At 45.9% G+C, this 144179-nt stretch overlaps 1 protein-coding gene across 1 annotated transcript; it reads left to right on the forward strand.

The window, feature by feature from the left end:
- Nucleotides 1–17915: 17915 nt before the first annotated feature.
- LOC147712337 (uncharacterized) lies at nucleotides 17916–104414 on the forward strand. The gene is made up of 3 exons (XM_086923033.1): nucleotides 17916–18110; nucleotides 37459–37573; nucleotides 99771–104414. The coding sequence occupies exons 1-3, from the start codon at nucleotides 18087–18089 to the stop codon at nucleotides 100364–100366; spliced, it is 735 nt and encodes a 244-aa protein (XP_086779159.1). The 5' UTR covers nucleotides 17916–18086; the 3' UTR covers nucleotides 100367–104414.
- The last annotated feature ends 39765 nt before the right edge of the window (nucleotides 104415–144179 follow it).

Here is a 144179-nt window from a genome sequence, read left to right on the forward strand (position 1 = left end):
CCTCATACGCTGCGTTTCACTTGCGGATGGATGGTGACTCGATTATTTGCAAGCACACTTGCAATTTAAGAAAAAGATCACGCTTTGGATGTCATTCTGCAAGAATAATACCATCATATCTATTACCATTGTCCAAGTAGTATTTCAGAGTACATATTAAGCTAATAGCCTATCTATTTCTCCGATTCAAATGAGTACCCGCCACTACATCCCTTTAGTCATCTGCATCTCTGCAGTGGGCCATATTAGAATATCGTAAGAAATATAGAATTGTGCACCAATAATCGCCCATTTGGTGTGGGATGTAGAGATAAGTAAAAATCAAGGCCAAAAAAGAAGAAAAACGTTTCAGGTATGACAATTCTTTTTGTATATAATTGACCGCATACTTCTTATAAAACTAACACAGGACCATCATCCCGTGTTCCTACGCATTTAAAATGCTAATACATATTTTATCTAGAATTCAGATATTTATATTAAAAATGGCCTTACCATCATCAAAGTAGTTTAGGCCCCAATGAATCAGTAAAAAGTTTTTTCGGATATTGACCATCCAGTCCTAGTGTCCAAGTGTCAAATTGTATGTGACCTTTGTGCCTATGCTAGAGAGCTATTCCATCAGATTCTCGGAGATGATGTGGGTCAGGAAATCCATTGGACCGATTCCACTGGATGGGACTTCCACGTGGTGCTAAAGCCCCCCCCCCCCCCGGATATCCTTGTCTGAGTGCATGACTTTCAACTCAAAGAGCGTATGCTCAGCAAGGCAAGAGACCTTAACCCGGGGCAGTTCCGGGGCCACCAGCCCACACTCTACCAGGACTTGGCAGCCTCCACATTGGTTAAAGGCAGAGAATTCAAGCCCATCACCAGCCATCTCCGAGATCAAGGCATCCCCTACTCATGGGGCCATCCGTTTCGCCTCATCTTCAAATATCAAGGCAAACTCCTGCAAATCCGCCTCCTGGAAGACGCATGTAATATCTTGGGTCTGGAACAGCCCCCTGCCACGACTGGGGATGATTAACCTCTTCATCGTCGACGCTCCTCGGAATGGCAGCGAGTTGAGAGATTGTTGCCCAGCTCTAAACCGGATACGGCTGCTAGAAGCCTTGAGAGAGAGATGGCCCTTTCATTGGTGTCACAGGCGACGGACGACACTGACGTTCCTTGATCTTCATGAGGAATGGCATCCATCTGGGTTCACTTGTTGGCGCTGGAGGGAGGGAGCTGTCTGAATGTGAGCAGTACCAACGCTCCCCGGCATACAGAGTGGTTGCTCTGTACTATATGGTTCGGACTGGGAGTGCGACACGTCTCCCTGAACATTTGACCACGAGACAAACTTTTGTCATATCTCTCGATTTTCCGTTTTTTTCCCTTGCTTTGTTGTTTTCTATTGCTTGGGGTTTGGGGTTTCTGGGTGTTATTTCGGGGCTCTGAATCAGTTCACGTGCAGGGTTGGCAGGTAACTAGGTTATGTGAGATGGCATTCACTGTTTTTGATTCTAACGGGCTTGGGTGGATGCATGGCCTTTCTCCCCCTCTCAGCTGCGATGGGTAAGGATCTGAAAATTGTGAGCTTGAATGTAGAGGTTGAATAATCCTGTTAAGCGATCTGCAATACTCTCTGTTGTATTCATTAGCTTTAGCATAGAATGTTTTCATGTCAAATGTTCTGCTCTCCAAGTTCCTGTCTCCATGGTAATAACTGCATTTAGGCAGTTAGGAGACTGAGGACTGGAGAGACTGGCAGCATCTAGTTGGTGGTGTCAAAAGAATTAAACTGGACTTCACAAACATACAGTGTGTATCTTATTTTAACACTGGCGACGACAGGAAGCTTGTGGGGAACAAGCGGATTCACCACCAATTCCCTGTGAACCCACAAATTTTGAACTATATTTTAAGCTGTGCTGCCAAACCAGTATCCTCATTTGATGAATACATTGTGATTTTGGGATTAATTAACGGCGGACTGGACCTAAAATTCTTAACTGTGAGTGGACTTGCATGACATTTCCATAGCCGTTTTGACATTTAAAGACTCTTGCAACTAGAAAGCTCAGTGATCTTTATTGATATATACAAGGTTTGAGCTGATCCGCACTGTTCCTTCGTATTTCTCCCATAGATGTGCGTTGTGGAAGTTACTCTAAAAATGCTGTTTTTGTGACATAACATGCTTGGATTTTGTAAACAGCATTTGTTAAACGTTGGTGTTTACCTTCAAACAGTCTTGGCTTGTGCGAGCTGCAGCGCGTGTTCTACTCTCGTAGATAGATTCGCTGACGTTCTCTATCTCGCTCGCCGAAGAGCTTTCGACCTCCTTGATGCCTTTGACCTCAACATGCAAACAACGCGTGACGTATTAACGCTGACGAGCATCAGCGTCTCCATAGCAATGCTGAGAACAGAGCCGTTTGTCAATGTGGATTGCATAGCAGAGACACTTCTTGACCATTTCCATTAATTTTATTTAGAGTTTCCATAACGACGCTGTACGACGAACAACGAACTTATCCCCAAAGTGAATTTCCTCGCTATGCACTAAACATCGTAGTTCATTGCGCACAAAGGATTTTGGGAGTTTCAATCTGAGACTGCTTCTGCTGCATGATTAATGCGGATTATGGTGTAATGTATACACTTTAAACATGGAACTATTTTTTTCCAATAGACTAAGGGATTTTCTGGACTACTGTATTCAATTTACAGTACTCATCTTTGCTTTATTCTTTAGATATTCTACCACCTTGCCGTCCACTTCTATGAGCTAACCGCCTGCTTTCTTATGCGAGAAAGGTGAACGCTTGCTCCCATGGAAACACTGGAGGAACCTTTTTGATTCATACTTAGTGGCCATTTGTGGTGAAAGATTCTCTGCTTTTAGAAAGCAAGCGATTCTTCTCCACAACTTAGGTGTCGAAGGTCGCAACATATATGACAGCATTGATGAATTGCCTATTGGTGAGGGTTCTGGACAACCTGCTGATGTTTTCGAAATGTCAATGAAAATGCTTGAGAATTATTTTGGTCCACGCCTAAATTAAATTTTAGAACAACACACATTTTTCATGAGGGCTCAACAACCTACTGAAAGGGTTGGAAATGACATAGCATCTTTGAAGACTTTAGCTAGGACATGCGAATTTGGAGAATTAACTGAGTCTTTAATTCGTGATCAACTCGTACGATGTACTAATAGTCCTAGAGTTCAGGAAAAGCTTCTGTCTAAAAACCCATTTTTAAAAGAAGCCATTTCTATAGTTGAAGGGGTCGAAAACACTTCTGGATGGGTGAAAGAAATGAAAGAGCACAAACCTACCATCGACAGTACCTTAACACCCAGTAATATTCATGAGGTTTCCACCACTGTTGTCCAACAAACTGTGGGTGACGCTGTAGGTAAAATACCTCCTAACCCAAACATAAAATTTCACTTTGAATGAGGTAAAGTGAAATGTTATAGATGTGGGAGTACTAACCATTCCTCCAGTTTTCCCAACTGCTATGCCAAATATGCCACTTGCCTTAAATGTGGTATGAAAGGTCATTATGCCAGGGTCCGCAAATCTAGCAATAAGGTGCATAGTATTGAAAATATGGAAGAGGTGTTGAGTAACCCAAGAATGACTGTGTCTAGTGTGAGGAGTGATGAGGTTATAGATGCTGAGCCTATCTTCATGCCCGAATGTGACATTCAAATTGGTAAAATGTTTTTTGTTGTGTTGGCAGATTTGGGATCTCCTTTCACTATGGTAGTTATTGAAGTGTGGAAGAAAACTTTTCCTGACATTCAATTACCCTCTCCTGACATCAATCCAATCAGTTATGGAGGAGCACGCATTGATGTATTGGGTTATACAGTTATGAACTTTAAGGGCAGAGAAACTATTGGAAAGATATATGTGGCACATCGAGGCGACAACCTTTTGGGTAGGAGGCACCAAAGAGATTTGGGAATAATCCTTAATCCCAACGTGCTTAAGCCTTCAGACCAAGTAATGTTAATTGACTTCAATTCAAGCTCCACCAAATTTTTTGAGGAATTTCCTCAGGTCTTTTCGGATAAGCTTGAGTTATTAAAAGATTTTGAGCATCGCATCATTCTTAAGACAAATGCTGTGCCATGTGTGCACAACGTCCGAAAGGTTCCTAACATGATGATGGCTCCATTAAAAGCTGAACTTGACATACTGATTAGCCTAAATGTAATTGAGGAGATTGGATCGTCAGAGTGGTTGGCGTCAGTAGTTTTGACCCCTAAGGGTGGTGGGAAGAACCTTAGGATGTGTGTAGACCTCAGGGGTCTAAATAAATGGATATGGGTAGATCGCCAACCCCTTCCCAATATTGCTGAATCAATTACCATGTTAAATGGAGCAAAGGTTTTCTCCGTATTGGATCTGTCTTCGGAGTATCACCAAGTATCGCTTCATGATGACTCTAAACACCTTACGTCTTTTGTAACACCGCTTGGGGCTTTCCAACTTGTCAGGATGCCTTTCGGTTTGGCGTCAGCAGTGGTGTGTTTTCAACGTATCATGAAGTTAGTTCTTGGTGATATGACAAACATCCTATTCTTTCAGGATGATATTCTAGTTTATGGTACGAATGACTGTGATCATGATGCCACATTGAGGAAAGTGTTACAAAGACTATCTGACAAAGGTCTTACTGTTAACAAACAGAAATGCAAAATTGGTATATCTTCGGTTACATATCTTGGTCATGTAATTTCAGGTGAAGGCATAAACCAAAACTTGAACTTGCTAGGAGCATTGTTGATGCACCTACTCCTTGTGATAAGGAACAAGTTAGGACCTTCCTAGGCCTAGCTGAATTCAATGCTAAATTCATCAAAGGGTTTGCATCTGTGGTTGAACCAATCAGGAATTTATTGAAGAAGGAGTCCATTTCCAATAGAATAATGATTGCACTGATGCTTTTATATCTGTCTAAAATGCCATCAGTCGACTTCCCAGTCTTTGCCATTTCGATGCTAAAAAAAAAAAAAAACATTCCTCACTACAGATAATAGTTTATCAGGCCTTGGTGCAGTTCTCACCCAGGTAGATGCTGGAGTAGAAAAAGTTATTGCTTTTGCCTATAGAGCATTAAAAATAAATGAACAACAATATTCTTGCATAGCGAGAGAGGCACTCACAATTGTGTGGGCTGTTAAGCATTTCAAATTTTATCTTTGGGATATCCCTTTTATTGTAAGATCCGATCATCGACCCCTTATTCATGTGTTTTCTTGCATGGAGAGTGAAAGGTTAACCCCAAGATTGAAACGTTAGAGCGAAGGTTTGGAAGAATTTAATTTTCAAGTACAATATCTTCCAGGATCATCAAACAAAATAGCTGATTGTTTGTCAAGATTGCCTTTAGATGTCCATGATGATTTTGTTGATTTTGAATCGCCATGTATCAATTGGGTCAGAGAGTCTGCAATCAGTCAAGAAGAATGGACTGATGCTAGAGTTCATGATTCCCTTTTTCCCTTAGTCAAAGATTTTGTGATCAAGGGCTGGCCCTCACACAACAGAGGTATTGATTCTGACCTTATTCCTTTCTTGTTTGTTAGAGATGAATTATCTCTCTTGAATGATGATTTGGTACAAGGCGAAAGATTAATACCACCATCTGATTTGAGATCCAAGTTAATTAATTTGGCACATGAGGGACACCTTGGAAGAAGTCTCACTAAATCAAGTTTATGTGAAAGATATTGGTGGCCTAATATGGATCATTAGGTTGAGCAAGTAGTTAAAGACTGTCTTCAATGCTCTTCAAATGATGAATCCAAAAGTGTCAAACAGCTCCCCTGTCACCAGTCATAATTTCCAATGAACCTTGGATAAAGTTGGGTTTGGATCTCATGGGTCCTTTTGATTTGTTGCCTCCTGCTGAAAGATTGGTGATTCTTCTAGTTGACAATACTTCCAAATGGTTTTCCACCAGATGTGTCAATACAATTAATACTAAGGTTCTTGTGGATTTTCTTAAAGATGAGTTTTCCTAGGTACCTTATTACAGATAATGGGGTACAATTCACTTCAAAAGACATGGAAGATTTTTTAAATGACCTTGGAATAACTCATTTCAAAACACTCCTTTATTCTCCACAGGCCAATGGCCTTGCAGAACGTATGAACCGTGTTTTTAAAAGTTGTGTGCAAAGAGCCTTAGAAACAAAGGCTCCTCTCAAAGATGTTTTACGTGATACATGGTGGGCCCATCGCACTACCTGAATTATGTAATGGAGAGTTCTCCTTTTCAAGTATTAAGAGGGAGGCAAGCTCATTCCAAACTGAATCCTGTGTGGTTATCATCTCAAGCCATTGTTCCTTTGGAAAGGAAGGAAGTAGAGTCTAGGATTCAATCTTATCAAACAAAATATAAAGAAAAGTATGATTTGAAGAATTCTGTAAAAGTCAAGTTTTGGAATGTTGGTGACATTGTTTTGGTTAGAAAACCAAGATTGCATAAAAAAGGGATCACTGAGTACATGGGTCCTTTTATAATTGCTTTGATAGAGCGCGCAGATCACCCGACTCGGTTTTACCATACTCACCTGGGCCCATAAAAACAACATATAATGAGTCTTAATCAGGTAACCTGTGCACTTACTCTAATCAGTGACTTATAAATTTCATTTAGGACCTATACCATTGACTTACCAATCCTTGTTATCGATACCTAAAGTCCTAGGGGATCAAAAGGAGTTAGAATAATAGGTAGAATAAAAACATTTGCACTCGTATAATAACCACAAACTCGGAAAGGTTTACCACCCCAAATGTTGCAAGTGTAAGGATCCCCAATTTTGATTGGACAAGAGATGAGAAGAGATCATCACACCATACTAAAATGTAACTTTTTCTTCTGAATATTCTATTAAAGTTTTTGCCCATCAAATTTAATTATCCCATGCATCTTTATTCCACCCAACAATGGATGTTCTAATAGAAATACAATATTAACAATATTTCCTTCTGCTTGGGGTCAGCAGGTTAGATTCCCAGGCGCATCTTCTAGTGTGCTGTAAGCTTGGCATGGTTTCAATGTCAAATGACTTCAGCTTCTTCTGGAGTTTGTCATGCGCAGTGTGGGTTTTCAAGATGGAGTAGCAACACCTCCCAGGTCCAAGATTATCGTTACATAAAAAAATAGAAAAGAAACAGTTTTAGAGCACAGAATAAATTAATGTACTGTATACCACTTATCTCTACTCTATTCCCATTACTTTAATTTAACTATTGCGTTAATAATTAGGCTAAACGAACAACTTAGCGAAAGCAGCAGTTCAAGCTTCATACATGCTGTAACACAGAGCAGCCATATTAGTTCTAGTGCGCAGAAGCAAAAGTTTCCCTCCAAGCTGAGAAAGACGTCATGTCAAATGAGTATGACAGACGCATGCGCAGTAGGAAATCCTGCGTAGCAGCGGCCATTTTAGTGCAAGCGGATTATTGTTAGTAGAAACACTTCAGCAAGCTTCTTCTTCTAGATACCTAACGTGTTGTGAAGTGCAATATTAATAAGACAAACATGTTAGTTAGTACATTAACGTTATGTCGAGAGGACTAAATACAAGCAAGTCGCATTATGTGTGAATCCTTGCTCCATCAGCTTCCATTCACAAAAATGTTGTAACCATGCAAAATGGTTGCAAGTGGAATATGTCTAGGCTGGTCAGATTTGAGGCTGATGTGTCTACATTTCCTTCTAGCCTGAAATGTAATTCTCTTGGTACTGGATTATCCAGATCTACTGAGAATTCCTCCAAGAGATTTTCTCAGAGATCTCATCATGTTCCTTCACGTTTTAAAGATTATGTGTTGAATGCATCATAATTCTATGTGATAACTATTATCCTTATTTTACTGCTATTGTTCCTTTCAAATGTTGTTTTATTGTTTCATTTTAATCTTTACTTGTATTTTTACCTTTAGTATAGGGGATGTGTTATATTCATTAGCTGTAGCATAGAATGTTTTCATGTCAAATGTTCTGCTCTCCAAGTTCCTGTCTCCATGGTAATGACTGCATGTAGGCAGTTAGGAGACTGAGGGCTGGAGAGACTGGCAGCATCTAGTTGGTGGTGTCAAAAGAATTAAACTGGACTTCACAAACATACAGTGTATATCTTATTTTAACACTTTTAGAAAATGCTAATGGTGATGTTTGTTTGCTCCAAGAAACCCATCTTTTAGCTAAAGATTCCAGACGGATGAGGGATAGGCGTTTCCCACTGCAGTTATGGTCTTCGGGGTCATCCAGGAAAAATTTAGTGCACGCTCGCAATCCAAAGTAGTTTCCACTGTGGCAGACATCAAGGGCAGTTTCTTAGCAGTCCGGGTACAATGGGGGGATACGCATATAACAATAGGGTCCTTATATGCCCCAAATGAACGGCAAGAGCCCTTTTTGCGTCTAGCTTTATCTGAGGTTCTTGCCTCTACTGATACGGTGCTTTTGGTTGGGGGAGACTTAAATGTTGAGATGGATCCAGGCTGGATAGGTCGGAGAAGAGGTCTAATCAGTCAGGGGCGCTGTCGCAGGGAGGGAAACAATGGTTAGCTGATTGGGTGATGTGTGGCGTATTCAGCACCCTACTGAACGCGACTATACTTACTTTTCGTTACACAAAAGGGGGGTTGAACCCATGCAGTCGCGGGGACCTGGGCGCTATATGGTATGTGTAGAGAGGGGGGTCCCCGCAAGGGAAAAGTGTTATGTGCACCATACACCAAGAACAGAACTTAATTTTACTTTTTCAGCTCTATAGACAATAATCAAAACTACTGAAAGAAGGTATTGTTATTTATTTTTCAATACCCAGTGTCAAACACTTAACAATACATTCATAATTCATTTCAGAAAGCCCCAAAGTCGGGGGAGGAGAGGGAAGGAAAGTGAAGGAGGGGATGTGCTCAGGGCAGGGTAAAGTCAAGAAGAGTAAACGTAATTACAATGAACACAATCGTAAACGATAACATATGAATCAAAACAAATTTGATACAACCGCCTGAAAAATTAGGGCATTCAATGTAGAATTATTACACAGGAGACCTTCAACGGACACACATGAACCATTCGGGGTATTTAAAGGACAGGTGCCGGAGGTCTGTGTCAGAGAGAAGAGCCGTTGACGTTTCGACCCCTGGCCGTAGGCTAAGTTAGGTCCTTTAACGGGGTCTTCATCAGGACAGAAAGGGCAAGGTAGGAAGGGGCAATAATATCTGTAAAATTAAAACAATTGATCAGATCACTGTTTTTGAAGCCATCATCCAGTTAGACAGAGTAAATAACAGCAATTTACCATGGGCTTAGGGCCAACTAGGCCTCTAAGTGTTGCGGATATTAGAGTGAGAACAACCAAAGGTCTTGTTCAAACTCAGGTGATATAAATTCACTAATACACAGAGGGGAACGCTAACAAATTGTCACATACGAGTGAGACCTCAAGAAATTAAAAAGGTTAAAAAACTCACATAGCTTATCTACCAATCAGCCGATTGGTGAGGTTCCCTGTTGTCAATCCACACGAGGGATTAGAATACCAAGCAGTTTCCACGAACTGCAAATGGAATGTCGAAATTAATGATTGGTATATAAGATTGACCTAAGTAAGTACCCATTAGGACATGCAAACTTACTTAAAAGGAGGGAAGGGGGCGACCTTAGTCGTCACCGTAGATCTGTGTCTTGGAAGCTTGCTTCTTCGTCAAGCTTTTAAAGAGGGAATCATTGCTACGGAAGAGAAATTAATGCAAAATTGCAAAGGGCTACATCACTGTAATTCATGCTGTGAATACGCACAAGCGGGCAAATGTACCCATTTACATACCACTAGTGATGGTCTGTCTGTAAGTCACATCCAAGTGGCATCCTGCATCGGGATTACTCAACCAATTACTCAGTTTCTGAACAGTGGCCGCCTTTACGGAAAGATTAAATGTGAGGGGTCAGCATACCATTACAAAACCGATTTCTTCTACATATAATCTAGAGGTTACATATAAAACTACACTCACACAATGTTGTGAAGTGGCATCAGAATGGCCTCGAGGGTCGGAATAACTCAACCTTCCAAACAATTTCGGCAATGAGGACGCCTTTCGCCTATACAGAGAAATTCGGAAAAGTCCATTTAAATGACCGACTGGTGTTTAAGACACGTTAGTAGCGAGAATGAATACAAAACCAAACTTACACGCCGTGGTAATGGTCTATTTAAAATCCGTGCAGCATCACCACCTAACTCGCTAGGTAATTCAGCAGAGTTGATGCTGGAGCCGAAATTGAAAGATTTCGCGGGAAAATCGGTCCTGCGGAAATCAAAGGAATCGGGTTTCAGGATCAAGAGTAAACATGTCCTTAATGGTACATGTTTGGTTTTAGACACCCGCTTGTTAGTAAAGGACGTTTGATACCTGCAAAAGCTAGCGATTACCGCCGCCGTCTGTACACGTCCAGGGTAACTCCGCAAGTCAGCTATGCGGAGTTGGGGGCGGAGTCTACAGGTAAATGGCTCATAGGACATAGAAGAGTTACTCGGAAGGTCGCGCCATCGGGGAATTGTAGTTTATAAACAAATCAAAGGTGAAACACTTTCGAGTGGCGTATGATTCCTTGAGTACACAAAATGATATGTTCAAAATACTCGCGCACCTCTCCAACACGAGGGTGTAGGCGAGCGGAACCACACATGATATTTTTCAAAACAATGTAATATTACCTCAAACAAATCCATGACAAGAGGGTGTGGACAGGTTATTTCGTACATATGCAGACATTATGACATTATCATTCTGATGGTGAGGAAATGCAAAATAATTTGTCATGTGACACAAAGTATTATAGTACTAACTCATGCACTTCTCTACCATGAGAGTGTAGATGAGTTTATTTCTACATATTTGGATATAAAACCTTCCTCATTAGGTACTTGAAACCAACTATATCCCACAATATATTGCAACAAAATTTTGAGACTAACTGCAACACTTATCAGCCATGTGATTATATTTGTCCATTAGTGGTTTAACCAAGTGCTGCTAACTGTGCCAAACTGCTATCCTGTTCGTTCAGACCATTTTTTATGGAATCCAGAAGGGACATCCATTTGGATTCTCGTGTATTGAGAGCTCCCTGAAGGTTACCTCCTCTGGTGCCTAGAGATACTTTTTCAACCACCCACCATTTAAGGTCAGGCACCATATGACCCGCCTTCTGCCAATGATCTACTAGAGGGGCACCTAATACCTTACACCGAAGCCTACTACTGTGGGACGAGATACGGGCTTTGATCTTCTGTTGGGTTTGCCCCACGTATATGTGATCACATGGGCATTTTATAATGTAGATCACACTGCATGAATTACAGTTCGTATAATGTCTCAATGTGTAAGTACGTCCGCCATGAGTAAATGACTTGGTCTGAACAGTAGTATCGCAAGCAGTACAATTTCCGCATCGAAAATGACCCACCAAGGGAGGTATATTCCATAATGTTGTTATTGTTGGGTGACTCTCTGGTTCGAGGTAGGAATGAACCACCATGTCACGAATGCTTTTGGCCCTTTTGAACGAATGAAGCGGAAGATTTGTTTATCTTATTTCATCTGCCACCAGATGCCAATTCTTATTGATGACCTGTTTCACCTCATTACTCCGTGTAGAGAAAGTTGTAACACAAATGATGCGTTCACATTCAGTTTGGGTGGAGGGTGCGGGATTCAATAGACTTTCTCGTGGATTGTACCAAGCTCTCTTTCTGGCACGTCTAACCATTCGTGTGGGGTATCCACGTGCAATGAGACGATCATTGAGGATTTCTGATTCCTTTATATAATTCGCTCTAGTGGAGCAATTTCTCCTGATCCTCAGGAATTGCCCCACAGGTAAGTTGTCTTTTAAACCTCTTGGGTGGTGACTCCCATACTGTAGTAGGGAGTTACGCTCTGTGGGTTTTCTAAAGAGCGTCGTCTGGAGATGATCCTTATCCACATAAATGGAAATGTCTAGAAAAGGGATGGACTCGTTACTGGATTCCATTGTAAATTGGATGTTCGGGTTTCTAGAATTCAGCCAGTCATGAAATTTAACTAATTGTTGTTTACTGCCTTTCCAGATACATAGGACATCATCGATGTATCGGACCCAAACGGTCAGATTGGTATGAAAAGGATTTCTGGTTGGGAAGATGTGCTGGGTTTCGAAGTGGTCCATATAGATGATGGCCAAATTCGGGGCAAAAGTAGCCCCCATCGCTACCCCCTTTGTCTGAACAAAAAACTATTTTTGGAAGATAAAAAAGTTCTGTTTCATCGAAATGCTCGACAACTCAATAATGAAATACGTAGGAACTTGTACAGGAGCAGGTCTTTGGTCTAGTACCTCCTGTATAACATCCAAAGCTTCCTGCTGGGGGATGCTAGTGTAAAGCGATACTATATCGCAAGTCACTAAAAGCTCCTTTTGTGGATCAAATGGTCTCTCATCTATCAAGTTGATCGTTTGGGTAGTGTCTCGAAGGTAGGCCCGGGTATTCAGTGCGATAGGCTTAAGGAAGAAATCAATATATTTACAGAGTGGCTCTAACATAGAACCACATCCCGATACTATCGGGCGGCCGGGTGGAGCATCCAGGTTCTTGTGAACCTTTGGCAAGGTATAGATTGTGGCCAGTCTTGGGAATTTTTGATTTAAAAATTTGAATTCCTGCTCACTTAAGAAGCCATCTTCCAAGCCTTTCTGCGTGGTGGACAAAATGGCCATTGCCAAATCCTTAGAAGGGTCACTCTGTAGTTTGCGGTAGCTGATTCCATCTGACAGCTGTCTATGGATCTCTTCTTTGTACTTTGTCAAGTACTGCACAACAATTGCACCGCCTTTGTCGGCGGGTTTGATGACTACGTCTTTATTGGTGCCAAGGTCAATCAATGCCTTCTTCTCTTTTTTACTCAGATTAAATTTCACAAACTTTTTTTGTTCAAGGAGCTGGTCAACCGCAGATGTCACAATCTCTTCATATGCTAGGATCTTATGGCTCATCGCATAGGTAGGTGGGAAGAAAGTCGACGGTTCTCTGAGTCCAGTGGTCGAGTTCTGTTGCCTGGTTGCGAAAATAATATCTCAGCCTGATCTTTCTAAAAAATCTGTATAATTCTGTTTTGAGCAAGAATTTATTGGCTGGTGCAGTGGGGACATAAGAGAGGCCTTTACATAACGCTTGGATTTCTTCATCTTGTAATTGGTATTTAGAGATGTTAATTACAGGATTCTTTGGCAGCCTGCTGGGACAGGGTCTGTCCTGTCCAGCGGTGGGGACGTGATTCACCACCTGTAGGTGTTGCGTCTGGTCGATATCTCTCCATGCACTTCTGGCCGGAATGTCACCCGTTTCTGTTTGGCCCTGTTGCCGTCCCAACCGGGGTTCTGTTGCTGGCCTCTCGCCTGTCCTCTCCCCCAGTTGTTGCCACGTCCTCGGGGGGGTCGCCATTGTCCGCGGCCCTGTTCTAAAAAATGAGGTTGGAATTGTGGGGGGTACTGTTGGTAGCTTTGGTCTGGTGGTGGGTAGTTGTAAGAAGTACTGGGGCCAGGTTCCCCGTCACTGCCTGAACTATATTATTGCCCCTTCCTACCTTGCCCTTTCTGTCCTGATGAAGACCCCGTTAAAGGACCTAACTTAGCCTACGGCCAGGGGTCGAAACGTCGACGGCTCTTCTCTCTGACACAGACCTCCGGCACCTGTCCTTTAAATACCCCGAATGGTTCATGTGTGTCCGTTGAAGGTCTCCTGTGTAATAATTCTACATTGAATGCCCTAATTTTTCAGGCGGTTGTATCAAATTTGTTTTGATTCATATGTTATCGTTTACGATTGTGTTCATTGTAATTACGTTTACTCTTCTTGACTTTACCCTGCCCTGAGCACATCCCCTCCTTCACTTTCCTTCCCTCTCCTCCCCCGACTTTGGGGCTTTCTGAAATGAATTATGAATGTATTGTTAAGTGTTTGACACTGGGTATTGAAAAATAAATAACAATACCTTCTTTCAGTAGTTTTGATTATTGTCTATAGAGCTGAAAAAGTAAAATTAAGTTCTATACTTACTTTTCAGCAGCACACAAAACATACGCGTGTCTGTATCATTTTTTAGCCTCCTCACCTCTCCTCCCTAATTTGCACGCTGCGATATCACCCCCGCTCCCTCTCAGATCATGCCTTCATTTCAGTCCTACTCACAGCGCGATGTTCGCGTTCGACGATGCAGAGTTGGCGTCTCCGCAACTCCCTTCTTTATTCGGAGGAGGTCACCAACCGAATCCTAGATACTATAGTACACTACCTCTCGGAAAACGACCAAGAGGGCACTGCCCTCGCTGCGGTGTGGGAGGCTCTGAAACTGGTGGTGCAGGGGGAATTTATCGCGATTGCAGCATCCTTTGCGCGACTATGCAAAGAAAAAAAAGCAGAATTGGAAAAAGAGGTGGGAGAGTTAGAGGCAGTTCATAAGCGGACCGGGGCGCCGAGAGTTTGGAGGGAGTTGGAAAAGCGGCGACGCATGCTAAAGCATTTGGACCTAGATAGAGCTGAGCATGCTCTCCTGAGACTGCGGCACAAATTCTATCTCAGTGGGGATTAGTGTGGGAGGATGCTTGCACATAGACTCCGAGCGCAAGCACAGATGTCTGCGATCCAATCCATTCGGGACCTGAATGCGGTGGAACATAACACAGATGCCCTTATTGGCGACACCTTTCATTAGTTTTATCAACGTCTTTACCCGAAGGGAGACGCCCACTTGCATGGCCCAGGGGAATACTTGAATTCCTGTGATATTACTTCCTTGCTCAAATTATTGGCTGACAATTTGGACTCAGCCATTCGCATAGAGGAGGTCGTATTGGAGATAGCGCGGCTAAACGTGGCGAAGTCACCGGGGCCTGATGGCTTTCCGGCGCTGTTCTATAAAACATTCTGCGTGGAGCTGGCTTCCCTTTTAACTAGGCTTTTTAATTCCTTCCTCGACTCTGGGGAAGTGACGCCTTCAATGTCTGAAGCAGCAATTTCTGTAATCCTTAAGCCTGGGAAGGAACTTAAAGATTGTGGGTCATTCGGCCAATTTTGCTCCTTAATATCGATGCAAAGTTGTTTGCGAGTGTTTTGGCCTCACCATTTAGCCCCCTTATCAGGGGCGTAACACACGCCCCTGCAGCCCCTGCGGTGCGGGGGGGCCCCAAGCTACAGGGGGCCCCTCAGGCTCAGCCCTCACAAGCGCATCCGTCACCAGGCTGCGCTCTTCTGTATGAATATTAGTCACATGTTAAGCAATTTAATCTTCAGCTAGGCTGGGGGGCTCGCTTTCACCTGCTCAAGCTTTAAGGCCGATTTCTGCCAAATCGGTGCATAGATGTACCGCCCTGACCTATAATATGTGGCCTAGACAAAATGACAAATGGCACAGTGTAGATTTTTGCATTAAATATTAAGTGCTAGAAGTCTGTACATTTTAAGTTAATTACCGCAGAGCCCAAAAGGCTGAAACTACCATCAACACTGGTAAATATGATTTGTTCTTTCAAGAGCTCAGAGAGGAGAGGCCTTGCCAAATTAGACACTCTCTTAGCCAGAAGATTATAACGAAAGCTTAGAGCGCTACACTCGCTATCCTATCACTTGTTCACCTCTCATCTGCTCCCATCTCTCTCTCTCATTACGTTTCTCTCTCTATAGCTCTCTCCATCTCTCTTTTCATCCTCATCTTGTCTATTACTTTCCTCTGCTCCCTTTCTCTAATTTCTATCCCTCTTTCTCTTCCTCTTTTCATCCTCTCTCTTTATCTTCCTACCAATCTCTCTTCTCCATCTTCCTAATCCCTCATGTTCATCACTCCCTCTCTCCCTGTTATCTATTTCTCTCCATCTTATCCTCTCTTGCGCACACCCCTTTCTCTTTTTTCTCCTGTCTTCTTCCTCTGCCCTCTTAGTTCTTCACCTCTGTCTTTGCCTCTCTGTAACGCTCTCGTTTATCACCCCCCTTTCTTGTTTAATTAGGTTGAAGCCTACCAAGCGCTCTACTTTGCTAAAGACATTTTGGGGGGTTACAAAAGCTTCCATAGTGCATACGAATGTATTCCGCACATTGAACGCCATGACTTTGTAGTTTGGAATACACATTTAGTAATTACTTTTTGGCTCCAGCTAAGCTCAAGTGTCAGGCTCTATCTTCTGAGTTAGTTTACTGTTTACTCTCTTTTTCCCAGACGTCAAAGTGAGACCATTTATGTGACAAACAGGGTGGGTACTGCAGGTGTGCTGAAGGTAATCTGTACAAGGTTATTTTTTTGTGGCACACAACAAAATGTACATATCTGTAAGTAAAAATATATCGGATATTGGAAAGCGCAAGAAGCACTTTTTTGGGTAACTCTAAAGTGTGTTAGAAACAAATATTTTAATGCGATCAGAAGAAATCATTACAATGATAATGTTTAAAGAAAATTGTCAGTTATACACTGCACACTTTTATCAGTAAAACTGTATACCTGTGCAAACGTAATGCTCATTTCAAATGAAAATATGTTCTCTGTAATAGCAGTGTGCTGCCACTCTATGCATACTGCACTTCACCCCACTGCACTCTACGCCACTCAACTCTACATTGCACTATTCAACTCAACGTCACTCCACCCCACTACAATATTCCCTGTCCCACTCAAATCAACACTTCGCCACTACACTCTATGCCACTACATTTCATGTTGCAATCAACAAACTGCACTCTTCACCAATGCACTCAACACCACTATTCTCACAAACAATACACTCTGCGCGACAGCACTCTAACCCAATCTATTATGAACCACTGAACTGTACACCACTATACTCTACACAGCAACACTCTACACCACTGTACTCTACTTCACTGCAGTCTTAGCCATTCTACTTGACAACACTGAACTCTACGTAAATCTACTCTGCACCACTACACGCTATAACACTGCACTCTACTCTGCACCACTCCACTTCCTCCCACTCTACTGCACTCTATGCCAATTCACTCTTTGCCAAAGCACCCTATGCCACTGCACTCTACAGAACTGCATACTATGTATGCCACTGCACTCTATGCCACTACACTCTATGCAATACATTTCACACTACTCTAATCTATTATGCACCACTGCACACTATTACACTACACTCTGTGCCACTCTATTCTACACCTCTGCACTCCAACATACACCACTCCCCTCTACGCCTCTCCTATGCTCCACTCTACTCTGTGCTAATGCACTCTTCTATACAAAAGTGCGCTCTTTGCCACTGCACTCTTTACAACTCTAGGATGGGCCACTCCAGTGTGTTTTGCACCACTTCACTTCTTTTAAGGTGTGTTTCACTAGTGTAAACTGATGCGTGCATTTTTTTAGCCCCCCACCCCCTTTTTATGTAAAATTACGCTGTAAGCAGTGATTTGAGGGAAGGCATTATGCAAATGTGGCCCGATTTTTGATGCGTGCCCGGGACGATTTTTAATCCCAATCCAACCCTGTCCCTAAACCACGCCGTTCTCATTATTTAAGCAATTCAACCACTAGGTCTCTTAACTGTTCCATAATTGTCTTGTTGCTCACTGAATTCAGTTATTCTATTTGTAAATGAAAGATCGATATATGAATTAATAATAACCTAGGCTATATATTACACCACGCACTCGGCAAAATAGACCCCGCTCCGTACAGAGTCCTATTTTCCCACCCGTCTCCCATTGGAGGCGCGGATCTCTACGTGCGTAGCCACGTGCTCTCTTTGCTCTCCAGTTCTTGTGCGCCTGTTAGCTTACCTTGGTGATTAGTGTCTGGGTTTCTGAGCATGCGCATTAAACTGATACGCTGGCACAACTACACTGTGTTCACAACTAGAAGCCGTTTGCCTCGGGGGGCTTCTACTTACCAATTATCTCCTTCCTTCCCGATAGCGTAAAAAAGTCTGGAGTTTATTCGTGCCAATTAGAATATATTAGTAGAGGTATATAACGTCGGGATCATTGGAAAGAAATGTTCCAGCACGGTTCAGATGAGGTGAGTAACGTTATCTAAAGGATTTTTGTGTTTTTCTCACACATGATATTAACATGCAAGTCCAGTAAATAAAAGATTTGAACCAACTTTTTATAGTTGTGTTATGTGCAGAGTATTAAAAGATGACTACGGGCGCGTTTTCGAAAACGGACAGTTATTGTGTTTTGGGTTTGTAAACATATGAATATGTATTGATTATCGTTTTTAGAAACAGACACACGAGCCTTAAACGAAGACTTGTTGTTCCTACTGGAAAACTCCAACAGTATTTGAAATTCCAGCCAGCTGTTTAATTTTCTGGCCTTGAGAGCTTAAACATCACTTTTACAATGCATCCCTGCAGGTGTGAGCTTCCCGTGATGCTTTCCGAAAAGTCTCTTGGAACAGAATATCAGCTCACCTGCTGTCATGTTTAAAGGTGAAGCGTTGATAGCGGGGTTAATTCAGATGGATAATATACTTGCTGGTGCGATCTATGTGTAATCTCTGACTATACATTTGAGTCTTTCAGTATCTCAGATGGGTGATTTGTCGGCAGCTGATAATTACATGTACTCTGTGTGTCAGAGATTTATATTTTATGTTAGATAGCACAGTACATGCGAGAGGTTTTGGCCAGTGCGAGGTTGGCAGATCGGAGAAGAACTTAGGAGAAGGAGCGTCCCCTGCTACGGCTGTGAAGGATGTGGGAGGTATGAGCGAGGGCGATTGAGGACAAGCGCAGTTGTCTAGAGAGTTGGTGAAATTTCAGTCTGTGGTTGATGTAGGATGGTCCTTAATCGAAAGGGCTATGTAGGCGTGCATGAGGATCTTGAGCTGCATCTCTTCTGAATGGGGAGCCAGTGTAGGTTTCTGAGGTGGGGAGTGATGTGTGAACGTTTGGGAAGGTCTAGGATGAGCTTGGCTGCCGCATTGTGTATGGTCTGGACTCTTCAGAGGAGCTGAGTGGAGATGCCGGCATAGAAAGTGATGCCGTAGTCGAGGCGGCTGGTGATGAGGGCCTGATTGACGGTCTTTCTGGTGTTCATAGGGATCCATCTGTTGCAGGAAGAGGCGACTGCGTTGACGACGTTTCATTGTCAGTTGGCTGTCAAGGATGATCCCTAGTTTGTGTGCATAGTCTGTTGTTGTTGGAGTAGGTCTGCGTTCAGCAGGTTTCCAACTGTAGTCCCAGACAGAGGTGTTGTTCCCAAAGATCAGTACTTCTGTCTTGTCTGAGACAGTTGTATGTCATCCAGTTAGCTACATTGGTCATGGTGCTGGAGTAGTTGGTTTTAGCAATGGTGGGCTTGTCAGTGAGCGAGAGTTTAAGTTGAGTGTTGTCTGCATATATATTATGTTGAGTCTGTGGTATCAGGCGATGTTTGCGACTGGGTCATGTGTGTTTTGAATAAGGTGGGGCTGAGTGACGATCCTTGGGGTATGCCTTATATAATTTCCTTGGTTGCGGTGGTGAAGGGAGGTAGCCGGACTCACTACGTGCGTCATGTAAGGATGGAAGCAATCCATTTAAGGGCATCTTGCTATGTTCCGATGTTGTAGAGCCTGTTGATGACGGTGTTGTGGGAGACAGTGATGAATGCCGTAGAGAAATCCAGGAGAATCAGGGCCCCAGTTTCTCCGCAGTTGAGTTCTGATCTCGTCTGTTACAGCAATCAGCGTAGTCTTAGTGCTATGGCTGGCACCGAATCCTGATTGTTAAATCAATGAGAACTAGTCTGTCAAGACATGATATAAGACTCAAAGCTGTGTGTTGTTAATGAAAAAGAAAGTAAAGTCTACTTTCTTTTTTATGAAGCCCTCACCCACCAACCTAGTTGGTGGCATGCTTCATCATCGGGCCCACCTGGTGACACAGAATGTGTCTCTGGTGTGCTACAAGGCCTATATTACAGCGGAGCAGGTATGTTTACTGAGTGTGCAGTGAAGGTGACGTGAAAGTGAAATTTTAAAACGGTCCAGTGGTCCCATTACCCAAAGGGATTAACTTTAATATTTGGGCCTCTGGCAATAGTAAAAAAAACAAGGCAATAGATGTAGGTAGAGTTGTATTTAGGAAACTCCTGCATCCAGTGGTTGGTCTACACGTTTCAGCCATGCCTTTAGTGTTAACTGACTTTCCCCAGGACCTAAAAATTTAAAAAGTGCGCTCTATACTCTCTATTGTGTGTAGATCGAAAGATGTGTGGCACACGCTAAGGTGCCCTATGTTTGAGAAGGCAGTTCCTTCTTAAAGCATTCACTAGAGATTAGCTATGAATGCCCCATGAGATTCGGCAGAGGTTCTGGCATATGTGAATGCTCAGGACCTTCATGAACACCTATGTTGCTGCATCAGATCTCCGTGGATCCAGATTTTAAATTTCACTTTCACGTCACCTTCACTGCACACTCAGTAAACATACCTGCTCCGCTGTAATACAGGTGTTGTAGCACACCATGGACACACTCTGTGTCACCAGGTGGGCCCGATGATGATGCATGCCACCAACTAGGTTGGTGGTTGAGGGCTTCATAAAAAAGAAAGACAACTTTACTTTCTTTTTCATTAACAACACACAGCTTTGAGTCTGATATCACGTCTTGACAGACTAGTTCTCATTGATTTAACATATTACCTAGGGGATAAGGACTAGCTCTCCAATCATCACTCTCCCTTTGATATTTTACACAGAATCCTGATTGTCATGCATCCAGAAGGTGGTTTTGTTCCAGGAATCCCATGAGTTGTTGGTTGATGGCTTTCTCAAGTACTTTATCTCAGTAGGAGAGCAGGGAGATCGCTTGATCATTTTTGAGATGGCTGGTGTTGGCAGAGGGTTTCTTTAGAAGGGATCTGACATCTGTGTGTTTCCATCTGTCTGGGAATGTAGCTTTGTTGATGGAGGTGTTGATGATACTGGTGAGTTCTGTGCTGATTGGGTTCGTCTGAAATGCAGAGGTGGTGGGGGCAGGGGTTGGTGGGTGCCCGGAGTAGATGGAAGATATGATGGCTGTGGTGGTCTCGGTGGTGAGTGGAGACCAGCTGCTGATCGTTTGGCTGGTGTTCGCTGGTGGGTAGAGGTTGTTGAGCTTGAGGGTGGGGGGTTGGAGTGGTCGACGAGGTGTTGGAGATAGCAGCAATCTTGCTGTGGAATTAGTCTGAAAGGATGTCGCAGAGTTCTTGGAAGGAGAGGACGGTGTTCTCTATGGCTGTTGGGTTGGCGAAGTCCTTGATTATTTTGAAGAGTTCCCTAGTGTGGTTAACCACAGTGTCAATCTGGGCAGTGATGGCTGTTTTCTTAGCTACCTTTATATGTTGTTAATGCATGCTGAGGGCTGTTTTGCGGGTTGCTCTGTCGGCGGGGTTCTTTGTGGTGCACCATCACTTCTCCAGTTGGTAGCATTCGGTGGTTAATGCTGTTGTTGCAGGACTCCATAATTAGCATTCCAGTCACGAGTAACAATGAGGTGAAATCATTTTTTTCTTTTATATACCCTCTGCAACTAGCAGCATTTTAGCAAGAGCGCAAAATTGTGAAACTGCAGATTTTAATTCAAACTTTTGCTATTTTACTTTGAAACAATGAGACCGGTTGACTAGTATAAATACTTATTTTGTGTCAGAAGAAATCACTTTGTATTGTTTGCTGTATGAGTGACTGGTCGCGTTGCTACACACTTAAACAGTCAAACTCTACAAGGCACACATTGTTAAATATAAAAAGTGCTTGAATGAAAAATACATGTACATCTCATTTTATTTCTTTGAAATGTGAAGTGACACCTGAGTGTACCATGTTTGTTACTGAATCTGAGGCAAGGTTCCAGCTGTGCTGCACCAGTTTTGGCTCCATGTGACCTGCAACCTCTCTCGGCAGGACACACATCTAGGCAAAAGAAATGAGTGATGGTCCGCAAAGTGAGTAATTTACTGTTGGGCTACATTAGAATTTAATGTGTGCAGACCTCCTGAATGTGTCCCCGAAGTCGGCTACCAGCAATTGGACACATTCAGGAAAATCGATTGGGGTTGGCCAGCATCCTGGTTCTAGAATATCTGCCTGAACTGGAATCCAGTTGGTTCCCATTCTATCCCATGAATGTTTGTCTTTAACAGGACACTCTAATGTGATAAGTGAAAGTTTACTTTTGCCTCTCTTAGACTGTTGCCACACAAACCTAAACCTATCACCATCTAATACATTAATTGTCCCGTCTACTGTCACCATGCCCTTAACCAAACATAATGTTAACTTTTTCCCACGGCCACCACCAATTTTACTACCACCTTTGCACTTTTAGACCATGTTAAACTTATCATAATCATACAGAAGCATATTAAGACAAACTATTACACAAGAAAACAAACACTCCAAGTGAAACGTTGCCCCTCGTCGCCTGCATGTGTCTTTCGACGAATTGCCCTTAGGTCGAGATAGCGTGGTAATATGATAGATGCTGTTGTTGTCTGTAAAAGGCTGCTTTAATAGGATAGGTCTTACTTTACAGCTTCTGTGACAATGGTGGTGTATCGCACACCACTGGAGTCAAGCTAGCCGGGCTGATGAGAGGTGTTACCTCGAAACCGGTCCGGTCCTCGGATGCTTGATTCCGTTCTGGGAAGGACATGGCTTTTGTAGTTCGGACTGGACTGTTCCCATGGGGCACAGGGTCAGAGCTGATTTGCATATCGCCATTGTCTAACCCAGGGTGGTGTGGAGTGCAAAAAAACGATGGATTTGGGCCCAGATCTTTGGACTGGGGTGAGTGTGTGACATTGATCCACATTCGGTCCATCACCTGTTTTGTTTGCTTTAATAGGATAGGTCTTACTTTACAGCTTCTGTGACAATGGTGGTGTATCGCTCTGCTTAACCTGTCACATGTATTATGTTAAAGTAGCCACCCCAAATCCCATACCTTGATTTGCCCAACCTTTTTGATCTTCTGGTCCCCCATCCACCTTTTCCAATGTAATCACTTTTTGGCACTTCTCCTTATTTTGTGGACCCACCTATCATTTTATTCTATTTTTTCTTCGCCTCTTATGTCATATTTGCTGTGAAGTTATCTGGCATCCCAAGACTTGCTATCCCTCCTTTAATGTCTCTGTGTTTTTATTGGCGTTTAATTAAAGTGATACAAACATGTGTATAAGAGCAGGAATCGAAATTTGCCTAGCTTACGTAACGGTAAGTTTCAATTCTATTAAGGACACGGAGGCGAGGATTATGCTATATCTTCCTTCGCTTTATTAACATAAAGTCTCCACAGCAGCTTAGGAAAAGATATATAATAATAACCAAAAAATGCTTTAAACATAAAGCATTGACGGAATGTTCAACAAATCAAACAACAACTCCCAAGAGTCTCTTTGTATACTGATAGTCCATAGTCCTTCCACTCTGTCCATCACCACTATAAATCCGGACTTCTCATCTTCTTCCTCCTCTTTCTTCGCGCAGATCACGCTTAAGCCTCATTGGTCCTGTTTAGCACCCTCGTTGCCTGTCGAAAAAGAAACAGCATCAGCGAGGTGGTCCAGGAATGCGACAATAAGGCGAGGAGCATTCAGTGATTAACACAGTACCGACAATGTAAAGGAAAACGCTTTACTTACTGCCATACGGGTGGGTAGAGACACCACTGTAGCCTGGGTGGGATAATCCTCGCCTCCGTGTCCTTAATAGAATTGAAACTTACCGTTACGTAAGCTAGGCAAATTTCGATTCTATGTCAGGACCGGAGGCTTCAGATTATGCTAGTTCAAAGCTTACTTACCACCAACTGGGCCAAATCCACCACCGGCTTAAAATAAAACCTCTTAAAGGTGGAATCCGAGGACCAATCCGCCGCTCGCATTAGGTCCTCCAAACGAGCACCCACTGAGAATGCCTTAGAGGCCATGGCCCCCCTGGCGGAGTGTGCTCCAAAAAGAGAAGTATTGATGCCCGCTTCTTGCATGACCCACCGAGCAATAGTGGGAGAGGAGACAGCTTTGTGTGGCTTTCGCAGGGCAATCAACAACTGACGCTCGCCCGGAGGGCGCAAATCCAAGGTCAGGTCCTCGTATGCTTGGAGGCATTGCACAACACACAACTTAGGAGTGTCAAGAAAAGCTGGATATGAAATGGACCGCGACGACGTTTTAGTGCGTCGGCCCACGGTAAAAGTAACCCCATCCGGGGAAAAAATGCGTGCAGAGACATCCAGCGCGCGCACATCAGAGACGCGTCTACAAGAAACCAAACATAACAACATGGCCAACTTCGCCGACAGCTCCTTAAGAGACAGATAGGAATTGGCCGGCCAAGACAAGAACAAATTTAAAACCAAATTGACGTCCCAAAGGACGGAGTACCTGGGTTCAGGAGGCAACGCGAGGCGGATAGCCCGCAGAAGCCGACAAACAAAAGGGTGTTCCCCTACTGTATGGCCATCGATGTTGTCGTGGCCAGCCGAAATCGCCGATCGGATAGCATTGATCGTTCTATAGGCCAAGCCCTTGTCGGCTAAATGCGCCAGGAAATTCAGCACGGGAACGAGGCCTGCGACCAAGGGATCCAAACCCCTTCGTAAACACCAACGCATCCACTTAAGCCAAGCGGATCTGTAACGCTTCGTCGTACTATCGGCCCATGCCTTGGAGAGCAAGTGCTCAGCCGATCCCGAAAGGCCTGGGAGCGTCCAGCGTCTCCTGAGAGCCTCCACGCCACGAGGCGGAGAGAGTTCTGCGAGACGAGGGGATGAGGTTCCTGATCCGGATTTGTCAGGAGCAGAGGAAACAGGGGGAGTAGGATTGGAAAATCCCAAGAAAGTTCCAGAAGAACCGGAAACCACACTTGAGACCTCCAGAGTGGCGTAACCAACACCAGCTCCGCTCCCTGGCGGCGTATTTGGGCCGCCGCTCGCATGATCATGGAGAACGGGGGAAACGCAAACGGCTGTTCCCGACTCCAATCCTGCAGAAAGGCGTCCGTGGCCTCCGCTAGAGGGTCCGGCCTCCAGCTGAAAAAACGCGGCAGCTGGTGGTCGAGACGGGACGCAAAGAGATCCACCGAAAAGGGACCCCAGAGAGCTTGCAGCCACCGGAAGACCTCCGGATCCAGTTTCCACTGGCTGGCGTCCCTGAGATGTCTGGAGTGCCAATCCGCCACCTGGTTGGATTGCCCCGGCAGATACTCCGCCGTCACCGCAATGTGACGAGACAGGCAATAATCCCAGAAGTCCTTCGCCAGGTCCGCCAATGCGCGGGAACGAGGGCCTCCTAGATGGTTCACATAACGAACCGCCGAAATATTGTCCATCCGTAGCAGGACACAGGCCTTGACCGAATCCTTGGTCCAACAACGAACTGCGAAGGAGCCCGCCAGGAGCTCCAAACAATTGATATGCAATCGTTGTTCTTCTGAAGACCAGGCGCCGCCGGTGGAAAAATCCCCGCACCGGGCGCCCCAGCCCGACCTGCTGGCGTCGGACTCTATGATCAGGTCCGGAGCTGAACCGAAGATCGCCCGACCATTCCATGCCTCCATGTGAGACAGCCACCATGACATTTCCTCCTTCACTTCGTCCGTGAGGGGGACCCACTGATCGTAACTCATCCCACGGCGCAGATGTTGCGCCTTCAGACGTTGGAGAGCCCTGTAGTGCAGCGGGCCTGGGAAAATCGCCTGGATGGAGGACGAGAGAAGACCCACCACCTTGGCGATATGTCGCAGGGACGTACGATCCCTCGCGATCGTCTGCCGAAGCAGGTGTCGTATCTTTGTGACCTTCCGACCCGGCAGGCTCAAGACCGCCTGCACCGAGTCCACCACGAAACCTAAAAAGGTGATCTTCTGAGTGGGAACCAAAACCGACTTGGAGCCGTTGACCACAAACCCCAGTCTCTGGAGCAGACCGACAGCTTGTCGCAGCTGGCCCGCCAACACCTCCGGGCACTGCCCCATGAGGAGGATGTCGTCCAAGTATACTAACATACGGACCCCCTGACTTCTGAGAAACTCCACTACCGGGTGGAGAACCTTCGTGAAGCACCACGGGGCAGATGAAAGACCGAACGGCAGCGCGGTGAACTCGAACACCTTGCCGTCCCACAGGAATTGTAGGAAACGACGATGAGGGGGGTGGATGGGGACGACCAGGTAGGCGTCCTTGAGATCCAGTCTCACCATCCAATCCCGAGGGAGGAGTACGTCTCGAAGGAGGTGGATACCCTCCATTTTGAAATGTCGATATACCAACCACCCATTGAATTCCTTGAGTTTGATCACAGGTCGCTTGCCCCCATCCGTCTTGTCCACTAAAAAGACGTTGCTGAGGAACCCGTGTGGGTGGCGCGTTGATAGGCGGATGGCCCCCTTGCGCAGCAAGTCCGAGACCTCCCCGTCTATCAACTGCGCGTCGGACTCCGAAAAGACCATTGGGCGCGGGGGCCTCGCTTGCGTGGGCTGGTCGTAAAATTCTATGTGGAACCCTCGTACAGTTTGCAAGACCCAAGCGTCGGCAGTGAGCAATTCCCACTCCCCGTAAAAGCTTGCCAGCCGCCCCCCAATAGGAACTTGATCCAAACAAAGGACACTTACCGGGGGCATTTCCCTGTCCGGAGTTCTTCTTGAACCCTCTGCCGCCGAAGCGTTGCCCTCTGGTGGGGTAGAAGTTGGTATAGTTGGCAGAGGTCTGGTATTGACCTCTTCCGGAGCCTTGTCCTTTATTGTTGGTCTGCTGGCCACGGCCGATCGCGCGGCCCCTACCGCGACCGGCCCCTCCGGAGAAACGCTGGTGAAACACCCGCTTAATGCTGGACTGGGCCTTATCCAGCGACGAGAACGTGTTCACGAATTTGCCCAGTTCCCTGATGAAGGGTTCGCCGAAGAGGCCCCCCTGGGCCACAGCACCCGCCTCCGACGAGGCCAGGTCCCCCAACTTTGGGTCCAATTTGATCAGGAGCGAACGCCGCCTCTCCGTCGACAGGGCACAGTTGGCGTTGCCCAAGAACACTATCACCCTCTGGGCCCAATTCGAAAGCACCTCCGGGGAAATGACGGTGCCATTCGCCCTAGCCTCCTCCGCCATATCGAGGATCTTCGTGGCGGGCCCAACCGCGTCTAACAATTTGTCCTGGCAGGCCCGCCAGGACCGATCGATTCCCTTCCTGGGGTCCTTCATAAATTTCGCCAGGAAGGTGGCCATCTTGGGATCCAATTCCGGGGTCATGGCCACTTTCCCTTCCAAAGTTGGTCGAGGGCACTCCCCACGCAGGCAACCCCTCGCCTCCTTCTCCAGGGGCTTGCGCAGCCTGCCCGCTACAAACTTCGCCACCGTCTCCCCCGGTGTCCAGGCCGCGGAGCGGGGGTGGACGATCTCGTCCGGGTCCAGCATGCCTGACTCATCTCGAGGCATCTCCTTGGCAGAGGGTGCCGGAAGCCAAGATCTGGTCGACTCCCCGTCGTCGTCGGTGTCCGGAGAGTCGTATACTGGAGAGGCGGGGGCCGTAGACACGTCCCCCGAAGCGCTAGGATCTACCAAGGGCGCAGGGGGCACCGCCGTTGCCTTTGCCAGGAAGGCGTCCCGGAGACGCTCAAACGCGCCCCTGTCCACACCTTGGGCCTCCGATGACGGCCCCTCCTTACAAGGCCTCTTCGGGGCGGGTGGCAACCCGCCGGACGTCCCCGGGAGATCGGGGACCAGGCCCACATGCGCCGATGCCAGCTTCGCGCATTCTTCCACGATGCGGGCGGAAAGGCGGTCTTCCATGGGGCCTACCACCTCCGTCACGCAGCGGTAAATCAAATTGTCCACCGCCTGGTAGAACTCGTCGTCCTGCAGATAGGGGTAAGGTTCCTCCTCGTATTCCCCTTCCATCCTTGAACCAAGGGCAAATCTGGGGCACCCTGTAGGGCGGCAGTCAAGGTAAAACTCGGATATGGGCAGGCCAACCGGCTGCAATCACGTTTTTTCGGCCAACTGACGTGGCAGGTGGGCTGCACCAACCCCCAAGCGCGCAGACCCTCCTCGCCGGGACCGGGTCTTCGCACCCCTCAAGCGCGCTAAGCCACACTTCGAATCAAGAGGTGCACAAAGGACACCCGAAGGCGGATCACGCGGTCAGAGCCGCAATACAGACCCCAACGGGGCGTCAGAAGCAGGAAAGTACAGACCCGGGGCACCAGGTGTCAGAGGGGTACACGAGGGCTGGCTCCTGCGCAAGCAGACTCCACGGCGCGGCTCCTGGCACTGCGGAGGTGCGCCGAAGGGTCGGCGAGACGACAGGCCGCCCCCTGGCGGTCTACTCACGCACCGCACACAAGTGGGAAAGAAAAAGGTCGCGTAGGAACGGAGAACGTTCCCGCGACCGGGGACTCTGTAAGGGAATAAACCATGCAGTGAGTCCCCCAACGATCGTACACAAAACAATCAGCAATATCGAAAAAGGGAAAAACATGAAAAAGCACTTATCTGGCTGCGGGAGCAGCGAAGAAAGAGGAGGAAGAAGATGAGAAGTCCGGATTTATAGTGGTGATGGACAGAGTGGAAGGACTATGGACTATCAGTATACAAAGAGACTCTTGGGAGTTGTTGTTTGATTTGTTGAACATTCCGTCAATGCTTTATGTTTAAAGCATTTTTTGGTTATTATTATATATCTTTTCCTAAGCTGCTGTGGAGACTTTATGTTAATAAAGCGAAGGAAGATATAGCATAATCTGAAGCCTCCGGTCCTGACATAGAATCAGTCCATGAGACACATATTTGATGTATCAGATTACATCTCTAACGCCTCTTCGAATCAACAGGTATTATGGGACAGATAATTACATATTATGGCATCCAAGTAAACAAAGACCATATCATCACAACAATAGTTTCTCAAAGTACCTAGGTCATGGTGAGTCCCATATTTTGCGTAATGCTGAATACTATCATAGACAAATAGTGTTTATAACAATTCTGTGGACCCCAGGCATTTAGTGCTCTATGCATATATTGACAAATGGGAGTTGTAATTTTGGTTCCATCAATGCCATAAGTGATAGAAACAACATGAAAATAAAATAACTAGGCAAAGGAAAAAGAAATCAGTAGCAAAACTATCCTGAGGGTCTGAGCACTAAACAAGCATTCAGGGACCTACTTTAATTTGGATGATTCTAAGGGTCCCAAAACTTATACATCCTTACGCTGTGGGTATGGGACGAAAAGGAAGGCATCACAATGACAGTTCTTAACAGTCAAACAGGTTTCTGTTAATCATCCAGACCACTTCAAGGGGATTCTGCTGTACCCTCACCATGCGGAGGGCCATCCTCAGGTTCCCTCCCAGTACCATCTTTTCTGCTATCCTAAGCTCCAAGCTCCTCCGCCCAAAGACCTGCCAGAGTGTCAACACTTATCCCCCTGGGCTTCCTCTCCAATTAGTGCTCGCTACTCTGCTCTGGCCCACATGTCAACATCCCTTTCCCATGTCACCATTACTGGGCCTGTTTCTGCCCTCTAATGCATTGCTATGCAACTTCTTGCTAAGACCAATGCTAGGTCCACATATCTAGTGCCAACTTTGCAGGCTTTGGGTCTAGGGGCCAATCTCAAGAGGCAAACCTCTGCTGTGTAAGGGAGCGGGCTATCTGGTACCCCATTGAGTGCGGCAAATACTGTATTCCAGAATACTCACAACCCCAGACAGCTCCACATCATGTGGCTGAAATGTGCCTCCGGCTCCATGCATTTGTGACAAGCCCACAGGTATCCTCCATTCATAACATGTAGTCTGTGGGGGATCAGATAGGTCATATGTATATAATTAAATTGGAAATATTTAAATGTAGTATTCTTAGGAATACGTTCAGGACTCACCACAATCTTACCCCACTTCTGGTCCGAAAGATCTCTGCCCAGTAATGCTCCCCACCTCTCCAGTATCCTTACCAATATTTTGTGATCATCTCTAGTTGTGCTCTATGAAGCAACTTCACTAAGTGGCGTTCGGAGCCCATGGTCACTAGTGTCTGAAGGACGATGTGGGTTTCCGGCTCTCAGACTACAAATCCCTAATTGTCCACACTAAAACATAATACTTCAAGAACTGGCCAGGTGGCAACTTGCTCTGTGTCAGCAAATCATCTAGGAGGATAATTTCTCCCAGCTCGAAGCAATCATTCCGCTTGATTAAGCCTCCCGTCATCTAGTCTGATAACTATTGGCTCATAAATGGATGAGGAGGATCCCCATGTGTTAACCCTATCAACAGCAAGTGTGTAGCATAGAGGGGGGTCCTAGCTGTCCACCTCAGACACCTCCTCCAGTACTGCAGTGGCACTCAGCAACACCCCTGATTGGGGAATTACCACTTTCAGATCAAGTAGTTTCGCTAGCAGAAGCCTTTTATTGCCTATCAACCCAATGAAACCCAGCATCTCAAGGCCCTTAGCATCTAACCACTGGGCCAACCACTGAAGTTGGGCGGCCAAATAGTATAATTCAATATCGGGTTCCCCCAATCCGCCGTCTCCCAGGGCTCTCCGGAGGTTGCGCCCTCCATCCCATATCAACTCTCAGAGTAGGGCATCCAAGCCGTTAAACCAAGAGCTTGGTATCATGACAGGGAGACTTACAAAAGAAAAATAAGATTCTGGAGAGCATAAATAATCATCGCCAGAATTGTTCACAGTCCCTAAGAGACCGAACCACTGGTCCCAGATTGCCTTTCTTAAGATCATCCAAAGCATGAAACACTTGGATTCCCAAGTATTGAAAGGACCAAGGTGACCAGGTGAGCCCTGCTGTCATGGGGAACAGGTGTGTTTTTGTTCTTATTAACCCTGAAGCCTGCAAGCACCAAAAACTCATCTAACAACGTCAGTGTTTTGGCAACTCCCTGTCGATTATCTGCTAGGTAGAGCAAAAAATCACCAGCATGTAAATATATAATATGCTCTCTTCCCTCTAGGACCTCCCCATGACCTGCATTCTTCTATCGAAACGGCTCTACCAAGGGCTCAATAACCAACGCAAACAAAAGGGGATACAATGGGCACCCTTGTTTGCTGCCCCAATGTACTCCATATGGTGCAGAGATGACACCAGCTGTCCTGACACTCACCGTAGGGTTGGTGTAGAATAGGCGCATCCATTTTATTCAGCTATCTCCTATCCCCATCCAATTCATAACTACATGTTCTCCAGGTCTACTGACATAACCAGGGCATCCGGATGGAGGCAAATATCCTGGTGATAAAGGATATGATATAGCCAATGGAGGTTCCCAGAGGTGGACCTGTGCGGAATAAACCAACTCTGCTCTTCATGACTGAGATAGGCCATGGGGGAAAGCAACTGCGTTGCTAGTATTTTACTGAGAATCTTTTAGTCCACATTTAGCATTGAGAGAGGGCGAAATTCTGATGTACGTGTGGCTAATGTCTTCGTCTTGGGAAGAGTGATCACTAACACGTCTTTAGTTCTATCTGGCAGCGAGCCCAAGCAAAGCGATTCAGCATATAATGTCTCTAATGTAGGGACCAAGGCAGTAGCAAATGTAGTTTAAAATTAGCCGTCATTCCATCCGGCCCAGGGATTTTCCTAGTGGACATGTCTTTGATGACTAAGCGGATCTCCTGTACTGTGACTGGGCCCCTCAGATTCTCCGTCAGAGCAAGATCAAGGGTATGCAAAGCCATCAAAAATTCTGTTAGAGACTCAGGTAGAATCGCTTCTGGGCATCGTAAAGGGTTTCATAATATTCACAAAAGGCTGCAATAATAGCCCATGGCGAGTAAAGCAATGCCCCTTCATCGGATTAGATCTGAGTAATGGGCATTCCTCTCGACTCGGGCGCACCAACTATGCCAAAAGCCTACCCGATCGGCCATGTGCCTCATGGATTCTAGTAAAGTAATCCCGCAAGTCAAGGCACCAGAGACAGTCCAGTGCAGCATTATATTGACCCTTAACGTCTGTGACTTGTACCTGGATGGCGTCATCAGTACCCAGCCTATTACTCAAATCATGCAAGCTATGATCTAGAGAAGAGAGCTCTTTATTTAGCTCCTTTTCAACCCCAGCAGTTTGCCCTGTGCAGTGACCTCTCACCACAACTTTAAAAGTGCCCCATTCAACAAGGGGACCCATAGAGGTATTCCGATTGAACCGAAAATACTCGGAGATGGCTGTTTTCAGAGAGTCCCTAAAGCATGTATCTTCAAGGAATGATGGAGTAAGACACCACGTCTGTGTCAACGGGCATTCGGCAATGCGTCGAAAAGGCAATAGCAACAGGCTATAATCAGATAGTGTGCGCCCTAAAATATTCAGTGTGAGTTGTGCATGGACTAAGAGAGGTCAAGCAAACATAGCCAACTGTGTGTGTAGTCTGTAAAAATGTGAATAATAAGAGCAATCACGATCCTGTCCACGCTGCACTTTCCAAATATTTGAGAGGCCCCAATGTCCCACCCAGCCTCGTAAGCCCTCCGAAGTCCTTCCCGCCAGCGCCCCTTGTACGGGAGGTGTGGACCTATCTTAATGAACATCAACCACACATTTAAAATTGGCTACTAAAATGAGATCATCCTCTACCAGGGAGGACAAAGGGATCGACTGTGCCTAAAGAAAAGGGGCCTGGTCTAGGTTTGGGGCATATACACTACCCAACGTGACTTCCCTACCTAGCAGCCTGCCCTTAACCAGAACGTAGCGGCCCTCTGGATCAATAATAGTGTGGGTGGATTCTACAGAGGTCCCAGCCTGGATCCACAGCAATATCCCCAGGAATAAGCAGCATAGGAGGTTGCATAGTGTTGGGCACCCCACCTGCGCTGTAAGATGGGTCTCCTGCAACAGATACCAGTGAGTTTTATGTTGTTGGGAGGCAGACCCATTCACCTAATATTCCAAGACAATAGTTTTATGGTACAATGAAGGTCTTCCATGCCTCGCAATAGTACAGGTCTCCCATTCCTTCGTCACCCGACCTCCCCATGTGGTCCCCCAGAGATATCAAAGCTATCCATGACCCCCAGGATAAAGAAACAAAAACCCAACTTCCAACTCCCACCTCCAAGGGCTGTCCAGCAACGGCGTCCAAACCTGTAAAAAAACATAATTGATAAGAGAAAACCACCTTCCGACTCCAGAGAAGTGGCAGTCTAGATGGGAGCGGACAAAATAGTACTAAGAACCCAGGTACACTGACTCTGGCACAGAACCCAGCTTAACAATGAATGGAGGTCATTAGCAACAAGCTAACCCCAGGGAAACAACTATAGCGCTTATCTCATATGCGAACCCAAGCCTTGTCTTCACCAGAGATGGACAGACCTAGCAATGACTCTGGATACTCAAATTCAGTCCAGTATCCATAACTGTATGTCAGGAGCAAAAAAAAACGATTGGTGGAGGCATCAAATTATGTCATCTACAGATTGTGGAGTTACAGCCAGGAGGCCCGTTACAGCCAGGAGGCCCTTTCCACCAGGGAGGAGCTCTCCGAGTCAGAGGACGCTGATCTGTTTTCTCAAGAGGTGTCTGTGCCACCCTCAGTCTTTTGTGATGATACTATTTCTGTTACGGCAAACAGTGCCACTCTGCACTTGTGATCTGTTTGTGAAGAGGAAGGCCTCCTCAGTGAGGCCCACTTGGTGAGTCGTTTAAACCATTTCTTAGATCTCTGAGGGCCCCGGGACCCACCTGGGGGCACAAGAGAGTCTCATCCGCCTTCTAGTCCTCCAACTATGACCATACCGCATCTGGAGTATTGCAAAAGTAGTTTTTACCATCTAGTATGAGGCGAAGTTTGGCAGGGACCATCAATGAGTACTGTATGCCCTCTTCACAGAGAGCTTTCTTTGCTTTCCCAAACAACGCATGCTGTATCTACACTTTGGCAGTAAAATCGGGTAACAACAGCATCTTACTATTTTCAGTTGCAAATGGACCATTGGCAGGAGCCCTCTGTAAGATAATGTCTCGTCCCTATAATGAAGTAATCTTTCCTTCACTGGCCGAAGGGGTCTCCCTGGTGCCAGTGAACGAGCCAGCACCCTATGAGCCCTTTCTAGGACAAAGAATTTAGGGATGTGGTCTGGGGCAACTATTGTACTGTGGAAGTTTTCTAGGAAGGTCACCATGTCCGTTCCTTCAACCCCCTCAGGGAGTCCTATCACTCTAATTTTGTTTTGACGATTCCGCCCTGCCACATCTTTAGCTCTTTCTTCCAGGGTGAGCTCTCTAGCGGAGAGATCCTTCACTTTGATTGTTGTTGGGGGGAGAAGTTAATCTATTGATTGTTCTACATTTTTAACACAATCCACTAGTTTGTGTTTTTCTGCCTGCAGGAGGCGCATCCCCACAGAGACTGCACTAATGTCCTGTTGGAGTGTGGCCTTAGAGTTCGCAATTGGGGAAAATACCCTGTCCAGGTGAGAGTAGATCGAAGCATCAGTGGCTCCCCATCTTCCTTTGACCCCAATGGTGGGAGTGAGGACTCTATCTCTAGCTGTGTGGCACCCTGTTTAGGTTTGGATTTGCCAATAATAACAATCAATATTACAACATAGGTCCCAAGGTGGAAAAAGTTCCAGCTGACTCACTAAGTTAGTATCCGGCCTTAATTAGCTGGTCTGCATTCTAATTTATTTTGAAGACCCTTCCACACAATGCTCCCAACGGTGCTCTCATCGGGCCCTTACCTAGCCCCGATATCCCATGTCACATCAATGATTTCCCTGGGACCAGACCATCACCTCCCCTGTCATCAGGCCCACCAGGCCCGATCCAGGCAGTCACAGGATTGCTATAGTTAGTTTAGCCTGCAGCATCCCACAGCTTCAGGGATATACTGCAGTGGAGGGGCAATCACAGTGAGGTCAGCACGTGCCAGGCGCCCCTCTTACCAGTCACTGGCGGCAGGCACAGATCGCAAGGCTACATCCAGGCCGAACAACTGAGGCCAATCCCTGCAGTGGTTGCCTTGTCGCAGAAGCATCCAGTGGGTGGCACACGCACTACCACTACATGGGAGTACAGATCCTCTATAGCATAGGCCCAGCTGCCTCAGGCCAGGAATGCCACTGAGGCCACCACAACTCTCGGTCTAGCACTCTCCTTCCAAGGGGGGAGGGGGGGCCGGACCCAGCAGTCAGAGGCTTTGTGGCGCCCGCATCAAGAGGAGCAGGTGCCAGGCCTGGGTCCAAGGCATCTTGTCCTTCCTCAGCAGGCTCTCTCTCAGGTGAGGGGGAATCACTGGGCACTTCCCCCGCCTCCACCGTTGCCGAGCGCCAGATTCACAAGCCTCCTCACCTTCAGGTAGGCTTGCAGACAGCGCAGGAAGTGCATCCGCGGCCTAAAAAAGCATTAGAGGGCCTGGTGGTGAGGGGAAAAAATGTCTCAGAGGATGGGGTATCTACTCCGGGCAATCCCAGCAACTCCCCTGTTCCAGTCTCAGGTCCGGAGCCCCCATGCACCACACAGCCCGATCAATATTCCTGTATGCCTGTGTCACGTGGCGCAGCTCCAGCCCATCTAGGTATCCAGGCCAGATATCGCAGGGCCCGCCGCTACTCAACAATATGCGATGTAGAATGAGTTGAGACCCCAGAGTTAGCCCCAGAGTCAGCCATCACCCCCGGATGGTTAAGGATTAAAGTTGGGCCAGCGCAGAGAAACTGGCTCACACGTCCGCCGTCTTCCGAGACCAAGCCATGTCCCCTTGTACCCTACCATTAATAACGTTAAATTTGAAGAAACAGTTCCTTGTATTCTGAACCTTACTCCTCTCCGTTGACAGGTTCTATCCTACCCCCACTTCATACTTCCCTAGTTATTTTGCCATTCATTGTTCTATACCCTACTTTTTTGTATTTCCCCACAAACTCTTTTACTGCCTTTTTCATATAATCATAATTCCAGATTTGTAAAGCACAACTTATCACCCCTGAGGTATCCAGGCGCTAGCGGCCTTCTGGAAATTAAGTGAGCTATTGCCCAGAGTCACATGATGCTGAGTTAAGCTGACCCACTTGATAAACAGATTCCCAGTTTTGTGAAATGTACACTGCCAACGAAGTTCATGAGCATCTTAATAGAGTGCTATCTAGAAAATTGCCCAATATTATGCAAATTGTTTGCTTTCTCGCTAAAAAGATCTTAGCTCCCTACAAGAATTTTCACTGCTATACATATGTCCAGCTAACTGCTGAGTTTGGCTCTTTTCTTTGCAACTCTGGCAATACTATCTTCGTTACAATTATTAAAGGAACAGGTGTGTCCCCTAGGTGAATCAGAATTCGTTCTGGGCTCTCCTGCCAACATACAGCTCAGTTAACATTGCCAGCAACTTTGCCCTCCATATGTCCTGTAGTGTCCTACCAGTGTCCATTTACCAGTTCAAACTGTGTTCCTAGGTGCCTCGCACACTGACACATCAGCCTGCTGTCTGACCCTGCTTAACATAGGGCCTACAGAGCCATATATTCAGAATTGCTTGTCGCTCTGTTTACTCCATCTACTACTTAAACAATGTATAGACTGTTAAGTACTCTACCACTTTCACTATTATGTTAATACCAAATGGATGCCTTTAAATCTCTTTTATATGTAGCCCGGCTCATCTACTCTCATTCGTTGCCACTATTCTAAATAAATGTATGCCCTATCCCCTCACTTTGTTAGCCAAGGTATTCAAGAATTCTTGAAACACTACTGTCATGTTCTTGCTAATCAAGATAAATCATCCCTGGTACTTGAAGACAGGACCGCCCACAAGGTGGCTCTTTGCTGTCTGAAAGTATGCAAACCGCGGAACGGGTCAGAGTTCACTATCTTTTGATTCCTACATTAAAATCGTAGCTCCTTGCTCCTGTTAAAGAGAAAGGTGTGCACCTTTGTTGCGGTGGAGATGGCGTTGATTAGATAAGTAAAGGGAGAGAGAAGCAGAATGGTAGGTTTGGTATACATGAATGTGCAAGATCTTTATTTACATGCAAGATACATGTGTTCACGAAGTTAGATAGGCCTATACTTTCTTACTGCGGGCCATTCATTGGGTCACATTCTGCACCATAACTGCCTCAAAGACCAATTGCTTGCATCGCAAGAACACGCTTGCTGGAAGGACACAAGCACTGTACCTTGAATCAGGTGAGAGCAGACGGGAGTGCCTAGACTTGATAACATCCGTACTCTTTTCAGATTGAGCAGAGGGACCTAAAATTTGCTGAGAATCAGGTTTGCATCGAGGACTTTATTTAGTTATTCTTGTTGATATTACAACATAAAACCATACTCTGTAAGAAGCCTTTGGATGCCGAAAGTGTCAAAATCACTGTTGTTCTGAATGCGAATAAGAGGCTATCATCTTTTTTGATAGGTGTCCCAGATATTGCATGAAGTGGCTCTCAATGAAGAGCGAGTATTTGCAGAAGAGTATCAACTACACCTTTATGAAAAACCAAGAGAACCTTCTGGATATCCAGCGGCACAGGGTAAATATGAATTTTATTGATTGTTCTCAATTTTGAAATAGAGGTAGTGGACAAAATAAGCTAAGAATAAAAGAAAGGATTTAACATCTTCACTGGCACCTCTTAGTGCCATTGGCCTTGGCAATTGGAAGAGAACAAAGGTGGTCTAAGATGATCAGGCATTAATATTGAACTTTCACGAACTTCATCAAGTTCACAGTTGCGCATCATACTAGAGAAAGGTGTTGTAATGGTGATCAGTTGAACATCACACGAAGCGGACAGGGATAGAAGTGTTAAACGTATCACTGTGTAGTTTTGTGCCATCGTCTTAACTTATAATATGAAGCATACAAACGTCTCGAGTTGTCCCATTTCTCTTGTGAGATACTCAGCTAAGCTCAGCCCTTTTTTTTTCATTGTAGCTCGCAATGTTTAGCGTTTTCATACCTTCACTGATATATTTTTTTGTTTACATTATTTGGTGCACACTTATACGTCTTAGATTACAAAGTGATGTCGACTAAAGACCCTCCCTTCACTCAAAAGACCTGAAGTGGTATATTACACTACCACTTTGCTCTGTGCCATTTTCCTTTATTTTCTAAACCTGCTTTAACTTCACTAGTTTGTGCTCCTCAGCTAACGAACATCTCACATGACATGGGAAATCAAAGGAGCTTTATTTACTTCATGCATCATTTTGTCAATCCTCGTCGCACAAACCCACATGCTCCACACAGCACAAAACCTGGTTATGCCCTTCCTACCCCCCCAACCCAGTCCAACGCCGATACCAGGTAGATAAACAAAGGCAAACACATCTGGACAGCAGACAATAGGCAAAGACTCCTTGGGTGAGCTGGCCACTGAAGGTAAACAATGTTATGCACTATAGCAGACTGATGCCTTTGGTGATATTAGTATACTGTACTAATATCCTTTAATGGTGGTTTTTGATCTAATGTTTGTAAGTGAGGGGTTTCTGTGAATTTCAGTGACTTGTCAAGAGAGGTGAGAAAAGGAAGATGGGAGGGGTGGAATGAGGGAAAGGGGAGAAGTCTAAGGAGGGAGGAGGAGAGGTTGTCAGGAGAGAGATCAGGGATTTAGTTTCCCCAGAATGTGTTGAGTAGATGAATTTCCAGGTCTTTTTTGAATCTGAGGTAGGAGGGGTTGCATCGAAGGTCTTTGGGTAGGGCATTCCAAATGGCTGGGGCCTTACCTGAGAAGGAGCGGGATTTAGAAGCAGCTTTTTTGAGTAGGAGGGGAATGAGAAGGATAGTGTTGGAGCTTCTCAGTGTTCGGGCATAGCCATCTTTTTTCAGTTTATTGGAGAGGTAGGATGGGGTCTTCTGGTAAAGGGCTTTGTGAGTGATGCAGGCAATTTTGTAGGAGGATCTGCCTTCAATTGAGAGCCACTTTAGGGATTTGAGGGCAGGGGAGATGTGGTCCATGCGTTTACAGTTTGTTGTTAACCTGGCGGCTAGGTTGAGAACGGATTTGAAGAGGGCCAGGTGAATTTTGGGGGTGCCGGAGAGAAGGGCATTGCCATAGTCTATTTTGGATAAAACAAGAGACTGGATAATTAATTTGAAATCTTCAGCTGGGATAAAGGGTTTGATTTTGTTGACATGATGGAGAGTGAAGAGAGCACTTTTTGCAGAGTTCTTGATGTGGGAATTAAGTGTGAGTTTATTGTTGACAGTGATGCCTAGTTATTTAACCGAGTCGGCGAGGGAGAGAGAGCAGTTTAGCACATTAAGGTCGGCGATCCATGTTTGGATGGGGAGTGGGTTGCTTTTGGGAGAGAAGAGGATGATCTCCGTTTTATTAGGGTTGAGTTTCAGGTGATTGATGTGGAACAGATATGGCTTTTGGTTAAGGCTGAGTTAAGGTGTAGGATATCCGCATGGGATTTGATTTTATAGTACAATTGGGTGTCATCAGCATATAGGTGGTAGTTGATTTTTTCCTGTTTGAGTATCCAGGTAAGGGGTTCCATAAAGAGGTTAAAGAAAGCGACAGAGAGGATGGATCCTTGAGGGACGCCAAGGGAGACCGAGGTTGGTTTAGAGAAGCAGTTTTGAATTTCTATGTTAAAAGTAGGAAGTGAACCAGTTAAGGACAGTGCCACTGAGGCCGAAGCGGTTTTTGAGTGTGTTTAGTAGGGTTGGGTGGTAAACAGTGTCAAATGCCACGGAAAGGTCAAGAAGGTAGAGTAGGTAGGTATCACCCATATCCAAGGCTAGGTGAATATCATTGACTATGTTGAGTAGTACGGTTTCCGTGCTGCACCTTTTGCGGAAGCCAGATTGAAGGGGGTCGAGCAGGTTAAACATATCAACATGTTTGTCCACTTAGAGGAGGGCACATTTGTCCAGGGCTTTGGAGAGGAGGGGAAGGTTGGAGATGGGGCGGAGATTATTGGGGTCGTTGGGGTCAGCTTTGGGATTTGTGGGGATGGGAGTGATTTGTCCGAGTTGAAGGGAGATGGGTACATTCCCTGTTGAAAGGGAGACGTTGATGATGTTGGTCCTGTAGGGGACGATGACCTGTTTGAGATCTTGTATGAGTGCGGAAGGGAGAGGATCTTTTGTGTGGAAAGAAGGTTTAATTTTGGCTAAAATGTCGAAGACCTCCTGTTCTGATACAGTGTGGAAATTATGCCATGAGGCGTTATTTTTAAGCGGAAGGGAGATGGGTTCAGGCGGGGTGAGGAGAGGGAGGGGGGAGAGGGGGTCAGGGAAGTGTTCAAAGGGGGAGGTAAAAGAGGTGTGGAGATTAAGGGCGGTTGGGGGGTGGGTGAGGGTAGAATATTGAGGAAGGAGCAATCTATTTTTTCTTCACAGAACAAGTTTGCAATTTCTTCGCATTTGTTAGTGGAGGCAATCGGGTTAAGGGGTGCCGGGGTGGTTTGGTTTTTAATGATGTTAAACAGTTCTCTAGGTCTATTTTTGGCACGTGAGAGTTGGAGACCAAAGAATGATGCTTTCTCTGAGAAGATGTGTTTTTTGTAAGAAGCTCTCGCTGTTCTAAGGAGGGTGAGGTGGCTTGGGGAGGGGTGTTGCCTCCATGTTCTTTCCGCCAGTCTCATCGAGCGTCTTTCTTTGTTAAGGTCTGGTGTGAACCAGGATTTAGAGGGGGCATTTTTTAAGGTTTTAGTTTTCAAAGGGGCAAGTTGGTCTAACAACTCAGTTACAGTTTTGTTGAAATGCTCTCATTTTTTTTGATCCTATAAAAATATTTTTTTCACCACAGAACTACAAAAATGGGTCTTCATAACTTGTGAAATATATTTGAAATGTTTGAACAGTTCACTTAGCTATTTCAGTGTTGTGTTAGAAAAAAACCTTGCATCCTACTGCCTTTCAATTAACATGGTTTGCACAGTTTAATTGTCACACAGTTCACTTTACAAAATCCTTTAACTTAAGTCACAGATAGACAAATACATGTAATAAGATAAGCTGACTTTTGACCTTTGACTCTGAAAACCAGCAAATGTGTCAAGATAGCAAGATTTAATGGCATTGCTATTGCTCTCTCAGTTTGTGAGCAATGAAGATGCCTTTAAATCTTGTTATCTTATCACAATGGCTCTGCTTTCAGAGATAGAGGTCAACAGTCAGTTTGTCTTCCCTGAAGTTAGAGTATTTTCAACTCACCAGAAAGGGTGAGTAGTCCCTAAAAATAAATAGCTCCTCCTGAATAAATCTTGCTCAACAATGTGAGTAGTGGATTTTTCAAGTCGTGCTTGGTCATGTTTACTCTCTTTTGTAACCAGAAGGTTGATTAAATGAATTGCTTCTTTAAGCATAAATAATGAGTAATAATACCACGGCAATCCTCCTATGTATTTACTTGTACATAGAAGAATGTAAACCGAACAGTGTTGCAAGTGTTGGGGGCAGAGAGGCCGCATAGAAGTTAGAAGTGAGGTTTGTGAGACCGTTGGTAATGATGGACGGAAAGCTTAGGCACTGTGTGAAATGCAGAAGAGTGGCGAGAGACAGTTTGAAATCCCTGACAGGGAGTGGTAGTAGACAGTCTGTGATGTAAGGAGTTAGAGGTAAAGGACAGGGATTGGTACCTGACAAGTGGAATGTTGCGGGAGAATAGGGCTGTCATTGCGGGAGCCACTAATGAGAGGCAGAATGCTAGATAGGGCATGCCAGACTTAAGGCCATGTCTCAACATATGAATCTCTAAACTTGACTCTTATTACTAAACTTAGCCTGAGATGTATCGATGTGTCTGAGGTATGTACAAATGACCATATTTTAGAAAACGGTGTGTTAAAAAAGCAAGAGGCTCAGCCCTAGCCAGTGAAGAAAGAGGTCTACCCTGCCCCAATGGATACGTTCGGATGTGCAGAGTCAGGAAATAAAGAGTAGTGACATTGTTTTTTCAGTCACAAGTTTGTTATTTGTCATGAACTGTGGGTACACTATTGAGGTTTCTCTGCCGGAAATGCCCTTCTTTTTCTTGAATTTCCAATATCATGAGAACAACTGGAAATGTATCTAGGTGCTCCTGCCCCACTGTCATATGTTTGTGTGAGAAATGCCAAGTGTTGGTATAGCCTTTAAAAAAACCGAGCAGCATATCTGGAAAGGTAACACTATTTCACACTTTTAGATACAGAAAGGATAGGGCACAGAAGTAGACAATATATGGTTTGTCATGTCCCGCTAAAGTCTTAGGGCTAAGAAGCCATTCTGCATTCCAAAGTGCTGGAAATCTATAGCGGACTTCATTTATATTGGATAGGGTGATACTGTTAAAACAGAGTTTTGTTTATTGACAAGAATGCTGATCATGAAGAATCCTTTCATATCTTATCTTCACACGTGAAGGCAGCTGGGCATGTGTTATAAAGTGCTATACACTGAAATGAACTCACTTGAGAAGAGAAAGCATCCCACCTGCAATTTGTTTGGCTTGTGCACCATTTTCAAGGGCCCCTACTCTTTCTGGCACGTAGAGTGGGAGACGGCACCTAAATCATGCACCTTTTTTTTTTAGCTTTTATTGTCTTTTGGCAACATATTGATCAAAAGTATTGTCCCACATCTATTGACCTCCTATTGACTGCTGTTACGTCAAAGATACATTTTCGATCATGATGTAATATGCAAATGTGACTTTGTATAATAGTGTGCATCACTGTGTGCATGATACTTGGGTATTGGTTGACAAAATAACATATGTAGGGTATTGATGATGATTAACATGATTACAAAATTGGAATTTATGACATACAGGCTAAACATTTTAAGAATTACAGAAGCTATTATTTGAATACAAACCAGTTCCGTCTTTGAGGGATACATTGATACATATTTATCCTAAAGTCACCAGACTCGAACAGACAGAGATACAAAAGTGGGAATACATTTTGTGGCAATGGTAGTGTTTGCCAACAATATATTAAGTCTGTTGAATTAAAATTATAGAGATGGAAAAAGAGAATTGCATAAAGTCATAACCTGCAAAACTAAGAATGGGCTTTGTGGAAACCGTTATCGTTGTAATAATGACAATAATGGACAGACTACGCAGGAAGTGGGGAACACAAATTATAGAGCATGGGGGGGCAGTTTGTAGAAAAAGACAAAAGATTATATACATTGACTACTAATATAGAAAATCAAAGAAATCGGAGGGAAGATTATATTATTAGGCTACTCAAATTAAGCACATTTATTAACTGAATAATGTGAAAAAGGCCTGAGTGTAGAATAGCACTGGATAACAAAGACCTCTATAAGAGGGTTACATAGAGATGAAATTATTTTTGCGCAATTGTTTGCAAAGAGTACAGGATATCTTGAAATTATGATTTGTAGGACAGATCTGACATGACAAATGGTGGGTGTTGAGCCTACAAATCTCATACCGGTATGTATGAATTTGATAATATACGAATTAGAAGATTGTTATTAGATTTATTATATCAATATTGAACATGGTAAATTGCTATTTGATTAAAATAAATGACTAGCTCTGACATTTATTATTAATTGCACGTGAACTCAATATTGTGAAACATTGTGATAGAGGTATCACCAGATGATTGAATGTGTAATCAAAATGGAAGCACATCTTAAAAATAAAAGAGATGAGGTGTACTGAAAATGAAGGGAATCCAATAACTTCAATTTGTAATGTACAAGCCATGAAAAGACATTCCCAATCAATCAATAATTACTGATTGAGCACGGCTATTCACCCCTGAGGATATCCAGGTGCTGACGTCTCGCAGGTCTCATTTGAAAAGCCAGGTCTTGAGTCCCTTTCTGAAATCTGCAAGAGAAGGTGGCGGTCGCATCTGGCGGAGTAGGTTGTTCGAGGACTTGGCGGCTAGGGAGGAGAAGGACCATCCTCGACTTTAGTTTCAGCAGAAGTGGAGAGTGTAGGCGAGAGGAGGGGACTCGTAGCAGAGTTTTCTGGCGGGCGGATGGAAGTTCAGGCGTGGGTGATGTCTGCCGATTCCTAGGTGTTGAGAACCTTGTAGGCATGTGTCAGCATATTAAAATGACTTCTCTTCTGGATGGGGCACCAGTTTTTATTCCTGAAGTGGCGGGTGATGTGTGTCCATTTGGGGAGTTTGAGAATGAGTCTGTCCACTGCATTCGGGGAGAGCGTGTTTCCGTAGCCCAGCCGGCTGGTGACGAGCCCTTGCGCGAATGTGTTCCTGGTGTTGACGAGGATCCATCTGATGATTTTTCAGAGCATACAGAGGGTGTGGAAGCAAGTGGAGGAGACCATGTTGACCTGTTGCTTTATGGTGAGTTTGCTAACTAGGATGATCCAGAGGTTGCGTGCTTGGTCAATTGGCATGGGTTGGGGGTCTGTTTTCGGGAGGCCACCAGGTGTCATCCCACAGGAGGTGTTTTTCCCAAAAATTCGCAATTCCAACTTGTCCATGTTGAGCTCAAGGTAGTATGCCCTCATCTAGTCGGCGACGCTCATCACGGCGTTGCAGAACTTTGTTCTGATGATGGTGGGACATTCCATGAGTGAGTAGATGAGTTGGCTGTTGCCTGCATAGAATAGGATGTTGAGTCCATGTGTTCTGATGATTTAGGTGAAGGACATCATGTAGGTATAGAACAGGGTGGGTCTGAGGGATGAGCCTTGGGGGACGCAGCAGATGATGTTCTTGGGCTCAGAGATGAAGGTGACAGGTGGATTCTCTGGGTGCGCCGTGTGAGGAAGGATGCAATTCATTTGAGGGCGTCTCCCTGGATGCCGGGGTGGTGGAGTCTTCTGATGAGGGTGTAGTGGGATACTGTGTGGTACGCGGACAAGAGGTCGAGGAGGATCAGAGCTGCTGTTTCACCTCGGTCCAGGAGGTTTTTGTCGTCGTAAGTGGGGACGATCAGGGCAACATTACTTTGATAATGGCAATTTATAAGGGAAACGTTGGCAACCAGTTATGCATGAATACTCAATCCCAAGCAAAAAATATTTTACTCATCCACAGCTCATTAGAACACGTTTAGGTCCTGTGGAATTGCAGAAGGAAGAAGGTCTATTCCTGCAGTTTGAGACATTTGTGGAATCTGAAGGGATTTATCTACACCCACTAGTACTCCGAATAAAGAAGTGGACTCCAAGGCTCAGTTGGCTAACCTGTGTAGCAACAGGGATGAAACAAGCTACAAGAGATTTCTTTCTTGTAATGTTCACCTGACCAGTTGCAACTGGACCTCTGGTTGAGTAAGCTCAGAAGTGCTGTCCCCAAGGTCCTGGGACCCTTGGCTGTGTCTAGCTGTACTTCTCCAACACTGACTGATAAGCTGTGTCTATTCTGGACCTCCAGAGAACCGGGCCAGACATCCAAGTCAATCTGGCCAAGGTGCAAGCTCTCCAGGCAAGAAAATCAACTTGGTCCTGCTCACAGATTTTTGCTGCTTGTAAAATGTATTCAACAGACCCTCGCTACAAGCCTATCTGGCCTTGGTGAGATCTTCCTGTATACATCCTGCAGCTGAGTTCCAAAAAAAGACTAAATCCGAACTAAGAAATCTTGACCAGGTGAAGGTGCAAAAGGTGTCTAGCCGGCAAGCGGATCTCTCTGGATGCAAAATTAAATTTTCCACCCTTGAAGCTTTTCACACCAAAACCAGTGGTTTCAAGAGAACTTCATCCAACGGCTATCAGGCTTTGAGAGCACTTCCTAGGAACCTTCTGCCACCTTGCCCCACTGATGGGCTTTGAATTCCATTTCAGAAACTAAGTCCTAACGTAAAATCTTTGACCGGTATAAACCTGCTCGGCGTATCCTAACCGGTCTCTATTTATTTTGGTAGTCCTGAAATCACACTGAGGTATCGGTCTCCCACAAACAGTGATTACTGATTGACGTTTTGCTATTTATTGGCACTTTTCTCTCACATTTTGTTCTAAAAACACGTGTCTCCAGTTCTGGCTATTGCATTTTGCTGTTTGTGTGTCATTTTACTTATTGATTTTTTTTTTCTCAGTTTTTATAACTTGGTTTGGGGGCGCATGGCCACGATGGCAGACAAATAGGAATTTTTTCCTTGTCGCTCTGTCCCACGCCACAGACTAGAGCCCTAACTCTTGCCTAGTCATCCTGGCTGCCGACAGCAACCGGCTCCCCGGAGTGGAGCGACCCTGACGCAGCCATTTACGACAGCAATCTTCTACTCCCCAGCCAAGCCCGCATCTGGCTGCCTGTGAGTGCCAGGTGGGCCTAAGATGGCAACCGCCACACTGCGCCTGCACTAGTGCAGGCACCTGGCGTGAAAAGAGCATGCAACGTAGACTCCCCAGCCACCCCGAGGGGGCCAATCGGCCTGTGATCCTGTTCCAGATGCTCATCATGGCCAGGAGTGAGTTGAGCCAAGGTGCACCTCAGCACTGGGGGAGGCTTGCCTCCTGTGACACCCAGTTTATGGCGGGACTGCCCTTGAGAGAGACGACACGCCGCCTGTCTAGCGCTGATTCCAGCGGTGCCACCTAGGCATCTGCCCAGAGTCAGGGGACATACATGCAATGAGGGTAGCCCGGCACCTCCCGACGACCAGGGGCTACAGCAAAGACATTGGAACACAGAGGGCCCTCTTTTTCCGCAGACCATGAGGTGCCATTACCAGCCCGTTGGGCCTCCACACCTGACTCCACACGGTGGGAGCCTTTCCTGTTACCAGGGCCCGCGCTGATCCTCCTAGGGCCCTTGCTTCTCCCAAGGCTGTGCCCCCATTACAACATCTCAGGCCGGACCTGAGGCCTTCCCTGGCCACAGTTACCTGTTCTCGCCCTGCTACCCAAGAAAGATCTTTCTAACAACATTAGAGAGATCTGTAGCGATCGGGACGCGGTTGGTGACCGCGTGGCCTTTTTGGAAGACCAGAGAAAGAGCCCAGAGGAGGAACTGGAAGCACTCCAACAGGGGATTGGCCAGCTATGAGAGCAGCAAATCGACCTGCAAGCCATACCGAAGACCTTGTGAACAGGTCAAAAGAGAACAATATCCACATAAAAGGTGTTCCATCAAAAGCAGAAGGCTCAGACATAACACAGTTCGTTAATGACCTCTTCCTTTCCATACTGGATGATCCTCCCGATTTCACGATTACAATAGACCAGGCTGTCTGTGGGCCGAGTCGTCCCTGCCTGCGGACATCCTTATTTGCCTCCATGATTTCGAGTTGAAAGAGGCTATCCTGCACCCGAGAGAAACAACCAGTACACTTCCGAGACTTCTTGCCAACACTATGTCAATACCTGGCTGCAATCAGACTGCAGAAGCGACGTGCTTTTCGCCCAGTCACCTCGCAACTATTGAGCATGGAGATTAATTATTCATGCGGCCATCCATTTCGCCTTATTTTTTTCCTGGACGGCACAATGCACCAGATGCGATCTCTAGAGGACACATACCGGCTATTATGCATCAACAATCCAGGAACACAGGATCAACCTGCGGACTCTCAGCCTCACCGAGCCCAACCTCTGTGGCATAAACGCATATCGTCCAGCAAAATCACTAAACCTGACTTAACTATGATCTCTCTTGGGCAACAGGCTGTGTTGGACTTGCTGCCCGGGGAGCTTGCCAAATCGGACAGTCCTTGAGACTTCCAGACAATACCAGTATGGCAATGTCTCTGTAATCAATGCATTAACAAAATCAGAACAAGTCTCCTACCTATCTAACTAATGTTCCAAAGACCACTTTCTCATAGTCTTTAAGGTTACAGTGCCTTGGAACCCCCTGGGTTTGTCAAAAGAACCCTCACTCACCTACCTGGTAGGGTACATGCTTTATCATTGGGTTCCCACTCTGGTTGCGGAATGCTTCCAGGGTGTGCTGCAACGCCTGCTTACTGTGGATCTGGTTTTTTGGGGAATGATCTGTGACTGTGTGTGTGTCAGTGAAGGGTGATGTTTAAAATTGGCTTGTGTTTTCCTATCACAATTCGTTAATTTATTGGTGGAAGTCTTGGTCAATGTTAAATGTAATGGTGGATCACTGTGGTTTATTAGTTGATCCCACTTATCCTAGGTGTGGTCTACATGTTTCAGCCATCTTTTTTTGCCTCTCAGGGTCAGTGTGGCTTTTGCCAGGACCAAAATCAGAGAAATCCCATGCACACTATGGCATGTAAGAAACGGTGTATGTGGTTTGTACTTACAATGTTTCGACCTCAGGACACCCCCACGCCGCGCGGCCCTCCAGCTGTAGGCAAGTCTCCCTCGTTGCTGCTCGTTGTTCCGTTTTAGCCATTTTTTTGCCCTCCTGTGCCTCTGTTCTGTCTTTTGCCCTCCTGTGCCTCTGATTTGTTACTATTGTTTTTTGCACTGTTTCTCTGGTTGTTCTGTACGTTAGCGCCCCTGGTGTGACCCCCCCTCCGCTCCCCGCTCCCCGCCGCTGTGACATCGCGGCCCGACCCTTATTCTTTCTGTGTCCTCCCTGCTCCCGCCTCTCAGCTGCTCCTCCCTCCCACTTGGCCTTAAATGGAGACCGCGCGGCGCAGGTGAGTGTGACCTGACCTCAGGACACCCCCACACCGTGCGGCCCTCCAGCTGTAGGCGAGTCTCCCTCGTTGCTGCTTGTTGTTCCGTTTTAGCCGTTTTTTGCCCTCCTGTGCCTCTGTTCCGTCTTTTGCCCTCGTGTGCCCTCCTGTGCCTCTGATTTGTTACTATTGTTTTTTGCACTGTTTCTCTGGTTGTTCTGTACGTTAGCGCCCCTGGTGTGACCCCCCCCTCCGCTCCCCGCTGCTGTGACATCGCGGCCCGCCCCCTTTTCTTTCTGTGTCCTCCCCGCTCCCGCCTCCCAGCTGCTCCTCCCTCCCACTTGCCCTTAAATGGAGACCGCGCGGCGCAGGTGAGTGTGACCTGACCTCAGGACACCCCCACGCCGCGCGGCCCTCCAGCTGTAGGGGAGTCTCCCTCGTTGCTGCTCGTTGTTCCGTTTTATGCCCTCTTGTGCCTCTGTTCCGTCTTTTGCCCTCCTGTGCCTCTGATTTGTTACTATTGTTTTTTGCACTGTTTCTCTGGTTGTTCTGTACGTTAGCGCCCCTGGTGAGACCCCCCCTCCGCTCCCCGCTTCCCGCCGCTGTGACATCGCGGCCCACCCCCTTTTCTTTCTGTGTCCTCCCCGCTCCCAGCTGCTCCTCCCTCCCACTTGGCCTTAAATGGAGACCGCGCGTACGTGCAACGGTCACACGCAGCGGGTACGTCGATTGTGCGCCGGTAGGCGCGCCAAAGGCAAGCCCGTCTACGACCGTCCGCGCCTGGACCGCGCCCAGCGCCAGGACCCCTGGCCCCCGCCGACGCCAGACCACTCGACGGACCTACGACACCGCCACCCTCAACGCACTCAACGCCGGCCGAACCCTCGCCTGCTACCAAGCCACCCGGAAATGCACCCACGGACCCTTCACCTGCCAAGCCTGCAAATTCACCTGCCCCCGGACCTGCACCGCACCCAAAAAGCCGAGCACCAGCAGCACTCACCTCAAGTGCATCCTGCTCAACACCCGCTCCGTCCACAGACACACCGTCGAACTCTGGAACCTGCTAGACACAACAGCACCAGACGTCGCCTTCCTGACGGAAACCTGGGTGAACGCCTCCTCAGCACCCGACATCGCCATCCCGGACGGATACAAGATCACCCGGAGGGTCCGCGTCAACCAGACTGGAGGAGGCATCACCATCATACACAAGAACACCATCCGAATCAGTACCAGCTCCGACGACACCTTCACCGCCGCCGAACACCTCCACTTCCAGATGCACACCGACCCCAAGACCACACTCAGTGGCACCCTCATCTACAGACCCCCGGGACCACGCACACAATTCAGCGAAGACATCACAGACTTCATCAGCCCGCACGCCCTCCCCTCCGCCGACTACATCCTCCTAGGGGACCTCAACTTCCACCTGGAGAACAACAAGGACAGCAACACCACCTCCCTGCTGGACAACCTCGCCAACCTCGGTCTCAAGCAACTGGTGAACATCCCCACCCACTGCGCCGGCCACACGCTTGACCCAGTCTTCTCCTCCAGCAAGCACATCTCCTTCAGCCACTCCACCGGACTACATTGGACCGACCACAGCTGCGTCCACTTCAGCTTCAGAAGAACCACGACCCACCACCACCCGCAACAGGTCCCTCGCAGGAACTGGAACAAGATCACCACCGACCAGCTCACCACCTCCCTTAGCCAGAACCCTCCCGCCAGCACAACGGACCCCAACGTAGCAGCCAGCAACTTCACACAATGGATCACCAACAGCGCAGATGATCTCGCACCTCTGAAGACCCCTCCCAGCAGACACGGCAGCAAGAAAGCCTCTTGGTTCACAGACTAACTTAAGAACTCCAAGAAGAACTACCGCACCCTCGAGAAAGCCTGGCGCAACGACCGGACCACAGACAACATGACTGCCCTCAAACACGCCACCCGCAAACACCACCAGCTGATCGGCACCACCAAGATGACAGCATTCAAAGAACGACTGGACAACAACGCCCACAACAGCAAGGAACTCTTCAGCATCGTCAGATCAATCAATCAATCAATCAGGAGTTTGTTAAAGCGCAACTACTCACCCGTAAGGGTCTCAAGGCGCTAGGGGTGGGGCGGGGGTGCAGGTTCCATTCCATCAAGGAGGGGGTCTGTCGAAGAGCCAGGTTTTGAGGTTTCTTGCGAAGATGGAGAGCGATGTTGTCTGTCTGAGGTGGAGCGGAAGGGCGTTCCATGCTTTGGCCGCGAGGAAGGAGAAGGAGCAGGAGCGGCCTCCCGATCTGGTCTTTCTGGTGCGGGGGACCTCGGCGTAGGAGAGCTGGGCTGATCGTAGGGTCCTTTGGGGTGCGTGGAATTTGAGCCGGCTGTTCAGGTATGCTGATCCGGTGCCGTGGAGGGCCTTGTGGGTGAGCATCTTAAAGGTGATTCTCGCCTTGACGGGGAGCCAGTGGAGTGTGCGCAGGTGCTGGGAGATGTGGCAGTGTTTTGGCAGGTTGAGGACCAGTCTTGCGGCGGCGTTCTGGATGTTCTGTAGCTTGCGGATGAGTTTTTTGTTTATTCCGGCGTAGAGTGCGTTGCCGTAGTCGAGTCTGCTGGTGACCAGGGCGTGAGTGACTGTCTTTCGGTGTTCGAGGGGGATCCATTTGAAGGTCTTATGAAGGAGGCGGAGGGTATGGAAGCAGGAAGATGAGACAGAGTTGATCTGGCGGTCCATTTTGAGCTCGGAGTCCAGGATGATTCCCAGGTTGCGTGCGTGATCTGTGGGGGTTGGCGGGTTTCCGATGGCGGTTGGTCACCAGGTGTCGCTCCAGGCGTCGGGGTTTGGGCCCATGATGAGTACTTCTGTTTTGTTGGTGTTTAGTTGTAGGCAGCTGTTTTTCATCCATTTGGCGACGGCTTCCATGCCTTCTCGAAAGTTGCGTCTGGCGATGTTGGGCTCGTTGGATAGGGAGAGGATGAGCTGGGTGTCGTCTGCGTATGACACGATGTTGAGTCCGTAGGTTCTGACGATGGGGGCAAGTGGAGCCATGTAGACGTTGAAGAGCGTCGGGCTGAGGGAGGAGCCCTGGGGGACTCTGCAGGTGGTAGGTGTGGGGTCTGAGAGCAAAGGGGTAGTCTGACCCGTTGCGTCCTGCCGGAGAGGAAGGAGCAGATCCAGTCGAGGGCCTTGTCCTGGATTCCTGCGTCGTAGAGTCTGCGTATTAGGGTGCGGTGGGAGACTGTGTCGAACGCCGCTGATAGGTCTAGGAGGATGAGGGCTACTGTTTCTCCTTTGTCCAGTAGGGTGCGGATGTCATCTGTTGCGGCGAGGAGGGCGGTTTCCGTACTGTGGTTTTTTCTGAAGCCGGATTGGGAGGAGTCGAGGATGTTGTGTTCTTCAATGAATGTGGCGAGTTGGCTGTTGATGGCTTTCTCGATGACTTTCGCTGGGAAAGGGATCAGGGAGATGGGTCTGTAGTTTTTGAGGTCGGTGGGGTCCGCTGAGGGTTTCTTCAGGAGGGGGTTGACCTCGGCGTGTTTCCAGTCGGGGAACGAGGCGGTCTCCAGGGAGCGGTTGATGGTGTGGCAGAGCATGGGTGTGATGGTGTCAGCGGCTCTGTTGAAGATGTGGTGGGGGCAGAGGTCCGTGGGGGCCCCTGAGTGGATTGACTTCATTGTCTTCAGTGTGTCTTTGGTGGTGAGGACTGTCCAGTCATCAATCGCTGGTTTCCGGGTGTCGGGGGTGGTTGGTGAGGGTTCAGTGTGTTGGTTGTCTTCGTCAAAGTTGTCGTAGATGCTCTTAATTTTGTGGTGGAAAAAGGTGCTGAGTTTGTCACAGAGGTCTTGTGAGGGAGGGATGTCGGTAGACTCGCTGGTGGGTTGGGCGAACTCCTTGATGATGCTGAAGAGTTCCTTGCTGTTGTGTGCGTGGGTGGAGATTCTGTCTTCAATCGCTTTTTTCCTTGTTTCTCTGATGAGTTGATGGTGAGCGTTGGTGGCGGCTCTGAAGTTGTTGTGGGCTTCTGTGGATTTGGTGTTTCTCCAGGCCTTTTTCGAGGCGGCGGCACATGCTCCTGGACTCTCGAAGTTTGGTGGTAAACCATCTGGCTTTCTTGGCACGGGTATTGTTGTTTGTCTTGAGGAGGGCCATGGTGTTGGTGCTTTTCTAGATCTATCTATGCAGGGTTCGGGCTGCGGTGTTGGGGTCGTCGTTTTCCGAGATGGTTGGGGTGGAGTTGTTGCGTGAGGAGATGAGCTAGTCGTCGGTGATTTTGGTCCAGTTTCTTTGTTGAAGCAGGTGCTGGTGTCTGTGGATGGTGGGTGTTCTGAAGGTGAAGTGGACGCAACGATGGTCGGTCCATGGGAGTTCGGTGGTGTGGCTGAAGGTGATGGAGTTTCCTGTAGTGAAGAGGGGGTCGAGGGTGTGTCCTGCTGAGTGCGTGGGCTCGGTCACGATCTGGCAGAGTCCAATGTTGTGGAGGTTGTCCAGGAGGCATGTGGTGTTAGGGTCCAGTTGATTGTCGAGGTGGAAGTTGAGGTCTCCCAGCAGGGTGTAGTTGGTGGATGCAATGGCCTGCGGGGAGATAATATCCGTGATGGAGTTGGCGAAGCGTCCGCAGGGTCCAGGGGGTCGGTAGATGAGGGTTCCTCGGAGGGCGGCAGTGGGATTGGCCAGTATCTTGAAGTGAAGGTGTTCCATCAGTTCTGTGGACTCGTCAGGGAGTGTGCTCTGGCGGAGGCTGGATTTGTGGACAATGGCGATTCCTCCTCCTGGGTGGGTGGGGCGGTCTTTCCTGTAGATCTTGTATCCTTGGGGGATGGCGATGGCGATGGCGATGTCTGCTCCTGAGGTGGCGTTGGTCCAGGTTTCGGTGAAGAATGCTACGTCCGGGGTGGTGCTGTCGAGGAGGTCCCAGATTTCTGTGGCGTGTTTGTGGAGGGATCGGACATTGAGGAGGATGCATTGCAGGGTCTTCGGTTCGGTTGTGTTCGTGTGGGCGGGTTGTGCTGGATCCGTGTTCTTGGCGGTGCTGCATGTGTGCCGGCAGCGGTGACAGCTGAAGGGTCCATGGGTGTCGGCTGGTGATGCTAGCTTGCAGTTGTTGTTGCAGCCTGGGTTGAGTGCGTGGAGTGCTGCTGGGTCGTAGCGTTGGTGGGGCGGAGGTCCAGGGTTCCTGGTGCTGGTCGCGGACGGGTCGCGGACGGGCGCAGACGTGCTTGCCTTTGACGCGCCTTCGGTGCACCAGTGGCCGCCATTAAGTAGGGGTCGGGGAGGGCTGGACAGCTGGAGGCGGGAGCGGGGAGAGGAGCTGGATTGGGCCGGTCGCGCTGGGGGGGGGAGGGGCCGCGGGGGCAGCAGCGGCGGGGAAAGGTAAAGGGAGGAAAGAAGGGATAAAGAAAAAAGGGAAAAGAAGCAGAAATAAGGCACAAAAGAGCAGAGATGCAGAAAAGGGCAGAAAGGTGAAAGATGGAAAGGGTAGAAAAACGGGTGAAAACGAGTGAAGGAGCAGAGGGAGAGAAAGGGAAAATGGGCAGAAATAAGGCGAAAAAGAGCAGAGGTGCAGAAAGGTGAAAGATAGAAAGGGTAGAAAAACAAGTGAAGGAGCAGAGGTAGAGAAAGGGAAAATGGGCAGAAATAAGGCACAAAAGAGCAGAGGTGCAGAAAGGTGAAAGAGCTCTCCAACCCCAGCGCCGGAAACAATGACATCACCCCCTCGCAAGACCTCTGCAACTCACTCGCCTCGTTCTTCCACCGCAAGATCGCCGACATACACAACAGCTTCGGCGCACCAACCTCGCACCCAACCACGGAACCAACGCCCCCCACCACCACCCTCTGTAACTGGACCCCGGTCAGCACCGAAGACACCACCCGCACGATGAACACCATCCACTCCGGATCCCCAACCGACCCCTGCTCCCACCACGTGCCGACTCCATCATCGCACCCCAACTCCGGGACATCATCAACGCCTCCTTCAACACGGCCACCTTCCCGGAAAGGTGGAAGCACGCCGAGATCAGCGCCCTCCTGAAGAAACCAACAGCGGACCCCTCCGACCTCAAGAACTTCCGCCCCATCTCGCTCCTCCCTTTTTCTGCCAAAGTCATAGAGAAGACCGTAAACAGACAGCTTGCCGCCTTCCTCGAGAAGAACGGATCCCTCGACCACTCGCAGTCCGGCTTCCGTGCCAACCACAGCACCGAGACCGCCCTCATCGCAGCCACTGACGACATCAGATCCCTGCTCGACAGCGGAGATTCCGGAAGGAAAAAACATACAAACGCTCCTTCTCAGGAATGGCGCCTAGGATCTGGAATGCACTCCCGCCAGAAACTAGGCTTATCCCTTCCACTGTACTCTTCAAGAAAGAGGTGAAGGCCATCCTTCAGGCTAAATTCACCTGAATACTATTGTTACTGGAACAATGACAGTACTTGGCTCCTACACTAGCGGCCTTCTGATTGCTTACCTATGCGAGTCTCTTTTTTGACTGCTTTCGGATCTAAATCATCGCACGGATGCTATATTATTGGTTTCCAACTTGGCTAGTGGGTTGTACACTATGCCTTGAGTGCCTCACTAACTTGCAACGCACCCATTACTGACTACTACTCTGCTTTCACATTGTTTACTCACCCTCTGGGGTGCTATAATCTTACCCGATTAGACATTGTACTGCTTCCATATTATTGTTTCTTGATTGTTATTAGTCTGCATACTCTTGTGTGATTGTTACCCTATTTTGCAACTCACTGACTATTGAATTTTATATTGTTTCAAGAGTTTTGTTTACCCTACCTACTGTCTCTGTAAAGCGCTCTGATATCTGCAAAGATCTTGTTCGCGCTATATAAAACCTTAAATAAAATAAAATTAAAATAAACAGCGGCCCTCATCCTCCTGGACCTCTCCGCAGCATTCAACACTGTCTGCCACTGCACCCTAGTGCAGCGCCTCAGCAACATCGGAATCCAAGAGAAGGCACTGGAGTGGATCATCTTGTTCCTCGCCAGAAAAACCCAGAGTGTCCGCCTCCCCCCGTTCAGATCCGAGGCCACCGAAGTCATCTGCGGAGTACCACAGGGATCATTGCTCAGCCCCACCCTCTTCAACGTCTACATGAGCCCCCTCGCAGCCATCGCACGCCAACACAACCTCAACATCATCTCCTACGCGACGACACCCAGCTGATCCTCTCCCTCACCAACGACCCAGCCACCGCCAGAACCAGCCTACACGAAGGGATGAAAGACGTCGCCGAGTGGATGAAGAACAACCGCCTGAAACTGAACTCAGACAAGACGGAAGTCCTCATCCTGGGATCATCCCCCTCCGCCTGGCACGACTCCTGGTGGCCCCCTGCCCTGAGCACCACTCCCAAGCCAATGGACCACGCACGCAACCTGGGCTTCATCCTGGACTCCTCCCTCTCGATGACCAGACAAGTCAATGCCGTCTCATCATCGTGCTTCAACACCCTACGCATGCTCCGAAAGATCTTCCGATGGATCCCCACCGAATCCAGGAAGACGGTCACCCAGGCACTCGTCACCAGCCGACTGGACTACGGAAACACCCTCTATGCCGGAACCACAGCCAAACTGCAGAAAAAACTCCAACGCATCCAGAACGCCTCCGCACGACTCATCCTGGACATCCCCCGACACAGCCACAGCCTGACCTTCTACACGCCCACCCGCCAGCTACGGTCGACCATCCTCGCCCCCGCCGCTGTCCCACGCAAACGCAGAGACACCACCCGAGGAAGATCCTTCTCCTACCTGGCAGCCAAGACCTGGAACTCCCTCCCCATCCACCTCCGTCTAACCCAGGACCACCTCTCCTTCAGGAAGCAACTCAAGACCTGGCTTTTCGAGCAGTAATGGACCTCTCTCCCCCAGCGCCTTGAGACCCTTCCGGGTGAGTAGCGCGCTATACAAATGTCATGATTGATTGATTGGTTGATCTTTCAGTGTGGTAGCTTTTTGCTACCTGGGATAATCCGAGGGGGTGGACACTGTTGTCACACTTTCATCAAGGTGCCTCATCCTCCATTGTACCTGCACAACCTCACACAACCTTGGTAGTCCTGCATCCTTATTCCTGGCATACACCTTGACTATTGAAGGCCGTGATCTAGTTGGGGGTTCTCTCTGTGCCCCCAACGAGGGCCCGGAACCCTTTCTTCACAGAGCTTTGTCAGAGGCCATGTCGATATGTGACCACAACTTCCTTATGCGGGGACCTTAACTTAGTTTTTAATAATGAAGTGGACAGAGCTGCCCAACGACATGGACAGACCAGGCTTTTGTCAGAGGCGGGTTGTCACTGGCTTCAGGCATGGGCCTGCGGAACATGGGGATGGACCTTCACCTACGCAATTCAGAATACACATTCTTCTCACATGCCCACAAAAATACACCCGTCTTGAATATTTCCTGGGGACCAAAGAGATTTGTGCGCTAGAGACTGCAATCAAACCCATAGCGCTTTCAGACCACGCAGCATTATCACTTACGTTAACACTCCCACGACGGAGCAGCCTGCCTGGTCATGGCGAATGCTGGAGACCCTGATGCTCTGCTCCTCAGTAGTGAATCAAATTCATAGTGCCATAACCACATATTTAGAGTTCAATGACACACCCGACATTTCTATAAGAATTCTTTGGGAGGTACTTATATAGGAGGCATACGAGGAGAATTGATAGCTTTTTCGGCCGCAGACAACAAAGTTCGTAATGACAGGAGGGAACATCTGTCCCGTCGGGTGAAAGAACTAGAACAGATTCTTCAACGCACAGGAGCCTCAAAACTATGGCATCAGCTGACAGCTGCACGCTCTCAGCTTGCAGGGATCGATCTTGATAGTGCTGAATACGCAGCACTCAGCCTTAAACACTAGGGGAACAAATGTGGGAGCCTCTTAGCCAACAAACTACACGCCCAAAGAGAAGCGTCTGGGGTCCACTCTCTACGCGTGGTGGACGACAGCATTATAACAAGCGACAGCTCCATTTCCTCTGCCTTTAAAGATTTTTACTCTGAATTATATATAGGGCAAACCTTGGATCCCACATGTTAGAGGGACTACTTGCAAGAGGCCAACACAACACGATTCTCCCCAGAAAAAGCTACATCCCTTGAAGGCTCTATTCGTATAGAAGAAGTCATTTTGGTTATCGGCCGTCTGAAAGCCTTGAAATCCCCAGGCCCAACGGATTCGCCCTGAGTTTCTATAAAACTTTCAGCCCGATCTTAGCACTGATACTCACTATACTTTTTAACTATTTTACAGGGCCGGATCCATAGATTGTACCCAAAGCGGGAAAAGATCAACGACAATGCATCTCATACTGCCCCATTTCCCTCCTTAACGTTGATATAAAGCTCTTTACCGGTGACCCAGACCAGGCTGGGTTTATCAGTGTAGCGATAGCACTAAAAGAATACTGCATATTATCAATGAGACCTGGTGCACGCAAAATGAAATCATGCTATTGACAATAGATATCGAGAAGGCTTTCGATCATATGCCCTGGCCTTACCAAGAAGCGACCCGTACACACTTCAGGTTGGGGAAGAGATTTAAAGCCTGGATCCTAAGTTGCTACCACTAACCGTATGCAACATTTACAGTAAATAGCTACACATCGGCTCCATTTTCCATAGGTAGGGGTACATGACATGGGTGGCCACTATCACCCCTGTTGTTCGCCCTCTATATGGAACCTTTAGCCCAGCGAGTTTATGATAACCCTCTTATCACTGGTGTAGTATTCTCGGGAGAGCAACTCACTATTAGTTTATATACTGACGACGTCATTGTGTCTATAGATAAACCGGCATTGGCCCTCCCAGCTTTTATGTACGAATGGATGACCTTCGGCCAGGCTTCTGGCTTTCGGGTCAATGTGCATAAGTCAGAGGCTCTTAACCTTTCGGTACCCCCACACGTGGTTTCTCCACTCCAGGCTATGTATCCTATACAATGGGCATTGACTGCCATTCCGTATCTGGGCATACAGCTGGCCTCTTCAACCCAGAAGACATCCATCCTGAATTACAATTCAGTCCTCAGCCAGATCAGGGGAGATATTTCCTGATGCGGAAACTCCCAATTATTCTGGCTCAGTCGTGTAGTGTAGCTGCACTCAAGATGACCATCCTACACAAAATGTTGTACATTTTACAGACCTCACCGCTAAAGCCTCTATTAGGTATGCTACACACACTACAAACTGAAATAAATCAAGTTGTCTGCTCTGGTAAAGGACCCCTTATAAAGAAAAGCGAAGCCTGCGTTATTTGCCCCCAAAGGCCCGTGGCCTCGGTCTCTCTAACCTTCAACAATACTACCAAGCGGCGCAACTGCGTTACCCCTTACGGAGCAGAATTAGAGCGTCGCTGTTTGTTCCAAGACTGAGCAATAGCAGGAACACACTTGTAGATGATCCCTTTTCTTAAAAAAGCACACTGCCCCAAAAGTCTTTATTGGTGTAGGATCGGATCGGAATAAGCCACGCCCTCATGCCATTCCCATCTTCTCTTACCCCCCTACTCGACAATCCCGACTTTGCCCCAGGGGTAAACCCTGGGTCCTTTGTCGCGTAGCGTCAGGCGCCAAGCCAATCGGCAGTTCACCTATTTGACAAAGATGGACTACTGTCCTTTATGCAGATACGATCTGACTATGCCCTCTCAGAGTTTGAAAGGATGCATTACTTGCAATTGAGATACTGGCTTCTCCATCTGGCCAACTAACCAAGCATACATAGATTACTTATACCTTATGAGAAATGGCTCCTATTTAAAACATCGAATAAAGGCCCCGTATCTGAATTCCTTACCATCCTTAACCAGCCCAACACTTTCCTCCCTGAACACTGACCAGAGACGTTGGGAGGCAGAGAATGGAAGACGGCTGTCCTCAGAAGAGTGGAGGGATGTTTATCATAGAGCGCAGCACTCAGGCTGAAACACTGCTAGTATCCAAACAGCTACTAAGATTGCCACATACTGGTACCTCACCCTGGCACGCCTGCATAGGGGCAACCGAGACTGTTGGAGAGAGTGTGGTTCACAGGATACACTACCTCACATCTTATGGTATTGTCCTAAACTGACTAAATATCGGACCCAGATACTAGACGAAATTGATTTGCATCTAGATACACAGTTGATCCCCTTGTGTAGACCACAACTTAAAGTCTCAACACCAGAGTTCTTCCTGTTATTGACGACTGTTCGTCTTATTTGGAATACAAGGGGGGTTGGGAGGGGTTATATTTTGGGTATAAAATGTTATGTTATCTTGTAGGCCACATCTATTCGAAATCATTTTGTTGAGTGCTACACTGCTCTTGTAATGTTATATTTGGCATACATTTTAAAACTTGAATAAAAGATTTGAAACATAAATTGGTTTGAGGTTTTTATTGTGTTGTTCACTTGACTTCTTTTTTAACAGTTTTGGCACTTAGGGGGCGGTAGGTGGCGCACGAGCGGAATGGCCGCAGATCACGGAGGCTCCCGCTGTCCGGCTAATAATTCTTAATTAATCCTGGCTTAAGGACCCTGCTGTCCACTGTACAATCGGTAGATGGGTACCGTACAACCTGCTGCAGGCATCGTGAGGCAGGCGGGCGATTGAGGCGCGATTTATGGTCTGCTAACTGTCAGCGAAGGGGAGAGCGGCTGGTACCGGCAGATGTGACGGAGCCTGTAAGCGGCGACTACACCTACGCAAGTACCGAGGCTCACATGTGTTACACGGGCCCGGACCTGGAGAGGCCTGGTGACTCGGGAACGCGGAGCTGCGGCCTTGCAGTGCTGCATATGACGATGAGCCTACTACATTAATGACCTGGGAGACTCGCCTGCTGTCATTACCACTCAAGTAAGGAAGGGTGATTTTGGAAGTGTCGAGGGCCGAGGAGACAAAATGGCAGACATCACTGGGGCTGCGGAACTGTGATTGCCTGTCGGGGTGCTGCCTCTATGCAATAGTGCCTGTATATGCGGCACGCTGGTATGGCTTACTGATATGCTGACTGGCACCCTGCTGTGTGCACATTAAGCACCTTTTTTTGCCGGCGAAAATCACTAAACGCCTCATTAATTCCCCGGCGTCCCTGCACGTTCAGCCCCCGGCCGCTGACGGATGTTACCGGTGTTGCACATATTACTGGAGGATGATATATGGCGATCGCTGCTACTTATTGGCTGTAGGCTGACAGGCACGTTATTGACGAAGCTTACCTAAACAGCCGGGATTACGGAGACTACTTCAAGATGGCGGATGGAACTGCGCTGTTTTGAACTGATGCAATACGTTGCTGTTATGGAGGGCTGGTAAAGCGTGAGTTAGAGTGCCAGTGCTTTAGCGATAAAGTTGCTCAAAGTACTTAATAGCCTTGCTGTAGTGCACCGAGGATTGCATATTTGTGCCGCTATACCCCGGCTGCTGCGAACTTTTCTCTTTGTCATTTGACTTCTTGCCTGTTGCCCTGAATGTACTCCTGGTGCCCTCATAGGTCCTTCTCCCGGGGCACTGTGGGCGCATACCTGCGGCCTTCCTATGTGGGCTTAACCTGACTTTAGAGTACCATCGGATCCTTTGTGGGTATTTACCTACAATCCTCTATCCTTTCCACGCTGATCGCTCCTTTGCTCCCGCAGCGCACGATACGCATATCAGGGCCTTATACTGTGGAAGACTAGACACGCGGAACGCCATGGGTAGACCTGACCCCAGACATTCGAAAATAAAAAATTTGCCAAAAAGGTGCCTGAGATGGAGGTAGAAAGACCAACTGAGAGAGCAGGTGCGTCGTCATCTGCCCCGGACACCGAACTACGCACCATCCTTACTGAAATGCGACCGGGATTTACGACCATTGCGGATAAGGTGGATACACTAAAGACCCGCATGGATAACATAGCACATAAATTTGATACGCATGAGAGGCGACTTAAGGAGGCTGAACAGCTCATATCTGACTCGAAGGATGTTAACGACCAGCTCAACAAAGCAGTCACTCAAATGGACAAGCTGATGCGCATCATAGATGCTAAGAACGAGGACATAGAAGTGCGCAGCCGAAGAAATAACGTTTGCATTTTTTGGTATTCCTGAAAGCACCAACACGGGGCGGATGGAGGTCTATGTCGAGAAACTGTTGATGGCCGTTGCTGGGGAAGGGACCCTCTCTGCCCAATTTATAGTTGAGCGTGCACATCGTTCACTTGGCCCGAGACCAAAGCCTGGAATGACTCCAAGACCCATTATAACGCGACAACTTAACTATCGGGACCGCGATGTTGTAATTCGGGTGGACCGGGAGACGCAACAGCTCAACTATGAGGGCGTATCCTTTACCATCTTCCCTGATTTCCCTGCCAGGGTGCAGGAGGAGCGCCGAAAATTCGCTGTGGTAAAGCAGAAGCTGCGTCAGGCCCGGGTGGACTATGCCTTACTATACCCGGCGAAACTGCGTATTAGATATCAGAGAACACAAACATTTCACACCACGCCGCAATCCGTTGACAAGTTCCTGAAAACATTGAAGAAACGCTCTAATAACCGGAATGATCCAGATGCACTTGATGAAGAGTCACTATCTGGTGTGGAGTGAGAGAGTTTGAAAAGATTGGCTGTGGATTGCTTCTACCAGTGTGCCTCCAGGTCTCTGCTGACACGATGCAGACCGATGGAGCCCTTGCAGATACCAGACTGTAATGTATAATTTTCTTGTTTCGTTAGATGCTGATACGCACCAGGATAGTGCCCATATGCAAAGGTCTTCTATGACTAAGGGGTTCAAGGCCACTGTCCTTATGATATGTCGGACGCCCCTGCTGACATTGGGACTCGATAAGACCCAAGGTGTCCCTAAATACCAGCACGGTTAATGTGTGCCAACTAGGTGTTTACCTCAATGGGTGTTCTCCTTTGGCGTTTTGAACTTTCATTGGGATGGGGGGGAGGGGGGGATGGGTTGCTGCTGGCATGATTGGGATGCAGCAGTGGGAGGGGGAGGTGTATTTCTTCACAGGGGGGGTGGGGCAGCTGCAAGTTCTATGTGGGGATATGCTTCATTGGAGGAGAGTATGTGCTGAGAACGCATGCATGGCGCTCTGCTATTATACATTGTTCTATGAGGTATGGCAGGGGCAGTGAGTGACTCACAATTGACATGTATGTCCTGGAACATCAGAGGGCTGAATGACGCTCGGGAGGGTCGGAATGTCATTGCATACTTGGAGCGCCATCAGGTTCATATTGCCATGTTGCAAGATACGCACTTGACACCACATGCACGCGTGACATTTGCCAGTAAATGGGCTAACACTAGACTTTTCTCCTCTTACTCCACTTATGCCAGGGGGGTTGCCATTTTGAATAAGCATACTGTGCCATTCCAGGTGGTAGGTGAGATCCTTGATAATGATGGTCGATATATTATTGTATGGGGTCGCCTTGGGAGTGATACTGTGACTTTGGTAACTTGCTATGCCCCCAATATTGACACACCCACTTTCTTCACGATGTTATGGGGCAGGGTTGTGGATATAGGCTCCCAGCATATTATTTGGGGAGGAGACTTCAATGTGGCACTGGTTCCTGCACAGGACCGGGCGGATGGGGTTGCTGTGTACAAGATTAGATCTAGGGAGGCCTTGATGGGGATCATGGAGGAAGGGAACCTAGTGGATAGCTGGCGCCACCTTTACCCTCTCCGACAGGAGGGTACCCACTTTACATCTTTGACAGGCACATGGGCTCGACTCGATTACTTTTTGATGACCAAGGGTATCGCTGCGGGTCTGGTGAGGGCGGCACATCTGCCCAGAACGTTCTCTGATCACAGCCCGGTCCTGATACATTCACGCATGCCCGGGTGGGACAGTCCCAGACCACAATGGCGACTGCAACCCACGGCCTTGTTAGACGATGTATTCCGCATGGAATTAGGTGAGGAAATTGCTGAGTTTTTTCCTCGCAATAAGGATACGGTGGACTCGGTTGAGGTTATATGGGAGGCCTTCAAGGTCACGGTCCGGGGATACTGCATATCAAAGAGTTTTGGTGTCCTACGCGATATAAAGAGGACGATACGCAACCTAGACCGCGAGCTGAAAGAACTGGAGACACGTATGGCGGGGGGCGAGTGTACACAAGTGCACGCAGAGTTTAGGGACAAGCTGACAAAATACGAGGAGGAAGCTGTGAGAGAAGCCAAATTCAGGCAAGACAATACTGTGAGGGCGACAGGCCTGGAAAAGCCCTGGCTGTTTTGACTCGTAATCCACATCTTAATAATACGTTTCTCGAAATTACTGCTGGGGAGTGTCAGGTCGTCAGGGACACTGAGGGTATTTTAAATATGTTCACATCGCATTATACTAACTTATATACCACTACCAATTCAGGTGATTTGCAGTATGATGACTTCCTTGTGATATTGCTCTTTGTTGGCTTAGCAACGTACATAGGACTTTCCTAGGTGCCCCCTTCGAACTGGACATAATAAGAGACTCCATAATGTCCCTAAAAAATGGTAAAGCTTCGGGCCTGGATGGACTCCCTGCGGAGTTCTACAAGACATATATTGACATAATGGCCCCTGTACTTCGTGAGGTCTTCGAAGAATCCTTGGGTGAAGGGATTTTGCCAGGCTCTATGCGGGAGGTCATGATAACGTCTCTTTTAAAACCTAGGAAAGACCCTAGCTCATGTGATTCGTATCGACCACTTTCGCTGATAAATAGTGATGCGAAAATACTCGCCAAGGTACTGGCCACTACACTGTCCTTATTGATGACTAAAATCATATTGCCAGATCAATCTGGATTTGTCCCTGGACGCACCACTTCCCATAATCTCCGAACCCTGTTTTCCTTAATTAGGACGGTGGCTCCTGATCTCCCCGTGGCAGCGATATTTCTGGACGCCTCAAATGCGTTCGACTCGGTTGAATGGAAATACTTATTTACTGTGCTGATCCTTATGGGATTTCCTAAGTTGTTTATATCTTGGGTGCAACTGCTCTATACACAACCTTCTGCGAAAGTACTCATTAATGGACGTCTGTCCCCCTCGATTGCTATCACACGGGGTACTAGAAAGGGGAGCCCACTTTCCCCCCTCCTGTTTGCCATAGCTGTGGAGCCGCTCGCCTGTCGTCTGCGTCAACTGCACCCAGATGGGGCATTTTGATGCTTCCAACGTCAGATCGCTGTGTCACTCTATACAGATGACATGATGCTCTATGTCAAAGATCCGATCCATAATTTAAACCCCTTGTTGCGGGAATTCGTGGTATTTGGCAGACTGTCCCGAGTACAGATCAACTGGACGAAGTCGCAATTCTTTCCCCTCACTGATGCGGTTGCTGAATTCCCTTTAGATTTCCCTTTGGAGTGGTGCCGCTCAGATCTGCGATATTTGGGAATACAGGTTTCTAGAGATAGAGAAGAGACACTTCGGCTCAACTATGGTGTTGCTATCACCAAATTGACTACCTCGGTTGACCGCTGGCTTTCCCTTCCCTTATCCATGGCGGGTAGAGCATCACTTATCAAGATGGTGGAGCTGCTCCGTTTCTTATATTTGTTTTTTAATATACCCTACTATCCGGGTGCTTTTTTCTTTAAAACATTGAGAACCGAGCTGTGGCGCTTATTCCGGGGGGGTAAACAGCCGAGGCTTCGGTGGTCGATTTTGGTGCAGCCATATGAAAGAGGAGGTTTTGACCTCCCCGATTTTGAAATTTACTATGTCAGTGCCCAAGCGCACTACGCTTATCACTGGATGATACCCAGACCCTTTATGCCCCAGCTGGCGGCCGAGGACTGGGTGGCAAATCCTCTTCCTTTGAGCGGTCTTATACACTACCCTGTGGCGCTCATAGAGCTGCCATTCACAACTGTCACGTGTACGATCGATGCGTGGAGGCGTATAGCCAAGATGCTGAGCTGTACTTTGCTGTATTCGGCGTGTATGTCCCTGACATACCATCCCTGATTGGCTTTTCTGCAGGAAAAGGGCTTTCACTTGTTGTGCCAACGACTGCAGGTGCACACATGGGGTGATCTGTTTACTGCTGGGCAATTTAATACCAAGGATCTGTTTTTTAAAACTCATCGGCCCACCCCACTAGACGTTTTTTACTATATACGGCTGCGCCAGGGGATGAAGGAGATATTGCCGGAATTCCCCAAGGAGCCTGATGTTTTGGCCCCGCTGCACTTTCTGCTAGGCTCACAGGATGGCTCGCACCTGGTATCGGGCATGTATGGCCATATTAGAATGGCACAACAGGGTTATGAGGGAAATGCTCGCTCACACTGGGGCGATGACTTGACACTCGAGATCACTGATGAGCAATGGTATTACTGCTGCAACGTTACGGCTAGAATCTCTGCCAGCTGCAGGCGCAAGATGATTCATTATAAGTTCTTACAGCGATTATACTATACTCCTGTAAAAAAATATAGGTTTCATTTATCTGATGATGATAGATGTGAATGCTGTCACGCGGAGCGTGCTGGTTTCCTACACTTGTCATGAGAATGCCCTGTTATTCGGGATTACTGGCAACAGGTACATGAGGCGCTGGAAGCCATGGTTGGGGAATCAGTGGAATCTGACCCCTTGTTGATGCTGATTGGATACACATTACCTGTTCCTAAGACCTATAGAAAATTCCTTGATATCGCTCTCCTGCTAGCCAAACGAAGAGTGGCTTGCTGCTGGGGACGTGGCAGGGCCCCGAAATTTATGGATTGGCTTATAGACGTGATTTACTGTCAGGAACAGCCTGCGATTTTCGCCGAGACGCAACCGAGGTCTAGTAGGCCTAGGGACAAATGGGGACCATTGACCACCTATTTACTCTCACAAGGGGGTGAGGATGGAGAATCAGCCGTAGAGGAGGTGAGCAGCTCTGGTAGTGGGGATGGGGCAACCTAGATATCCTAATCCATCACATTTACTAATATCTCCTATGCTCCTGTTGTCATATCTCACCATTGTATGTACTTTTGAATACTTCCGTACCACTGATGTGACTGTGTCCATGGTTATGTTTGATCCTTACGTTGAATCCAGGATATGCTATGTGTTTTAATCCGTCGATATATAGCTATGCGACAGATCTGTTTACTAGCTCGTGGACTCTCTTGCTCTTCCTGTATACTGTGATACCTGCCTATACTCATAATGCCATGATGCCTTGTTATGAATCATTCATATTCAATGATGAAGCAGCTGTTGTAATGCCCCAATGTAAATGTTCTATTGCACTGAAAATGTTCAAAAATAAAGTTTAAAAAAAAAACAGTTTTGGTACTTCAAAATGCTTTACAAATTTTCTTGAAGTCAAGCCATCTGCTCTGTGCCATAGCTTTAATACTTATGGTGGACTACCATCCACGTCCTAGTTTTTATGACTGAAAATCTTCATTTTATTAAAGACACGGAGGCGAGTATTATGCCTTCTTATCTTGCATTTATTATCACAGCAGCCAAGATAAGTGTAAAACTTCAGTTCCCAGGGGCCCAGGTAAACAAACTGGCCAATGGGAATGCAACAACAATGAAACCTCATAACCAATCAACACATAGTAACCTATATAACGTCACATCTGACTGCGTAGCTTCCTCTTTTCGCTGACTAGCAGGTCAGATAAAGTCAGAAAACACTGGAACAATAGTCAAAACAATAGAAAGAGCCAAAGTCCAGGAACAAACGTATTGAGCCACATCCATCCAGGAAAAACCAACAGCAGGATTCGTTGAAGATGACTCTAATCCGGATGGAGAGATGGATTGAGGAGGAGACCAAATCCGCTGATAAACAGGACCATTACGAAGATGCAGGCGGCAAGGCCGGTTTCGCTGAAGGGAGGGAGAACACAGATTAGTAGTGTAGAGGTGGGATAATACTCTCCTCCGTGTCTTTAATAAAATTAAGACTTTCCGTCATAAAAACTACGAAAATCTACATTTTATGGCAAGACCGGAGGCTCCTATTATGCTTGTTCAAAGCATGTCAACCACCAAAGAAGCCACAGAATCAACAGGTTTGCAGTAAAATATTCGAAAAACACTGGAGTTAGTCCAGTCTGCTGATCTCAAAATGTCCTCAAGACGGGAGCCAGCCCAAAAGGCCTTAAGAAGCCTTGGCCCCTCTGGTGGCATGAGCTCGGAAAAGCGGAGACGTCAATGGCCCCAAGTGACATGACCCAACGCACCCATAGGGCCAGGGTAGCAGAAGAAACAGGAAGATGTGGTTTACAGAAAGAAATTAGGAGTTGGGAATGTGAGGGCGTTCTGAGATCAGAAGTCCTTTGTTCATACACTTTTAAACATTGTCCTATGCATAACTTAGGATGAGAAGGAAAATAGGGATAGAACACGGTATTCAAATTAGTCTTAGTTTGCCTATGAACTTGGAACACAACACCTGTAGAAGAAAATTGACGAGAAGAAATATCCAAAGCTTTAACATCAGAAACCCGTTTAATGGAAACCAAACATAGAAGTATGGTAAGCTCAGCTGACAACATCTCGTGCAGAATTATCTGGCCAATCAGAAAACAGTTTGAGAACAGCAGAAACATCCCATAAACTTGAATACTTAGCCAACGGAGGTTTGGAGAAACAAACTCCTCTCAGAAGACGGCAGATTAAAGGATGGACGCCCACTGGCTTGCCGTAGATAGAGGAATGATGAAGAGAAATGGCCGACCTGTCCAAATTGGCAGTCGTGTAGGACTTACCTGCACTAGCTTCAGATCCTAGGAAGTTGACACCAGCTTCCCCAAAGAGACCAGGCGGACTTGTATGCTTTAGAGTTCCCTGGGGCCCAGGCCTTGCTGATAAAGCGAGAAGCCTCTTGCGAAAGGAGGATGTCAGGAGAGACAGGCTGGAAACTTTCCAAGCCAACAGCACCAGGTAGTCGTTCAGGAGGAGGCTGTGAGGACATCCCAATGGATTCAGAAGCAAGTCCTCGCAAACTGGCAGAAGAACCAGGATATCCACTGCCATTTCCAACATGGACGGAAACCAGACTTAAGACTGCCAAAAGGGGGCCACAATGACCAGTGTTTGCCTGACGACGTACTTGGGAAAGCACTCTGCTGATCATGAGAAAAGGAGGAAACGCGTAATTGAGATGGGGGGACCAGTCTTAAAGGAAAGCATCCGTCGCTAAGGCTGAAGGGTCTGGACGCCACCTGAAGTAACGGGATAACTGGGCGTTGAGGCGGGAAGCAAAGAGATTGATATATAAGGGACCCCACTTTAGACAGAGGGATTGGAAGACTGATGGCAGCAGCTTCCAGTCGCTGGAGTCTCGAAGATAACGAGAGTGCCAATCCACCACTGCATTGAGATCTCCAGGAAGTTGTTCCGCTGTCAGGGAAAGTTTGTTTGACAGACAATACTCCCAAATACTCATCACCAACTCTGCCAGGGGTTTAGACTTGGTACCGCTGAGGTGATTGATGTAACGGACCGCAGAAACATTGGCCATACGAAGGAGAACACTCTTTTTTGAAAGCTTTGGATTGCAAAGGAACCTGCAAGCATCTCTAAACAATTGAAGTGCAATTTCGACTCCTCGCAAGACCATGTACCGCCAGTCGATATTGGTCCACAGCGGGCTCCCCAACCCAACAGGCTTGCATCTGATTCTAATACAAGATCTGGGGCAGAAGCGAAGATAGTACGGCTGTTCCACGCATCTAAATGGTCGATCCACCATTGCAGTTCGACGCAATATTCTTGATCCAAAGCGATAAGATCGGCGTAGGCCATGCCCTGATGCAGATGCCTGATTTATAGGCGTTGAAGGGCCCAATAATGAAGGGGACCCGGAAAAATGGCTTGAATAGAAGCAGAGAGCCGGCCGACAATCCGAGCAAGCAATCTGAGAGAGATCTGAGCGTACCGAAGAATGAGAGAAATCTCTGACTTGATGGTTGAGACCTTTGATTGAGGGAGAAGAAGGGAAGACGTGGAAGAGTCCAGGAGGAATCCCAAGAACTTGATGGTCTGAGATGATAGACCATTGATTTCTCGTGATTGAGAAGGAAACCCAGATCCAGGAGCAGGGAATGCGTGGTGTTGAGATCGGACAGAAGGAACTGTTTGACTGTGATCATGATCAAAATGTTTTCCAAGTATATAATGAGCCTGATTCTGAGAGATCGCAGGAAAGCCACCACCGGTTTCATGAGTTTTGTAAAGCACCAAGGTGCTGATGAGTGGCCGAACCGGAGAGAGGTGAAGCGATAAGTCACGCCCAACCACTGGAACTGAAGGAACTTAGAGTGAGAAGGATGAATAGGAACGGTGAGGTATGAGTCCTGTAAATACAATCTGATCATCCAATCGTTTGGACGAAGAGTATCTCTTAAATGGAGTATCGTCTCCATCTTGAAGTGGCGATACACCACGGATTGATTGAACCACTTTAGGTTTATGACCGGACGCAACTTTTTGTTCTTTTTCTGAACTAGAAAAATGAAACTTAGGAAGCCTGAAGGATCGAAGGGGGCAACTAGAATGGCCTGTTTTCTGAGAAGGGCTAGGACCTTCGACGAGATCAATTGGGACATCTTGTTTGAAAAAACCAGAGGAGGAGAAAACACAGTCTGGGAAGGCGGCGAATAAAGCTCTATAGGATAGCCTTGAACGGTATTGAGCACCCAAGGATCTGTATTGATAGTTTGCCATTTTGGAAGAAATAACTTTAGACGCCCTTTCACGGGGTAAGGGGCGAAAGACATACCTTGTTGGTTGTTGTTGTTGCAGTAATTCTTTTGGCCCTGATCTCTGTAACCTCTGCCCCTTTGCGGGTAGAATTGGGGCTTGTAATCCTTGGAATTGAAGGAGCCTCTGGAGCCTTGATTGTGGTAGGGACGGCCAGAAGAGCAACCTCTGCCTCGGCCTGGCCATCCAAAAACCTGGGGCAAAAAAACCTTCTTTATGGATTGCTGTGCCTTATCCAGAGAAGCGAAGGTGGACACGAACCTGCTAAGGTCTTTAACCAGGAAGTCTCAGAAGAGAAAGCCATCAGCCTTATTGCCAGGATCCTGAGGAGCTAAATTGGCCAACTTGGGCTCCAATTTAATAAGAAGCCCTTCACGGCGTTCATGCGTTATGGCGGCTTTGGCGTTGCCCAGCAGGCAAAAAGCTAATTAGACCCACATTGAAACGTCTTCCGCCGAAAGGTTAGAACCATCCAGACAGGCAGACTCTGCCAGATCAAAAACACGAGCTAAAGGGTCTACTAGGTCAAGTAGTTTATCTTGACAGGTGGACCAAGCTTTGTCCACACCCTTGCAAGGGTCCTTTCCAAATTTGAAGAAAAAAGTAAGCAAAGGTTGATCTATAGTAGGAACCATGGCAATCCTCTCCGTCAAGGAGGGCTTAGGACAGTCAGACTTTAACCGTGACCTGACTGAAGGCTCCAGGGGATGGCGTAGTCTGGCTGATATGTAATCGCCAACACGTGGAGCAAGAAACCATTCAGTGGGGTTGGGATGACGTATAGAGGAAGGGTCGAACATAGGAACGCCCTCCGAATCTATAACAGGCTCAAAAGAAAAAGAATCAGACCTAGATTTTTGGAAGGGGGGGAAGGAGGGTCAGAAACATCAAAAAGGCCAGAAATGTCATCTGCGTCATCCATGTCGTCATCAGTGTCCATTATGGTGGAAATAACCGATTTCTTTGGTAGCTCTGCGTGCTTAGATTTAAATTTGCGTTTGCCCTCGGAACTTAACAACCTGTAACGACCGGATTCCCGAACCAGATGGGATCAGCTCCTGAGAGCCCCTCCAACCCAGTCGGAACGTAATCACCTCCCTCCTTAGAACGTATTTACAATAGGTATATATATATATGTATGTACATCTCGTACCTAAGGATGGGGAAAATAGCAATACACATGCATAGGTTTTCTACAATATCCCATTCATACCAGTTAGTCTCACGGCCACTTAGGCCCAGACTAATCTACCCTGGGGCAGTTCTGATTATGCACCATTACACACTGATCACCATCAGTGCTCACTCGACACGCAATCCGGCGTGCCTTACACACTGAGCTGCAGCCCCAGTGCTCTCTTTTTATCCGGTCCACAATCCGGCGGACCTAGACACTGGTATCTCTCCCAGTGCTCGCTTACTTACAACTCGATCCGCAATCCGGCGGATCTAAGCACCAGTCTCCCACCTGGTGTTCTCATTAACGCCGCTTACCAACGACGATCACTCTCCAATGAATACCCTTGGAAGGATTCTCTCATTGGCTACTCGGGATGATACTACAATAACAGGAATTAGCACAGCTTGCCAAATTGAATCATGTACCTTCTGCTCTCAGCATCAAATGGTCCCTCTCTCCCTCATTATTCAGTCACCTCTTACCTGACCGGGATTTACATCCGTTCATGAAAACAATGTCTGACTATAAGACCAGGTTACCCTGATTGAACAAGAATACAAGGCACATGTTGGTTCACTAAGAACTGGGGTATTTTATTACAATGATTACAAACACAGCACCATACTATAACACATATCCTGCAAAGAAAAGTGAAAGGTTACAATGTGCACATTATAGGACAGAGATCACCTTGTGAGCACGAAGTCGGGGTTCATAGTCATCTAGGTTCCCTTCTTGTCTGTGCCTTGGCTCGTCTCGGAATCACACCTCAGCAGTCACGAGTACACGTCTGCACCGCTATGCTCTGTCGTCTCTACTTTCCTCCAAGTCACTGGAACCTTCCTCTTTATTAGCTGCTGTCTCTCTCTGTCTCCAATCGCTCTGCGCTACTTCTCCTTTTCCTTCAATCTTTCTCAGAGAGTATCAGCTTCATGATCTTTCTTGGACTTCAAGATGGAGACCGTCTGCCTGAAAATAATTAATGGCATTGATGCTAACGGCTAGCTGCCGCCTACAGACTGACTGACTCACTGCCTAACACTTTCGCTAATATGGAAGCTTGTCCTTTCATGGAAAGTTACGGCCAGTAACCTGCCGCCCACCAAATTCTTGTACCTCCCCGTACCAAGGACACGTTCCCAGCCGGCCGGCCTGATGTTGTGTCTTCAGAGTGGAGAAAAATACAGTCTTTCGATTATGGCCAGCCTGAGCCGGTTCTCTCCAAGCGAACAACACTTCGAAACTAAAACATTACACTTGGCCTAGAAGCATCTCAAGCTGCCGGGGCAGAAAGCAAGATGGAGTCTCTCCCGTTTGAGGCCTACAAGGCCCGAAATAAGCATAACTCCATAGAAGGTATACTAACACTCTTGCAAAAGGACGAATTATCACTAATACTAATGAATCTATCCCCTAGCTTAATTTTATAAGCCCTGATCTAAATAAAAGGGTACGAAAGTGCACTACTGTGCCTTATGAATAGGCCCTGTTTATAGTTCTAATCCCTGCACTAGAAGGGTAATAGGCTGGAGTCACCTTCAATCATTCTCCCTCAAAGGAGGGCCGAAAAATCGGTCAGAACACAACCCCTCCTTAGAAGGAGTCCTGGAAGCATGAAAAGGAGCAGAGGAAACCACCTTTCTTTTTCTGCTATCCCCGCAGACTTGGCCAATGCTTTGGATAAGAGACTCAACATGGAGTTTTCCATGCCCTTAGACAAGCTCTTCATGGACACCTCCACAGCATTTTCCACAGAAGAATTTATAAATTTATTTAAATCGTGTCTGAAGGCTTCGCCTTCCTCATTCATCTGTATATTCTCTGGAGAGCTATCAATCTGCATGCTTTAAACAAAGGAACAAGACTTGGAGGAAGGAAGGGGGTAACAAGAGGGAGGGATTTCAGGCAAACCACTACCAGAAGGGGCGTGCCGCAGCCTCCAAACAGACGGACGCTCAGAAAGACGAGCGCGAGGTGTGGGCAAAGAGCGCTGCTGAAACGAGGGGAAAGAACCGTTCAGCGCTCTTAAATACCGGTCAAAAGCCTTTGAGACACCAATGCGAGGAAGGAACCGGCAGAGAGAGAAACGCTCCGTGAGCGGGAGCGCGAACAGGCTACTGCGCCACGGAACAAACCAAGGATGCTGTACCCGCGGGGGGAGGGGGAGAACAGCGGGTCAGCGCGGTCGCGGAAACAAGCTGCGTTCATGCCAAAGGAGAAGACAACTCGTAGTAAGCCAACAATATAAATAATTTAACACAGTAAGCAGATGCAACGTAGCAATATTTAGAAACAATGGGGGCAAAAAGATAGGTCACTTATCTGACTGTAAGCAGCAAGAAAAGAGGAAGCTACGCAGTCAGATGTGACGTTATATAGGTTACTATGTCTTGATTGGTTATGAGGTTTCGTTTTTATTGCTTTCCCATTGGCCAGTTTGTTTACCTGGGCCCCTGGGACCTGTAGTTTTACACATATCTTGGCTGCTGTGATAATAAATGCAAGATAACAAGGCATAATAGGAGCCTCCGATCTTGCCATAAAGTTCACTTTCTTACCAGTAACAATGAGATGAAGCATAAAAAGTGAAAACAAATGTTTGTCAAGTTTGACGACCCATGAGAATCAGTAACTTCAAAATGTCAAGGTTAGAATGGAAACCTGGATTAAACCAGCAGAAATTGAAATAGGCACTCTTTTGGGGATGCAAGACTGCAACACTGATGAGACACTTTTTTTTTTTTTTTAAATGTAAAGTTTATTAATGGCTTCAATATTCTTTTATTAAAGCCTGAAAATAAGCAATTATTTATCTTTTAGGCAACAAACGTGTAATGTGTTCTAACTGCATCTATATATTCAGATATTGCTCTACAGGTTGAAACCTAATTCAGCATAAATTATGGCTTCTTTGTCAACTAAAAAGATGTATCATGGACGCGCAGTTTAGCGGTAAATGAACATTTGTTATGTATTATAATCTTATAGGTTTCAAAAATAAAAAATCAACACTCAATAAGAACACTAATATGGAAAACATATTTGAATGGGTGCTTTTATATTTAAAAAAATCAATGTCATTGTGACTTGGGAAAAACAATGTAATAAATGTCACTCTAAGAAACTGAGATACAATAGAATATACACCTAAATAAGAAGATTTACAGAATTGAGATGGTCTTGTCCCCTGGTAGGGTAATGATCTTGGCATGAGCTCTACCAAAAAGAAGGATCCATTTATGACAGCAGGCTAATACTTTCCTCTTAACAAATGAGAAATTCAGTGAAGATAATTATGACATTTGAGAATTCTAATAGGTACGTTGCCTCTGACATTAACCGTTGACGCTATTTTAATAAGAATGAAATCATTTAATTGATTGTGCCATTCCATGAAATCTGATTTAGAGACAATTATAATAAGGAATAGGCTATTTACTTGTGCCCATAATTGCTATGTATCCTGAGTAAGACACAAATAAATAGTCATGTTAAACCTGGCATCTTCTGGTATGTTCCCCTGTCTTTTTCCTCCTGACCTCTTGGTTTTTGTGGTTCTCTGGATATTGTTTTAGCTGGTTTGGTGTTGCTGTACAATTTAATAATACTGATCAGTACTAAAGTGCAATTACTTGTGCTGTAAATTGTGTTGATGAATTGGCGTTTACATGTTTGGAATATTTGATTTACTAGTAAATCCCTAGTACAGTGCATTCTGCGTGCCCAAGGCCTGCAAATCAAATGTTACTAGTGGGATTGCAGCACTGGTTGTGCCACCCACACAAGTAGCCTTTCAGAGGTGTCTGCTCAAAGTTTTCACTGCCATGTCGGCTTAGTATTTTATTATTATTATTACATTTATATATGGTGCACAGCTACCCAGAGGTTTTCCCGGCGCCTACGGACATGTAGTACAAGGAGACAAGGGCCTAAAGCTGTACTGATTAAAAGTTCAACTGATTAAAAAGCCAAGTTTTCAGATCTTTGAGAAATTTAAAGTAGCTTGTTTTGAGTCGTAAATGAAGTGGATGAGAGTTCCACAGGGAAGGAGCCAGATAGGCAAAAGAGCCTCCGCCCATTCTGGCTCGTTTGATCCTGAGAACCTGGAGTTCTAATTGATTAGAGGATTGCAGTAGGCGTGAAGGGCGGTAATGGTGCACCAAAGCACCTAGAAAATGGGGAGCTGAGCCCATGTTTATCCTGTGCATATAGCAGAGGGCTTTAAATTTAGCGCAATTGACAATCCTCAGCCAATGTAGTTCACGGAGTGAACCTATAGTGGAGGTCATTCTGGGGAGTTGGCAAAGCAGTCTGGCTGCGGAGTTCTGGACTACTTGCAGCTTGCAAAGCACTTCCTTACTAGCACCTAGATAAAGCACGTTTCCATAATCTAATCTCGACACGATCAATGCCTGGATGACCGTTTTTTGCGTAGAGGATGGAAGCATCCGGAGAATTTTTCTGAGCCACTTTAGAATAACAAAACAGGTAGAGGCAACTATAACCACTTGCTGCTTCATAGACAGTTGGTCGTCATTAATACCGCCAAGGTTGTGGGTCGATTGTGACAGGAGGGGAAGAGCGCCCATTTGCGGAGGCCAATGTTGGGGGCCCAGAGAGGTTTGTTTCTACCAATGATGAGGAATTCAGTTTTCCCACCATTTAATTTTAGTTTATTTCCATATAACCAGTCAGCTATCTTTTTTAGCCTTGACTGGAGAGATGATACCTTGAGGTCTCTTTGGAGGAAAGAGAAAAGATGAGCTGGGGGTCCTCGGCGTCACACTATATTGTCAACCCTGCTTCCTCTACTATTGTAGCCAAAGGGCTGACGTAGATGTTGAAAAGCAATGGACTGAGTATGGAGCCCTGAGGGGCTCCATACAGGGAAACCTGAGTCTTGGAGTGAGCAATTGAGTAGAAGACCTGAAAGGTTCTCTTAGACAGAAAGCTGGACAGCCACTTGAGTGCTGGGCCGCCAATGCCCCTCGATTGTAGGATTTTTAAAAGAGATGTATGGGAAACAGTGTCGAACGCGGCACTCAAGTCCAATAAAATGAGTGCCACAGTGTCTCCTTTGTCTACATGTTGACGAATAGTCTCAGTGACTCCCAGAAGTGTGGATTCTGTGGAGAAACCTGCTCTAAAACCTGATTGAAAGGGGAGGAGAATGTTTTGTGACTCAACAAACTTCATCAACTGAAGGTTAATATGATTTTCCAGAATTTTGGAGAAAACAGGAAGCAGGAAGATGGGGCAAAAGTTTGATAGGACCTCTTGGTCAGTGTTGGCTTTTTTAAGCAAAGGGAGGACCATAGCATGTTTCCAGGCCACACGAACCCTTGCTTTGCGTAGTGATGCGTTGAGGTGTTCCATGATGATAGTAAGTATAGGGAGGTCCAGTTTTTGAAGCACGGAAGAAGGAACCGGATCCTTAGGAGAACCAGATTTGATGCTAGTAAGAATACTACAGAAGGAAGAGATGTCAAGTGGAGTCCATTTATCAAGCAGGATGTCACTATTATCTTGACTTCTTGTAGTAGTATTATTATTGAGTTCTGAGTAGATGTTATCAATTTTATCCACAAAGAATTCTGCCAGATCATCGCAATGTTTAGAGTCAAGACCCGGAGGCTTATGTTGACAAGTGGCACCTGACAGTTCCTTCACTACTTTAAACAAAACTTTAGGGCAGTTTTGTGAATGTAAAATAGTGTGATTGGCGTGCTCAGCCCGAGCAGCGTTGTACATTGAGTGATAGCTATTTAAAGATAACTTATACGTGGATTTTCGTGCCGGCTCATAATTGTTCCGCCAGCGTCTTTCTAAAGTTTACATTTAGTTTTTTCTTTTTTAAATTTTTCTGAGAACCAAGGGGATGTGGGCGATGGTGATCCAATTTCTTGTTGGACAGCGGGAGACATGCGTTAATTGAAGAAGTTAGCCAGTTATGGATGACCTCATCGTCATCTAGATGAGTTATCGAGGTAACTGGTATGGTGTTATTAAGATGGAGGTTCAGACTGTTAACATCTAGTTTTTTTCCAATTTCTACAGTTCTTAGACTCTTAATTGAATAGAGGAATTGTTAAGGCACATTTCATGTTTAACCTTGAAATCCACCAAAAAATAGTCAGACCAAGGAATAGGGAGAGCGATGTTGCACAAGACAGTGGTTAGGTTAGCAAAAATGGGGTCTAATAAGTGTCCAGCCTTATGAGTAGGGCCTGAATTGTGAAGCGAGACATTCATTGCGGCCAAATCAGCAATGAGAGTGGATCAGGTAATGCAAGAAGGTTCATTAAAATGTAAATTAAGCTCGCCCAAAATCATGAAATTAGTGGCTTCTAGTAGTAAGGGGGGGACTAAGATCTGGGAAGTAGATTAGGGTCCCAGAAAGGGTCAAATTAGGGGAAAGCGAAAGTTTAAACAGACCAGCTTCACAGTCGTTGAAGCATAAGTCTTCCCATTTGCATGTGTAGGAGGTTTTTAAAATTATTGCTATGCCTCCTCCAATCTTATCTGCGCGATTCTTTCCAAGATATGTGTAGTTTGGAGGTAGTGCATGAGCAATATCTGGTCCTGAGCTCTCATTTAGCCACGTCTCTGTTTGGAAAATAGCATCAGGTTTAGAGTCAGTCAGGAGATCATGGATATCTCCCTTATGATTTGGGAGTGACCTACAGTTGAGACTAAAAAAAGTAAATTCAGTATTGGTAGCAGTGTCCTTCTTAGTCGAAAAGGCCGTCAAATTATATTTACGACATATAGATATCAAGTGGGACTGTGGCGTAAAGGTGTATCCACAACAGGAGCAGTTTGAGGGAACTGTGTCAAGAATGAGAGGTGAACAGTTAGGGCCGGGCTTGGGCCGAAGGGCCTGTAGTGATTTGCCAGAATAAATTCGCTGGCCGTTATGGATTTGGGCAGGGGTTCTGGCCCAAGGCGGCCGCAGACCGGCGTAGACGGCCTTGCAAAGCGAGAGGCATCTGCTTTAAGGAGGGTGAAATATCAGCTGCTGATCAGCTGATTGGTGGGCTAACCGGAAGTCTCAATCACTTCCTGTAGCATGTAGCATTCCCTCCACGCAAACCGAATAATCGGTGGTGGACCAGGGATACTGTGCAGATTGAGGCGGTGAGTTTTTAAAAACAAGTACAGTGCAGCTTTAAAAACAAGTGCAGAATAAACAAAAGAGTTTGGTGATGTTTTTTAAAAACGTGTGATTCTGAAGTAATGTGGTAGGAGCCCTTTGCCAGGCGCTCCTCTTACAAACAGTATCAGGGTCTGTCTCTCGTCAAGCTCGTCCCCAAGCGTGCACCCACTTACCAGACTCAAACCTTCCCTTTTCTTACATGTAAGGCACCCCTCAGGTAGGCCCAAGGTACCCACCTGGCCAGGGCGCAGTGTATGTGAAAGGTAGGACATGTACTGGTGTATGTGACATGTCCTGACTGTGAAATATTGCCATCTTGGTTTTCACTGTTGCAAGGCTATCTGTCCCTTAGTCAAACATAGGAGATCCTTTGTAACATCTTAAAAGCATACCTTTCCATTGGGGCAAGATAGAGAAGTGGAGTCTAGGCTTCCTGAACTAAGGATTTAAAGATGCATCTTTTAGTAGAGATGATTTTTATGTTGTGTGTTTGAAAATGCCACTTTTAGAAAGTGGAAAAAGAACAATTGATGGATTGAATGCAGAACAATGTCATACATTCACCACAGTACAGAGATCTGGGCCTAAATCCATCTTTTTTTTGCTCACCATGCCATTCCAGTTTGGACCCAGCCATATGCAAATCAGTCTTGACCCTGCGCCCAATGGGAACAGTCCAGCCCGAACTGCCAGGTCAGGTCCTCCCTGGACTGGAAACAAGCATCCTAGGACCGGTTTCAGACTTTAATCCCTCATCAGCCAGGATAGCTTCACTCCAGTGGCATGGAGAGCACGAGACCCACGTCTGAGCATACCCGTCCCTTTCTGGGTGACAAATGCAAAAAGCACAATTGATGGACAGAATGCAGAACAATGTCATACATTCACCCCAGTACAGAGATCTGGGCCTAAATCCATCTTTTTTTGCTCACCATACCATTCCAGTTTGGACCCAGCCATATGCAAATCAGTCTTGACCCTGTGCCCAATGGGAACAGTCCAGCCCGAACTGCCAGGCCAGGTCCTCCCTGGACTGGAAACAAGCATCCTAGGACCGGTTTCGGGCTTTTAGCCCTCATCAACCAGGATAGCTTGACTCCAGTGGCATGGAGAGCACGGGACCCACGGTTGAGCATACCCGTCCCACTCGGGGTGACAAATGGAAAAAGCAACGACGATGCTGCCTGCACCGCGACCTGGTAGCACCACAACGAGCACCACCCCATTTTGCACTGCAGTCCTGGTCTGACCGACTCTGCTGCCTGCACCACGACCTGAGGGTACCGCATGCTGCATCGCTGCACTTTGCTCCGCAGCCCCGACGCTGGCGCTCTCGACTTCAACCGCATGGAGTTCGACCTGCAACACGTGTGACTTCCATGGCCCGACAACTCCTGCACCGACCTCCGAAACCAACGCCTGCCGTCACCGGCTCTTCGGAGCTCACTGTGAGGTCCCTGACCCCTTGCATTTCTAAAGGTACTGTTGCTTTATGAGTATTTTCATTGGATTCTTATTATTTTAGTCTTGTTTTACACAAATAAATATTGGCTATTTTTTCTAAAACTACTGTTTATTTTGTGCAAATGCTTTACCCACTGCCTCTGAGACAAACCACACTGCTCGTGCCAAGCTACCAAGGGCATAAGCAGGGGGATTTCAGAAGTGTAACTCCCTTATCAAGACTAGGAACAAGGATCCCTACTTAGACAGGGTAACAACCTGCCAACTAGAGATCCCGATTTCTAACATTGGTTGTCAGCGGTGAGGATAGGACTTTTATTTGCACTTGACTTAAAGTGATTGGTGTACACTACTACCATTTCACAGACCACTTCTTACCACATGCTGTTTTCTTCTTAGTTTATTTTTTATTTTCATCTATTTCTTTTGAACTTGAACTATGTGCTTCGCCATGCCTGAATCAAGAGCATCATCAGTTACATCCATATGTTTTTTAGGAGGATACATTGGAAGCCTACAACGTGAGGGAGTTGAAGGCTGTGTGCAAAAAAACTGAAAGTCCAAATTAGGAGCCTCACCAGGAAAGAGGAGCTACAAAAAGTGCTGAGGGCATGGGGAGCCCCCAGAAAGTCCAGTGGGCAATCTAAAGTTTCTGCTGGGGAGGCCAAGGAGCCAATTCCAAGGGTGGATGTGCTTTTGGGAGGGGAGGGACCCTCCAAGCCCGGCAGCAGTGGTCTGTCCCCCAGAAGAGCTGGAGAACTTGCAGGAAGCCAGAAAGTTTGATCTGGAAAAACTCCAGCTGGAGACTGAAGGGGAAAACAAAAGAATAATCATGGAAGAGGGGAAGATGATCTTAGATCATGGGCATGGTGTCAAGGAGCTGGAGCTAAGGAGTAGGTCCAGCACAGATGGCTGGAGCAGTTCCTCAGTGCACTATAATAGTACGCATTCCCAAGAATGTAGGAAAAGAGTACAAAAAGGGAGATGACTTACAGAGCTGGTTTCAGGGCTATGAGGCAACTATCCACATGAATGGGGTCCCTGAAAAGAATTGAGGAGCAGGATTGTAGACTCATTTCTCAGAAGAGGGGCGAGACACCTTGTTGGTTTTGGGTAAGAAGTACAATCTCACCTACACTGACATGAAGGAGGTACTTCTCACTAGGTATGGTCTCACTCCTGAAAATTACCGGGATCAGTTTAGAACCAGTAGGAAAACCGATTCCTAGACATGCTTAGCATGTGTAGATTCTTTGTGCAGGTGACTGGATGGTTGGGTGAAGGGCATCAATGTGACAGATGTCCAGGGACCTTACAATTGGATTGTGTAAGGGCAGTGGTCTAGTCTATGTTTTGCAGAGCTGCGCTACCACTTTATTTATAGTAAGCTTACTGACCTCAGGAAGCTTGTTATGGAGGTGGACCTCTAGGTGAGTATCAGGGTCCACAAGAAGGTAGGCAGGGTCCCCAGCAGAAGAATGGGGGGGGGGGACAAGGGTAAAGCAAGGGAGTTCTCTTAAGGGCCCCAAACTAGTACCCTGGGTAAGGATTTCCTCTCCCCAGGGGATAAGAAACAATGGGTCTCTTCAGGCAAGCCTGCAGAGACTGGACCCCATAAGTCTATACATGTGACCAGGTGGGTCACCTAAAGGGTTATCCCAAATGCCCAAAGGGGGCACAGCCTCCCAACTTGTGCAGTCCAAGGTAATGCCTAGTGTAGTGCTTGGGGAGGAGGAGGACCTAGAGATGGTTGGAGACCCCCAGAGATGACCCTTGTCTAACTAGGGGACAGTGAATGGTCCCAGGAAGCCAGGTGCCTGCAAACACTAAAAATATACAACACCTGGGTGACCATCAATAGGAAAAGGGAAGAGGCTCTCAGAGATACTAGAGCCAATGTGACCTCATTCCAGTGTCACCTGGTCTTGGAGGGTCAAGTAGTCCCTGACACACTCCACCATATAATTGCTGTAGACAATTCAGACTGCCAGTGTAAGGTTGCACAGGTACCCTTTGAGCGGGGGAGGCTCTCAGGTCCCTTGAGGGTGTTTTGAGTCCTATCATGCCTGTAGATTGCCAGCTAGGTAACGACCTGGAGCACTCCTTGTGGAAGAATGTGGCTCACAGGTCTCACTTGGAGATGCTTGGATTACCAGAGTGGGCATGCATGACACCTCGGTCCATGGCAGCCAGAAAGTGTGATCAGTAAAGCCTCAAGCCTGAAACAGTGGCCCAGGTGCCTGCCAAGAGAAAGGGAAAAGGACGCAGGAAACCCACCCCTCAAGTTTCTACGGTCCGGGAGGAGGCTGACCTCGAGGGGATGCCCTGGAACCTACAGGGAACAAGTGGCTGAACTGGGAAACTTATATGAGCTGACCCATTGACAGCAAGACAGCGGTCCCACCAGGGAAGAGTTCTGCACGGAGCAGAAGAATGCCCTTCTTTAAAGGGTTTGCGGCAACAGGTGGCAAATCAGGCAGGTGGTGATCAGTTTTGATCACATTAGCTCTACTGGAAGTAAGGCCCCCTATACAGCGAGCCTAAGGGTAATGAGCCTGGGTCAGCCCGTGTGCCCATGGTACCCCAGCGCTTCAAGACCTTCCTACTGGGTCTGGCTCACGACGTGCCTTTGGCAGGACATTTTGAGCAGGACAAAACCTTTGGAAGGATTGCCACCCACTTCTTTTGGACCCAAATGCAAAGGCAGTCTGATGCTCATTGTAGGTCTTGCCAAACTTGCCAGACAACGAAGAGTAAGGCTCCTCTCCGGTTGTAGGTACCACTTTTGAAAGGATGGGGATGGACATTGTGGGGCCTCTGGACCCCAAGACACCCATGGGCAACAGGTATATCCTGGTCTTGGTGATATCCAACTTAGGCACCAATTTCATATCGAAGTATATGACATCCCTTTGTAAGTAGTGTGGGTGACCTACAAATTCAGCACTCCCTACTGCCCCCAAGGTAATGGATTGGTGGAGAGATTCAACCAAACCCTTAAAGACATGATCAAAGGTCTGTCCGAACCGATTAGGTATAAGTGCATCCTCTTTGCTTAGAGGGAGGTACAGCACAAGTCATTAGGGTTCAGTCCCTTTGAATTGCTGTATGGGCACTCTGTGAGAGGACCTCTCAGTCTTGTGAAAGAAGACTCGGAGACAGCTCTCAGGAAACCTCCCCAGAATATGTTTAGTTACATGCTGGCTTTTTAGAAACCAGACTGTGCGCTCCAGGAAGCTCGGAGGCAAACCTGGAAACCAGCCAGGAAGAGATGAAACGCTGGTCTGACCAGAATACCACTCTGATTGAGTTTCAGAAAGTGTGGGTCATGGCCCCAGTTGAGCTGTGTGTTCTCCAGGATAAATGGACTGGGCCTTTTGAAGTGGTGGAGCGCAAGAGTGATGTCAACTATCTGGTGGACTTGCAAACTCCAAGGAACCCTCTAAGAGTACTCCACATTAACCGCCTCAAACCTCACTTTGTGAGGTCTGAAGTAAGCATGCTCCTGGCGAAAGATGATGGGGTGGAAGAGGAGAGTGATCCGCTCCCTGACCTCCTTTCTCCGAAGGAGCACAATGGGTCAGTGGAATGTGTGATCCTCTCCCCTACACTGACCACAGAGCAACAGCGCCGGCTGTTTGCCAGCCTGTTCTCCCTCACCCCAGGTGTTACTCATTGGTGCATCCATGAGCTGGACACTAGGGATAGTCCTCCTGTAAAACACAAAATGTACTGGAGCTAGGGGTGATTGCGCCCTCCATCAGTCCTGGATTATAGGGGTCTCAAATTAATCACCAGGACTGATGCACACCTCATCCCCAGAGTTGATGAGCTCATAGATCATTTGAGACCTTCAAAGTGCTTCAGCACGTTTGATTTGACGTCTGGGTACTAGCAAATTGCCTTGACTGATGGGACCAAGGAGAGGTCTGTATTTTCAACCCCGGAAGGGCATTTTAATTTCTGCGTTATGCCTTTTGCGTTAAAAAAATGCCCCTGCCACTTTTCAGAGGTTGGTTAACCAAATTTTGGCTGGACTGGAGTATTTCATTGCTGCCTACCTGGATGGCATTGCAATGTTTAGTTCCACTTGGGAGTAATACCTGCAGCACCGCTGTGAAGTGTTTAAGGGTCTGCAGAAGGCAGGCCTTACGATCAAGGACAGTAAGTGCAAGATCGGGCAGGAATTTGTGGTGTATTTAGGGCACCAGGTAGGCAGCAGCCAGGTGGCGCCCCTACAACCTAAGATTGACACCATTCTGGCTTCGGAGTCCCCCAATCACCCAAAACCCAGACTGAGGTGAAGACCTTCTCAGGTCTCACAGGTTAATATAGGAGGTTTGTCAAGGGCTAAGGCACCATTGTTGCCCCCTTGACTGAGCTCACTTCTAAGAAGTAGCCCAGGAAGGTGATCTGAACTGATGCCTGCCAGACCTTTTGATACCCTGGCAGCCATGTGCACAGCACCCATGCTCAAGGCACCCGACTTCTCCAAGGAATTCTTAGTGCAGACGGATGCTTCAGAGCATGGTGTGGGAGCGGTGTTCTCACTACTGAACATCGAGGGCCTAGACCAGCTTGTAGTCTTCCTTAGCAGGAGGCTAGTCCCAGGGTACAGAGGTGGAGTGCAATTGAGCTGTGGGTTGTTCTCTGAAGAAGCTAATACCCTACTTGTTTGGGACTCACTTCCAAGTTCAGACAGACCATGGGCCCCTCGGACGGTTGATGCTAATGAGGCGTGAGAACCCGAAACTGTTGAGTTAGTCCATCTCCCTACAGGGAATGGACTTTACTGTGGCACACCGCCCTGGAACAGAACACACCAACGTTTATGGTCTGTCCAGGTTCTTCCGCATTAGTGAAGAGAACTCCAAAGAGGATGGGTGGTTTTCCCTACTTTCAGGTGGAGGGGATGTGTTAAACGTGACATCTTTTGGCAAGTTTCCCCAGTCTTTTTGCTTTTGACCTACTGTGTTTTTTTGGTACTCTGGATATTGTTTTTGCTGGAATAATGTTTCTGTGCACTTTAACACTGCTGATCAGTACTAAAGTGCAAGTGCTCCCACTGTAAATTGTGTTGATGGATTGGTGTTTCCATGATTGGGATATTTGATTTACTAGTAAGTCCCTAGTACAGTGCACTCTGCGTGCCCAGGGCCAGTAAATTAAGGCTACTAGTGGGCTTGCAGCACTGGTTGTACCACCCACACAAGTAGCCTGCAGTGTCTCATCGCAGTTTTCACTGCCATGTCGACCTGGCAAGTGCACCCACTTGCCAGGCCCAAAGTTTCCCTTTGTATACGTGTAAGGCACCCCTCAGGTAGGCCCACGTTATCCACCAGGGCACTGTGCAGTGTCTGTGAAAGGTAGGACATGTACTGGTGTGTGTGTGACATGTCCTGATAGTGAAATACTACCAATTTTGTTTTAACTTTTGTAAGGCTATCTGTCACATAGGCTAATATGAGAGTTGCTTTGTAACATGTCACAAGCATGATTTCTGTTGGGATAAGATGGAGAAGTGGAGTTTAGGCTTCCTGAACACAGAATTTAAAGACACTTCTTTTAGTAAAGATGATTTTTATGTAGTGTGTTTCAAAAGGCCACTATTCGAAAGTGTATTAAGAAAAAGAAGGGGTTGGGCCGATAAGTTGCAACCTAGACTAGTCCCCCTAAATTTGATCAATAAAAACAATGTCTAGGCGCCAAATTCTAAATCCACAATCGAACATAAAGGACCAAACATTTCCTTTTAAATGGCCCTTGTGATTCATTTAACTTTTCTTCAATAATAATCTCCCCAAAAATTGGAACATTTCTTCACATGTCTTTTTGAAGGGCAAACTTTTTTTGCAGTTAGACTGTACATTTCAAAACCCATTTTGACATCAAAATCAATATGACCACATATAATGACAAACAAGAACAATAACGTTTTTTACAATTTGAGAGCAAAATGAAAAATGGACCAGTCCTACATGGCGGAACTGTCATTGGGTTGGTAATGCAATATGTCCTGCCAGTGTAAGCTAGTGGGGGTCACTAACCCTAAATGTATTATGCTAAGGGAGTAGGCATCCTGCTATGTCTCCCTGCTATTGCCGGTTAAGTGCAAGTATTCATCCCTCAGATGATGGGTCAACTATTTTTAAACCCTCTGTAATTATTGGATTTCTCCTCAGGACCGGGACCTGGTCAGTTCTTCAAATCTCCTCATGCAGTCAGGAGTCTGTGGAAATTTCTTGTTGAAAACCACGTGTATTCAATCATCAAATTTCGATGGTCTTTCACCATTTTTCTGTTTCAATTAATGTGACTCCAAAGCTTTCACTTTTCTTTAAACTCAGGGCGTGTTTGTTATATATCCTCTGCCTGCAAGTCTCCAGCATCCACGCGATTCGGTGTTGTTCTTCTCCATTACTCCTCATCTCGTCGTTTTAGAAAGTGAGCATTTTCTTGCCTAATCATCCTGTGTGCCTCTGCCATTTGTGTATTTACCGTCTGGGTTCAGAGTGACAGGAGCAGGGATGTGCATTCACACTAGCCAGACACAAGGGGGGTTGAGGTGTGCTCAGCCTTTCCTGGGTGACTCAAAGCAAGCCAGTCTCAGAAGACCTAGCTGCATTTGGAATAGTGGGAAGAGTTGTCACTTGCACCTGAATGACAGTGGCTGCCTTCCACAAAGCAGTCTCCCCCTCCTTGAGTGAACCTGGTCTGAACCCTTTTGGATCAAGAAACCTCCCAAGAAGAATAGCTGGAGAAGCTGTGAGGAGAGACTACCACTTTGCTGTGTGCTTTGCTGTGTTAGCTTTCAGTGGCTGCATCTGTCTTGGGCAGTGAAAGAACTGGACTAGACTTTCTGCATCTGCTTTCGCTGACTTTCTCCAAGGGCTTGCCTCCTTTTCAAGAAGCCTCAGGAACAACAAAGACTTCAAGCTCATCTACTACCAGCACTGGGAAGGTGCCCGGCAGAGGGCACCACCGCACTTCGCACCGCAAACCTGGTCTCGCCGCCACCATCGAACCGCTGCGTGCACCGTGACCTGTGGGCACTGCACTGCACTCTGTACCACCTTGCTTCACACCGCTGCTCTGTATTCCTGACGCGGCCATCAACACCGCTGCTGCACCGTGACCTGTGGACACCGCTTGTGGAGAACATGGAGCACCGTCTCAGCTCGCACTGGAGCATTGGTCTCACTAACAACGCTGCTACAAGCTGACATCAACAATGCTGCCTGCACTGTGGTTTAGGGGCACCGCTTGTGAATTACACAACAAACGGCCCCGTCCCACACCTCAACCTTGGCCCACCTGTTGTAAGCAAACCTCAGCTAGGCCTACTTAGTGCAAGGGTTCGCCCTTCTCAGCACAGAGTCCTAAGACCTTAGGAAGAAGTTGGCAATGAAACTGGAAAATACAAAAGCAAAGTTTATTAAACCTTTAAAGGTGGTACTACAGCCCACACAACACCCTTCGGTATTGTATCGAGTAGCACACCAGACTAAAGCACATGGCCCCTTTTATACACAATGAGGGGGCTCAAGAAAAGGCGGTACAAAAGATAAGAGCAGATTTCTGACCATACAAGGACATTTTGGAAGGCACAATCGATGAGTGGGCGGAGTTAACAGTCTCCGATAACTGGTAGGCACATTCCTATCTGGAACCAATTAATAATGGTCACTGATCCTACTGCGCATGTCTGGGCATGCTGAAAGCGGAGACTACTAAAAATAGCCTGTTGCCGGGCAGACTCCAGGCGCAATGAACAAGAAGGTAGCACCAAGCACATGACGAGCACATGGCAATGTATGGCATACAAAATGGCTGCTACAAATTCAAGATGGAGTCGGCACATTTATTACGATAATGGTTAAAACCGAAGCATGTCTTCTGCTAATGCTTAATCTAACCGCTGCTGATTTACAACACACCGACATCGACTCCAGTTCGTCAGCTGACAACAAGGCTTCAGCAATGACGACAGCGCTGCCTGCACCATGACCTGCTAGCACCGCAACATGCACAGCCCCACTTCGCACCGCAGCCCTGGTCTCACCAACGCCGCTGGACAGCATCACAGAGCAGCTGCCTGAACCATGACCTGAGGGCACCGCATGCCTCATTGATTAACTTTGTACTGCAGCCCGACGCCCGCCAGCAATCCCGACTTTAACCGTGAGAAGTTTGACCTGTAACACATGTTACTTCAAGGGCTGCCCGACCTCTGGAACCAACGCCTGCCGACACCGGCTCATCGCGCGGTCCCTGACGCCCTGCATTTCTAAAGGTACTGTTTTGTGGGTCTTCCCGACACCGTAGCTGGCCTGCAATGCCGCGGCCAGCCAGAACTGTTGGACATGTTCGTTCAGAATGCTTGAGACCCCAGACTGAACTATTGACTTCAAGGAATTGTTTTTAATGACTATTTTTGCTTTATTAGTATTTTGTGTAACTGTATGTTGGATTCTTATCGTTTTGGTCTTAGTTTACACAGATAAATATTGGCTATTTTTTTCTAAAACTGATGTGGTGTCCTTTTGTAGTGTTTTCACTGTATTACTGTTTGTTATCTGCTAATGCTTTACACACTGCCTCTGAGATAAGCCTGACTGCTCGTGCCAAGCTAACAATCGGATGAGCAGGGGTTATTTTAGAAGTGTAACTCCCTTATCCTGGCTAGGAAGAAAGGTCCCTAATTGGACAGGGTAACAAACTGCCAACTAGATACCCCCGTTTCTAACAAGTCAACAATTTGAGTTCACAGATGACAGTTGATGAGAGATGAGATCTATTAATGGAGAAACAGAGAACATGTAGTACTGTCGTTAAAGAGGTTCAAGTTTATTTTTATTGCTCTGTTAATTAAAACCATTGCAAAGATTAAATATTAAAAACATATTCAATATCAGACAGCACCGTACGTCAATTTGCAATATCAACTGCAGCAAGTGTGAATTAAATAGAATAAAGGTGGCAATGAGTAGGTAAAATACATAGAAACATTAAAGTGCATTCTAAGCAGATCAACAATTCTTTACTGCCCTCAACAACAGTTCCCAATAGTACCCATTGACTCATCATGATGAACAACTTCCCAGCAAGCATATAAAAAAACAATTGAGATTCTAACCAGTGGGCTTTGTTCAGAATCACATAATAAAGTGCGGCTTCCTACAGGTGAAAATGTAAGTGTTACAACAAAGTGTATACAATAGCTGATCTTCACGTATGAGCTACCCTCTGAATGTGCAAAGCCGCAAGGGAGTACAAGAAGAGGGGGTTTGTTTGGGCTCATTAAGATTCAGATCCCCGAAAAAGCTGGAGAGGTGCTAGGGACAGTGCAGGGACTGTTGATGTTCAGACTTTTTTTCCCTCCCTTCTAGAGCCTCATTGGTATGCGCAGTACCACAAGGGTATGTAAAGGATATAACCCAAACACTAAGTTATTTGATGAAAATGTGCAAGGCCTTCAGGGGAGAGCAGAAAGAGGAATATGCATAGACTCAATATGATGCAGCTTCCGAAGCAAACAGATAAAGTGTTAAAAGAAAGATCTAGCCAATAGTCTTAACACAAGTTGTTAATTTTGGGGCTTCTCCATCTCTTCTAGAGTCTCATAGTCATAGACCAAAACGAAACTCTTATCGCTCTAGACCTGTTGCTAGACTGTCCTTCTATCTTTGGTCTACACCCACAAGGGGCGTCCCTGCAGAGAAAAGAGGAATCGGGAGGTAACCACATACTTAATGGTGCCCACAACACGGAAGCTAGCGGTCTAAGGTACTCGCTGCTTTCTGTTTGTTGTGCGTGCTTTTAAACTTTGATATGCATTTTTAAATGTGTTAATCTGAAATGCATTGTGCCAATGGAATTTGAATTGTGCCCCAAAACTAAACTCTTACCTGGTCTCCGATCGCTCTAGCGCTGTTGTTAGACCGTCCTTCTATCTATGGGCTTACCCACAAGGGGCGTTCGTGCAGAGGAGGGAGGAGTTATCAGGAGGCAACCACATACTTAATGGCGCCCACAGCGCAGGAGCAAGCGCTCTAAGGTACTCGCTGCTGCCTGTTTGTTGTGCGTGCTTTTAAATTTTGATATGCGTTTTTTAATTTGTTAATCTGAACTGCATTGTGCCAATTCAATTTGAATTGTGCCCCAAAACTAAACTCTTACCTGCACTCCGATCGCTCTAGCGCTGTTGCTAGACTGGCGTTCTATCTTTGGGCTACACCCACAATGGGTGTTCCTGCAGAGGGAGGTAGGAGGAATCAGGAGGCAACCACATACTTAATGGCGCCTGCAGCGCAAAAGTGCTGCAGAAACGCCGGTGGCGCGCCATAAGCAAGCCCGTCCGCGGCCAACAGTGGCCAGCAATTATGCCCAATTTCTATCCTATATCCCGTCTGATTTAAAGTGCCTACACTCCACAGATCAGTCACTTATCGTCTCCATGGGCTCTAGACTGACTAGACTGGGAATTATGGAAGCAAGAACCTCCTTCCCAGAAATGGTGCGACCAAAACATGAGACACTTATTATTCACACAGGATCCAACAAGAAATGTGTTAAAACCGGGCAAATAGAGTTATCTATCCTTTATTTAAATACCTGTACTTTGCCTAAGCATAAGCTTGATGTATTCCATCTACTGGACTCCACTCAACCGGATGTCCTCTTTTTACAGAAACATGGCTATCAGATGAAACTGCCCGTGACGTTTTGGCCGCACTTCCCAACAACTACTATATCCTGCAGGCAAATCGCCCTACAGGAAGGGTTGGTTGGGGAGTTGCTGCCATTATATGTCAGGAACTGAAATTCATCTCATTAACCCCACTGGCTTTAACGTCCGTAGACTATCTAGTTATCAAACTGGTGTCTCCTTTGGCTCCTCTAATATGTGTATTATTATATAGGCCTCCCAGAATATGCCTGTGTTCCCCTACTCTCTGAGTGAACAGATGTCCCACCTTATTACGAATCATGCAAAAATATTGCTGATTGGTGATTTTAACTATTGGGCTAACGACTCATTGAGTGGACCCCATTCTAGAGAATTGACTGATTTACTTAATGGTATAAATTTCCATCAGCAGGTAACCTCTGCCACCCATATTAAGGGGCATACCCTTGATCATGTTTGGACAGCCAATCTCACATTGTCTGCACTGACAGGGTCCCTATGCATTTGGTCCGACCACCATCTAATACAGTTTGTCATGACCAATATAACTATGGCCAAGCCCACAGCTGCTAAAGGACTTATGGCTAGGCACTGGAACAATGCTGACAAAAATCTCCTGCTGTGCATATTAATTAACAGTGTCCCTGATACCCAGAGATCTATTACCTCCAATGAGGAAGTCCTTGCAACCTGGCTAACAGCAGCCAGCAACAAACATGTACCTCTCAGGATGATAAGATCTGCTAGACGCCACAAAGCCAGCAATGGTTCTCCACAGACTTAAAATTAAAAAAAATTAGCCCTCCGTCAATCCGAAAGGAAAGGAGACGTAGCTACTCCCCTGACAAAAAAGAGAGTTACGCAGTCCAACTTAAACTAAACAAAAAGTTGATCTCCACAGCCAAGGCCACTTATTTTTCTTTGAAAATTCTTAATTCCTCCAACAGGTCAAAGGAAATATTTTCTATCATCATTGAACTATCCAACCCCAATAGAGTTACAGTAAAACCAACACCATCTCAAGAACTATGTAACTTTCTTAATACCTTTTTCATAGACAAAATCAGTGCCATCAAAACTAGCATCTCTACCTGCAATACCTTTAAGACACACCCATTGGGGACGGAAAATGCCTCTTCCTTTGACCAGTTTCTGGCTTTAGGACCTCTTGGACCTCCTGCTCTTGGACCTCCTGTCTAAAGTAAAATCTGGGTCTCCCAATGACAGTTACCCACCTCACTTCCTACGAGAAGTTTTCTCTTCTCTCCCGAGGCCTGCCCTCTCCCTGCTCAGTGAGTCGCTGTTTCAGGGCTTTGTACCAAGTGACTTCAAAGAAGCGATTATTGTTCCCCTTTAAAAAAAAATCAAGGGCTGATCCCCAGACATTGACTAATTATCGTCCAATTTCTCTGCTTCCCTATCTGGCCAAGCTACTGGAATCTTACGTGGCAAAATGCCTCTGTGACTTAATTGAACAATCAGAATATCTCGATCAAGCAGGATTTCGTCCAGCCCACTCTACACAGGATTCAAGATAACCTGGCTGATGAGGATTATGAATCCGAAACCCGTCCCAGGATGCTTCTTTCCGGTCCAGGGAAGACATGGCTTGGCAGTTCGGGCTGGACTGTTCCCATGAGGCACATGATCAGACTGATTTGCATATGGCCATGTCTGAACTGGGGTGGTGGAGTGAACTAAAAAATGGTGATGGATTAAACCCAGATCAGTTGACTGAAGGTGAGTGTTTGATTTGCTCAAATGCTCCGTCCAACATCCCCTTTGGTATCACTCTACAGAGGCAGTAATATTTACCGTGCTGGACACACTTCGGAAGGACGCTGATAGAGGTTCTCCCCAGGTTCTAGTGCTGCTGGGTCTTTCTGCGGCATATGACACAGTGGACTATGGTATTGTGATCAACAGTGTCCAGGACGCCGGCCTTCAAGGTTCAGCTCTTGGCTGGATAAGGTAAATTCTGGAGGATCGTGTCCAGTCAGTCCACTTAGCCTAGTTCACTACCGTTAACGCCTTAACCGCGGCCGTAATTCCGGCACTGTGCGGGCGTTCTAAAGGGGCCGCGTGGCTGCGACGGCAAACGGTTGTTCGCAGCCCCAGGGAGGGAGTACTCCCGTCGGCCGACGGGAGCACGGAAGGGGCTAAAATGACTATAACTTGTTGAGTACCCAAGGGTTTGTTATTGTCACTTCATCTGTTCAACCTATATCTCAGCTCACTGATACGCTCGCTACAAGAAAGGAAGGTGTGTACGTACAACTATGCAGACGATCTGCAATTAATGTTTACCATCAATCACACTCCCAATTCTGTGGCTGAGTTTCAAGGTACCATGATGTACATCTGTGATTGAATGAACAGCAACCACCTAAAACTCAACCTGGACAAGACCGAACTCATCACAATAGGAGGCACACAGAACCCTTGGATTTCCCATTTGGCCAATTGCGTTGGGCTCCCCCCGTTCCATCATAATCGCCTTGGGGTGATAATTAACAGTGACCTGACCATGAAAACCTGAATTGGGTCAGTTACTTCGACCTGCTTCTTCCAGCTGAGAAAAATAAAGAAGATTAGCAGACTCCTCACCAGGGAGGCATTGATACAGGCTGTTCTAGGCCTGGTCAAATCAGGCTTACATTAGGCTAGCTCGTTCTATTTTGGCATCCCATTATACCTTATTAAAAGACTGCAATTGGTACAGAACCAGGCAGCAAGATTGATTTTTCTGCAGCCTACATGGCGGCATGTCTCCCACCATTATGAGAGAACTGCACTGGCTTCCCATTCCTCAACGATTGGAATTCAAAGTCTAGCTTTTTTCCTCTGTCTGTGAAAACGGAGCAAATGTGACAAGATAAAAAGATTTAAAGGCATTTTTACTGCTCACAAAGTTAATGAGCAATAAAGATGCCTTTAAATCTTGTTATCTTGTCACATTTGCTCCGCTTTCAGAGACGGAGGTCAAGTAGGTTGCAGTTAGGTCGAGGAGATTTTTCAAGGTACTAGTCCTGCTAGACTAGTACCATTATTTGGATTTTTCGAGCCCTGAAGCCCAAAATTAATCTCCAGCCTCGTCCAAAGGCACGTACCCACTCGCAACCAGCGTTCATTCCACATGAATCGTTGGCCATACCCCCTTACAAATTTAAACTTCAAGGTGACAGCAGGTTCACTGTGCTGGCGCTGAGATTTTGGAACTCCCTTCCAGATGATATCAGAGCTTGTTCAGACCTTATGAGATTTAGAAAGCTCCTTAAGACATGGCTATTTACCCAAGCGTACGTCTGAATTTGGCAACACAATTAACTAACAGGGCTACAGCAGATCCTGTAAACCAGCGCCAAGAAACCAACCGGAGCATGTGATCTCTATAAATTAATTTAACATCACATAGACCAAGCCATAGCGGTATGAAAGGTAAGCCCCAAGCAGAAGAATACTATGAAATCCATATACAGGCAGTCTGGGAAGTAGGCAGTTGTGATCAGAGATAGAATTAACAGCAAGCACATGCATCATTAAAGAAGAGCATTGATGGAACTAAAAGGATTTTAGTCCTCCAATACAGGACAATCTTAGAGTGGAAACAGAAAGTATGCGTGGATGTAAGGTAGCTTTCATGAATTGGAATTTACTCATAATGCATACCAATTGGTATGAAGTAATCATTTTTAATATTACGTATTTCCACAATTTGTAGAGGAAAACAAAAAGAAAATTAATTCATTATATATTTTTTCAATGTTTTGGCGTGACCTTAAATCAAATATACAGTTGCTGTAATGTAGAATATAACTGAAGGAAGAAGGATTAAATATTTTTAGAACCTTGCAATTTTGACAGGTCTACAGAAGTAAATTTTTTAGCCTCTAACTCTCCAAGATATAGTGTTTGCAGGGGAAAGAGAGAGGTTGTGGGAGAAGGCTCACAGTAAGCCTTCTCTCCCTCCTGCCGTGGAGGGGGGGATTCGCCAGAGCTTCTGTGTCTCATATGGAGCTACCAAACGAAGAAGAGCTGTTAGTCATTGCTAAGGGATAATCAGACTTATTTCAGCATCTTTTCACGGCTCCTTTATCTCGGTTTGATATTAGTCATTTGCTACCATGAAAGTCTGTTCGCAGCAACCATTAAACATATACAGCAGGAGTTTTTAAAGGCTCAGAAAGTTCTGAGCCGTTGGGATTTTATTCCCCCTGTTATATTTAGGAGTTTCCTTTTTGATGGGGTGAAATGTTCTACTTACCTTAAAACCTGCCAAAACAGCTTTACCAGTCTATAAAGTCCTGCTTCCTTGTCATATCACGCTGGAGTGGGCCTTTAATTACTGGTATAGCGCGCTACAGTCAGCTATAATGCTATATTAGAACATTCGAATGTCGACTGCTCCGTTGAAGACAAAGTAGTAGCTACGGGCTTATAATGGCTAGTGTAAGTTTTCTGCTCCAACATGCCAATTTTTGTCTTTATATTTCTCCCTTTTTAAATTTAGAACATTCCACCAACATTCTACCCTTACTGGGTGGAATGTTCCAATAGCCTTAAAGTCCTTCTGCCTTAGGCTATACCGGTTGTGAATGGCCCTCTTCCTCCTTATAGGCCCTTGCCTACGTCTCAGGCATATAACTCGGGATCAGGGCCATTAACAACCGTTATAAACTTTCTGCAGTTGGCTATAAGGCTATATTACAACTTTGGAATGTTGAGAGATCCACCAAAGACAATTAAGTGGCTGAGAGCCAATAATGGCTGGTACTTACATTCTGCTCCAATATTTCCAAGCTTGTCGTTCTGTTTCTCTATGTTTATTTTAAACATTCTACCCTAAGTGAATGGAATGTTCTAATAGATATATGCCTCCTGCTTCTAGTTTGACACCTGGGAAAGACCCTGTTACTTGTCATCCTCAGTTCCCACCCAGTGGAATTTCATCAGCTATGTCTTTCCCCCTTTCTCCATGTTTCTTCCACAGTTTAAACTGATCTAAGTGTTAATTTCTAAGTCACACTCTTAATAATAAACTAGTAAGTTCCCAGTGAATGAAACAGACAATTAACAACAAATGGTACTAAGTGCATTGTTTATTAATGGCACGAAAAGGTAGGAGTTTCCATACTTTCATTCTCATTTTAAAATAGCCACTTACTCATGGATAACATACATTTTATGTATGTCATATTTTGTTTTTTACTAAAGAAAAATTAAAATCCTTGTAAATCTACAGCAAATGTGAAGCAAATCCAGGCCTTTGTACGGACAGACTCCAGTGTGTGGTATTTTTCTTTTGTGCAGCTGGGAAACCAAGTTTAAAAATTTTTATTTTCTAACTATGATGTCTCTATACTTGACTGTTAAACATAATCTCTTTGGACCCGGATTTTGGTCTGGTGAAGAGAGCATTGGATAATTCTCCATCTCATTTCTTGCAAGACATCAGGGTTGTTGCTTTTTATGTGAGCTAGTCTTCCTGTGTGGTTTGTGTATCATACTTCTTTTTTTAAATTCTTTTTATTAAAAGATTAAACAAAGACAACTGCGGTGACTGCAAATATTTCTGACCGTAATGTAAAAACAACCTCATCCACTGACAAAGTCTCATCATGATAGCGACACATTGACATTGGACCATTGCGCCAACACTACACAGATCAATGGTAAAATCCATACCTTCAGCATTACAACACATCATAATTAATATCCACCAGAGGTTCCCAGAGCTCCCTTCATAAGCATTCATATTCTCCATATTTTAGTCCATTTATTTGGATAGCTCCTCCCCACATAGACCACCCTCTCAGCCAGCATCCACCAATCTGTGTTTCAGCTTCCACAGATCACTCACCTTTGGCAGACCAATTAAGTCCCACTTATCAAAATCTCTTTGTGTCGCCAGGGTAATCAACTTTGCCATAACCCATAAGGGGGTGGCCTGTGTGATCTTGTCCCTCCATACCATTACGTGATGTGTGGTGTGCCAGAGGGCTATGGTAGTCACGGTAGGGCTGAGAGAAGGTACAGCCTTTCAACCCTCATAGGTGGCTCTGAGATAACCCACTGGTCGCATGTTGTCTCTGTCTATCCTATACAGCGGCTCCCCCTCTGGGAGATGGCCCGATGGCTAACAGCTGTCATTTGTGCTGCCCAGGAGCACTGTTTTATTTCGGGAAGCTCTATCCCTCCATCAAACCACCTTTGCGTGAATTTCTGCAGGGCTGTTCGAGGGAGACCTCCATCCCAGAGAAGGGTGCTTATTTCCCCGTCAGTCGCCTGGAGTTAGGACATGTGGACAGGATATGGCGTATTGTGTAGTGCATAAAAAATCGAGGCAGGGCCATCATTTTGAAAAGGGCAGCCCTTCCTAATGGTGACGAAGGCAAAGCCCTCCAATGTTGAACATCCAGCCTAAGTCTAGTCAAAGCGGCTCCAGAATTTACATGTAAAAACCTGCTGCTCTGCACTAATGAAAATCCCCAAGAAACATAAACCAACTGTAAATACCTGGGCTTCACAATTGACCCGCAATACTGGTACTGCCCCGCTAAGTACATATATTTGAGATTTTTTCCAATTAATAGTGTAACCAGAGAACCTCAGAAACAACATGAACACATGCATAATTCTGTATCATACTTCTTGATTTGTACATACCTGTTGCTTTTAGTTATCAGGCCTAACTGTGAGATGTCAATTGCGTGCCCACCAAGACCCTTCCCTATGATAGCCTTTGTTTCTGTTGCATTTTTAAATCATTCAGAACAGGCAAACCAGTTTGATCTGTCATCTTACACTAAGGATAGCTTCTGGGCCTCTCTTAAAATGTCTCCCTGACGGCCTATTTGAAAGCTTCTTATCTTTAAATTACTCTGTCACCTACACAGAGCACTCTAAACTTGTGGCTCAAACTTCCTTCACAGCCGGGTCAGATTTTACTAGCCTCTTAGGGCTCTCAGATCCTCCGATTTGGGCCGGATGACCTCATATTGAATTTCTTGAGTCAGGATAGAGTCAACTCTTTTTCATATTTGGCCCATTTGCACTGGAATAAACTACAGTTTACTATCCACTCCTGTAAGAAACTTGATACTCCTCAAGACATGGCTTTTCTAGTGGGGGGCCCATGATGGGTATATTCATGACAGTTAGATTGCCAGAGCGCTGGAATACTCCTCCGAGAGTGATATTTTGCACTAAACAAGAAATCCCACATAAAATATCGTAACATAATATAACATGAAACACTGCTGCCCAGTTAGATGCTGAAGATTGGTCAAATATTCTGCCACCTAGATGGTCTGCCACTAAAAAGCATGCTTCTGTACTCTAAAGAGCTACCATTTCACTAATTTTCAGAGGGAAATTTGCAGATAACATGTTCAGGATGACATAAAATACTACATGGGTAGGATATGGTGCCCTTCACGCACAAAGGGTAGCACCAGGTATACATATTGGACTTCCTAAGCCATTCATCAGTACACGCTTGGACCTTATAGAAAAGGGACTGCCCTGCTGCTATTAGAGGACTATCCTGCTCTCTGAGAAGGAAGACAGGACCTGCTTTCTTCATCCCAAACTGGGGTACTCCCATGGTTAGTTGGCTGACGTCCTATTTGAGCAACAGTGCCACAACAATCTCCAGAGGCCTCCCTACAACTGCCCGGTTGACCTAGTAAACTGGACCTGTAACTGGACTTGCCTGAGTCCTGGTGGTATTTGCTGGAGTGAGTTCCTGATCCCCAAGAAGGGTTTTCCCAGGTCCAGAAGCCTTGGCTGGCATCAGTTGAACTCCTCCTGAGAAGAAAGAAGCGATCCTGAAGTTTTGAGCCGAGACGAACACCATCATGAAACTTCAGTGAACCCGACCCTTCACGCAACAGCGACCACCAGTAGCGACCAGCAGGCAGAATCTGCACTTTGTCCTACAGCAATGACTGTAAACAGTGACTGCTGGCATGCAGCTCCAGTAGAAACTGTTTGTGTTGCCTGACTGGATCTCCGTGCTACAGCAAGACCATCGACAGCGCTCAGCCTGCTCGCCATGCTACATCGACAACATTCCATAACACTCTTGTTGCTCCTCGTGGCATCCTCCAACGCGAACTGAACTCTTTGCGCCAGACTTTGGCAAGGTAACTTTTTTAGCAGGACTAACCTCACCCCTGTATCTTGCCCGCACGCCATTGCGATTTGCCTTGACATGTGGATTTTCTAGCATGACCAGATGACCATGAGTGATACTTTGTGCTATTTTTAGGAGCTATGTTCTCTTAAAACATTGAAATTCAGTGTCTCTGATTGTATTTGCTGGATTTGTGTTGTTACAGTCCCATTTTATTTATTAGAATGTACTCTACTTGTCTTAATTGTTTTAGATTTTACTAGTGGAATGTTTTTATTTTATTATTTTTCGTGTGAAGCATAAGTATTTTGCAAATGCCATTCAAGTTAAGCCTGTCTGCCTTGTGCGAAGCTACCAGAGGGCTAAGCACAGGTTAATGTAGTGACTTTTGTGGTTCACCCTGACAACGATTGTGGTTGTTTCCTGTTGGGGGGGGGGGGGGGGGGGGGGAAGGAAGGGGGGGAAGGGGCTTCCACCCCATTCAATGAATAACCCAGATTCTTACTCACGGTATCTGTATTTACCTCAGCAGTATTACCAACTGGTAGTTCCTCAAAATTTGGAATTAGTGCAATAATATTTGAGTAGGTAGAGTTTTCACACAAATGCATTTTGTTTTACTTGCTTTCTGAAGTATTCCCTTTGTGTGCTATACATACTGATTTTATATAAACTGTTTTTTGCAAAAAACTTTTACTTATTTTTTAAACATCTGTGAGCAATCACAACTGCCCTGAAATAGTGTGTGCTTCCCAATTTTAAATGTATACTTTTGGTAACGTCTCTTTTATTTTTGAAATCCAATAGGTGATGAAAGCAGAAACAGAAAAAAAAACATTGGCTACAGTGGAGTATGTACGGAGAACACAAACGTCTTCAAAGCTTTCCATGACAAAGACAAATTAAATGATATCAGGGGAATTGAAAATGGAGGAAACTCTAGAACTGATCTGTGGCCTGAAAGTAATCAGAAACTGGGAACAGAGATAGCTACTCAATGTGAAAGTGGTTTGATAGACCCAGAATTTTTTGAACTCTGCCGTGGAATCACTGACATGGAGGGATCCAATACTCACAATGATTTTGAAAGTAATCTGTCAAATGTGCATCTTCCTTCAAGTCAACAAAATGCACATATTAATGTTAGAGGACATGCCTGCCCTGAATGTGGGATATTTTTCAAAACAAACCAGCATCTTGCTCGGCACCAGAGGACACATTCAGGAGAAAGACCTTATCATTGCGCAGCGTGCGAAAAAAGATTTAGTCGCAAGTACCATCTTAACGAACACATAAGAATCCACACAGGAGAGAGACCTTATCAATGTACTGAATGCAAGAAAACCTTTAGCTGGAAAAAAAATTTCAATAGGCATCAGAAAACTCACACAGTAACATTCTAAACAACTCATCGGAGATGCTTTATCTTTATAGAATACTTGGTTTACAAGGTTACTCTTAGGCACAGGATTGACACCCTTCAGACTCTGAAACGCTTGTTCGCAGATTATATTAAAATAATAGTAATACATTTTTACACTAATATCAGCCGACTGACAAATCAAAACACTATGTAAAAACTGGAAATACATTTAAAAACATTAACCCTAATGGAGATAATCCCTTGTGGTACTCATGTAGGCATTATTTCACTCAAAAAAAGGTCAACGTTTACTAAATAGAAGCTGAGAAGAGGACACCTATGAACACATTTAAGCATATTATTTATCTGAAAGTAAAATGCTAATAAAAGAGCATCTACATTTTTATATATTTCGGGGGGATTGTACCATAATTTAAAATTTTAAATACTGTTCTAAAAAATATCTTGGGGAAATTGTCAACAACCAAAATATGTACAAGGTAAGAATATATAGGTAAGTATAGGTTTACTTTACTTAACTCCACATCTGTGCACCTTGATGACATATGTACATATTATTGGGGTACGAAGATGTGGAGTTAAGATTAGTAAATCAATGCTTATCCAAATATACTTACTGTCACAATGTTTTTTTTTTGTAAGTATTTTTGCTACTCTGTTCTTCTGTAGCAGGATGAATTCTGAAGTTGATATTGTGTCATAGAACCATTCATAACTCATCCGTTTTATTTGCTCTTTGTCTTTGGACATGACTTATGGGCCTATTTGTAAAATTGATTACTGAATATCAATTTTAGCATGAGGCCAGTTTAAGCCCCGAGGCTTTGCAGGACAGAGATAGAGGTAGGTGTGATCTTTTCTCAGATTAAAGAAAAGTGAGCAAAATTCAGGAGGCGTTCTGATATACAAAGACTGGGTTTTACTGCCCTTCGCACAGTGCACAAGTGTGTAAAGTTGCAGTGGTATATTGCATGAAGAGTATAAAATAGCCCAATTTTAGATTTAGCAAAAGTTGCCTGCTATTACGTCTTCATCAGTGCTCGCACAAAATATGGCTGTTCTACATGGCGCTCAGCCTTGTCCTATGGAGTAAATAAAGGTAAGCCAGCTGTGCCTATCCAAGGATTTTTATTAGGGGTTTATACTCCAGGACAAAATTCTGGATGTCGGCCACTGCTCACGAGTCAGACGTGTAAGTGGTGTACTTTAGTGTAAAACATGTTAAACATATATCATTCTATATACCTTGTGAATCCTTGCTATTGTCTTGTTTCACTAGGCATTAGGAGTTGGAGCAAACCCAAACTATGCTAATTTAGTAGATTTTACTTTGCTCCAAAACCTATATGTCCCTTGTATACCCCCCTTGCATAGATTCACAGGGTTTTGCTACAAGAGTTTCGGGCACTGCACAAGGGTCAGCTTTCAGCACAAAAATATTTTACATGTGAAAGGCAATTTCTTTCTGCTCTTTGCATTTTGCATTGCACCAGCTATATCTGAGATACAGCCCGCTCTCTTTTCTTTATGAACAGGAGCTTCTGGTTTCCTATTGCTTCAGATATTGATGATACAATACACCCGCAGAGGTGCATTATAAGGCTACTGCAAGTGAGCAAGGAGTTAAGGATTATCATGACCATATAGGGACATAAGATGAATGCCTTTATGATGGCACCAGAACACCTACATGACTTGAAACAACGATTTGATGTGCAGTAGGTGTACATTATTTCATGTAATAAGAATGTGGAAGTTTCACCCTGTCAAAAAGCTTACAAGTATGACCATGTCAGGTGTAAGTAGCTCATTCAATCATAGTATTCTTTTGCATTCTGTGACCTGCAGTTTTGTTTTTCTGTTACCAAAAGCAGTACTAGAAGTCACTGAAGGTTAATGAAGCTATTGATGCGCTTCTCATAAATGAAGTGAAATAATTCATCCTACTTTAAACTTCTTTACTCTGAAGGCCTTCCCCATTTCCCTTGTGATTAATCGGGTGCTTAGGTATTTGTACAGCTGCAAGGCTGGCAAGATGCAAGGACAAATCTTCATTGGGCCTGAAAATGGAGAGGTGCTTGCCACTTTCCATGGGACTGGCTGCATCCTGGAAGTTGATCACAGCAGTGTGGACCCACCTGAATGTGTATCTTCTGGCATGTGGGAGAAGTGGCAGAAAGGATGATGGAATGATATAATGTTATGTTAGGGGTTTCTTGTATAGCGAGTGAATCACCCGGGGGCATCTCAGCGCTTATCCTGGGGGACAACATAGGGCGGGTCAGGAAAGTAATTTCTCAAGTAACATGCCAAGTTAGAACAGGAAGGTTTTTAGTTGTTTTCTGAAGGTCAGGAGAGATGTTGACTTACGCAGAGCCTCAGGTAGCGAGTTCCAATATTTGGGGGCGATGTATGTAAAAGCTCTAACACCTGTGCGGCTCAAGCGAATGCGTGGGACCTTCAGGAGGGCTAATGAGTTTGAACTTAAATTACATTCGGACGTCTGCATATACAGCTTGCTTTGCAAGTAACGGGGCCTTCCCCTTTAGAGGGTTTTAAAGGAGAGGCAGCAGATCTTGAAAAAAGACAAGAGATTAGATTAGAGGGAGAGGTTGCAGACTGGAAAGGGGCATATTCATTGCCTGATTGATCTACCTGATCTTCTTCACGGCACTTAACAAAGCTCACTCTTCCTGCAACATAAGGAACAAAGGTAAGAGCCCTTAACCATAATGGCTGTAGAGTAGGTGGGGGTATGACATTACGACTCTCTTGTAATACCTTAATACAAGGAGGAATATGTAACATTTTCTTAATACAAGTGCATTTTGACATTAGAATACCCCTGCAGTGTGAACATTTATTTTGGTAAATCATTGGACGATGCTGTTTCACACTTGCAAATACATAAAATATATGAGTGGAAGCATTTCTGTAACATGCTGCAATGTCTGGATTGATAACTGAGACTCTACAGACAACAACTACTACTAATCCTAGCCTCACTGTGTCAGTTAAAACAACAACCACATGCCTTACTATGTAGAACTGATTGTCAGAACTTTAAAAGAAGAAGTAAATACACAGTAGAATGCATGGGTAGAATTTCTTTCAGGAGACTTTGCCTGAGGTAGGGGAAATTTTGTATTTTTACTCTTTTCCACAAATGAAAGGATTTTCTTTTTTCTACCGTATTTAAGTTGGGCCTGTGTGTTTCATAAGCTCAGAGGAAACAACATCACAGTGACAAATGTTTGTCAACATATGCTCTAGATGAATGGACCGAAACAAATACCACTGATATTTAAGTACAGGGTAAGCTCAATAATAAAATAGTCCATGGTAACCGTAGGTGTTTAAATAGGCTTTTCATATATTAAGTTTGCTCGAAAAGTAAATGTAGATATCTGCATGCAAAATGTATATTTTATGTATGTTATCATTTACCCTCCTTTCAGTGACAGGTGATCTGGCATTGCAATTATTTTTTTAAAATAAAGGTGAATGATTTACGCCAAAACAGAGCTTGATTCCCCACTGTGATTTCTGTAAAGTTTGTAAATTGTCACACAATATTTAATCGTTTCAAAGTACATTTTAAAATGATACTTTTACAAAAAGTTATCAATGTGCGAGATCCTGGTTACATTTCATTATTGGTGTGTAAAGAAAAATGTTTGCAAAAAATATCAGACATCCGGGCAATGCCACAGTTTAGTGTGTAAAAGGCACCATCTCCACGCATCTTTTAGACATATTTATGAATTAATGCGTTTAAGAGATTTCTTTATTTCAAACACCAAAACTATTTGTCGTGAGTCCTTTATATTGCCAAGAATTATGGAAAAATAGAAGATGGGACTTAAGAAAAACAAAGTCCCTTTTACCAAAACACTCAGCTTCAAGGCGATTGAGAAGCAGAATCATTTAAAAAAAATATTTTTTAGATGTTGAAACACGTTTTAGCAAAAAGTTTTAACGAAAACACAAATTTTAGTCAAATGTTTGAGTTTTTTCTTTGTTTTCACAATACACTTCAAATGTAAAAAATAAAAAAAAATGAAAGTTTCTGTGATTTTTGTATGCCACAAACAAATTTTGAGCAGTGGGATTGTCCACATATTTCTGACATGGAAGCCCCTTTTATGATGTTGGTCAGAGTTGTCTCCAACTGACACCGTTTCTGTGTGAGATCCGACCGACCATAGGTCGCGGTTGCACACACCTTTTCACGATGCGACGCCACATGGTGTGGTTCAAACTCCCATTTCTCTATGGGAACTTGTTTGGCGTGCGGAAACCTCCTGCTGCACAAGCTCCCATTGAGAAATAAGAGTTTGTGTAAATCACTGCACCGTGTGGCAGGCACCTCAATGTGCCTGCCACACAGTGCAGAGCTTTTCAGGGAGGCACCATAAGTGCCCCCCAGTGCCACAACTGTAGGTAGCGTAGCTATAGTCACTTTCCGACAGTCTTTCCATGTCGAATAGGCCAACATGGAAAGGCTGTGGAAAACTAACATCATAATCCTGATGGCGAATACGCCGTCTTTAAGGGATTATGGACTTTTTCTGACTGCCGACGGGCTCCTTGATTGAGCGGCTGGTTTACACTCTCACCAACATTGAAATTCGGCGGTCAGACTGTACACCTTGTCAGTCGGTAAGCCTCCTATGAGCAGCCGCAGGCTTGCAGACCGACATTGTGATGAGGCCTTTAATGCTTTCAGATGTTATTTGTTGTCTTTTATTTTTACCCCTTTGCTGCTAGGCCTATGCTAAACCTTTTCTTGGCTATTTGGGGTAGTTCGTGCTTAGGCCCCTGTAACTTTTTGACCACATAAGGTATCCATGTAAAATTTGCGCCCTTTTCTTCCAACATCATGGGTATTCTAAAGGTACCAAGTGTTTGTGGATTCCCCTGGAGGGGACCCAGAAATTAGCCATAATGCTGCTAATTTTTTACTAAAAATTTAAATGGGGAAAAAAGTGCTGAAATGAAAGTGTCTGTTTTTTTCCCTGCAAAAGGTATCAACAAAGGGTTTGTGGGGCCTAAATCGCAATATTTCCAGCTTTCAGAGAATATCAGACTTTTGTGAGAAAACCAACTTTTTTTACACATTTTTGGCATTTTACTAGGACATAGCCTATTTTTGCTATTTTTGTGTTTTTAACCTTCTTCCAGCTAATGGTAGAAATCGGTATGAAAGAAATAATGGATCCTGGAGAGCTATACATTTTGGGAAAGTAGACAAAATTCTAAATTCAGCAAGGGGTCATTTGTGTAATCCTTTAAGGTTTCCTTATAGAAACTAACAGTTGAAAATAGGAAAATTGAAAATGAGTTGAAAAAAACAGTCATTTGTGCCAACGTTTTTACCTGTAAATTCTTCTAACTATTACAGATGTTTGAAAGCAATATACCATTACATCCACTGGACCTTTTTGATTGTGGGGATATATAGGAATTTTAGGTTCACCTAGAACCCGACGAACCCAGAGCCAATAACTGAGCAGCGTCTTGCAATGGTTTTTTATTATGTACCGGATATATAGCAATTAATTTGGGAAAATATATGTAGTGAAAAATGGGATAAAAGACACCTATGTATTTCTGAAATTGAGAATTATAGGACATTTTTCAAAGTGACTACTTTTAAGCACATTGTCTTTCATTTTGAAGGCAGAAATGCATCTAAAGTCAATAGGTAATAATAGTTGCTCTACAATTCTGTGTTACCCTAAGTCTCCCAACAAACATGGTACCTCACTTGGGTGGGTAGTCCTAGTGACCGCAACTTGAAACGTCTCAAAACGCAATGTGAACACACTTCATTTTTACAGTGAAAACTAGCCCTTTTTATTGCAAAGTACCTAGCTTTAGATTTTGAACCCTAGCCCTGCCGGCACCTAGGGAAACCTAGCAAACCTATACATTTTATAAAACAAGACACCCAGGAGAAACCAGGATGGGGTCACTTGTCTGGCTCCCACCAGGATCTGTTACCTAGAATACCTTGCAAATCTCAAACTTTGTAAAAAAAAAAATAAAATTATCCTCCTATTTCTGTGGAGGAAAGTTTTGGAATCTGCTTGGATCCAGCAATTCCACCCACCCCGCGTTCCCCAAAGTCTTCAGAGAAAAATGGTCCCTCACTTGTGTGGGTAGGCCTATTGCCTGCAACAGGAAACAGCCCAAAATGCAATGTGGACACACCACGTTTTTACAGTAAAAACTGACCCTTTTTTTGCTGAGTGCCTAGCTGTAGGTTTTGAACCCTATCTCTGCCGGCATCTAGGGAAACCTAGCAAACCTATACATTTTTTAAACTAGACACCCAGGGCAATCCAGGATGGGGTGAAATGTCTGGCTCTCACCAGGTTTTGTTACCCACAATCCCTTGCAAACCTCAAACTTTGTAAAAAAAACGTTTTCCTCACATTTCTATGGTGGAAAGTTATGGAATCTGCTTGAATCCAATAAATTCCACCCACCCCGCATTCCCCAAGGTCTTCAGAAAAAATGGTACCTCACTTGTGTGGGTAGGCCTAGTGCCCGCGACTGGTAGTGGCCCAAAACACAGAGTGGACACACCACATTTTCACTGTGAAAATGACCCTTTTTTTGCAAAGGGCCTAGCAATAGATTGTGAACCCTAGCTCTGCCGGCACATTTTTGAAAACCAATGCAGAATTGTTTAAAAAGGTATTTAAAATAAAATGGTGTGCTTAGAATTATCTGTGCTATACCCTTAATCCCTATGTTTTTGGCTCTTCCCAGTCACAGGCCCTTGCCCCACCCACACAAGTGAGGTATCATTTTACTCAGGAGGCTGAGGGGAACGCTATGTGTAGGACATTTGTGCTGGCACAGAGATCCACACATTAATATGTGGAAATATTTTTTTTCCAGCTAAAAGTGAGGTTTACAGGGGATTCTGGGTAGGAAAATGTTGGGGGAACTATGCAAGCCATACCTCGCTGGACTACCCCAGGTGTCTAGTTTTCAGAAATGTGTGGGTTTGGTCGGTTTCCCTAGATGGCCGCCAAGCCCTGGACCAAAAACTCATGTGACCCCCTTGCAAAAGCAGATCGTCTTGTGATAGGTAATTTGTATGTCTTCACAATACGTTTTGGGCCCTTGCCTGTGGCGGGTACCTGACCCACCCAAAAGAGTGAGGTGCCATTTTTATCGGGAGACATGGGGGGACGCTTGGTAGTAGGAAATTTGTGTCAGCCCGGTGATCCTACAACTTTCCCACATACAAATTTGAGAGAAATTAGATTTTTTCATTAAAATGTGAGGTTTGGTTCAGATCCATGCAACCATACCTCCCTGGACTCCCCCTGATCTCTAGATTTCAGAAATATGTGGGTTTGGTCGGTTTTCCTGGATGGCCGCCAAGCCCGGGACCAAAAACTCATGTCCCCCCCCCCCCCCCCCCCTCCCCTTTGCAAAACCAGGTAATTTTCAGGTACTTAGAGCATCTGTGTTTTGTCCTGGGGTCGGCAGCCATCTAGTGAAACTTACCAAACCCACACATTACTGAAAACTAGTGACTTGGAGGAGTACAGGGAGGTATGGCTTTCCTGAATCCCCCAACATTTCCCCACCCAGAATCCCCTGCAAACCTCCAATTTTAATGAAAAAATAAAAATTTCTCAAAATTCTGTGTGGGAAAGTACTGTAATCTGCATGGATCCACAAATTTCGTACCTCTCAGCGTTTCCCCCAGGTTTCCCAATAAAAATGGTACCTCACTCGCGTGGGTGGGTCAAGTACCCGTGACAGGAAAGGGCCCAAAATGTATTGAGGAGACATCAAAATCACCTATCAATTTTCAATTCAATTCAATTCAATTCATAACCACTTTATTCGATTTTTCAAAAAATCATAAAAGTATGCTATATACAATAAAAACATTTCAACAATTCATAAAATGCATTCAGTACATTCAAATATCGTAAAATAACAATAAAAAAAATATAAAAAGGTTTCCTCATTTGAAATCCATAATTCATAGTCAAAATAATTCAGCTATCCTAAAAACCCCCATGACTACAATGCAAGTCTCTTCTTCCTACTTCGAAAGGATGCAACAAGAAAACTTGCCACACTATACATTGTTACAGGTGATTCCAATAGTAGCAAAAAAAAGTAAAGCAGGTTTGCCTGTATAAATGCTTTCTCTTTCAACAGGAGAACAATAAACTTCCTTCTGGCATCGTGATAGAAAGTGCAGAACAGCATGAAGTGCATAGTATCTTGTGATGAAAAATCATCGCATTTACATACGACCGCATCTTCAGGCTTGGACCACCCAGTTTGTTCACTTAGAACCATGTGGATCTGATTAAACCGAAGCTTTATTAAGAGCCATCTATAGAATGGATTAGTGACGACTGCTAAGTATGGTTGAACGGATAGGCAGGAAATTAACATGTAATGGGCCCTGACAGTGGGTTTGCTTACTTGTTTTTCCTCCCGCTCTAGTTCCTTGTATTTAGAGAAGTTAATTTTAACCCAAGTCAGGTCTGCCTTTTTCAGTCCAGAAGGGTTGAAAAAGATCTCTGGACGCCCCAGTTCTGTTACTGTCTGCTTGATGTATGCTAACCATTGAATGTCCTTGGCTTTATCTAGGTTTAAGCAGTCCTTAAGTATTATATGGTTCAAGGTAAGATTAGTGTTAATCCAGACTCTGATCCACAGTAGGATGGGTGCCATTGCTATAGTGTCGCTGATATATCCCATCCCCAACTCCTGATGGACCGAAAAGGTAGCGGTTGATTGGGGGAGACCCAAAAGGGAACGAAGAAATATTTTTTCCTCCTTTTGGATAGTGTCTCATTTTACATATCCCCAAAGGCCTGCACCATACCTAGCTATTGAAAGTGTCTTTGCCTTGTAAATAGCTATCAAAGCATCACATGGTTTCCCCCAGTCTTCTCGCGAAGCTTAGGATTGCATTAGCGGAGCTTCTTACCGCTTTTGACCGTCTTTGATGTTAGTTGCGGGGACCAGTATCCCTTGACAAATACCACCCCAAGGTATGTGAAAACCTTTACCCTTGAAATGACTTCCTTGTTGCAATAGAAAGTCTTGGTGGTGTTTTTGCTGGCCCCAATAGCCATTATGTGGGATTTGGAATTATTCACTACTAGATCAAGCGAATTCATGAAAGCCCCAAAGGAGTCAAGCAATCTTTGCAACCCAAGAGGTGTACGTGCTACCAGAGCAGCGTCATCCGTGTATAAGAGTACAGGTATAGGGGTACCTCCCATACGCGGATTGTCGAGGGACGCAGTTAGCAACCTCTCCTCCAGGGAATTTATGTACAACGTAAAGAGCATGGGGGCCAAGATGCAACCTTGGCGTACACCTCTCCCAGATTTAAACCACGCCGTGCATTTGCCCTCCTGTGTCATCCTGATGGTAGCCTTCAGATCTCTAGGTAATTCTGATAAAAAATATACCCGGGATGCATCAAGCCCCAGGTTCAATTGCATAGTCCACAGCCTTGACCTTTTAACCAGGTCGAAGGCTGTGGACAGGTCTATGAAACCTAGAAGAATGGAACCTTTGGCTGCCCTTGTATATTTCGACACAATCAGATGTAAATTCAGGCATTGGTCCTCCGTACCTCTCCCTGACCTAAAGACATATTGGGCGTTGGATAGGATGTCAGGATGTCATTATCCATCGTCCACTGTGTTATCTTGGCTAGGACCACTTTCCCCAAGATCTTAACGGAGGAATCCAATAAAGATATCGGCCTATAACACCTGGGATCACCCCTTTGGCCTTTCTTGAAAATGGGGTTGGTAGTTGAACAAGACCATGTTTTTGGGAAACCTAGTTCAGAAACTTAATTAAAAACATTTGCAAGTAAAATCGCCCAGAACTTGGTGTTGGACTTATACATATCCGAGGGAACTCCATCCGGGCCAGGCGCTTTACGCCCTGCTGTACCCTCTATCGCAACCTCAATCTCTGCTACTGTAAATCTTAAAGGTGGCAAAGGATGCAAACTAGTTGGTAACAAAAACGGCTCCTGTACTTTATTGCTCCCATAAATTTCCTTAAAATGATTTAGCCAGCCTTCCTCCTCAATATTTGTTTCTAGGACAGGGATTATTGATAATTGCCCAGAACTTGGAGCTCTCCTTCATGGTGGCTGATTCCATTAACGAGTCCCAAGCATCTTTCTTGATGGTCTTTTTTCTTTACCGCAGGGTCGATGCATATTCTTTCCTAAGGTTTGCGACCAACAGCTTGTCCCTAGGCTTATTTTTGAGTGCTTTCGTTAGTAGACTATGCGCTTTGGAGCAATTCTGGTCAAACAAGCCTAGAACTGGTGCGGCTTTCCGCTTAGTTTTGATTGTCAGTTCCATGGATACCCGTGCACAAATAGCCTCGAATGCTGCTATTACATCGCCCCCAAAGTTTGTCGGGTCTTTACAGATGTTTATGTCCCTGGCCACCTTTTGTTGAATAGTGCTAAAAAAGTCTTCAGGGCACACCTTACTCCATTTCAGTCTCCTTCCTTGATCTTTACTCTTGACATCTATCGCTATCTTAGTAAAGGAGTTTTTGTTCAAGAGGCCAAGGGTCCCATCCAGAACGAGTATAACCGGGTTGTGATCGCTATACCCACTACGGATGGCATTGTAGGACACAGCATAATTTAACAGCCCCGGTGACAAGAATATATAGTCAATAATTGACTCACTATCTCGAGCTTTATATGTGACAACTCGATCACTCTGGTTTAGAAACCCCACCTCAAACAAATCGTTAGATGACAGGAGTTCTTCCATAGCCTCACCCTTGGCACTATGTTCAAAGTGTTGTGGAGTAGTAAGTTCAGGGCCATCATAATCCTTGTACTGGCAATTAAAAGCACACAAATGAACATTAATTCCCCCATCATGATGAACTGAACAAAAGTGGATTGTTTATGCTTATAATCGGTTAGGAATTCTAACAAAGAATAAAGAGTAAAATTTTGAGGCCCCCCTTGCATAGAATTGTAACAATTTATGAGAACCAACTTATTATGATCTGGTAGCAACATTTCTAGCAGCATAAAGTTATTTGATGAGTTGTCAAGTTCCTTTACTCTGCCCACAATATTAACTGAGACTAGGAACATAAGACCACCTTTATCTCTCCCCATTGGTGATCTTTCGGCTGGGACAAAAAAAGATGTATATCCATCAAGCCAAAAAACCTTGTCCCTGGCCCAGGTCTCTTGGAGAGCTATAATGTCGTATTCTTTTACCATGTTTAACCATGCTGGATCATCCATTTTCGAAAGCAACCCTGCAATATTCCAGGTCATCAGTTTTATACAATCCCTTGTAGGTGTTAATGTGCTGACTCTGGATTCTGGGAGCGTGGCAGGTTCTATAGGCATACTAACTCTGTTTTCGCCCGGACTAGCCCCCAGGGAGGTTTCACAATTTAGTCAATCTACTTCCTCTAAATTACCTAAAGGAGTAAATCTGTTAGAAAGGACTAAGTTCTCTCTGGGCTCGTACATATGTCTATTCCTGACCGGCACCTGTCCCCAGGATTTCTGGGTAACCCATGGATGCTCATGGGTGGCATGATTTATAGTTCTCCCACCTTGGTGCTCCTTATTTCCTGTCTGCCTGGTCCGCACCCCCACGAAAGGCCGGGTCGCCTGCGGGTAAAAAAGCCCAGGGGCATTGCACGGATGCTCACATCATTTGGGTCTAAGTTTGAGGCATCCCGAAAAAGGCGACTAGACACATTGGGACTATTAAAGTTCACTATAATGCAATCGCCTTTTATATGTTTTTTAGTGTAGCCTACCCAACCCACCCTTCTGCCCATCCTGATGCTGATAGCTATGTCCTTCTCTCCGCAACAATTCTCATTGCACCATTTCCTGATGTTATGTAACAGTGTTTCGGGAGATTCCACCTCTCCTGCGGCTAAAGGCGGGACATTTACCAGGATTGCTACAAAAGGAGTAGCTTCTGGTGGGAGATTAACTGGCGGCACTGAGGCAGATTGTCCTCCCCCCATGTTCCTGGTGGGTAGTTCATGCCTAGTCTCAGCTAACTTGCCTCGTGTCCCCGATCCACTTAGAAGTGTCCTAGACACATTTTCCCCTTGTTCAGTAGACGGGGAGATGGTGGGTCTCTCAATGTCTAGCATTCTCGGGCAAGAAGATGGACCTTTAGTTGCCTTGACTTCCAATATCATGGGTGGAATCGCTTGTGGGGCAAATACAGGTGCATCAGGTTGTTTACTAAGTGAATGATCGTGAATATGTAAAAATTCATTATTGCGGTCACATTTCTTCATTAGTCCGTTTACACAATCTTTGAGGGTTTCAATTATGTCAGTAGAGATTCGGATTAAGGTGGATTCGAGTTTCTCTGTGAAATTTTTTTCGATTAATACTCTTAGGTGCCCCTCTAGGTCACTAGTAAGCAGCAGTCCTTCTGTGTTGGTAGTATTGCTGGTTAGTTTTGCATTTTTATATTGCCTCTTCCCACGATTCTTTAATGATATAGTAGGTCTTCTCTCCTTAGGGTTGGTCTCATTATTAACAATGTCGGGGGGAATAATAACCGTTTCTGTCAACTCCGGGAATGGTAGATTGATCGGGTCCTGTGCCGTTAGAGGTTTGCAAATATCTATGATAACCCTTGGTTTCAGAGGGATGCAGTTAGTAGGGGGAACAAGTTCGCCCACTGTATCCCCCTGGCCTCCTTCTAGTCCCAGTTCCCATTCTGTATCAGCAATCTGGTTAGACAGTTCCCCTACTGCAGTGGTTAGGTAGTTGATGATGCTAGAGGTATTTCTAGGGACTTTGGCTTTAGCCCCCCCCCCCCATTAGGGAGGTTAGTAATTTTTTCTTACCCATGATGTCAGGGGGGTGGCCCTTCCCGTCCCTGGTTGTCCCCGGATGGCCACAGATGGCCCGCCCTTGTCCTGGGCTTCTCCTGCACGCGACTCGCGGGGCAAGAGGGCGCTCTCCCCTTTGTAGCGCCTCCGGGCGCTCTGGTGGCATGTGGGAGGCGTGACGCCCCTGGGGCTGCTGGGAACTGTAGTCGGGAGTCTCCCGGCGCTCCCGGTCTGCCAAAGGTTTTAAGCTGTTCCCCTCACGGCGCTCGTTGCAGCGCCAGGAGCTGATGCCACTGCGCTGTCAGCAGGTAGGTGTGTGTGCAAAATGAACCCCAGGGGGCTCACGGGCGCTCTCCCCTTTGTAGCGCCTCCGGGCGCTCTGGTGGCGTGTGGGAGGCGCGACGCCCCCGGGGCTGCTGGGAACTGTAGTCGGGAGTCTTCCGGCGCTCCCGGTCTGCCAAAGGTTTTAAGCCGTTCCCCTCACGGCGCTCGTTGCAGCGCCCGGAGCCGATGCCCCTGCGCTGTGTCAGCAGGTAGGTGCGTGTGCAAAATGAACACCTATCACGAACCAACCTGGTTTTGCAAGGGGGTCACCTGGGTTTGTGGCCCTGGGCTCGTCGGCCATCTTGGGAAACTACCAAACCCACACATTTACTGAAAACTAGACACCCGGGAGAGTCCAGCGAGTATGGCTTGCAAAGATCCCCCCAACGTTTTCCTACCCATAATCCCCTGCATGCCTCAAATGTAGCTGAACCCCCCCCCACACATTTTGCACATATTTATGTGTGGAATCACCATGCCAGCACAAATGTCCTACCCCACAGTGTTCCCCTCAGTCTCCTGAGTAAAATGATACCTCATGTGTGGGTGGGGAAAGGAAATGTGACTGACTTTAGCCAATTCTGCATTGGACACCCACACAAGTGAGATATCATTTTACTCGGGAGACTCAGGGGTAGGACATTTGTGCCGCCACGGTGATTTCACACACAAATATGCAGAAAATGTGTTTTTTCTGACCTAATTTGAGGTTTGCAGGGGGTTCTGGGTAGAAAAACTTTGGGGGATCCACACAACTCATACCTTGCTGGACTCCCCCCGGTGTCTAGTTTTCAAAATGGTGTTGGTTTGGTAGTTTTCCAAGATGGCCGCCGTACCCGGGGCCAAAAACCCAGGTGATCCCCTTACAAAACCAGGTTGTTTTGTGATAGGTAATTTTGATGTCTCCTCAATATGTTTTGGGTCCTTACCTGTCGCGGGTACTTGACCCACCCATGCGAGTTAGGTACCATTTTTATCGGGAGACCTGGGGGAGCGCTGGGTGGTAGGAAATGTGTGGATCCATGCAGATTTTAGAATTGTCCTAAACAGAAATTTGAGAAAAATGCGATTTGTTTCAGCTAAATGTGAGGTTTGCAGGGGATACTGGGTAGGAAACCGTAGGGGGGGGGGTCCATGCAAGCCATACCTCGCTGGGCTCCCTGGGTGTCTGATTTTCAGAAATGTGTGGGTATTGTAGGTTTCCCAAGTGGACGCCGAGCCCGGGGCCAAAAACCCAGGTGACCCCCCTTGCAAAATGGGCGGTCAGTGGAATTTTGAGGATCCACGCAGATTTCAGAACTTCCCATCACGGAAATGTGTTTCTTGTTACCAGAGTTTGAGGTTTACAAGGGATTATGGGTAACAGAACCTGGTGAGAGGCACACAAGTCAACCCATCCTGGATTCCCCTTGATGTCTAGTTTACAAAAATGTACAGGCTTGCTAGGTTTCCCTATGTGCTAGCTGCGCTGTGGCCCAAAATCCACAGGTAGACACCTTACTAAAAACAAATCAGTGCCTAGTGGGCTTTCTGCTGCCCCGAGGGAGAATCAAGGGTGGAGGGGGTCCCGATATACCCCCAAGGGGGGGCTGAAAGACTGTGCTATTTCTTTAGAGGTTGGGGGCATTGGTATGCCCATTTTGGGCTGACCCACCCCATGCATAAAAAAGCCAGCGTAATCACTGGTGCCAAGTGGGCTCTCTGACGCCCCCTGGGGGAGCTGTTCAGGGGCTACTGGCCCATCTGTCTCCTGAGGGGGCATAAAGACTGTTATGTCTTTTTGGGGGGCATTGGCATGCCCATTCTCGGCAGCCCACACCTCTAAATTAAAATATAATATTCCCTGATGCCTATTGGGCTTTCTGCCCCCGCCCCCCAGGAGGCAGATAAGGGGATTTTGGCCCTATCTGCCAATTTGGGGCATTGGCATGCCCATTCTAAGGAGCCCCCACCACTACATATATATTAAAAAAAATCCCTGGTCCCTTGTGGGCATTGGCATGCGCATTCGGGTAGCCTCCACCCCAAACGTTGAGGAAATTAAATCCCTGGTACCTAGGGGCCTTTTGCCCCCAGGGGGGCAGATATAGGGCTATAGCCCCATATACCTCCTAGGGGTGGCAGAAAGACTAGCATTTTGGGGGAGATAGGGGCATAGGCATTCCCATTCTAGGAAGCCCCCACCTCTAAGTATATTGGGTGCCTTGTGGCTTTCTGCCCCGAGGGCAGATACGTGTGGGTGCATTGGCATGCCCATTCTGTGCAGTACCCACCCCTTCATGTATATATAAAAAAAAATCCCTGGGGCCTAGTGGGCATCTGCCCCCCGGGGGGCAGATCAGGGGCTATTGCCCCCATCTGATTCCTTGGGGGGAAGAAAGTCTTATGCCTTCTTAGGGGGGTAGGGTGGGGGCATTGGCATGCCCATTCTGAGCAGCCCGATCCCTGGCATAGAAAAACAAATCCCTGGTGCATAGGGTGCTTTTGGGGGGCTAATGCCCCCATCTGCCTCCCGGGGGGCCAGAAAGGCTGTCTGGCATAATGTTATAGGGGGCACAAAGGCCCTTGCCCAAGGGCCGCTCCCACCTCCTTGGTAGCTTGTAGGTGGATCCCTGTTTTGGGATCGCCCTCCTGGGGCAATCCCCTAACAGGGATACACTAGGGAAGGGTACCATTGGAAATGGGAATATTCTCCCCTTTCCAACAATACCTCTTCCATGCTTTTCGGTGCTCGGGGGCTGAGATAGCCTCACAAGCACCGAAACTGTGAAACTGAAACTAATTTTGTTTTCATTATAATGATGACAAACCCTAACCATGCTTTGGGAGATTGGGGAAGCTCCTCCCCACCTCCCAAGCAGAAAAGCAAAGGGGGAATCCCTCTGCTGTTTACAGCAGAGGGATTTTTTTTGAAGTGTGGTCATGATGGACTGGTTCCGTCATGAGCACACTTGCACTTACGCTCATGACGGACCCATTCCGTCATGAGCATGGAAGGGGTTAAAATCAATCACATTTGTTTCAATATAGGCGTAAGTGCCTCACTGCTATATAAAAACTAGATACATTCTTTTTTGAGGCAGTAGTGCAGCTGAGTGGTGCGAAAGGGGCATTAGATTGCTGTTGTGATTGAATTTGTTTATCATGTATTGGAATTTTAAACCGTTTTCAAGAGAAATATGTAATCTAATGTATTTATTTTTAGTAAATAAAAAGAGTAGAATGCCACTTAATTAAAGGACGTAAGGATACTTTTAGGGTGCCGGAATGGGCAGTGGTAAAGGGAGGTAATGTTGAAGTTAAGGTTCTGGGGTGGGTAGTCGTAAAAGAAGGTAAGGGTAATTTTAGGGTTTAGGCATGGGTAGTTGTACATGTAGTTGGGAGTTTTTTAAGGGTTCAGGGCTAGGCACTGGTAAAAGTAGATAATGGTAATTTTAGAGTTTAGTTGTGGGTCATGGTAAAGGGAAGTAAGGGTGATTTTAGGGTTCAGGGGTGTGGAGTAGTAAAGGGAGTTAGGTAAGTTTAATTTTAGGGTTTAAGGGTAAGGAGAAGTAAAGCCAGTTAAGGGTCATTTAAATGTTTTAGGGGTGGGTAGTGATAAAGGGAATTAACAATACTTATAGGATGTTGGAGTGGGCAGTGGTAAAGGGAGTTAAGAGTCCATTTAGAATTCACAGGTGGGTAGTTGTAATGGGAGGAGAGGTGAGAGTAACTAAGGTGTAGGGGTTGGCAGTGGTAAACGGAGATGAGGGTAGGCTTAGGGTTCATTGGTAGGTAGCGGTAAAGGGAGATAAGGGTAATTTTAGGGTTCTGGAGTGGGGAGTGGTAAAGAGAGGTAAGGGTAAATTTAGGGTTCAGAGGTGGGTAGTGGGAAGGTGAGGTAAGGGTAATATTGGGGTTCAGAGGTGGGCAATGGTAAAGGTAATTTTAGGGGGAGATAGGAATAAATGAAGGTTAGGGGTAAATTAAAAACATGGGGGTTTACGGGAGTTCCCCAGAAGAGAAAACAACATTTAAATACTGTGTGTATATATATCTATCAAATATTATTGCTGCATCCTGCCATTTCACCATCCCGCTGTGGTGTGCCAGCTACGGTAGCCACTGCCGTCTGTGTATAATTAAAAAGCAATTCTAGGAAATCCCAGAAGAAACGAAGTGGCACACCTCAGGACAGCACAATACTTTATTGTGCACAAAGACAACGCGTTTCGGCAAAGCCTTTTTCTAAGTGAAAATAATGTGCACTATTGCCTCTAGAAATACTCGTTGCAATCAATGGAAAATGAAAAGCTACTGCACATTTACAATCATCTCAACTTTGCAATTGTCATTCATCGAGAAAGTAAAGATAGCAGAGTTACAGACACAGAACATATAGTTTGATAGGTTGCAAGTAACAATTTAATCCCATTTGGAAATATTGCATCCCCAAAACTGAAAATCAAAATCAATAATGTTCCTAACACCCCCCATTACGAGGATTCTTTTTCACTTTAACTTACATGTGATTATCCCTCGCCAGGCTTTTTCCTTCTTCACAGCAACACCGGAGGTCGCAATGATGTCTAGCATACTACGCCTTCAATCTTCCATTCTGATTTCCACAGCCGTTAATATCACGACTGCTACACCATCCAAAGAGACCCCCAGAGACTGCGTCTGGTTCTTTGCACACTCACTCTGTCACAACAGGTGTAACTCCTACCGCCTTACAGAACCTGTCTCTAGTGCGAGTCTTGCTTTCATTAATGGTATATGTACTGATCCTTGCCTTACCTTTCCTTACAAAAAAAACAGGTCCCGGCCAGGATCCCTGTAAGTTGCTCCATTCACCTTTTACACGGTGTCACCATCACTTTGCATAATCTAGGCCAGCCTTGAACAGGTAATCCCAGACTGCTCATAGCTCACTGCCCGACCAGTATTCAATCTGCCACCGCATCCTTGGTCCACGCACTTATCTTTATTATCGCTTCCTTTAGGTGCCCCACACCAAGTAGTCCTGAAGAGACCTGTTACCCCCACCAGGTCGAAACGTCGTCGACAAGATAAAGAGGCAGACCATGCTTGACAACAGTTTTTAATACATTACAACTGCTATATCTATCCTTAGCTAAATACCTTGGTCGCCTCTTTTTGTAAAAACAAATTCATACCTGAAACCTCATGTCACTCTTATTTTACTATGTTTCACTGCATTAGGCTAGGTTCTTCTGTTAGAGAATATTCACTTGGGACACATTATCACTTTTTTCAATTGTATAAATGTATATATGTGTGTGAATTAATTGTATGTAAATCGCTAATTCCTATCTACTATTTCTGATAACTAAATACATTCGCTCAGTGTGTATATACTACTTCCTTGCCTTGTGTCTTCTTCATATTCACCAGCATTGCCATTGCGCACCTATAGTATCATAATTATCATGGGGCACAGCAAATAAATATTCATGTGGTGCAACAAGTATATTTTTGGTGAAGTGTATAACACATATTTATACATATTGCATTGCATGATCCATATTTGGGGTTTAATATCAGTCAATTAACACTTATGTTTGAGTACTTATTTCCAAATAACATATAAGTTTCTTCAATTTCCGATCTTCGCGAAGACGCCAATCATTGCGAAGATTGTGTGACCGAGAATTAAAAAGGATTATGATTGGAATGATGCCTTTTCAATAAGAATAAGAAGAACACGCCTATTTATCTATATTGAACATTCTTTAAGAGGAATTCATTGTGAGCAGCTGACTAGCATTTGTTGGATTACTTATTTTGGACATTTTGGCAACTCAGCCAGAAGAAGGAGATCAGGTGAAACAGCAGGTGGACGAGGAAGTCAACAGGTGGATTTTGGTTACTCTGGAGATGAGGGGCATCCCCAGAAAAAATCAAGCAATGCCTGGGATTTCTTTACGATTCCGTCTGGAGAATCAAAAAAAGTAGCCAAATTTGTGCAATGCACATTATGTGACAAGAAATTGTAAAGGGGTACAAATTAAAAATATTCTTGTAGGACTACTTCCATGCTTAACCATCTAAAAGCATACCATGGCAATCGTCTAAAAGCACCTAGAAGGCTACGTTAGGCTGAAGGACCCTCAGCTCCAATAGCAGCCGCAACAACACCGGGGCAGAGTCTCCCTTCAGAGGTCCAATCTCATCTTCAAGATTGAGCTCCAGAGTTTTCACGGATGGCTCCATAGTGCATGGATTGTGGAGATGTGGTCAGTGCTGGAGAGCAGTCCATAACAGCCCTTTGCAATCCTGCAAAGAATCATAAATGGGTTTTTTTTTTTTTTTGGGCACTTCATTGTTTTTCTGTATTAACAGGCATTTTATTATCTTCTAATTTATTGTAACAGTACTGGCATATAACTTGCCGTATGGAAAAGCCAAAGCATTCCTCTACAAATAAATACCCAGCTAAGTTTTGCCGATTATCTTTATTTTCTTTTTCACTTTTTAAATACAAGTGAACAGTCCATGTTTGAATCTTGAAGTCAATGCGTCAACAACATATACAAACATACCCTGGTTTTGCAGACTACACTGTGTTAAATCTCTTCTTTGAATTTTTTAACTGTAATATCTGTGTCCTGTTCTGCAACTCCTCCTCTTAAAAACTCTACACTTTCCCTAGAATCCGACTCAGGACCAAAGAAATAAAACTGCACATCATCACAAACCTTTTCTATGTCTGCCACAGTACCATGCAAAAGTGCTCTATTCATTTCACCTAAACTTAAAACTGGAGTTTTCACATAGTACAGCCTCCTAATTACAGTTTGCTTTGTTGAGTTAGTAAGTGTCCCTGCAAATATATTTGCGTTCTAAACCAATCCATGCAAAGTACTTATTTTGTGTTTTAAACTTCGTCTTGGAAAGATACGTAGAACCTTCCTTGATATATCAATGGAATACTGTCCAATACTACAAACACTACTACACTTCCATTTGTATACAGGCGCCTGGCTGTGCCTTCCTTGCACCTCTTCTCCAATAACTTGTTGTATATTTCTAGGTACTATCACCTTTTCCGCTATATGAGTGCCCTTCTTCATTTCATAACATCGTCCTCTGTAATCAGTAGCATAAACTTATCTGTTAGCCTGGAGATAGCTTTCTTCATTAAAAGGCCCTGTACTAGAAGTATGTATCCTTTCTCCACTACAAACTGTACAAAAGTTACTTCTATTCACTAATCTATTTTCTGGTTTTGTCTCCTCAAGCACAACACCATTTTGTCAAGAGTTGTCATTCTATTTCTAAAATGAAAAGCTGCCTCTTCGAAACCTTATCAGCTACTCTCTCAACTTGTTCTTTCTGCTTCAGTGCCTCTGTCCTTCTTCTGTACTTTTTTATTATTCTCAGTAGATGTATAACTACTCTACTACGAAACATCCTGGCTCTGATTTCCTTAAACTGCTTCTGTTTTCTAGTTAAGGTGTGTCCATCTTTGTTACATTCTTTCCTATTCTTGTTATATAGATTTTGTCCACTGTTATTCTTTCTCATAGTTGAATTTTATTTTCATTATTTTGTAATCTTTGGAAATGACCACATATATTTTGAAGAAATTACTTTGGGGCATATGCATCAACATTGCATTTTGCCATGACCAAATTTCGAATTTTACAGAATAGCAATTTGTCTATCTCAAAATGGAATGCATGAAAAAAACGCTAATTAATTGCGATTTGGTAAAATTTGCAATCGCTATTTGCGATCTTGAAATACCGACTCGCAAATTTAGCGAAATCGCTATTAGCGACTCCAAATTGCAATTCCCATAATACTATGCAGCATGATGATGTCAGAATCAGAAAGTGACCACTCCCATGCTGTTACCTGTGTGCTGAGAGTGAGGAGGAAGACAGACAGTTGGAAAGCTCCAAATTTGAAAAGTGTGGGACTTTTAAACTTGGGCAGTCAGCATAATGGCTTCAGAAACACCACAGAAGGAGTGAAAAAGGCAAAAGAAATTCAGTGAAAAGGAGTTGGAGATACTAATAGAAGTGGTGAGGAGCCATGATAAATTGTTTGGAAAACAGTCACTGCAGGTCCCAGAGTATGAAAAAAGAGAATTGTGGCTGGGAATGCAAAGAAAAATAAATACAGTGGGAGTTGTTCAGCACAGCATAGCAGATTTGTGCAAAAGGTGGTATGACCTGCATAGTCGTGCCAAAGAAAGGGTTGCAGAAAGGCTTGCTGAAGCCCAAAAACTGGAGGCGGCCCATTCACCCAAACAACACCCACAGCCATGGAGACCATTTGGAGTCCACCCTGCAGCCGGAGGCAGTTGTTGGAGTACCCACAATAGATTCCTCAGCACCACCCAGTACCTTCCAAGGTAAGATGCATGCCAATTTACATCCATATTTCAGTGTTAGCAAACAAACAGCGTAATTCTGATCTGGCGTAGTGCAGAACATAGTATTCCAGACCATGTTTTACTTCTAACACACAAATGCATCATGGGAATTGCAGTCCGCAAAACCACAAGGGAAGGCTGGTGGGTAGTAAACCAGATCAGTCAGTCTCCACACATTGTGTGTTTCAAAATAACTTTTATTGACCAAAACAATGTAGAAAAGTGAAAACATGTCTAAATATGCCAACTAATCATGCACTGTTCAACACCACAGATGCAAGTGAACAAGAGTCAGAGGACAGTGATGGCCATGCACCACCAGAGAGTGAGTCTCATTCAGGAGAAGACATCACCAGCTCCAAACGCAGGATCACAGTGGCACCATTGCCTGCACTTGAAGCAGGGGATGAGGGACAACCTGAGCCTACAACAGCACAGCCTGTGAATACACCAACAACAAGAACACTTGACCAGCTGCAACGTAAGAACATAAGATTCAGGAGAAGCAGGGCAGCTTCAATCAGTGGCAGCTCCTCCATTAGGCCGTCGCCTCACTGCTTTTTCGCAGTGCGAGTGGCAGAAACATAAAATGGTAAAACTACCATTTTATGTTTCTGCTTCTCGCATTGCGAGAAAGCAGAAGTGTGGGTGGGAAGTCCTGCTTGAGGGCAGGGGGTGAGTGGCTTGCTCCATGTTATGGGCCCTGACTGTTTGGTCGGGTGCAGGGCTGACCAAAGCAGTCTTGCGCACTGTACATTTTCTCTATGTAGGCTGCATGTAGCCTACATAGAGAAAATGGCCTCCCCTTGGGTGTCGGGCTGGGGCGCTCTCCGCTGCGACTTACCAATCACAACGCTGCCATTGCAGCGTTGTGGATGGCTGAGGGAAGGGAGGCTGCCTATGTGAAACGTGGCCAGGAGCAGCAGAAGCTGACGAGGCTGCACCGGCGTGTGACCTGGAGGTATGCGACTGTGTGGTGACCTGCCCTGAACCGGAGTCACACGCCTGTTTTGTGATGTCAGAGCGGGGGCTGTCTCGAGGGCCTTGCTGATGAGCCACTGTTCCGGGCGGAGTGCTGCTCGCCTTACCGGGGCCAAGTGTCCACATGAGTCAACCGCCCAAGCACTGTTTATTCCAATTAATGAATGCATACCGGACATACACGAGCGCATACCAATGGTACGTGTGCCTCAGGGAGAGAAAGCGCCTCCGTGATCGGTATTTGTTGATAAAAGGCTTACAATATATAAACACTGGGCCTCGCCTTAGTGCACAGAGGTAAAAACGTGCCAGGGGTAGTCATCTTTCCCAAAACCTTCCACCACAGGACCCAGTAGTCCCCTTAGCGCGGGGCTGGTGTTGCGCAGTCCGTGAATGGTTGAATTCACTGCAAACAGGCACTCCCTTAAATTCAACACTCTGCTCCGTTTCGGAGGGGTTTCCAGGAACTGCCACTTTGCCGCCTTTGTCCTGAACTTAATCAGCGCCTGTTCCTGGAACAGAAACACTGAGCACCTATACTTAAATGCAGCCTCATGAAACAAGGAATTCAGCTGTGGGGCCACCCAGGTGGCGCAGCAGATATGAAGGGAAGAAAGTCTGGACACCCCTATTTCTAGGTGAAAGGTTAACCTGTTCAGCAGAAAACGTAACTGCCGGCCTTCCAGGAAGCATGAGAGCACTCCGTTCTGTTGTATTAGAAGGAGAACTGTTCTTCGCCCCTCAGATATTAGTAAAAAACACAAGTATTTTACTTTCAAAGGATTGCTGCAATGTGCCAGGTATTTCTAGTACTGGACCATGCGCAGTAGTGAGTAGTGGGCAGGGATTTACTGACCGGCCTGATTTGCCGCGCCTCGGACATTTGACTGGTTGTGCGTTTTAGTGGTGGGGCAATTGCAATGTTGAGACAATTGCACCTTTTGAGGCTGCATGCCTTTGCATGCCTTTGCTCTAGGGTCATTGCATTGGGGGTTTTTGTAGTGTCTCATTTGCACTTTAGGAGTTGTGTGGGAGAATTTTCAGAGCATTTACAGTGATGGGAAATTTTTGATGTGGTATCTCCAGTATGTTGCCATTTGTTTGGAGAATGTAGAATATGCATTTATAGTGTTGCTGAATATTGCCAGCATACCTGTTGGTTAGTTGTGTGTGCGTGGGGTGTTTTTGCATAGAGGCATTTCCAGCATAATTGGACTACTTTTGCTGTACGTTGGGTGTGTATTTTCAACATTACGTATTTGCATCATCCACGTTTTGTATTGCACTTACTTCAATGTATCAAACCAAAACACAAAACTATTAGTTACCTTTTAATATTATTGCACTCTCTCCTATAACACTGATGCATCACATATCAGTTTTCTCTTATACACGCTAAAATACCACTTTATCCCTTTTGTAGTAAATTTTAAAATAAATGATAACCAAAGTGTAAAAGTAGACACAGTGTCTCTTTACTGTAAATCCGAAAACACAACATAAGAGCTATTTCTGTGCCTCTCTACCACTGTGTCACTAGTAGATTTAGTGTTGCAGTACTTTTCTACTTAGATGTGTCAGATTGAAATTTTGGGAAACACTGCATATAAAAATCTGCACATTAATCTGAATCACAGCATATAGCTCCCTTCTTCCAAGTACATGCAAACAGTGTGTGACAGGGTACATATATAATTCACCGGATGATTCTAAAAGAGTACATATTCCTCACTAAAACTTATAAATACATGTGTTTATGGTTGAGTACAACAATACTCCCTGGATGATTGGATGAGTACCTGAGTGATTAAAAAACTACATTGCCTGAATAATTAAATTACATGAGTGCACGACTGATCTCTGAGTAATTGTATAAGTCCATTGTTAAAGCTTGAGTGATTGGATAAAAGCAAGTGTGCAGCTGTGGTGATTATATTAGTGCAAGAGTATTGCCTCAGTAATTGGATGAGAGCATAGATACTGGATGGGTGATAGGTTCACTTCAATGGTTGTTCCTGCGTAATTGGATGAGTGCATGACTAGTTATGGCTGAGATACCCGCCACCCCCTCTCAACACAATCCCCAAGGATGGGAAACCGGAAACAGTTCTGAACTTTTGGAAGGCGGGAGGGAGTGACCCTCCCGGCCGTATTTATTAAAAATATGAAACAAAATCAAAACATTAAAATAACAGTTTCATATTATGTACAATTTTATTTCCACATTACGATGTTTTGGCTAACCTTAACATATTTCTAATACAAAGGTTCTCCTAGCCGAAACTAACATCCTACAAATACCTTTTAACTTAAAATTGTACATCCTAACGTTAAGGGCCAACGGCAAGGTCGTAACCGGTGTCAGATCCCTAAACCAGAATTACCCCCTCACTTGCGAGGGGCGACCGCACAGAGGGCTGTACCTCATGTGCACATACCAATTTCCCTTGACTTGACGGGGGCCCCAATGAACTCGACGCCATTTTATGGTCGTCCGAGGACTCGTGTGAGGTGTCTAGAAGGTAGCGTAAACCCCCCTCCCCACCCCACACAACTTACCACATCTGCCGTCGCAGATGTCCTGGCCCCGGGAAATTCCCAGGAGGGGCCCGTAGCCCCTCCTATCCAGGGAGGGGCCTTGACCGCCTTCCCTTTCCTTTCGGCGTCCCATCCTTAGAAGGGACCGCCTCCCCGTTGAGGGGCCAATGGCCACCTCCCCCCGGGCGCTCCCATCCGTAATGGGTGACGCCCCCACCATAGGGATCTTCCAATTACTGCTCACCGATCATGACCTTACCGCCACAGGCCGGATAGTTGACCGGCTATCCGGACCCCCCACAAAACTCCTGCCTAAAGGTCATGCTATAAACTCTTTAACCAAGCTATGAGGTCTCCTATGAGTAACACATTCCCCACCTGGGACAAATGGACCCCATCCTCCAAATACATATTGTCCCCCTTGATACAACCATGAGGAATAGAATGCAATGCATTTGAACGAAACAATCTACTCAATTTGTTATTGACTTTCTTTACCGAATGATTTATAGCAGACACCGAATTCGCCCCCCGCCACACCTTACGTGGAATCATATGGGACCATGCAATTGTGCACCCTGGAACCCTTCTCGCCAACCAACTTACTGTGGAAAGTATCGCCTCGAGAAGAAGTCGTCTACCAGTGGTCACCAAATCGTTGCCCCCAAGATGGACTATGATTATAGATGGCGGTGACCTTGTCCGCCCTAACAAACCCTCGACAAAAGGTTGAAACTGGTCAATACAGAGCCCGCCCCTTCCGTAGAAGGTCACCCTGTACCCGTATTCCCCAGCCACGTGTATCATGTCACCTGCTTTGAATACGTCCGCGGCACGCCTCACGTATGAGTGGCCCACGACCCACACCACTTTTTCCGCAGCCGGTGATGTTTGACCGCTGGTTCCCAGGTGTCGGGTCGACTGCACAGTTCGCCCCGCCTCGTAAGCTTGCGAAACTGTAAACCAAACAAAAACAAGAAGCGTGAGTACATGATAGCAGCTTCACAACATGTGCAACCGCACATACCTTTTGTAACAATTCGAGGACCAACGCCCCGATCGTTTCACTTTTTCCACACTCAGACCCCTGGCTGTAGCCTCAGTAGCAGCCCCTATCCGAAAGGAATGGGTCCCAAACTCGCCGGGGTTCAAGCCCGCGGCCGAAATTGCCATTGTAAGCACCCGCTGGAACTGAAACCTCGTCAGTGGGGTGGCATCAGCGTGTCTCAACAAGGTCCCCCCCCATGATGCCGCCCTCTGCGCTAAATATTCCTCTACGCAAACCACAGGGCACATGGGAGATCCGGGAAACCGATGTATGACTACGCAATCCCCAATCGCGCCCTGATCGGCCTTGGACCTGACAAACGAGACAATCATCGTCTCCCCCTTAACCTGAATGTGCTCTCGGCACAGTCCTCCCACCGTATCCCGCTTGTTCTTGGCCACCAGTTCGCTTACCCGCATCGCCCCATGGAATGCTAACGCAAAAGCGGCCCGGAATAACACTGTTTCATACTGAGATGAACATGTCACAGGGAGTACGGATAATAACAGGGCCAACCTATCCAGACCTATTGGGTGCCTCTCATCTACTCTGCGACCCTCAAGGCGTTGCCACCCACGTAGCGCTTTCTGCACAACGAAAGACGCTGTCGGGTCCTGGATCCCATGAGCCCTTGCCATAAAGGAAATGGCGGCCCGATGCCTCTGGGCCGTAGCTACTGACTTGCCTGCCTGATGTAAAGACAGCAAAAATTGTACAACAAACTCTTCCTGGCCCCAAAACTCCCCCCTAGCAGCACCCAAAAAGGACCAATAGGAACGGAACGCCCCTTCATATGCCTTTCTTGTCCTGGGTGCTAAACTCTCTCCCACCAGGTTTTGTAGTTCGGGGCACCGAGAGACCAGAGAGCTTCGGGAAAGGGTGCCGCCACCGGGTCCGCTGTGGGCAGAAAACCCCAGAAGGCCTGCATACGGAAACGAGAAAGCGCATCAGCCGCTTGGTTCAGTACCCCCGGCACATGTCTTGCCCTAAAGAGCACATTCAATTGCATAGACAATAACACAATTTCTTTGAGCAATCTCAGAATCCATTTGCATCGTGCTGCCTGACTATTGATACACTCAACCACGGTCATGTTATCAGACCAGAACACCACAGAGTGATCCCGGAACCCCTCCGGCCATGTTTTCAGGGCCACCAAAATAGGGAAAAGTTCAAGAAAAGCAATGTTACTCGTCAGCCCGGACTCGTGCCACCATGACGGCCATTTTTGAGCCGACCATTGATTACCGAATATGGCGCCAAAACCTATACTCCCCGCCGAATCTGTCCACAGCCCCAGCTCCTCGGAGGACACCGCCGGCTTGTTCCAGACAATTCGACCATTGAAATCCGCCAGGAATGCCAACCAAATGCGCATGTCCTGGCGAATCTCTGCCGATAGCCTCGTGCGGTGGTGTCCCTCTTTAAGACCGACCATGGCTTGTGCAATCGAGCGGGAAAAGGGGCGGGCCATTGGCATTACTCTAAGGGCAAAATTCAACTGACCCACAGTTTGCTGCAATTGATGCAAGTTCACCTTAGTCTCCCGAATACATGTTTCAAGGGAGGCCCTGAATTTCCCCACCTTTTCCTTGGGTAGCCGAAAACAACCTTCTTCTGAATCGAGCTCTATTCCAAGAAACTCGAGCGAAGTTGATGGCCCCACAGTCTTACCTGGTGCCAATGGCACACCAAACTGACTCATTAGGACACAAAATTCTTTTAAAGCCTGTGCACATTCTGGATCCCCAGCTGGCCCCAGGAACAGAAAATCATCAAGATAATGCATAACATGCTGTAAACCCGTCTTTCTCATGAATACCCATTGCAGAAAACAACTGAATTTTTCAAAATAAGCACAAGATATGGAGCATCCCATTGGCATACATTTGTCCATGTAATAGCGACCCTGAAACATAAAACCAAGGAGACGCTGATCGTCTGGGTGTACCGGGAGCAACCGGAACGCTGACTCGATGTCTGATTTTGCCATCAGCGCTCGGGGCCCCAGGCGATTCAACATGGCGACGGCCTCATCGAAAGATGCGTACCGCACCGAACACACTTCCGGGTCTATCGCATCATTCACGGAAAGACCTCGTGGGGCTGACAAATTATGTATTAGTCTAAACTCACCCGGGTCCTTCTTTGGGACCACTCCTAGGGGGGAACAAACAAAGTTAGCAACCGGTGGTATATCGAATGGTCCGGCAACCCGCCCTCGAGTCACCTCTTTCCCAATCTTTACCTGTACCACCGCCGTATTTTGCAGGACCGACAGTTGGTTCTTACAACGTGCCTTACCCTGAAAATTCCCCACTGGAATGCGGAAACCATACGAAAACCCGTCTCGCAACACCCCAGCGGAGAAATGATCCGGGTATTCATTGAGCCAAGGAATCATTGCCATGGTATCAACCGGGGTAGGTAAAGGCGCCCCTCGGACTATTTCAGACCTGTTTGGCGCTTCCCCTACCACCGTTATCACCCGTTTTGGCTCTGCACATGGTCTCAGGATGCGAGGACTGTCCACACCCCCCACACTCGTGCCTAAACTTGCATGACCCCTGGGGCCTTGTACATTTTCCCCTATTAAAATTCCAACAGATCCCCTTTTTACCTGCGTTGCCACTCGGCTTCGAGTGATGCTCGTTACCTGCCCCCGTCCGAAAGGGCGTCCCAGACGAATGGCGGGAAAACTCACCCCGCTACCCCCCGACAATGGTGTCTTTAACATGCCTGAATTCTCCATTTTTTGCCAAGAAATGGAGTCGTAACAATCCCAGGTCAAAGCTGGGTCGTGCTCCTTGGCTTTACGAAAAACATTATCATAGCAAAACCACTGATTGCCCTCATATGATTGAGAATACTCCATGATACGTGTCTGATATATGGGCAACTCAGCCAACAACTCAGGCCTTCGTTCCCCCATAATTGAAGTGAATATGCCAAACGCTCTGCCCCAGGTACCTATGTTCTCATCGACCTTAAAGGCGGCCATCTTTGCGCGCCAAACACTCGGATGCAGAAACTCTTTTTGACCCTTCACATGCTCGATCTCGTAGTGATCGGTAAGCAAAGAAAACATGTTTACATACTTATCAGCCCAAATCTTTTCCTTGACTTCAATTGGAATATGCTGGGCCACTTTCTCCCTCCGTGAGGGTACAGACCCCTCCCCCGCAATCGGCAGTAGCCGCTTACCTAAATTAGAAGCTGTAGTCGCTGCCGAACTCGTGCCCGCTGCGGTTTCACCCACCGGAGCCTGTGGGGGAACAGAAGATGATGCCTTCGCAGCCTCTCTAGATTCCCGCAGTTGCCTCATCACTGCCCTGGCGTCATCTGCCGTGGTGCCCTCACAATCTTTCCCCAACCACGCTGCCAGTTGTGCAGCCAACTCGGGAGGCATATCCCCCTTGTTCACAGGGGTGACTACGACGGGGATCGGTTGCCCCTCCTTCGCTGGCTCCTCAATCGGTGTATCGGGAACCGGGGCCTCTCCCCCAGGTGCCCCCCTCTTGGACCTCTTGCCTCTACCGCTGGGGACTACACCCGGCAATGCTGGCCCGACGATGCGTTTCGGGCCTCCTGCCCCGTTCATTGCCGCCATCTGCTTCTTCATCTCGGCCATATCCTTTACGAGCATGCGGAGCATCTGATCGGTACCGACCCGCTTTCCGACCTTCTTACTCGGCATTCTCCAACGAAGCTATCTGAAAGAACAAGGACAAAATTACAACGCTCAAAATTGGCTCTTCGTTCCGTCTCGAGCTCACGTGCAGCGGGGAGGTGCAGCTTCAGAGCACAGGAACAAGAGGATGCTTCCTTGGCTTGTTGCTCCTTTTATCCTTCTTCCGGCGGGCGTAGACCCGCCTCCGCCCGCCTCCGGGGGCGTGGCTGGCGGCTTCAGTGTCTAGGACAACCCACTCTAGGGCGGGAGAAAGCGCGCCCCGGCTACGCCGCTTCGGGCATACCAGCCGAGACTCGCCTCCCGCCCAAGATGGCTTCCCGGGGGGATCGGGGTACTCCACCATACGTTCGGGGGGACCGAGTGGTCGCCCCTTTCCATACTGAGTGTTTAGATGAGTGCATGGATTGTGCCTCAGTATTTAGATTAGTGCATGGGTTATAAGTGACTGGATGAGTGCATGGGTTTTGCATAGGTGTTTGAATAACTGCATAGGTACAGCTTTGGTGACAATGTTGAATGGTTTGTGCCTGGGTGATTGGATGAATGCATGGGTGTTGCCTGCTTAGTTCAATGAGTAAATAATTAGTGCCTCCATGATTGGAAGAGTGCATAGGTAGTGCCTGGGTAATGGAGTGCGTACATAGTGCGTGAGATATTTGATAACTGCCGGAGTAGTGCCTGAGTGATTGGACGAGTGCCTGAGTAATGCTTGGGTGACTGTAAAGTATCTCCATTGCTGTTACATAAATAACAGTTGTGACTATATCTGTAACTCATTGTTTAACTCCCTCTGCCAGTATCAAGCTATCTGTTTTAGTGTATCTATCCTTTTCTAATGACCTATGTGTCTGAAAGGTCTAGATATATATAATGGATACTTTCTTCTTTACAAGCATACATTGTTCGGTTACTCAGCGTGCACATGCATCAGTAAGATTCTAAAACTGAAAACAACAAGTTTCACTTTTTCAAAACACAAAACCTTTTCTGAATTGCATACCTACATCATTTCACAAAAATGTCTTGTATGTTTAAAACATATATTCAGCATTTCTCAAAGAAAAGTTACGCGCCAAATAAAGGTAGCACAAGAACTCTCAGCAGATATTCGGCACCATAAACTCTCCTCAGTTTTAAACAGAGCTTGTTTAAAGAAATACACCACCCTCACCACATACATTACATTTTCATTAGCTTTAAGGAAGATAGATCACTAATTTAACATATATGTGATTCCATAGTAGGTACACACCTTCAAGCATCTTTCCAAAAATATATAGTTCTGTACGTCTTTAAATAAACTAGAGTCCCACTGTACATATAACTATCTGCAACCACAAAAAGAATCACACCATCTAAGCATATGCAAACCACTCATATAAGTAAAAAAAAAACATTGACAAACACTTCCTAATACATACCTAACAAATATTAGTACTTTATAATGCATATACAGGCGCAGAACATTTTCTTATGTTTTACGTGTGACTACACTACTCCTGTTTAATAATGTGACCAAACGTACTACAACTCCCAGAATGTAAATAACATAGATATATCTATTCTGCACATGATGGTTATACATTTAAAACATTCTTAGTTTCAAATACATTACCCATTATAACTTTCAACAATACTATACTGTTATTTTGTATAAACTACACAATGGAATAAAGGGGTACTAATTCATTTTTCTCTAACTTCCCAAAACATTTAGTACTAACATCTTAAACACTTACCGTCTGATAGGTACTCCTATATTTTTTTGATATCACTGTGATACTCTTTTTGATCAAACTCCCATATACATCTTCATTTCTAATGTACATTTTTTTAGATAACTAAAAGGTTATGTACATACCAGTGAATTGAGTCGGTAGTATTATATTGTTGTTTTAGCTCTTGTTTAAATAGTTTTGGCACATTTAGGATCTGTAAAAACTAAGCACAAGAACGGTACTCCTCTCATACAAAGCAACCATAAAATGGCAACCTCTTCCACTCTTTGATCATGAGAAAGGTAGCAAATGAAATCATGCCTTTCATTTTAGACTATTCTATCTCCATTTGTGAATGGTTGGCATCTGTTAATGCTTTGCCTCTCTTTCAAAACAAGGTTCCTGTCTCCACTTGTTTTTATTTTTTCACGATGAGTGCGGCAGAATCACAAAAAAAAATGGTAGTCAAAACTTATATTTAGCGTCAGTTATTTTAATTTAAATACAGTACAACAGTTTATTACATAGGGGCCGATTTTGATGCCATCGGAAACTGCTCCGACTGACCGCATCGAAATGTCCCATTCAGATTCCTTTCCGACCGACCCATTATGATGGGGTCGGTCTGAAAGGAGTCCGAAGGGGCTTTCCCAATGGCTCCCAATGGGCTTGAAGAGCCCTTCTACCATTTTTTTAAACAACAGCCAATAATTGGACTAATGCATCCAACGTACTACCTAATTTTATTTACTTACTTACTGACAGCATTTAATGTAATATACTTTTTTTTTTAAAACAGCTCCATTTGAACTGCTTTTCATTTTGAAAACTGCCTCCTTCAGCACCAGCCTTATCCTGACTGCTATTGCTCCTTCACTTCAAAATGCTTGGAATGTGGATTGTTCGCCACAGTCATGTCTATTTGGCTAAAGAGGCTGCAAAAAAGAGAGGTATTGACAGTGACTTGGGTTTGCCAAATGTGAAGATTACTGGATTTGTAAACAAAACAGGGGAGGAGAGGGTCCTAGTGACAGTTTAATGACCTAACAATGCTACTATCCCTATAAACAGTTAAACCAACAAAGAATAGCAAGAGGTCAAATCATGAGCAGACAAAGCTAATTACTATGTAGAGGTAAAGGAGAAGCTAAACTCATAGTGTGTGCTACTAAAGCCACGCATAGGGTATCCCTTCTTTGTGAAAAGATTCCCATCAGTCACCACTCGGATCCGCCCTTCATCATCTGGGATCCTTCACACCTGAAGGTAGAATAATGTACCCACTGCGGACTGGCAGATGTAAAAGCCTAGACCTACATGTGGGACCCAGTGATTTAAATTCAAATAATATATTTGAGGGTGACTGGAAGCAGTGCTCTAAATGTGAAATAAAGTGTGTAAATACGTGAATGTGAGTAACAATAAAATTGGGTAGAGAAGAAGAAAGACATTTTAATAAACTCCTCTTCAGTCCCAACGTAATAAAAAGTGCGCAGTGGTCTAAACAAATAACCACTATTAAGAGTGGAAGGTCGACATGTTTCTGCAGACTGACTAGATCCAGCTGGTATCTTGCTGCTTCCTCAGGACCATTAACGCTACTGCTTAGTGAGAATATTAAAAAGGTAAAATATCACCTGAGTTACAGTGACAACATCCTTCTCCTGACTTCATAATTCAACGGGATGTAAATCCATTCCCAAGGAGACACATACATAGAAAAAGCAGAATGCAAATAATTCAGTTTAGATCACTGTTTTTTTAGAAAAATTTCATATAGACAGCAATCTTATTGGTGGGCAAACGGAAGCGGGAATGCCACATTACGTACATACGATTGAGTTTGCAGCCATCGGTGGCGTTATGTATCTAGCTCACGCTTGGCTGTTTGATTGATACTATGCTGTGAGCCATGTATTTGCAGCAACGTTTCATATATGCACACCGGTGCAGATATATATTCAAGCATACTTACTGGAACGGGGTCAGTGGTACCTACTGCCAAAGTTCTCCTCGGGTGAATGGCCGGAGGTGCACCAATTCCGTAGGTGCTGCTTATTGCAGTCTTAAATGTACACAGGTGAGCGCACTTCAGAAAACTGATCCAAACAGTCACAGGTGAAATACTTCCATCATGGATGGGAATCAGCATATAGTCTCCTGTCGTAAAAATATTTTGAGCTAGAAGCTCATCACTTCGCAAGGCACTGCACTGTCCCATCACAAGGTTTTTTTTTAAACCAGCTCTTTTGGGTAACCTTTACGGTTAGAGCAGATTGTGCCACAAGCAAGTGTCCACTGTGAAAATTTCCCTGAACAATGGCACACCAGGGTAAAAGTTATTTACATATACATGATGACCTTTGTTAAAAAGTCGTCTACCCAGGGGGGGTCAATACTGGAATCCCTAACAGTGTAGACCCTGAAATTATATACATGTCCAGTACTCTGACAGCATATACATTTTTATTCCATAACATGCTCTCTTGCTAGGAATGTGCTGCCTAAAACAATCGGCCCTTGAACAGGACCAAAGACTCATCCGCAGCTATTTCTTCCCCTGGTACATAGATCTCTGATAATCTCTGACCTACAAAGTGATCAAGGACAGGCCAAACCTTAAAAAGATGGTCACAATGAGGGTAATCCTGGGGCAGCGCTAAAGCATTATCAACAAAATGCAACATGGAAGAAGAGGAAAATACCAATTACTACTCATGGTAGCAGGAAATATAGCTGTTGTCATCAAGGGATTAGTAGATCAATATGATGACAGCGACGGTTTCCTCATCAGGCCCATCATAAAGTTAAACCCGTTCCGTGGGTATGCAGCTTATGTACAATCTTTCAATGGGGCTGCCAGCCGAAGCGAGTCCCTGTGCCTGTGCACAGCGCCTCTTGGATGTGAGTTTCATTGAAGTAGACACAGGTTGCTTTGGAATGCTCCTAACAGCCTCTGAATATGAGGAGCACGTCTGTTCCTTTAAGTTGCTTAATTGGATGGTATCCCTTTTCACAATTAAAGGTTCTGATGCCTTATTGGAGCTTATAGCATTCCATTTGTCATATCAAATCCTTGGGCCAGAAGATACGCTGTAATTGGCTACTTTTTTGCATCTACAACAAATAATTTTTCCCTACACTTGCCAAGATTTTAAATTCCCTGCTTTCAAATTGAATTACGATTTGCATTTCAATGTAACGCTTTGGCTCTGCTTATCTGTGACTTCAGCATTAGTCCAGGGCTAACGTCCTGACCAAGGAGAGAGTGTTGCATGGTCCATGGGGATATTGTCATCTTCCCTATGTTAGCATGAGCACGCTGCAGACAGTCGACTGCTTTGCACACATTACTACACAAGTTTATTTTTAATAAGTCTCTTTTGCAACTTTCACCCTAGAACCCACAGTTATTTTTCACCCTTTGCAGGGATTTAGTCTGAATATTGTGTGCAAGTTTGAGCAACAATGCCCCTTGTTATTCTGTTCTGTCCAAGCCCTAGCCCCTAGACAAAACATACAGATGCAGCTGGTGTTTGAGAATACGTACTTTGGTCTTATGGGAATACACTCATAGGAAACACACACTTGGAGAGGGACCTTTCCAGAGAGAAGAGCATGACAGCACCTTTGATGTAGATCTACCATCTATAGATCAAGTTACAGGGTCTGCAGATAACGCCCAGAGATCCTCTAATATATAATCATCTTGCTTCTATACAAAGGGATTGAGTGTAGGCTACTCTGTCGTATATAATGACAGCTCCTTTTATGATTTACGGACTACTTGCTATTCTGACCGTTTTTGTGTTTTGCATTTTTCTGCTTATTTTGGCATGTACACTGCATACTAGAGCACATTAGTTAAAGTAAATATTTTAAACTTATTTGTGTCTCTGTCAGATCTTATTGTGTACGAGTACAAGAGTGTGGGAGAAACGGTGTGTCTTGCAACTGCGATTCCTGCGAGAGGCGGGAGTGTTGTGTTTTGAAGTGTCTAATCACTTGTGCCTCTGTGAGTGAATAGGAGGGCAAGTGAGGCACTATAGCTAGTCAGTCCTGGGCTCATGGGTGCTAAGGTGGTGGGATGACCCAATCCCTACCTACAAAGGTCTTACATTCCAATGCATAGTACTGTATTTGCTCAGAATCCTTGCAACAATACAAGCACCCTGACATCCATATATACACTCTCACACATACCCATACAGACACTCCCACAAACACTCTGACACCATAGAGGCACTTGTACACTCTCACATCCCTACAGACATGCTCACACCCCTCTGACACTCATAGAGACACTCTCACGCCCACTCACAAACCCATACAGATACTCTGACACCCACTCTGACATCTATACAGATACTCTCACACCCACACACATACCAATACACAGTCACATTAACTCTTACACCTATACAGACCCTCTCACATCTAGACTCCCACACACACACAATCACTCTCACACATACTCTGCCACCAATAGAGACACACTCACACCCACTCATACATCCATACAGACACTCTTACACTCTTTCACATACTCATACACTCTCACACCCCTTCACATACCCATACAGATACTCTTGCACCTACTCATACACCGATACAGACACTCTGGCACCCAGTCACATACATAGATACTTTCAAACCCACTCACATATCCATACATATATTCTCATACCCATTCACACATCCATACAGAGATTCTCACTCACACTCTCACACCCACTCACATACCCATGCAGACACTCTTGCACCCACTCAGACAACTACACAGGTACTTTTTAGGTGTGGGCGGAAAATCCGTTTCGCTCGCGGATTTTGCGGATTTTCGGGAAATTCGCAATCCGCGAGATTCGCGAATCTCCCGCAAAATCCGCAAATCCGCGAGCAGCGGATTTTGCTCGCACTGCTCGCACTGTTCGCGTGAGTTCGCGGCTTCCCAGTACAACTTCGCGCCCCGCGAATAAGTGCAAAATTGCAGAAATACGATCTAATCAAAACTGAAACTACTTACCAGGTTCAAAAGTTCAGGCTCATCATTAGTAGCCATTTCCTGTAGCGCTTGCTGAGGGGCCCCTCCAGAGTTCAGTTGCCAGTTGCAACTATTATGTGACCCTGCTCTGAACCTCAGAATAGTTACACATATGCCACAAAGGTCCTGAATTACAGCTAAGGGAGACAAGCAGGAGCCAGGCTGGCAGTTCAAATCCATTAATCAGCCCCTAATTCATTATTGTCAGTTGGGGCAGGGCAGGTGTTGTAACTAATTTTGCAACAATGAAAGCACTTAGCAAGTGCAAAAGTTCACTAATCAGGAAGCACTAAGGAAGCAGGTGCCAGCTAAAAAAATATTCTGTGACACATTAATCAGCCCCAAATTAATTCAGGTCACTTGAGGCAGGGAAGGTGTGCTTGCGTTGCCACAATAATGTACACTGACTGGACAACCAGAGGGTGCTGTGATGAAACAGAGGGTGGCATGGGTGGGCCAGAGGGTGGCATGAGTAGTCAGAGAGTGGCAGTGGTGACAGAGAGTGGCAGTGATGAAGAAGAGTGTCCCAAACAGGCTGGACACGTAGAAACAACAAGTTCGCGAAACTTGCGACCCGACAGGTAAGTTCGCAATTTGCGACATTGTACAAAACCCTCGCGAACTGGCAGAAACCCGCGCAAACACAAAAAAAAAAAATCCGCAAATTCGCGAGAATTCGCGGATTTTGCGGATTGCGAGTTCGCAAATCCGCAAAATTCGCGAACGCGAGATTCGCAAAATTCGCCCATGCTTAGTACTTTTACACCCACTCCTACACCTACATAAACCCTCTCATGCCCAGTCACATACACACTCTCACATCCACTCAGACACCCATACAGACACTTTCACACCCACTCACATACTCATACAAACACTCTCACTCCCTCTTTTATACCTATATAGAACCTCTTACATCCAGTCACACACACAGTCTCCCACCCATTCTGACACCCATACAGACATTCACACCCACTCACACACCCAGATAGACACTCTTACATCCACTGACTGAGCAACTGACAGACCTACTTTAATGTCCACTTAAACACTGACATACTCATTTACAGGACCCCACAGGCACTTCACACCCATTCACGTATACACACAATGGCCCACATGCCTCAAAGAAAACATGTGCGATTCTAAAATAGCGAAAAGTAAGGAATCGCTATTACAGATTCGTTAAACCGAAAGCACCCAAAAAATTGGTATATATTTGCGATTCCTTAAAAATCGCTAAAATATTTACCGATTACTTATTTACCGAATCTGCATTTGCGAAATCCCAATTACTGATTCTGTAATTGCAAGAGCATCACTCGTCTCATGGAGATGATATCACAGCAGGAAGTGATTCTCAGATTCCACACACCTGTGCAGAGGGAGAGGCTGAGGAGGAGGAAGACTGTTGGTGCAGAACCTGGAAAATACTTTTTCCTGCTGAACTTGAGACAAACAAACACCATGAACCCAGGAAAAGAACAGCAAAAAGGAGAAGACAGGAAGAGTAAGATTACATTCAGTGAGAGGTAGCTGGAAATACTCACTGAGGACGTTGTACAAAAACACGATCAGCTGTTTGGCAAACAATCCCTCCTGCATGTTGCAGAGACAGTGAAGAGGAAGAGCTGGCTTGGGATACAAGCCAAGGTCAATTCTGTAGGGGTCACACACCGTGAAATCAACAATCTACAGAAGAGGTGGTATGATCTTCGCAGCCGGGCAAAAGAGAGAGTGGCTCAAAGGCCTCTGCAAGAAAAACAGGAGGGGGAACACCCACTCAGCCTACAAACACCCCACTGGATGACTTGGTGGAATCTACTCTGCAGCCAGAGGCAGTTGTCGCGGTCACGCAGATTGACACCTCAGGACATGCGGGGCCTCCAAACATATTGCAATATAATTGTAATCCAAACTGCCATAAATGCATAGCCTGGATAGTGTAGAAGACATGAGTCCAGTCCACCTCTTACTTGCAACCCCCTAATACATTGCGGGAGTTGTATGTATACATATGTAATGGCAAAGCATGGAGGGGGTAGCACAGCTCAAATGCATCTGAGTACAGCAAGGCAGTGACAACCGTAGACTTCCTACAACAATGAAGTCAATGTATTATATCTCTGTAAGAGCAATGTCTCACAAACATGTGCAAAAAATAATTCATTTTACCCGCACAGATGCATCACAGGAGAGTGACGTGGCAGATGTCCACAATCCTGAGGGACATACAGAACAGCCACATGAGGAACAAGAGATGCCGGTATCCTCACCCCTACCTGTTCCCACACATCGCTGGAGAAGAGTCCTACCACTGCCTGATTTGGATAGTGAGGAGGACACCCAAACAGGAGCGAACCCACAGGGCACTGCCCATACACCACCACCCCCACCACCAGAGGAAACATTCCCGGATCATCGCAGTCTGTTCCGCAGGCGAAGGCCAAGTGCTTTTCTGAGGTCTGCTGGGGACGATGGTGAAGCTGCCTGCATTGTGCTAGAGTCCAAGATGCTGAAGGTCCAGTGCCTGCAACAAAGGAACATGCGTATAATGCAGGAGCAACTGGGAACAATAGTCACACACATGGGTGGGATACGTGATTGCATGAAGGAGCAGACAACTGTAGTCATTGAGGGGCTCAGGGCACATGGTGATAAACCGGACCGTGTAGCAACAGCCATTGAACAGATGTGCAAGGTCATCCAGGCAGAGCATGTCTCTAATGCCAGGAGGCAACAACATTCCATGGAGCGCTTGCGCCGATACCCCAGGGCCATCAACAGGCTGAGTACTACAACAGATCAGCTATACAGGTGTGCAGTCGCCATGCAGGTTGAGATGACCCACTGCTGTGGGGATGTAGCCAGGGGCCTAATCCAGGTCACCACTGCTGTGGAAGGGCTACAGACAGCAGCAGCCAGTGGGAACCCCATGCATTAAGGGGGGGGGGGCAGTGAGGAGGCCTTCAGCCTTAGCAGCTTACTGGAGCCTGTGGCACATAGCAGGAGGCACAGCAGCAGGAGTCAGGCAGGCACAAAAGGCACCATGTAAAATACAGCTGTGCCTACTACAAGTGCCACAGGAAGTGAAAGACATTTAAATAGTCAAAGAATCTGGTGAGGTAACCAGATATGCGTTACTTATTCACACTGTAGTTGCAGTCCCAAGGCAATGGAAAGTAATTGTATGTACATGGTATTTGTGCATTAACACAACCACACAACTGTCAAATTAAACCTTTAAATCAATTACTGTGTTGCCATGTGCTTTCTCACCTTAGAAGTAATGTTGCGTGATTTCTCCTCTTCTTTGTCTACCCTCTGCTGCATTTGGGCCGCCTGCTGCATGAGGTGGTTGTGTCGGCTGTAAGTCCTGTTCCGGCTCGCTGTCAGAGTCCACCCTATTGGATGCCTCTATTGGTGGCTATGTTGTGCAACGTAGCACACATTGCCACAACCTTACAGCATTTTCTCTGGACTATACTGTAATGCCCCACCGGTCTTGTGTAGGATGCGGAATTGTGATTTTATACCCCAAATGTCCTTTCTATCACATTGCGCATCGCAATGTGTGCATGATTGTAACATTGCTTCCTTTGTGTGGCAGAATTCCGGTATGGGGTGAGCAGAGACCTCAGAGGGTATGCGCTATCGCCTACAGAATGTAAGAGATTAACATACATATAGTCACTGCTACATGTCACCATGGTGAACAGTTCTGAAATACAGTATTACATAGATTTACCCAGAAGATATCCTTCTCCAAACTACCCCGCAATTAGACGTCTGTGTATTCCACTGTGCCGGAAGATGTAGGCGTCAGGTGCACTGCCAGGGTAACTTGCCACTATGTCAGTTATTAGTGTTTTTGAGTTGCATGTTACCTGTATGTGAATGGTAAGATTTCCGGTTCCGGTAGATATTCTCATCCACTGCAGGGGGACATATGGGTACATGCGTCCCATCAATACAGCCAATCACATGCGGGAACTGTGCAACCCGATAAAAATCTAATTTAGTTTGCACCAAATCCTGTGGTGTCATGGGGAAGCTCTGCAACATGGGATTCAGGAAACTGTTAAAAAAGTGCAATATTTCACTTTGGGAGACACCTCCAGCTGCTGCAATTACTCCCTGGAAGGTCCCTGAAGCTAGGAGATGCAGGGAACACAGGACCTGCACATGGGTGGGTATGGCATGTCTCCTGCGGGTCTTCCACTGCAGTTTAGGGTCTAACCCAGCAATTAGAGCTAAGGTAGCGGCAGCATTCAGCCTATAGTTATCATAGATCTCCTCTTCCGTCTGCCCTAGCAATGTGACACACATTCTAAAGATTCTCTCCTGCAGCCTCCTTCTCTGCTGTGCTGCTGCTCTCAGCCTAATCCTCCATGCCACGACCTAGAGCGCAGCCATGGTGGGTCATTGTGATGCATTCTGGGACTGTTTAAGTTGTTTGCTGATGATTTCCACCTGTTTTTGCTAATGTGTAATTCTTACCACCTGATTAGATTTCTTCTAGTTTAAGGAATGCAAATAGCGATTTTTGGCTAGTTCTGTATTTGCGAAAACTTGATGCATCCCATTTTGCGATTTTTTAATTGCACTTCATGAAATACAGAACTGGTATTAACTATTCTGTTTTTTTATAAAGCGCTAAAACTGCGAAAAGTACTATTTTTTGCGATTTTGCTTAATGCATCGGAACTAGCAATTTTGCGATCGGAAACAGCATTTTCTTACCGATTTTTAGTTTTTCCGGATGCAAATTAGCTTAATGCATGTGGACCTAAGTGTTATATCTACTCACAAAGCTATAAAAGAGAATTCTAAATGCCTTGTTTTGTATTAAATGCATGCTTTTAGTTTGCAGATTCACAATGGATATGCAGAGTTCAGTAAAAATTATGAAAAAATGGGTTTAAAAAGAGTGTGAGGCAGTGTTTGGGAAAAGGGGTGGCTCTGAAAAGAGCGTTTGTGTTTATTATGTGAAAATTATAACTACACATAAAACAGGATACAGATTTTCAAGTTGTTCAGGAACACTGTGTTACCTTTCTCTGTAAAATGAACTCCATCAGTTCTGTAGAGCCAGTTAATGTCAAAGTGTAGGTTGTAGTGGCCAACTGGATGAATACCAACTGCCTCCAGTTGAATACCAAGAAGACTGAGATCATGGTAGTCGGCAAGCAGGCGGCCCTGTGGGATGACAAGTGGTGGCCTTCTGAATTGAGTGTGACTCCGTCTCCAGTATCGGAGATAAAGAATCTGGGGGTATGGCTTGACCCGTCCCTCGGTTTCATCTGCCATACCAAGAAGGTGGCAGCTTCTTGCTATGGCATTATTAGAGGACTCAGGCCAATCCTCAAGTTCTTCAATGCTCCCACCAGGCAGTTGGTGGTTCAAGCATCAGTGCTGTCTCGGCTGGATTATGCCAACTCACTTCTGGCTGGGATTAACCAATCCGAACTCTCTCGACTGCAGCGAGTCCAGAATGCTGCAGCCAGAGTAGTGATGGGTCTACCTAGGCGTAGTTCGGTCGCTAAATCTTTATACTCACTCCACTGGCTTCCTGTACACCAAAGGATTAAATTCAAGGTGTTATGCCTGGCATTTAAAATTCTCAAGGGTACATCCCCCCAAATCCTGGAGAATTTGTTGATACCGTATGTTCCCTCGCGAGCCCTCAGATCCTTAGGCCAAAACTTGGCTATGGTTCCGCGTTTTAGACTCAGTAGAGCGGGTGGCCGCTCCTTCCGAGTCCTAGCGGCAAATTGGTGGAACTCTCTCCCGGTACATGTTCGAGCTATGGACAATCTTCTTCAGTTCAGACGGGCCATCAAAACCATTTTATTTGTTTAGCTCCCTTGCTGTGTTCTTTGGCCCCTCTAGTATCCTGTGGTGTTGCGTTGTTTGACCTTGTCAGTGCGCCAGGATGCCCCTTTGCTGGGGCAGCTGTGCGCGATACAAATAAAAATAACATAACATAACGTAGAGCCAAAGTTATGGTCTTTGGGGAATGAAGAAACAGTTTTATTAACATGTTTCCTGCCTTTGTCTATCTGTGGACATAATTTCTTTGACTACTTCTATTTCTGCCGTTGGCAAATATTGGAGAATACCAAAAGCAGTATGAGGAAAAAGTGTCATTAATTGAGCAAAGGTATCCCTCTTTAGGATTTCCAGTCCTACCCCAGTCAGTGTGCCCAGGTCATTGCCACCACAGTGCCCGCTCATACCTCCCAGCTGCGCTTCCCTCCCCTTCCCTTTTTAATGGCGGCTGCTGAACGGGCATGCCGAAGGCACAACAAAGGCAAACCCGTCTGCGCCAGTCCACGACCCGCCCGCGACCAGTGCCAGTAACCCTGGATCTCCACCCATCCACCGCTATGACTCAGCCACCCTCCTCGCACTCAACCCCGAGAGGAACAACAACTGCCAACTATCCATGCTGAACACCACCCACGGACAGTTCTCCTGCCGTCACTCCTGCCAGACCTTTAACACCATCAACACCCCTACGGCCACCATCCCCTCACTGAACCCCAACACCTCGGAAACCCTGAGGTACATCCTCCTCAATGTGCGCTCCCTGCACAGACACGCTGTTGAGGTCTGGAACCTCCTTGACACCCTCTCACCAGATGTCGCCTTCTTCACAGAAACCTGGACCAACTCCTCCTCCGCCCTGACATCGCCACCACCATCCTCGACAAATACAACATCCAGAGGAAAGGCTGCCCCCACCGCCCCAGGGGGAGGACTCATCATCACACACAAGAGCTCCCTCTGACTCTCCACCTCTACTTCGGACTTTGCGCCTCTTTTGCCACAACCATCACCTCCATAGACTACATACTCATCGGAGACCTGAACTTCCACCTCCACAACCCCAGCGACCCCCAACTCCACCTCCCTCCTGGACAACCTTGCCAACATCAGCCTGAAACCGCTTGTCACCACGCCCACCCACAAGGCAGGATGCACCGTCAACCTCATCTTCACAGGAGGCAACAGCATCCAATTCAGCTACGCCACCCCCCTTGATGGACCACCACTGTGTACACTTCAACGTCAACAACCACTGCACCGCGCCCTCCAAGAAGGAACTGGAGCAAAATCACTGAATAGCAGGTCAACTCCACCCTCAACCGCAACGCCCCCACCACATCGACCGACGCCAACCTCGCAGCCAAAGAACTCCACAGATGGATCTCCAATTG

Source organism: Lissotriton vulgaris, chromosome 5, assembly GCF_964263255.1.
Source record: "Lissotriton vulgaris chromosome 5, aLisVul1.2, whole genome shotgun sequence".
In the NCBI taxonomy this organism is placed as follows: domain Eukaryota; kingdom Metazoa; phylum Chordata; class Amphibia; order Caudata; family Salamandridae; genus Lissotriton; species Lissotriton vulgaris.

Excerpts from the sequence above, each read along its gene's own strand:
- LOC147712337 (XM_086923033.1), top strand. The coding sequence starts at position 18,087 with ATGTTCCAGCACGGTTCAGATGAG. Across the intron at positions 18,111-37,458 it reads TCCAGCACGGTTCAGATGAG|GTGTCCCAGATATTGCATGA; the intron begins GTGAGTAACGTT and ends CTTTTTTGATAG. Across the intron at positions 37,574-99,770 it reads TGGATATCCAGCGGCACAGG|GTGATGAAAGCAGAAACAGA; the intron begins GTAAATATGAAT and ends GAAATCCAATAG.